We start from the raw sequence: 106954 nt of genomic DNA, 5'->3' as shown, positions 1-106954 counted from the left end.
CTCTGTATATTTCTGAAATGTTCATGCATTATTTCCTTGGGTTGTCTGTTATGTAAATTTAATATACCAAATTGTAATATGTAAAACTATGTGTTATTAAATGTAAAATATTTATTGATATAGCTTATATATATATATATATATATATATATATATATATATATATATATATATATAAAATGTTTGTTGTTGTTGTTGTTTAGCAAGATATTGTATACAGTGTATTTGGAATTTAAATTGTGGATAAGAATTTTCATATACACGTTTGTATTTGTAATTAATAGTCAGTTGTAGCATGTGTTTGTGTTTTTTTTCTTAGATTTTCCTCTCAAATAGCTTCGGCTAGAGGGGATAAAAAAGTTACTGCATTGTAAACAAATAGTTATTCTTTAATAAAAAGTTTGAATTTTCAAAATGTAAAAGATGTATAAATTTTAGACTAAATGTTTCCAAAGTATACCAAAATTTAGAGAATTATATGAATTACAAAACAATAAATTTATTAATAACAAATTTCTAAAGTGTTTTATTTTTGAAAAATTGTCGAATGTACCTAAATTTTTTACTGTTTGGAATATAATAATTTTAAAAACATAACAAAAAATATAAATTTAACACTAAATACTTCCAAAACCTAGCATAGTATAGCCTAAAACAAAGCTATAACAAGATATAAACACACATTACATTATAAACCATACCCATGATATATTACTATTTTTCAAAATAGCTAGATGAAGACGATCTTTCTGGCAAGATTTATGGCATCACTGTTGCCAAAACGGCAAAACAAATTTCACCATTGAAATTATCAATTCTTTCTGATTGAAACAGTGTATAAATAGTGGTGGTAGTGTGGATTTACGTACTATATGAACTGTCAACACACGTGCATGTCAGATCGACATTATAATGTTGATTACTACTTGTAAAACGATTTAGATCAACATTAGAATGTTGATTCCCAGTTGGAGGGTTAAAATGAGATATCTCCCATAATTCCCAAAAGTAAGGGTGTAGAAGTTTTTGAAGTTTAACGTTGTTCTTTTGGAGCTAAACTCCAAGGTTGTTTCTCTTCAGCGGCTTCTAATATTGGCTCCATTCCCATGTTTACAAACAGAACAATGGAAGAGGTTATTCACCTATTTCTACATTTGCATACACTGTCTGACCTTGTAATTCGTCTACTAAATGTTTAGTACCTGTTGTTTTACTTTTTGAGCTAAGCAGTGCTTCGGAATAATTTATTTCGGGCATATTCTTTTGTCGAGTAAGCATGAACAGTATCAATATTAGTGTAATTGAAAATGAAGTTCATGCAGCTTTCTGGCATAACTTATTGTACATTGTGATTGAAAGTGTCAAAAGTCCTGAGAACTATTCTTCAATGCAATTACCTCCAAGGGAGAAGGCCTTTGGGAAGAGTCTTTGGAAAATCTTATTTAAGTATAGTTCATGTTGCATACCGTTTTAAAAGTCTTGATAAGATGGTACAATGATTTGAAAAAATTAAATTTGGACAGCCCTGAAAAAATAATGGTGATTTAGTGTTGAAATTTTGATAATAAATTTGTCGTAACATTTTTTAACAGTCTTGTAAATCAAATCAGTTAAGGATACTAAAAAATGTGCTTCACATAATGGAGTTTCTTAACATTAATTTTTTTCCTTCAGAATAACAAAATATATAAATCTGTTAAGGCTTCCTTTTGTGATACAGTTGTTTACTTTGTTTTGTTTTGATAATAAATAACAGTATTCAATCAGAGCTGTATATAAATTAAAAGCTTAGATTCTGAACTATAAAATAAAGTTTTGTTTAAAACCAATATTGACATTTTCCAAAGAATAATTAAATTATTATAAATTTTTTATAAATAAATGTGTATGTTATTAAATATAATTGAAATTATTTAAAGTGTAAGGTAGTAGAGCAAAAGTATATTTATTACTCATCCAGTAAACTATACATTTCTAATGCTTATATGTAATGTATTTTGGGGTAATACAAAATAACATACTTTGATTGGCTAATGAAAAATGTCTTGCGTTTTATAGCGTAATATATTTTATTTTTTATATATTATATTTATTATTTCATAAAATATTAATGCTAATAGGGTTTTGGTAAGAGCCATGAAACTTTATAATTGCAGTTTTACAACAAAATTTCACAATGAGAACTATGTATTGTTATTTTTAAGTAAATTTGATTAGTTTTACATTTTTCATTTCGTGCTGGATGAAACAACATAAATTGAGTTTAAACAACTTGTCTGAACATAGTTTAAAATCTTTTACAAATTTGTTTGTAAAGTATCTGACCTCAATTTGCTGCCCAATTATTATGTGACTGATCATCTCAGATCGGTTATGGTGATGAAGAGAGGGGACCCTTTCAAGAAGACCTCCAAGAGTTCGCTGTGCTTGACTCAGTCCGTGAATCACAGTGCTGTATTTCTTATGTTATTACGTGTGCTTGAATCGCGTTTTCATTATAACTGAAAATCTTGAGCAATTAATTTACATTAAATTTTGTCAGAAACTTGGCCTTTCTACTTCAGAGATAATCTCTATCATATAACAAAGCTTTTGGTGAGGAATTATTGGTTGACATGCTGGTAAACATGCTGTTTAAGCAATTTAAAGATGGCCACATTTGAGTGGAAAGAAGATCTTGGCATATTAAAATCTACAGTTTGGAAAAGTTTTACACTAAGATTTGAAAATGGACTGTTTTTTTTTTTTTATTTCTAGTCATTACAGGTCTCGGATCACGGGTTACTCTCCACTGAAATATTGCCATCTCTAAATGACGACTAAGTTTCTGCAAACTCCTTGCTCAAAACTTCAGTCACAGTAAAATGCGATGCTGGCACATGTATAACATATGAAGCAGAGCTCCGCAACTCACAGACTGGGCCAAGTGAGGGAATGTCTGGAGGTGGTCTAGGAAGGGTCCCCACTCAACATTCCCATAACCGATCTGAGACGGTGACTCACATAACAATCAGGATAGGGAGGTCAGATAATTTTTGTACAAACCTTATATATTATAGTGTCATTAATGTATCAGTTACACAAGTATGATTTTCTATCGTCTTTGTATTTTTACAGTACCATTAACTATTTTCGGGAGATACATGAAACCAAGTAGATTCGGATGGGACAGGTTTTAATTGCTAAAAATAAACACAACATAAATATATAATAAAACTTTATGGTCGAAATTAGGAACAATACAGTTATATCGTTGCTAAATTTTAATACATGCACAATAACAGTATGATTTCAAAACACAATAATCATTATCATATGGAAGATTTAAAACCTACAGCACATAATGGTATAAATTGAGCACATTATAATTATAAGTCACTGATATTGATGTGAAAGCATCATAAATCTTTAGTTATCTCCTTCTGCAAACTTGAGAATATTTATGCAGTAATTTAATGTTAGACTTAGTTCTTATGGTTTTAAAACGCTTCTTTTAGTTTCTCACTCTGACTTTAATTTTAATCTGTACTAACAGTTAATTGGATTATTAGTACGAATTATAATTGGTCAGAGAGGGTTTAAAAAGATACGTTTTAAGATCATAAGACCTAAGCAGAACGTTATGAAATTACTACATTTGTTTTTACAGAAATGGTGCCAGTTGATTTTTTTCACTATAAAAACTATTTTTAAAGTTAAGTTGAACATTAATTTGTGATTAATATATAGTAATATTTTGTGATTTAAGGGATGAGCACATTATAAATTTACAATAAATAAGGGGGATCCTACAAATACTACTGGATTTTTTTTATTTTTAAGACTAGCATTTAAATTCTTTTGTGTTGCTTTTCCATTTACGTTATATGCGTTTTTGTTTGAAAAATAACAAACATTGCTATGTAGATAATGTAAATTTACCTTATAAATAATGTCATTATTCCAACTTTCCGCTCATCATGTTCATGTTTTCCTTATTTCTCGTATTGAGATCCTGAGGGGCAGTGAGACTAAATTGAAAAATTAGTTAACCAAAGTGTGAACTTAGAATGATATAAAAGAATGTGAGAAAAGGTCACTTGATAAAATTGAGAGTGCAGCCTTTGTATACGATATTGTGTTTCACTGCAAGAGATGAATAAGGAAAAGCTAATGGAAGCAACTTAACCGGTTGTTAATGGCTTTAAAAACCAGATATCAAGTCTTTGGACGAAAATGTTAAAAAATCAAGATGACTTGCAAGAATACCTTGCAATACATCAATTCTTTCCAAAGTCCACTCTTGATCAGCTTCCAAGGAAAGCTCAAAGAATTGAAGCTTTAAAGGGAAGAAAATATGACGAAGCTCTTTCTGCCAGTCGTTTCACACTCGATGAATTGTTATCAAAGTGATCCTGTAAAGATTAACAGCATGCTCATTTCAAGTCGTCTTACGCTGAGAACGTGTTTGATCTTTACAAGCTTGAAATTAACAGACTAAATTTATATTATTACGAGTAAGATTGATGAAAGAAGGAATACCAGATCGTGTCTGCTGCTAGCCAACATTGTTGGGGTGACAAGACTAAAGTAATTATAAAAATAATTAACTGTTTTCTATTCTAGATTATATAAGTATGAGAAAAATGGCAGTACACTAGTACCATAATAATTTAAAACATGGGTTTCTTAGCGCAACAGTGGTGGTCAGTAAAAGCTGAAATGTAAAGAAATGAGATCTCGAAGTCCTGAAAAATACCAAGATTTCCTGTGTATGCAAAGCAGTGTTTTAAATGACAAAGATTCTTATCATATGCTTCACAAAGGGAAGCTTTAGTCCGAGTCCTCTTTAATTGTAGTATTGCTCTTGTCTATTGTTTGGAATAAAAGGCAAGAGTTACAAAGAAAAAATTCTTATTGTGGATATTTTATGCTAATTGCCTCAAGTTTCTGGCCATGCCTCAGGTTTCTGGCCATGCCTCAGGCCATATTGGTATGACATTTACAATTGTTCTTTAGCAGGGGTTTGAGTGTTTAGTATTTTATCTATCTTAAGAGTTTCAAATTTTAAGTCCAACTGTTATTTTTAGACACAATGTGACCCTCTCATGAAATATGTTGTCAAATAGTATAAAAATATGCATTTTTTATGCTTTAACAATAACTAAATTTTATATACTGTATGTGTGATTCTCACAATCAAGCTGATTAAAGTGTTGTCATGGTTGGAGGGGTTTTTACGAGTGGCTAATACATAGTTGGATGTCTTTGGTGAGTCGGAGGATAAGTGGATTTTTGGAACAAATAGGACTCTGCTAAAGTAAATAAATATACTAGTGGTGTGTATAAGGAGGCCAGATCTCCTCCAAAATATACAACCCTTAAAATGAAATAAGCAAAGACTTCTATTTCAGAGTCAATTTCTCATTACATCAGCGAAACACAAGAAAATATATTTATAACTACCGGTACTGTACTACTGTATTTTTTTATTTGTTAAAATAACTTTCTTTAACAAAATCAGAATTTCAATATAATATATAAATCTTCTTCCCAACCAATGTGATTGCGTAATCACCCTTGCATGTTGGATCGCTCAGAAATAACTATATATACCACTAAAATACATCAATATGACACCTTGATCAAGTATTAAACAAACATTTGAGCCAGTCCAAACAAAAACTAATCTATATGTACCAGCAGCATAGGTCCAGAGTAACCTAAGCTTGAAGGTGTAAATATTAGCACTTTGTTAGACTTAAATCCTCACAAGAAAGCGAGAAACACTCAAACTATCTTTCAGTCAAGTGTGTAACTCTAAGGCGTATGGACTATGAGTGCAAGATGGACGAGGAATACACGTGAATGTCTCATGCAGTCTAGTTACTGAGGTTGACTGTTCCTTAAATGTATCAATTAATAGTTTGTTAATCTGGGAAAATAAGGAACTACAGTTGAATCATTAATTGTAAAAACCCCATTAGTGATATTTTGGGCAAAATGTGTTTTTTATACAAATTTTGTTAGTGTTGATCCAGATCCAACTTTTTTTTATAAAAGCAACAAACGTTACATGCTCCTCTGTGACTTTTCAAGGGTAGAATCAGGGTACAGTGAAATCGTAAGTGAGACAGTAAGTTAGGATTGCTGCGTGGTCTAATACGCTACTCTCGGACACAGAAGTTGGGCTTGGAGTTGCCGGTTTGATTCCTGTGTCTGACATAAGGGATATTTTGGTCTGGTGTATGCTTATATGGGGTCACGGGTCTGTGATAAAGCTGGCGGCAGGAGGTACCTTAAGTTTTTGGTGGTTGGCTTGAGAGAAAGTTTACGGAATCAATGTATTCTTGTATAAGCATACAAGACCCAAAACACCCAGTTTGCAGTTTTGTCTTTACTATTAAAAAAAAGAGTTTGAAATGTAATTTACCAAAAGACTACTTTTTGTCACTAATAGGGTTTTTACAATTGGACTTTGGCTCCAAACTACTTGGTATTGTAATTTAGTTTAGTTAGCTTGGTTTTAATTTGTAATGTACTCGTATTTTCACCTCTATTGATAGTTTGAAAACAATAACTTCTAGTGTGTAAGAAATTAGTATATAATACTAGCAGCTCTCCGCAGCTTGGCACACAATTTCGTTGGCTTTGCATGTGTATGAGACTTCTGATTCAAGTGAAATATATTTTCAATGCCAATGTTGAGCTTGCCTTGTAAGTTTTTGCAACTTTAGAGACAAGTGGTGCATAGCCTGGAGGAACTTTTGAAATAAGAATAGGCCATTGTGTTAACCAGGGACCGTAAGAATGTCCATATAAAGATTTCGGTACAATCGGTGATGTAGTTTTTACATGATTGAGTAATATATGTGAATACAAACTCACACATGAGCACATACATACACCATTAGATTTTTATATAATAGTATAAATAATAATTATTATTGATGTATTATTTGTTTTAAGAGTTATTACTTGTTATTGCTTTTGATTTTTTTGAATTGGTACCATTAGCCTGTAATAATTATCTTTTTAAATAGGTCATTTTCTTGTTGTGCCGGTCAGAGCTGGCATTTTCTTGTTGTGCCAGTCAGAGCTGGCATTTTAGTTTTAATTAGTTTTAATCTCAACTTTATTTTGAAGGTTGATAAACAATGAGATAGTGATATGAAGCATGCAATCTAATGTATTTTGAGAAAATAAAACTATTATTATTATTTTATCGGCTTTACCAAAAGAAGGAAAGTCAACGATTGTTGATAATAAGTTTAAAATTAAGCCAAGAAGTCAATGTAACACACTGATGACATAAAATAATGCACCAATCACAATGGTACAAAATGGTGCCTCAGCCAGACTACACAGTATGGCGATACAAAATGATGCCCCAGTCACGCCTGATGACACACAATGATACTTCAGCCAACCCACACAATAATTACCTGAAATGATGCCCTAGACACCATTATTACACAATATGATGCTCCAGCCAATATAGGCACTATAATGACAACATGTGGTCTAAACACTCTAGATACCATACTGACACAGCTGATGGATGCTTCTTCACACAATAGAGAATATTAGTGAAACTGTGCCTGGGAATCTATTTGACTTAAGAATTGCTAAAATAATATATAAAGTGAAAACAACATTTTAAAATTTATATTTCAAGGTTAAATAATATTATAAAAAGATCTCAATTTAGTAATAGGTAATAAATGGTGGAAGTGTGTCGATTTAACATTTTAAACTTTCTTTAAGTGTAATAATAAATTATACATTCCAGTCAACCAGTTTTAAAACTGAATACACAATTGAGATTGCTACATAATTGCATAAGATAAGAAAATCAAACAAATCTACCAACAAATAGCCTGAAAATGCACCACTTTACAATTACAACTGCAAGGTTTTTCAGGAGAGGACCCCTCAGAACCCCTCCCCCCCATTATGTGCTATCCCAATTGTATGTATTAGCATTCACTGAAGTACATGAACATAACCACAATATATTATGCATTTTTGTAACAATGTATCTTATACTAGACATATTTCTAAGCACCAAAACAAGTATATGTGAACAATATTTTGTATGCCTAACAGTGTTGTTGTATGTATACGGTACTAAATGTTGAGCTCAAAACTAGATGCCTTAAAGTACCATCAGAGTACCAAAATATCCTTAAAATTAAAAATGCAGAGTATAATTACTCAATTTGGCCAATTTACAGATGTGTCCTTGTGTGACTAAGTTTACATCCTTCAGCTAATATAAAGTTATAGTAAATGCATTTAAATTTATTTTATTTACATCAATTTCCATTAATACTAGTTCTTTCTTATTAATTTACTCTTCTAGAATAGCAGTATCCAGAAGATCTGTTGAAGCTAAGGCACTATTTATTTCAAATTGATCAACGAGTCATTTTTATTTATAATGAACAATATTCCTTCGCAGGATCAAGAACTTTGGCTGATAAGACATAAAATGACAGTCATAAGTAACTAAAATATCTTATAGAAGCAAGAACCATCTCTTGATTTGTACCATTCAGATTAAAAAATTTCATAATACTGTCAAAACTTTTGTGAAAACTTATGCAATATTTGAGATCATACAAGTGTTCAAAGTAAGTTTAAAGTATCGACAAATAAAATAAGTTAAGAATAACAGTATTTAAACTCTTTCTATGGGTAGTTGAGATGTCTTATAAATTAATTATAATGAGCCAGCATATCATTTTAGAATAAAAGGGCAAGTTAATACATTTATAGAGAACCTTTATAAAAAATTAAGTTTTAGTAATATCTATTGTGGAATTCTTATTCGTATTTTGATGAAAGATTATTTATGAGCTGTATTCTTCTAACATTATTACAACACATTTATCCGTACTTAAACAATAATAAATCTTGAAACTGCAGTCAATTTACTTAACTACTTAAATCCAGTATAGCTTAAACAATATTATTATGAAATCGTTCACGCAGCGTATCACAAGTTTGCAGCACTCTGTGATTTACTAATTACAGTTTATTCCTTTAAATAAATAAATGCAGTTCTATATCTTAAAGTAGCTATCCCTAAATTACTCACAACATATAATACAGTAAAATAAATTAAAGGTGATATGGTGTGACAATGTATGATAGGCATGGACGGCACATATGAAACTAGGAAGTGATTACTAGTATCAAGTGATCCCACCACTTACTCCAAAGTATCCTAATGTTCTCAGAGTCTCGGTGACTCTAGCGATCAGAGTGTCTTTGAACTTCCATATCGTCGTGTCGATCACACTGTTGTGCCTGAACTCGTCACATGTCTTCTTGAGAGTCCTCACGCAGTCCGCGCGATAGTGCTGCAGTTGTGCGTCCTCCACCTCGATGGCATAGGATGTACAACCCGAGCTGAGACATGCCAGTGGGAAGTGGTTGTGGAGCGTCAGCGCTCGCTCCGGATTGTGGAAACACTTCACGTACTGGTTCGGTTTCGTGAAGTTTTTGCTTCTATAAACGTGCTGTAACATGTGCATGTACCGCGGAATGTCCTTGAACCATCCGTGATCGTGTAGTAAATCGTCCAAGAAGTAAACATTCCTGACGTTGTAGGAAGCTCTAGTTTCGTTTTTCAGAGCCAAAGCTTTAGGAAGAGCTTTGTCCATCAGAGCCCTCCAAGACATCTCTTTCACAGGCATGATCACTTCATCGATGTCCAATAAAGCGATGTATTCGTAAGTGTAGAGATTTTTGTACAGGCAATCGTTGTACGGGATCAGTTCGTTTTGCCTTTTGTGATTGACTTTCTTCGTTAAATACAAGTGTTGGAAGCCCGGAATATTCGGCTGCCCTCCAGGTAGTGTCAGGGGCACGACTTCCACTTTACCGATATCGTTGTAGTGCCTCAAAACTTTACTTATATTCGGGTGTACCTGTAATTCGTAAAAGAACACCTTTTCTGCACCCAGTATACCCAAGAGTTCGATCCACTCGATGAGTCGTACGGACAAGTCGTCATAGAGGAAGTCCAACCCTTTCACACAGACTGCAAATCCTTTTTTCTTTTCAGGCTTATTATAAATTATCCTCAGGTTGTTGCTCGCGATATCACACACTTTCTCGACGACGGACACGGACGATGGAACCAGTTTGTGGTACGGTTGAGGGATCTGACAAGCGATCAAGTAAGGTTGGAAAATGCCTTGTTTGTAATTCCCCCATTTCTTATACCAAATATATTTGTATTCCATGGTCTTGACGAACACGGGTTCTTTGTGGTTCTCAAACCAAAACTGACAGTAGGTTTTCACAGTGGGTTCTATTCTGTTGATCATGCCCAGTATCCTCACCGCCGGGCCGATCTTGCTCAGCTTCCTGATATCGTAGTAAGCACCATAAAAGTGGAATGTCCCATTCGAAGTGTGCAGAGTCTGCCAGTAAATATTATTAAATTCTAATTCAAATATACTAGGATATTTGGCACAACTTTCGTTTTTGTAAAACATATTTTTATTCTTATACTTGTTCCAGTATGCTATAGGAAGACTAGGAAGGCGTTGTTGAACTTTCTCGATTATTTTGGCCTCTGATAGACTGGGTGACTTGTCGACAAAGGGCTCCAGCCCCATGTCTACGGCCCTGGTAGTGCTGACCGTAGCCTCTAGTGGTAGCACGATCTTGTTGAGCAGCAACCGGCTGTTGGCGCCTCCTCCGCTGCGGTGGGCTGGGTTGGGTTGAATGCTCAGTTGGTAGTGGTTGCTAAGGTGCATTACTGCCAACATCACCACTCCCCAGACGAACACCAAGCAGAACACCTTCCGGGCCCAACGCGACCCGACCACTCCAGCCATTTTCCTGGAACTGAGCCCAACAGCAATGAGAAGATTGAACAGTCAACATTATAAAATCAGTCAGAAAACATTACTAGATTAATGAATAGGTTCAGAAACTATGAAGAAAGTTAGTTAAAAAATCTGTCCACATTTTTGTAACAAACCTAAAAAGATTTAAAAATTTATTTTCATAGTTAACACCACACAGATAGATTTCCAATCTTGTTCAAGTATACTCCTAAGTGGTTAAAATAGTAAAAGGAAATTGTTTATAAAGGTGCCTATAAAATATGGGAAAGGACTATAAATCATACTCAGGTTTGGAAGGAATATGATTGTTTATCCTTGATTGTGATGGAAAATTTAGTTCTCCATACTTCCCAATTTTGATGTTTGTTACCAGAAGTGATTACTATTCTTTATAAATCTACATGGCTTAATCATTTTTTATTACGAACTCAAGGGTCATTCCACGCTTCCCCTTCTTGCTTTGGAGTGTAACTGGGTTGCTATGCAGTTGTGTAACTTTTTTGGAGGTTTTAAAATCATTTTTAGTCATAGACCTTTTTAGTCATATCTCTCTTGAAGGCAGGAAAAACAGAGAAAAACTGCTTAATCATTCCGTGTGGACCTGAACATATTTTGAGTAGTAATTGGAATTAGGCTCACAGAAAAACGGCTGGATATGAGTTTATACAGTATGTATATGGAAGATGAACTGAGAGCTTAGTTTAAAAAATTCCCAAACTTTCTACTTTAAATATCAAAATTCCTCATGGAGCAATCAGGATTTTATCTCTCCCAGAGAAGAAATCTAAAATTATTGTGACACTAAAAAATATATCCCAACTAGAAACGATAACACATACTACCTCATACCAAAGTCACTTTATTCAAAATAGCCCTTGAGCTGCCAAGCATCTAAAGAGGATTATTCTAAGGTGAAGATCCAAAATATCAAATTATTTCTGATAAACTTAGTTAAAAACTTCTAAAGAGGACAAATTATAAAACATATTTTATTGAACTTCTAATTGTTTTTAAATACCTGTTAAACAGACCAAACACAATTAACGAAACACTATTAACCAGGTCTTTAATTGTGTTTAATTAGGTCTTTCGCTAGTTTGTTATCGAATATAAAAACACGAACACATTCAGCACTCTTACTGAAAAATTTACTTCTAATAGTAATTTGTCACATTAAATTACCATGTTGACTCGTATTTTTGAACCGTCCAGTCAAGAACAGAACTTAAAATGGTCATTTAATAGCAACTGTGTTTCATATAATTATAAAAATGTAATATGCCATACAAAAAAATACATTTGTACTTATATTGTATAAAACTTTGTTTTAATCTGATCGCAAGTTTCGCAGTTGTTAATTTTCAAAGTTGCAGTTCTTGTTTGGGTAACATCCATACTTGATTATCTATACGTTTTGAGTCGAAAACAAATGTTGCTATGCATAATGTAGTAACGAATTCTGGTAGTGTTACTTTCTGAGCTTATTGTACTATAAAAAATTATGAACAAGTTCATATAAACGTATATTCGTTCATAAATGCTTTGTTACTGAGTAACGGCCAACAGAAGATTTCACCCACAATTTATTACAAGGAGGTTGAATTATAATATGCTGGGATTTTGGCAGTGGCGTAGCCAGAAGTTTCGTTCGGGGGGGGGGGGTCCGAAATCGGGGGATCCGGGGGACGTTTTCTGTGTTATTTGCCAATGAGTTCACTGGTAAAATAGTGCAGTCATTGAAGCGAAAATACGGTCTTACCTCAGAATTTTTTTACTGTGAACCGATTTGCATGAAATTTTGGAATTAGGCTCATCTTACCCTTGACTTCAAAAGTGAAAATGATCTGAACTCCGCCTATTATTTTTAAGAGGTGTAAACAACCCCTTAATGGAAAAATCGACATTGAGCCATTTTATCGCTAGAAAACATGTTTAATAGTAAGTGGTGAAATTGTAAAGTGTTTTCTAACACAATTACCTCATATTAAAATCATTTTCAACCCCTTGAAAACCTTACAACCCTTGCAAACAACCCCTAAATTGAAAAAAATCACAAAAAATACTTTGGTATGACATAAAAAGATGTAAGTATAGAGTAAGTAATATTTTATATTCTCTATAATAATTATCAAATTTTTAACCCCCATTCAACCCTTGAAATCTACCTCTTGATAAAAAATTGTTAAATTGTTTTGATAAAATGAAAAGGATTTAAATATTATTCCACACTCTCGAAAATGATTATCATATTCTTAAGCTTTTCTACCCTTAAAACTACCCCTAAATTAAAACAGTAAATATATATGATTACATATTTAAAAATAATTTAATTTAGAGTAAAAAATTGCCATTTATTGAATAAAATAGTTACAAATTATATAAAATTCACTCAAATGTGTTATATATACATATAGGAACGTTGGTACCTATGTATTCATGCCTATGTTTCAAAAATATATGAGCCATATTATGTATATATATACACATTACAATAGTTTTGGATCTCTATTATACTGCGTACTTTCACATTGCTCCAAATATTCACAGTCCGAAATTTTCAGTTACTAAGCAGAAAAAATATGATAAGTTTTTTGACCATAACTCCTTCAATTTTCATGCTATCACAATTTATAATAAATAAACAAAATACGTGTGTGTGTGTGTGTGTGTGTGTGTGTGTGTGTGTGTGTGTGTGTGTTTATATATTACGAGATTTCAAACTCAAACATTTAATGTGTCCAAAACTAAAAACAGGAAATTATGAAAACGTAGTAATTGTTATTAATAATGCGTTTAGTCATGTTAGTATATGATATGAAGATTAATATATCCTACCTCGAAAGTTTTAGGTCATAAAAGGTTGCAAAATTTAAACAGAGTGGTTATTGGGCTCTTCTTCAACATTTTTTGTCATAAAAAGCTCACTTTCAATACGAGAAATAGTGGATGCTAGTCAAGACTTTCAGGTTATAATAAACATATACAGTTGTGCACGAACTTCAAGAACAGCTAAAATGTATACACAAGGACTACTACACCAGTTCGTACACATGTGCACAGTTTGGATAAGGTCGATAGTGAACACTTCCTCGACATTCTTAGAACACAAGTTAAAAGTCGATACGAAGATTACGTATTGTTCAGTTGCAGTGGTGGTGGTTTGTTAGAGGCCATTCTCGACCATCTTTGTACATAAAAACTGGCTTTGGTGAGTAATGGATATTATTGGACCCTCGTTCTCGACAGTTTCTGCTCGTAAAACAGTTCAATTTGGAAGGAGGTATTAAGCCAGCCCTAACTCGACATGTACATAAAACCTGTTCGGTTGAGTCACGAGTATTATGGACCACACTCGTACAGTAGCACTGTTCGGATACGGTCAACCTGTTGTTGGCCTTTATTGTTCATAACAAACATTGATGGCAGAATGCAGGAATAGAATGTCGTCACTTCCCGACATATAAGAAAGAGGCTGGTTTAAAAACACCCACGTGTTGCTGTTTCATTATGGATTGACTAAGGCAGAACTGAAGATGTTCAATATCTCCTTTAGATAATGTTAAACGAATAGCTGATAATCTGTTATTTTAAATTGTATCAAAATACGCCAATGTTTATTTTTAACCTAAATGGCGCCCGTTTTTATCTTATCTTTAATCAAGAGATATTGTGTTCAATTGTTTCTGGCAATGTTATTACACTGGGGAGACCGCGGAGAGAAAGGTCATTTGGTACAGTCTCAGCCACGGCCACTCTGTCTAGCTCAGACTGTACCTAGTTGATTAGCATAAGCTTTGGCGTCACCTACTTCCATCAGAAATGGTTTTAGTGACAGTTATCTATGTGTTTCGAGTTCCCGGGCCAACGGAGTACAGACATGGCGTCATTGTTTACGTCAACATTTGCCATTTGTACACTCGGGTTAAGTACGTCCGGTCACCAAAGAGTTTTCCGATTTTCTTATTTTAGCCTCTGGTTTTGATATTGGAACATTATATACTGAATGTAAAACACTTAAAGTTGACTTTATCCATATCTTTTGGAATAATATTTTACAATATTTTCTCATCCACGTTTGGAGATATATTTATAAAGAAAGGGAAATTACAGAACAATTTTGTTGATCATTCCATGAAAAAGTTAATGTATTTAATATATAATTTAGAGGCGAATATAATTTATATATAAGAATCAGGCGAAAAAGAAAACTGTTAAGATAAGGATATAAATATTGTGCAGAATATAAATGAAATATCCCAATTACATGTTTTATATTTATAAAAAAGACAATTGATTATATTGAAAAACATTTACGGCATTTTAATTAAATAAAATTAAATATTCCTAAGTGTTATTTCATTACAAAAATGCTGTTTGCTTAAGTCACAAATCACTGATAAATATGTCACTTACTGAAGCTATTAACTTATACTGTTAAAAATCGCTCTTTCGTTTACAGAAATTTGTATTTGGGCCTTGTTACAGACACTCCCAGTTACTACTTAATTAATCGTGTGGTGATAAAAAAACATTCTATTTTCAGTTACCAGATACATTATATTAAAACGGGCTATGAATTGAACTTAACTATTAGCTAAAAACCAATTCTATCACCTAAACTCTGCCGACACCCACATATTTGAGGGGTTAACGGAGCCTTGACCCCATACCGCCCCCCCACCCACAACTCTTGTGATAACTGTATTCCACTGAATGAAGTTCGTATGTGAAATGACAGCAAATTCGGCCTGGCCAGCAGCCGAGCGTGAATGGGCGTGCAGGCGCTCGCATATGCTGACCAATACATCCTACACGGCAAGGCCTACCAGCACTGACGTCATTGGCCGCAAGCATGTGGACGAAGCCACTGTAAAGAGGTTATGCTTGAAAGTTTACTATGACAAGAACTCTATTGTGTGAGGATTGGTTTATTACATACTATGGATGTACTTGTACAAGAACATTGTTCATATGTATAGTAAACAGCACAATATATTCAAAATGTGTCAACTATCTTGAGTACCGCAAATCCCCCCTTTATCGGCTAAGAACAAGATGTGTGGCCAGAAAAATAGTTTAAGTGACTAATATATTTTTAACTGGCTCAGTTTTTATGACGTTCACGTGGTTTTAGAAGTACAGTTGATAAAATAATGCAATGTATCTCAGCTAATTTAAAATACAATTGTGTATATGGCACACAAGTTGTTCAGCTACGAACAAATTGTGTGTCCAAAAAGGTGATTAATATATTTTAACAGGCTCAGTGTTTATGGCGTTCACGTGGTTTTCACAGTACAGTTGATGAAATATTGTCATATATAAGTTAATTTAAAATACAATTCTTTTGGGTGACACCCTCCCCCCTTTCCCACACCACGGTATAGTTCTTTTTGAGAGATCACATAACATAGAATCGTGTTTCTGTAACATCATGTACGTGTAACGGCGTCTTCGTTGTACCACGTAAATATAAATTCGCGTTTGTAACACCATATACATTTATTTGTGAATTGAATAATTCTCAACATCTCCAAGGCGTAACTGGGTATTTTCAAAGTGTTTCTTTTCTTTTTTAGGAGAGCTGTGTATTAATGTCGAGAAAGCCAGAATAATTCATAGTTCTACATACAACAGTAGTAAAAATTTCCCCAACAAAGTACGCCGGTTCAACTGCTAATGTTTTCAGCGAAACGGTGTAAATGCGAAGATAGATGACATCCTTTACATGATTATAAAACTCAATGTATCGGCGGAAATACTCATTTAAACCGCATCTGCTGGATGTGGTTTGCTTTTTCACGACAACCTCCGGACGTCCGATCATATCAGATTGTATTATCATTTGCAAGAATCCGCTGTTAATAGCAAAACTGCATGTATAACTAAAGGCGGCCGAGTCTTTTTTTCTGAACTCTAAAGCTTAAAGTTTAGCTTTACCTTTTTACAGACAGACAATATTTTTCTCTAATAGCCCTAATTTTGAACGTGCTCAAAACTATTGTATCAGATTTATTTTCAATCTCAGGCGTTATGAGCATGTGACTCCATTTTTCAAACAGCTATCGCTTCTGAAACTTCAACAACTTCGCCAACTTCACATTCTTTCAACCCTACATTCAGTTATCAAAAACAAGTCACCTGTTTACCTGTCCGAACATTTCAAATTTATTTCCGATATAAGTGAGCGACCTACGAGAAGGGGATCCACCTTACTGCCAATTCCTGTTCATCGATCGAACTTCTTCAGTAATTCGTTCACTGTTCAGGCATGTCGCCTCTGGAACTCTCTTCCTGATGATATACGTATTATAGAAGGTCGAGCTCGTTTTGGGGCAAAGGTCAAGGACTTGTTGCTGGCCGGTCTGTAGGGGTGACGGGTGGCGGTGCTCGTGGTGTGCTTGTGGTCGGGCTGTGTGTTTGAGAGAATGAATGTAGTAATAACGAGAAATTCTTTAAAAAGTAACCTGTTAATTTAAGTTTTAATTTAACTTTGTTTGAATTTGTCTACATATTTAGCTGATACATTTTATTTTTAATTATTACGTATTATGTATATATTTTGGTTAATTTTTAAGCATTTATTTTAATTAAAAATTTGTTATTAGTTAAGATCATTCAATGTAAATATATCTGTATATTATGTGAGGTTGAGTGGTAGAGAGGGCAAAATAGCCCTAACTCCGCCTCTTAAATAAATACATATTTCATTTCATTTCATTTAGGTTATGACTCAGTTTTGATATTTCTGTTCTCGCCTGATAAAGATCTAAAAAGAAAAGATAAAGATCTAAAGATTCGGGCGCGCGCTTCCTTTGAAGATTTAGCACCGAATCGGCACACGACGTCCCCTGAAGAAGTGCTGATAGCATAAAGAGTCGTGTAATACTAGAGGTTAAGACATGCAGCGTGTTATCCTTATACGTTAAGTCAGTTTGGCCATACGTCTGCAAGAAGTCTATATGATACTGTTTCTGAAGATAGGAAAAGTAGAACAATTGTGATTATTCCACAAAGAGAGTAGGTATTAGAAACGGAATTTAAGAACACCTTATATTGAGGCCTAATACCCAGATTACAAAATAGTCTAACAATCCCTGTAATTCCTTAAAGAGCGATCAAAAATCATTATTTACTTTTCCTGCCTTCAGGGAAGTTAACTTAAAGGACTAGAACTTTGAAATGTTTAAAAATCATCAAAACAAAACTCTAGTGCACCATCTTAAACCATTAAATACGCAGGTTTATCCGAGCGTCCTTATGCGTTAAAGTATTCATCGATGTTACAAGCTTTTCTCCACCAGCCTTTTACACAACATTATCTAAACCTCTTCAAACTTCATAAATCACTTCAAATTAATCACTTAAATCGCTTCAAAAATCATCCAAACAAAAGTCTAATGCACCATCCTAAACCATTAAATACGCAGGTTTATCCGAGCGTCCTTATGCGTTAAAGTATTCATCGATGTTACAAGCTTTTCTCCACCAGCCTTTTACACAACATTATCTAAACCTCTTCATACTTCATTAATCACTTCAAATTAATCACTTAAATCGCTTCAAAAATCATCCAAACAAAACTCTAATGCACCATCTTAAACCATTAAATTAATACGCAGGTTTATCTGAACGTCCTGATGCGTTAAAGTATTCATCGATGTTACAAGCTTTTCTCCACCAGCCTTTTACACAACATTATCTAAACCTCTTCATACTTCATTAATCACTTCAAATTAATCACTTAAATCGCTTCAAAAATCATCCAAACAAAACTCTAATGCACCATCTTAAACCATTAAATTAATACGCAGGTTTATCTGAACGTCCTTATGCGTTAAAGTATTCATCGATATTATAGGCTATTATTTATTTATTTATTCATCAACGGTATCCACCATTTTTACAATAATAATTAATAATATTTGAATAACACAATACAATATAGGCATACTAATACTATATAAATACACAATAATATATGTATTAAGTATGTGGACAACAACTAAGACAAAAAAAGTCAGGAGCTGGTGAGCAAAACAGCAAGTGTAACAAGACTAGTGTCCAGACAAGAAAAGAGGGCAGCAATCAAAAATAAAACTTGAACGACTACAACAGTAAAATTTTTAAAGCAATAACAAGGAATAAACTTGAAACAAACTATAACAATATGATAAAAATTTTAAAAATAACAAAATTAAATTTCCTAAGGAAATAACAAAAGATAAACCTAGAACAAACTTCAACAACCAAGACAATAACAAACACACAATGAGTTAGGCATACATAAAGTAACAAAAGAGTGCAAAAATTTTACCCTAAACAGAAATTGCCATACCTATGATACTGCCACAACAAAAGCCCAACTAGGGTTTCTTATAAATAATTTGAAATAGTTCATTTCTAAATCCAGTTGGCCTCATGAAGAAGCCAATCAGTGGACACTGGATTTTCTCCACCACCCTTTAACAAAACAATATCTAAACATCTTCATAATTCATAATTCACTTCAAATTATCAAAGCGGAGGAAAACATGGCATTAACCACAACAAGGCATTCTGAGTTACCAGGAGAAGTAATGGCGCATCTCTATTTGCGGTGGCCGGTCCTTGAACAGACGAGACTAGTTGATGTCAGCTTCAAATGCAGTCTTGCGTTCATGAATAGCACATGGACCACAACCGGAAGCAGTACTGTAGACATCATTAATCTTGGATTGAAAATAACGTTTGGTTTCGAGTCCGTTTCAGGACAAACCATTTTGCCCTCTACTGCGCTGATCGAACCCTGTAGTAAACGATCTTGAGTTTTACCCCTTAAGAGCCAAAAACTTTAAAATCCTTTTAAGTCCTTATTTTCGGTTACTGAGTTATGGGAGATACCTCATTTTAAAGGTATGATCAATGCGTATCCAAGTGCTATTTTAATTGATCTTGTTAAGTCTATACTTCTTGAATATTAATATTCAAACGATGATGTAAAAGAATGTTAAAGTTTTCCAAATAACCAATGAAAATATCGGAAAAACTAATAAAGCGTCATATCTAACCTTTAAAACAGATTAATGCCTTAAAATTGATATCTCAAAAATAGGACAATTTTTAGCCACTCCACGAAGAATTAGAGGAATTTCAAGCAAGAAATTGGTGGAATCTGTTAACCAGGCACAAATAAAAATGGACGAAGATAAATATTTAAATTAATATCTAATTTTGGATGCTTATTCGTTACAAATTTAAAATACACATCTCTCAAAAACTCTACGACCAACATTAAGGCCGTGGAAGTAGTTTGAAGTTCATTAAGATTAATTTCTACGTGGAGTATTTGGCGATACTTAAATGTCCAGCGAATGTCAAATATTTATGCATTAAAGACACCTCGTCAGCTTCGGGGTGCGAAGACAGAGGTCTGACCGCCGCGGGGCAAGCCCTATCTGGTCACAGCTAGTAGTCCTAGCCAGCACTTGGGGTTTTGTGGTCTGGTAACCGGTCTGAGAGCATGTGGGAAGACCCACGTGTGATCAGCGGTAGTTGATGTGATCGGCGAATTCGTCTACATCAAAACCAGACCTAAGATATAAAAATATTCGTTTTTAACTTATGTCTACACTGTTTATAAACCACTCCACTTTGCTATTAACATTTTTAAGATGTAATATTTACTATTGAAACATGATCGTAAAACTAGTTTACACCATACGAAAACTAAGCAACTAATGATAAACCAAAGTATATAAACAAATCATATCGATATATGAGTTACTTTATCACAACTCCTTACCGACGATATATTGAAAGATATCTGTATAAATATTAGTAATATATTATAAATAATTTTATTATCCAACCAAACATGCTTAAAACACGCAATTTTTCGGATTATTTCATCTTAATTAGTTGTATTTGTCTTTTGATTAACTTATTCAAATATTGCAAAACCCGATAGACTAAATCAGGATGTGCGAAATACGAAAATATTTGAAATAATACGGTTCTTAGAATCAGTTTTAATCTTCATGATAGAAAATCTGTTAAGGAATACTGTAAAGAAGAAAATGTTATAACGGTTTATGGGATGTATATTTTTGAAATTATTTTGTCAACTAAAAGCAAAGTTCAGGAACTGGAATTGGTAGGAGATAATCACAACCATTTCACAAGAAATCGTAATAATGTAGCAATGATCCTCCTTACCTTACGAATTTGTAAAATTAAACCAAAGTATATTAGATCAAAATTTTATAACAATCTTCCTATTGCCATTAAGTCAGAGGCTACGTTAAATAAATTTGAAATAAAATTAAACAGGTTCCTCACCAACTAGGCTATATTCCTTTAACGAGTCCCTGTAGGAGGTAGGGTACTCTATAATTAATAGTTTTGTGCCAAAGTCTGTTTAAATTGCAACTGTTTTAATATTGTAACCTTTTAACTGTAATAGCTGTATTTTAAACGTTCATGTCCTTACTATATATTATATAGTAAGGACATGAATTAAAATCCTGACACTATTCTAGTATGTTTGTGAATATGCTAAATGAATAAACCTGTTTTGAATTAAATACTCAGTACGAAAGTAAAGCGAGCACAATTTTCAGGCCAGAGTCGGACAGGATTCTACTAAGTAAACTATATCTCGAGTCTACAAAATCAGAAATCAGAAATTCTTTATTATCAGACAGTATAACACTGAAAAATAGCGTCAACAATAATATGTAATAGTTAATTAATTACATTAAGTGATTTTCAGAATAGCCTAATAAAATTAAATATAAAAACGTCAGATTAATTAAAATAGCATTAAAGTTTTTGTCAATGCTAAAATAAAATAAACTAAAGCTTACATAGGTGGCTAGTCTTAACATAAAGCTGAATATAAGCTAGTCTGACCAGAGCACTCGACAAAGTTCCTGACACTGTAGTAAGCCCGCTGCACCAAATGCCGCTTGACCTCCCTCTCAAAAGAAGGACTTGTTTTTGTTTTCATAGAGTCTGTGAGTGCATTATATAGTTTAATGCCGCTGATTAATAAATGTCTTTCAAAAAAACTTGTTCTATGGGCAGGCATGGTAATCAAATTTGAGTGACGTAGATTGTGACGATGTTGGGAATTTTGAGATTTGAAAAGGTAGAGGTTTTTGTGAACAGATGTCACGAAGTACAAGATACAAATCGATTTTGCCTCCCTAAAAAACGACCTACAACAAGTTCTACATGGTTTCCCAAAAACCGCTCTCAACGCCCTTTTCTGGAGTTTTAAAACGAATTTTGTACGTACACTTTCACATCCCCAAATGACTACAGCATATGTGAGAAAGGGGTAGATAAGCCCATAGTAAGCAGCCAAGGTCACTCTGGTATCAGCAAACTTTGATAGGTTTCTTATAACAAAAATCCCCGAGCTTAGTTTCCTACAGACGAGCTCAATATGATCGTGGAAGCTTAATTTATTGTCAATCTGAACGCCTAGAAACTTTAGCGACTTACCAGATGAAATCTCTTCATACCCCAAACGGAATGTAATTTGCTCCAAATCCTGAGAACTTCTGATGGAAAAATTGATCATTTGAGTTTTCTCGTTATTTACTACGAGCTCGTTATGCTGAAACCACTGGGATATTTTTTGTGTTTCTTCAGAAGCCAGAGTCATGAGGTCCAAGTGGTTTGGGGCTTTCACTGTGAGGGATGTATCGTCTGCAAAAAGACAAATTTTGGCATTGGGACCAGAAATGCAGTTTGGGAGGTCATTCACAAACAAGAGGAACAGGATTGGTCCCAGTACTGAACCCTGCGGGATTCCTCTTGTTACCTCACATGGTTTTGACGAGGCTGTTCTTTGACAGCTATAGCTGTCCAAAAAAGGAAGCTGAACTGATTGCGTCCTCCCACGCAGGTAAGATGAAATCCAACAGTACGATACACCTCTAATGCCAAGTAGGTGGAGTTTTTTTAGCAAAATTTTGTGATTAACCATATCAAAGGCCTTGGTCAAGTCGAAAAACAATCCCATAGCTGAATTGCCCGAGTCCAGAGCCTGTGTCAAAAATGAAATAACAGAGTCAACTGCGTCAGTGGTTGATTTTCCTTTAATGAAACCAAACTGACTTGCAGAAAGAACTCCATTTCTCGCCAGAAAAGACAACAATCTATCCAGAAATATCCGATGTAAGTTTTGCTCAGTCTACATTAGAGAAAAACGTTTACAGTATATCCACACGGGTACATTAACATATTAGGTACACAGCATAAAGAAATGTTTGTGATAGCAGAACACAGTTATAAAACCAAACGTGCAATGGAATATAACAAAATAAAAGTACTTGAAAAATCCATAAAGATATGGAAGGATAAAAGAAACCTTACAAATAATCAAGTACGAAAATAACTTCAACAAAGAAGACAGCATCGGATTATCAAACAGTTGGCAATTTGCGATAAAGAACCCATACAGTTCCGCCCTCTTCCACCCGCATTTATAAGCGGATATGCATCCTGCTTCTGCCAGTATTAGTTTTACATCTGTTTAGTAAATATGGCAGCTATCCACAGCGATTCCGAAATATCTCAACATTTCAGTCGTCTTTCGACGTAGATATAAATAGGACAACATAGATAATACTTATGAGTCGAACTGACCAACAGTTTTTGAACTACAAAAAGAGGGGAAACATCCTAACTCAATTCTGTCATCTCTGAAACAGACAACAGGGGGGAGGAAACGAAAGCTACGAGCAGTTGTCGTTACTCATCACGAAATACTCTGTTTCGAATACTCGCGTTGTTTTTATTTCTTCCTTATAAATGTATGTCATTAGTCAAGATCAAGTAGATAATTAAAATAAAGGTTGTAGCAACAAATCTTCTCTCAACTCCTGTGGTGACTGGTCCATAAGGGTTTTGGGGTAGAACTATTCCAGTAAAAACAAGAAAATCAAAAACTAGATATGGTGTTTACAGAATAAGCTAACTATGAACAACGACACCATCTATAAGCTCAGTCGAAACCAACCAATCCTCCAGAGCGAACCGTCTGAAGCACTTCTACCACGGACTAGGCGGGCACAATCCGAGCAGACCCATAAAATCAAATGGGCAAAAACTCTCGACCAATGAGGGTGAGCAACCAAATCACATGCAGCTCTTATAGAGGCCTGGCAGTGCACGAGAGGTCATTGTGCCACTTTGGCAAAACAACGTATTGCTTCGTAAGATGTAGCGAACACATGTACCATGTAAGAAGTTCGTTTGAGTTGAAATAGTCGCATGCTCAACAACTAATAAACTTTATTATGATAAGTTTTGATCGCGCTGTAATCGGTCATGATTATGATAATGCTCAAGGATAAAAGTTGTTTAGTGAAGTAACTTCAAATACTACCGCTGCTGTCTTGTGTTCGAGTACCAAGAAGTCCAGCAGTACCACGTGACTGTTGAGCATAATTGCCGGTGTTGTTATGTTTTATTTTTTCACATTTACTTTTATTTTGCGAAAAAAGTCATACACAATGGGGAAATATTACTGGACGATGTAACGTATTAGACGGGATTCAGATTCGTGCCAAAATAAATTCCTTCTATAGAGAGTACTTTGCGTAAGCCACTTTTAATAATGTGAACTTCATACCTACATGTCCTCAAAAGCACTGTATACAACTAACATCAAAACGTCCTTCGCTGTTTTGAAGGCTTCGTAACTCCTGGGGGGGGGAGATATTTGAATCCCCCTCCCACCAATCAGTTGAATGTTTGAACTAATTCATTTCAATTAAGTGTCAAGTCTGTATAACAAATACATCTCAGACACTATAGACGATATAATCGGTTACACAAGAAAACTTTTCTACAATATTTTGGCCTAAATAGATTGAAAGTGTTTGAAGTATGAAGTACTACTGAAGTATACAACCGACTTCGTTCATAACTCTCAGCAACTCTACACAAAAACTACACAACATCGTCTATATTCCAACTTCAGGTAGTGATGTGCACTTTGTTTGCTTATCCAAAACAGATATTAACATAAATTTACAGGTTTGAAAAGTAAAATACACTTTATATAACATTTTAAGAGTTCGACTTAATACAGCGAAATGCTGCACAATAACTAAGACCCTAAAATATAAGTTTTAACGCTATTGTTATTTCTTATTAGTAAATAGTCCTTGAGAAGTCGATGTAAATCTTCAATATAGCATAGATGAAGTTGCATATTATTTTAAATATCGAAATGATTAAAAAATTTTGAGACCGCTCAACGTTTTTTTTGGACACAAGCATAAACTACATTATAATGAAAGATTAACTTATTTAAAAAATATAGCAAAAATATAAATTTCTGAAAAAGAAAACTACGAGTAAGATTTGCTTAAAATACTTTTTGGGATTCCCAGCAATTGTGAAACATAACCTGTGACACCTTTTGGCCTTAACAGATTTAAGTTGGGTATTTATCTGTTGTATGAAAGGTTGCCACATTTAAATTCAGAAATATATATTCAACACGCAAAGAAGTAGGCTGTACATTGATGCACAAAGTTAGTTTGATGATTGGACCATTAAATATTAGTACATCGGCCCAATACATTCCAGCATCCCTTTGTGTGGTAATATTTAATAGCGAGGTCTCTGAACAAATGTTTGTAACTTGTAGTCAACATTTACTTACAGTGATGGATGACATTGCGAATTTATCACACGTCAATAGCTTAAGAGCCAACTACATACATCTAAAATGGAACACACGAGTTCATCTAAAGTATAATACAGTTAAAACGCAGGTTCATCGTAAGTATAATACCGTTAAAACGAGGGTTCATCGTAAGTATAATACAGTCAAAACGCCGGTTCATCGTTAGTGTAATGCAGTTAAAACGAGGGTTCATCGTTAGTGTAATGCAGTTAAAACGCAGGTCCATCGTAAGTATAATACAGTTAAAACGCAGGTCCATCGTAAGTATAATACAGTTAAAACGCAGGTCCATCTAAAGTATAATAAAGTTAAAACGCAGGTCCATCGTAAGTATAATAAAGTTAAAACGCAGGTCCATCGTAAGTATAATACAGTTAAAACGCGGGTCCATCGTAAGTATAATACAGTTAAAACGCGGGTCCATCGTAAGTATAATACAGTTAAAACGCGGGTCCATCGTAAGTATAATAAAGTTAAAACGCAGGTTCATCGTAAGTATAATACAGTTAAAACGCAGGTCCATCGTAAGTATAATACAGTTAAAACGCAGGTCCATCGTAAGTATAATACAGTTAAAACGCAGGTCCATCTAAAGTATAATAAAGTTAAAACGCAGGTCCATCGTAAGTATAATAAAGTTAAAACGCAGGTCCATCGTAAGTATAATACAGTTAAAACGCGGGTCCATCGTAAGTATAATACAGTTAAAACGCGGGTCCATCGTAAGTATAATACAGTTAAAACGCGGGTCCATCGTAAGTATAATAAAGTTAAAACGCAGGTTCATCGTAAGTATAATACAGTTAAAACGCGGGTCCATCGTAAGTATAATACAGTTAAAACGCGGGTCCATCGTAAGTATAATACAGTTAAAACGCGGGTCCATCGTAAGTATAATACAGTTAAAACGCGGGTCCATCGTAAGTATAATAAAGTTAAAACGCAGGTTCATCGTAAGTATAATACAGTTAAAACGCGGGTCCATCGTAAGTATAATACAGTTAAAATGCAGGTTCATCGTAAGTATAATACAGTTAAAACGCGGGTTCGTCGTTAGTATAATACAGTTAAAACGCGGGTTCGTCGTTAGTATAATACAGTTACAACATAGGGTTCATCGTAAGTATAATACAATTACAACATAGGCTTCATCGTAAGTATAATACAGTTAAAAAGCGGGTCCATCGTAAGTATAATAAAGTTAAAACGCAGGTTCATCGTAAGTATAATACAGTTAAAACGCGGGTCCATCGTAAGTATAATACAGTTAAAATGCAGGTTCATCGTAAGTATAATACAGTTAAAACGCGGGTTCGTCGTTAGTATAATACCGTTAAAACGCGGGTTCGTCGTTAGTATAATACGTATTAAACGGCTTCGTCGTAAGTATAATACAGTTACAACATAGGGTTCATCGTAAGTATAATACAATTAAAACGCATAGGTCCATCGTAAGTATAATAGTTAAAACGCAGGTCCATCGTAAGTATAATAAAGTTAAAAGTTAAAACGCAGGTCCATCGTAAGTATAATAAAGTTAAAACGCAGGTCCATCGTAAGTATAATACAGTTAAAACGCGGGTCCATCGTAAGTATAATACAGTTAAAACGCGGGTCCATCGTAAGTATAATACAGTTAAAACGCGGGTCCATCGTAAGTATAATAAAGTTAAAACGCAGGTTCATCGTAAGTATAATACAGTTAAAACGCGGGTCCATCGTAAGTATAATACAGTTAAAACGCGGGTCCATCGTAAGTATAATACAGTTAAAACGCGGGTCCATCGTAAGTATAATACAGTTAAAACGCGGGTCCATCGTAAGTATAATAAAGTTAAAACGCAGGTTCATCGTAAGTATAATACAGTTAAAACGCGGGTCCATCGTAAGTATAATACAGTTAAAATGCAGGTTCATCGTAAGTATAATACAGTTAAAACGCGGGTTCGTCGTTAGTATAATACAGTTAAAACGCGGGTTCGTCGTTAGTATAATACAGTTACAACATAGGGTTCATCGTAAGTATAATACAATTACAACATAGGCTTCATCGTAAGTATAATACAGTTAAAAAGCGGGTCCATCGTAAGTATAATAAAGTTAAAACGCAGGTTCATCGTAAGTATAATACAGTTAAAACGCGGGTCCATCGTAAGTATAATACAGTTAAAATGCAGGTTCATCGTAAGTATAATACAGTTAAAACGCGGGTTCGTCGTTAGTATAATACCGTTAAAACGCGGGTTCGTCGTTAGTATAATACAGTTACAACATAGGGTTCATCGTAAGTATAATACAATTACAACATAGGCTTCATCGTAAGTATAATACAGTTAAAACGCGGGTCCATCGTAAGTATAATAAAGTTAAAACGCAGGTTCATCGTAAGTATAATACAGTTAAAACGCGGGTCCATCGTAAGTATAATACAGTTAAAATGCAGGTTCATCGTAAGTATAATACAGTTAAAACGCGGGTTCGTCGTTAGTATAATACCGTTAAAACGCGGGTTCGTCGTTAGTATAATACAGTTACAACATAGGGTTCATCGTAAGTATAATACAATTACAACATAGGCTTCATCGTAAGTATAATACAGTTAAAAAGCGGGTTTGTCGTAAGTATAATACAGTTAAAACGTGGGTTCATCGTTAGTATAATACAGTTAAAACGCGGGTTCATCGTTAGTATAATGCAGTTAAAACGCGGGTTTGTCGTAAGTATAATACAGTTAAAACGCGGGTTCATCGTTAGTATAATGCAGTTAAAACGCGGGTTCATCGTTAGTATAATGCAGTTAAAACGAGGGTTCATCGTAAGTATAATGCAGTTAAAACGAGGGTTCATCGTAAGTATAATAGAGTTAAAAGGCGGGGTTATGTAACCGACTCCGCGCTGGAAAGTGAAGTTGTTACTCACAAGTGGGCTAGTGAAACTGAAACGTGCAGTTCACAGTCGAGTATCGCACATCGAGTTCGAGCGAGCTACTTCAGCACTCCACGCCCGGCTGCACAAGGGGTGGAACAACACTGGCGGGCCAGCACGAGCCTGCCTCGCCGCTCTCCACTTTCGTTTGGCACGAGTCATTCAGCTACAGGGCCTTGTTTATTTTTGGGTTGTATGTACAGTGCTGACGAGTACACGGTCCAAGCTATCATCCTTACCGTGGGAGAGCACGGATAGACCTATCGGACATTAGGTCCGAGTTTGAGACAGCGTAGGTTCAAACAGGGCCTTACTCAGCTTTGGCAAAATACAATAGGCCTGGCTCTATCATGTAGAATTAAAGACAAATTCTTCTAAATCTAACGTTTCGAATTTTACTTTAAACTCAGTACACTGCGAGTAAGGACCTAGCGTCATGTTAGCGGATACAATACTAGAAGAAGTCTATTCCTCGAAATTCCTGGGAATTTACCTTGATCAAGGTTTGACATGGAATGTTCAGATCGATCACGTTCGCTCAAAATTAGCCTCAGGTATTTATGTTCTAAGGTCTCTAGCCAAATACTGCCCAAGTCAAGTTCTAATAACGGCGTATTATGGCTTGATTTATCCCCACCTCACTTACGGATTGGTAGTGTGGGGTGCCTGTGCAAGTAATCAATTTTCAAGAGTGTTTAAATTACAGAAGCAAGCGATCCGCACCATTGCAAAATTGAAGTTTAGAGAGTCGTGCAGGTCAACTTTCAAAACGTTGCAACTGTGAACTCTGCCTAGCCTCTACATTTTGGAAACAACGTTGTATTGTATGTCTAAATGTGCCTTGACTACGGGCCGAGACATTCATTCGTACGGGACTAGAGGCAGAGACAACTATCGAACTGGGAGACACAGAACAGTGGTTTATGAACGCTTGCCTTCACAGGCAGGGGTTCATTTTATTAACAGATTGCCTAATGAATTAAGAAAAGCCTCTACGCTCAAGGCATTAAAAACTCGTTTGAAACGTTGTTCAGCGTCAAATGCATTTTATAATGTAAAAGAGTTTCTGGAGTATGACTGGGAGACCACACAATAACAAGACTGGCCCTCGAACAAAGTGGGAATTATTGGTGATGGCTGAACGTGGAATGAGTGGTCAAATGTATGTCTGAATGAGAGCTCGGTGTGGTATGTATGTCCAAATTGTAACATATTTTGATGTTTACTATACAAATATATTTTGTCTCCGCTTTTGACTAATGACTATGTACCACCACCCGCCCCCCTACATGTCTGGCGAGGTCTCTGTAAAATTGTCCGAAAAACCGGTCTGAGCACGGGCCTGGGCTCAAATCCTGTCTGTGACTGTAACACTTGTTATCAGCACAGTTGACCTTGTACTATATCGACTCCTTATTCTGTTTCACAAGATTCAGTACAAATCAGTGGGCCTGGAGGTGACTGCAGATTGAGGTTAAAGAGATAGCCTTTCCTTAAAAATCAGGCTACTGAACCAGCGCCAGGCAGGCAGCTTAATAAGCGAGACACAATTCGCATTGTACAGGGTGAGGTAAAATCTGAATATCCTTATACAAGGCGAACGGTACAAGGAATAGTAATGGTATATGGTATGGGATGACTGCAGGTAGGTGTGCAACTTTTAGAAACTATGGCGACAATGGCGGCCATCTTGGATGTGGTCATAATTTTTAAAGCCTTATTCTCCAGAATACAAGTGTGCAATTCGTTTTAAGATAGCTTTACTTTTGTAGGAGTTACGCCCTGTCAAAGTTTTGCCGGCAGGGTTAAGAAAAGTCTGGATACAACCCTATAAATGGCTAACGGAACGAGGAATTGTAATGGCGTCTGGTATGGGGTGTCAGAATGTGGAAGCGCAATATTTGGAGTTGCGGCACCTTTCTTGAAATCTGCCATCATGAACTTGGGTATATTTTTTCAAATGGAAAGAGGGACATGTGGCGTATTATTTATGACTACCTTATTTTCAAGAATACAAATGTAAACGCTCTTTTAAGATATATATGTGCATTTATCTGTAGGAGTTATGATCTGTTACAATTTAATACGTTCGTTAGAGAAATTTATGGAAGAACATTTCTCTATAAGTTTCAAAGAAAGTTAGATTTTGTTCTTGTGTAATGTAATTGACTCTCGGCTCCTGAAATACGGTTCAATATCATTTATTGTTTAATTTTTTTAACTGAGCCAACGATACAGTCCAGGAACACCATCAGTCCGAAGGTTCGTATAATACTCGAAGAAGTGTATACGACAAGTTAATGGTCGATTGGATACTCGCTAAGAACCTTTATTAAGCAATCATTTGTAAACTTAACCAAATTCTTAATTTGTTTAACAAACTTGACTTTTATTTCATAAAAACAACATTAAACACCTTTATGTCATATCACAGAGTGATGTAAGAAAAGATATTAGTAATAAACATGAAAACAATGAAAACAATTAGTGCAAAGTGTATACTTTTTGACTATTAAGTACTGAAACAAAAATGTTTCGAGATGAATAAAAAATCAAAACAACGATAAGTATAAAAAATACTTTCCGATACGTATTAGTCCTAGCCTAAAATGAGATATCTGCCGTAATTCTGCGACAAAATAAGGACTAACTACATGTCACTTCTGAACAGCACCAATGCACACGCAGGCGGCTTCTTACAAAGACAGGATCGCTCAGCGGCCACGCCCATTGCTGCTTGACCCGTATATCTCGCGATAATTGCTGTAACCACCAGACAAGCCTGTTATGCAGTAGCACTGGTTTGTATATGATAATACAATAAGAGGTATACAAGGACATTACATTAAGATTAAAATAGCTCCGGATACAAACTCAGTGTGCCAGAAACTGATACTTGTCTTGGATTTTGTAAAATGTTTGTTAACATAACTAATTGGTTTTATAACATGGTGTTCATGAATAAGGCGAACAGCTAGGTTGGTCCCGTATCGTTTGTCCGAATGTTCGTTTGCCCCAATATTAGTTTGCCCCAATGTTCGTTTGTCCGAATGTTCGTTTGTCCAAATGTTCGTTTGTCCGAATGTTCGTTTGTCCGAATGTTCGTTTGTTCCAATGTTCGTTTGTCCGAATGTTCGTTTGTCCGAATGTTCGTTTGCCCGAATGTTCGTTTGTCCGAATGTTCGTTTGTCCGAATGTTCGTTTGTCCGAATGTTCGTTTGTCCAAAAAATGAGTACTGCAATACACCATAGACATACACACAATACACACATACTGCTTTATTTAGCTAGCCAAATCCTATATTCCGCCTCCGTATTACTACTATTACTACCCACGGTGTAGTTATCTCAGTAACGTAGTCAATTATTTATTGCGGAGACAAAATACATTTGTATAGCAAACGTCAAAATACCACATCGAGCTCTCATTCAGACACACATTTGATCACTCATTCCACATTCATCCATCACCAATACTTCCCACTTCGTTCGAGAGTCAGTCTTGTTATTGTGTGGTCTCCCAATTAAATTCAATAATTCTTTATTGTCATTATTTAACAATTATACAAAATTGTATGACATGCGCCACTAATCCTATTTTTCAGCCAATAGGCTTCGTCACGTATAAAACATTAAAAATTAAAGAAACATTTCAAATAAGTAACAGTAATAGTAATAATAATAAAAATACATCCAATAAATAACTACACATAAATCTGTCATATTAACTCAGTCGCACACCCTTCAGCTCCCCACATCTTTCAGCTCTGACAACGTTGGTTGCTGAGTTCCAGGAACTCGCCCACGGAATAAATTGTGCTTTATATTATATATTGTTTTAACGCCTTTTTGAATTTTGATTGATTTGTGGTAGATTTGATAATTTCTGGTAAACAATTAATAAATCTGAAACCCATCTGAGATGAGAGATGGCCATGAAGCTGTAGTCTGTGTTGAGCAACTCTGTAGTTTTCACCAGCTCTTGTATTATAACCATGGACATCCCTACCTTGCACCAACGTACACCTGAAACGACAGAACATGCTCGTCTCAAGCACGTACAGCGCAGGCAATCATACTCCAGAAACTCTTTTACATTATAAAATGCATTTGGCCCTAAAAAGCGTTTCAAACGAGTTTTTAACGCGTTGAGTGAAGAGGCTTTTCTTAATTCATACACATAACATGTAACAAACTTTGAATTGTTTGAACCGATAATGACTGCTGTGCGTAACCAAACGCATCTGTTGTTTTTTAATTTTGCCCAGCGTATAGACTAGACTATTTTCATTTTTTTAACTCTAACATCTTCCAACTACATAATCTTTACCTTTACACCAATAAATCACTGAGAACTGAGAGCATGAAATGTGTAGTTTTGTCGACAAAGCTCAAGTTTACAGATCCCAGTGGTCGTGATAAATAACGGGTCTACAGTTTAAAGTCGCTGACACCAAAGTCATTCCGATCATAATATTACCCCATTCGACGACAACATTCCGGTTCGTGGTCTAATTTATATAACACATTTTACTTACATTCTTCACCATTACTGTTTCATATTTCCATGAACTAGAGGCACTATTGATCCAATTCATTTAGTATCTCGAGGGAAATGAATGAATGAATAACGTTTATTCCAGCAATTTATATATACATATATACAATCTTTCTTAGATGAAATAGATTATTTTATATATACAGCAGCTTATATATAGAAGAAATGTAAAATAAGTATAACGAATAGAATAATAAATATAACAATACTGGAAAGCCTACATGGGCAATCTACCTATGCGTAGGCCTAGTTGCATCTAGCCGCCAACATCAAATTTAAATAATACGCTAGATATGTTAGTAATACAATAAGGTAAAAAAAGATAAAGGGATGTATGTCTATTGCTTCTAGAATTTTACTGTGCTTTTATTCAAGCGGTGGAAAATAAATGAAATAAAAATGGTATGTGTGGCTAAATGATCCATTCATGACGGAGTGAGATGAGAGAGAGAGAGTGTGTGTGTGTGTGTGTGTGTGTGTGTGTGTGTGTGTTCGGTTAGTAATAGTAACAACGCCATGGTCAAGGGTCAGGTCCTCTGTAGTACCCGGCAGTGATAATGATCTCCGCCTCTGATACGCCTAATTGCAATAGCCTCTCATTGATACGATTTTTAAAAAATGACATGGATTGTGCGTTAAAGACATTATAAGCGTGAAAGAATCTCGAAACATTTCTGAATAGTATATTTGATATGTGGAAACTAAGTGATGAGTTAGATGATTGTAGTGAATAAGTGGGAAATATTATTGTTACTACCTGAGATCGATCGGTTGTTGGTAAGCGGCATTAATGAGTAAGGGGAGTCTGAGCTTAAATGGTTGCGGTCTAGGATATGTATCATTATTCAATAGTGGTATGCTGATATCCCACCTAGAGCAAAATTCCGTTCCGTCATTGCCTAAAGTTGACTTCAACATCTTTATAAAGCCGCAATCCATACAGTAAATCGGTACTTACTTAGGTGACACATGCAAGAAGACTGATTCCAACAAACACTAGTCTCAGATACTTCACAAATCCCGCATTCCCAGAAGCTGAATCAAAGGAAGAATTCCTGTACCACTCATGGACTAACAACCAGCAATGTGAACTCTGCAGGTTTGACTATACTCTTGACCTTCACTACGAGTCAACCGTGATAACTGAAGACCTTGGAGATGAGAGCAAGAAGAAGGCTTAATTGTAAGACGTAAGGGCGCTCAAGGTGAAGTGACGATAATGTGGGGCCCAGGCATGTGAGGAGGATGAGACTGCAAGACCTCGTCAGGGAGGGTAACGAGGAGTCATAATTGGCGAAACAGCGAACGCTTAGCAGACTACAAGTCATGGCTCTCGTCTGATGAGAAATGCAGTTGCCACTGTTAAGTAAAGGTCGGAAGGGCCGAGGAATGTTGGAAGAGCCATCGTGTTTGTCATGTATACTGTCAAGGGCTTTCTGCAGAGAAGGTCTATCTCATAGAGTGGCCGTAGCCTTCTTTCTCCGAAGATATTTCTCTTTGGGCAATTTTCATCTCAATAACTCTTACTCCATGGGGAAAAGAAAAAAAACTAAATATGGCCAAGAATTTAATTCAGCTTCATTGTCCATCTCTTTGCGTCCTTTATTTAAAATAGATAGCTCAAAACTGGTTGCATCAAAGCGTTTTACTGTAATATGACAGTTTCTGTTATTTTTAATATAGCCATTTAAAAATAAATTGTAACATACTTCACGATACCCAGGTAAACCACAATTAAATTCAGTACGTATAAAAATGATCCGAATATAAGAAAGGTCGATTCAGAACAGCAAAAACACTATTATCTTCGATCCACAAATTTCAGTAGATCCACACTATTTTACTCCTAGGGTTTAAGTTTATTTAAGTAGGTGCAATCATTTCATACTGATTTTCAATTCTCAAAATAAACCTTCAATTTTCTTTCATATTTTGGTGTTTACTGTTTTGTCAGTTTAAAAACTCATTTAACATGGTCGCCAATATGACACCAATGTTATACGCTAATAAATAAGATTAATTGCCGTATACAAATTTAAGTTGTGTGATTTTAAAGTTTATACCTGTATTAACTGAATTAACTTTTGAGTTACGCAATTTCTTTCAGTACAAAACTCATCAGCAACAATCCTAGATACACATCTGATTATTTTAAGGTTTGGTCTTCTTTTCATGCACAATACCACAATGTTGTAAGCAGAGTTGTGGAATACCCTGAATATTTAATATCAATTTTGCCTGGACCTGACCCCCTGGACCTCTGTTTTCTACAAATAAATTGATCCCTCAATAACAAAAAATACCTAAATTGCAAGAATAAAAAGGCCGCCACAAAAAAGAATCTTATTTTGTTCTTGGCACCTTTACATTATCAAACCATTTCATTTGATTTATCTGAAACAATGATTTCCTTTGTGATATTTGAATTGCACCAACATCTTATATTTTTAGGAGAACAGAATTGCTGTCATGTTGAACAGGATACTAGTTCATGATTGCAGTGACTGTTATGATTGTTCTGTACAATGTAATATTGCATCATTTAATATTTGAAGGGGTGAGTGTATGAAGGAGGTAAGTGACATTTTTTAAGAAAATGAATTATCAACATGCATGAAGGGGGTAAGTGCTAAATTATATATTCCATTTACTTCCAGCATTCTGTGAGTAAAAACAGCTGAGATAGCTAGTGTATGAAGGAGGTTAATGACCATGTTGTATTATATCTCTAGTGCATAAAGGAGGTAAGTTACTATGTATAGTACTTACCTCCTTCATCCACAACACAGAGAACAAATATTGTAACATACCTCCTTCATGCACTTGTCAGCTGCTAAACATCAGATGAGAAGAAGACAACAAAAGCTGTTAAGCTATGTACAACTGTTGTGTTATTAGTTTATGTAATGTCGAAATAAGTAATAACTTTTAATACAATGACTTCTAGAGGGAGGCTTTTAGCAGATTTGGGTTTAAAATAGTTATCGTGAAAGTATTGAAAAAACAGCAACTGAACCAGAAGTAGGTGATAATGACACTAACCTAAAAAGTGAAGTTGAGAATGATGGAATGATCATCAATGAGGAAATAAATGAAGAAACCAAGTTAAAAGGTAAATATTATAATAATAGTATCTCCCAGTATTTTGCTATTGCTATGTGTGGTGCTATTTAGGCTATGACACTGACTTTAGTGAACCAATAATAATTCATTGGTGTGAATACTACAATCATGTTTTTATGAATCGGTAAGTTTCAAATGGAACTTCACAACCAAATGGTAGGCCTAGGTGGAATACTTTTATTTTTTCAGATTTGAAATTACCACTTCAGGTGTCCAGATCATAATAGCCTTCAAGATGATTCAAGTACTTTCATTCTGAAACCTTGTAGTTCAAATGGTCCAAATCATACTGCTAAACTGGGGTTGGAGAACGTCAGAAAACGTACAAGACCATCAAATAAAACCAAACACGGAATATACAAAACGTTACTTGAGTAGGCTATATAAATGATTCTAGGCTAATTAATAAATATAGTGAAATTCTGTCGTAGTTATTTTTCAAACCCAAACAAATGTACAGCCATACTGATAAACATCAAACTTATTATTGACTAATCTAACTATAGTGTTTTTTTTTTCACATGAAACCAGGCAAATTAGGCTTAATATGATGTTTTGTTACAGATTATGTAGAAAATTTCGATTATGATGATGAAAGCCTTTCACCGTTATATAGTGATGAGAGATGAGTACATTCCAAATCAAATCGAGATTGATGAGCTAGAATCAGACGATGATACTCTACATCTACACAATGATGGAAATGATGACGACAATACCAATAAAGAAGTAGTGAGTGAAGAGCATGAAAATGAGAACCTGAATGACCGTACAAATTTTGAAGTGCAAGAAGATGAAACTGAAGTTGTTATTAACTTGCCTGCTGAAACCAAGAAGAAAAAATATTTCCAGAAAAAGTAAAAGTAACTAGGAAAAGGCAGAAAAATATTGAAGAATGGAAAGCAAAAAAACGGTGAAATTGTAGAGAAAGTGGCCACTCTTACACTACTGTAAAGGGCGAATTAAAACCTGCTAAAACTGTTAATTCAGGAATTTTGTGCAATGAGAGTTGTCGCTTCAAGTGTTCAGTCAATAACTGAAGAGGAAAGGGAGTCAATATTTTCCTCCTTCTACAAACTAGACATAAGTTCGAAAAATTGCCTTCTTTTTAAGAGCATTAAAAAAATGAGCCAAAAAGAAAGAAAACTGGAGCATTGAAACATAAAAGCGCCTCATACCAATACAACGTGACTAGTAGTGGTAGAGAAACAATCGTATGCAGACGAGCTTTCATGTCGTTGTTTGGAATAAGTATGAAAAAGGTGGACCTCAATGCAATCAGGGAAAAGTGCTTCTGAACCTGACAGAAGAGGAAAACACATGGTCAGACCCAACAAGACACCCGCTGAAGTTGTTGGCTTCGTCATCAACCATATTTCCAGTTTCCCAGCAGAAGAATCACACTACTCCAGGCATTGCAATATACATTCGATCACCTCTACTTTCGATCCCCAGAATGCATAAACTTTACCTGGATAATGCCGAAATGACGGAAAAGATTAAAAATTCCTAATCAAAGAGGCAACTTACAGATTCATTTTCAATAATGAATACAATCTCACTTTTGGTTATTATATGTAGTTCTTGATTCAGGTAATGTAAACGCACATACAAGAGCACACAGAAAACTACAAATCAGCTTTTGACTCTCAAAAAGTAGATAGGGAATATTCTGGAACATCCTAGCATATGCCAGGAACTCCGAGAAAACAGATTATGCCACTACCAAGGCTAAGTACCTCAAAAGCTTTTTATTTGAGACAAATGTAGTTCTACAACTTAGGAATCCACATAATAACAAAAAATGTAGAAAAAACCGTCTTCTGCTCATGGACCGAAAATCCAGCTTCCAGAGGCAGCTCTGAAATTTTTAGCTGTTTTCTCCGAGCTATCGAAGTGGATCCAGCCCTCAAAGGGAAAGATCATCTCATTTTGTGGACAGACTCTTTTTCTGGACAAAATAAAAACTTTTTGATGGTGTGTTTGTTTCAATATCTAGTAGGGAAATGCATCTTCAAAACTATAGATCACAAGTTCCCAGAGGTGGGGCATTCGTATTTAGATTCGGATCGAGCGTTTGGACACATTGAGAAAAGGTTGAGGAAGAACCAAAAAATTTATACTCCTGAGGAGTATCGTGACGTTATTGCTTTATCAAGCAAAAGAAATATTGTGATAGACATGCAGTATCACTTTAGAGACACTGAAAATATTATAAAAAACATGAAACTAATTAATAGGAAAAAAGATCATCTTAATGAAAAGGTTCATTTCAAAACAGGAATTAAGTGGATTCGTGTGGAAATGTTTAGAGCGTATCTTTTCAAGAAATCTTACGATTATTGCATGCCTTTCAAAATAGTATGTATTCTCAAGCAAAAGAATTCCCCATCCCATTTACCTGAAGACTTTTACATCCCAAGATCTCTTGAAAACACTGGCTCCCTATCCAAACGAAAGAATGACAGTCTAAAAGAACAGATATGCTTCGTTCCAGAGAAGGATAAGTGGTATTATGAAGCCATCATTGGGCAACAAACAACTTAAGAAGATGATCAAACATCCAAAGTCTGCTTAAATGCATTTTTTATGTTTACAACTATTTTTTAAAAACAAAATATAAGTGTTTACCTGATACTCATGTTATTTTATTTTTGTATATAATCCTTGATCAAAGAATTACTATATTATTTAATATACTATGTACTTATTTAATACATTTTAAATATTTATCTTAGATAAAGGAAGTAAGTGCACTTACTTCCTTCAGTTTTGTAAATTTAATTTTTTTTACTTAAAAAAGATTTTTGGATAAAGGAAGTAAGTACAATTTAAAATTTTTTAAACGACCAAAGAAAATTATAATAAGTCTTTGTTGCCATGAAAACATTTATACACTAGTTAGCAGTTTGTATAAAAAACCGGTCCAAAATTTCAATAAAAGAAAACGTTCCAGTAATGAAACTTTAAAGACAAATTACTCAAGAACTTACTTATGTTACTTACCTCCTTCATACACTCACCCCTTCATTTCATAGTTGGCCACTCAGCTATTTTGGTTGAATGGAATAGAAGCAAATATTTCTTCCTTGTATGCAGTGTATGCAGTTTTGTAATCACACAGTCACATCGTTTTTGAACAAAAGAAGAAATATGTGAGTCTAGCGTAACTCCTAGAAGATAAATTTACCTGAAGACGAGTTTCGTGACAGGGCTATTGAGTGTTTATCTCTGTCACAGATGTTGCCGCACGATTTATACGTGACGTCTGCCCTTTGCTTCAAAGGTCGTAAAGAAGAATTAAGAGTTCGTGATTACTCACTAAATTCTTCACTCGTCGAATGTACATATCCTGTTACATCAGAAGAATAATTGAATCGAACAGGAAAGAACGTATACAAAGGTTTTACGATCTTTTCACTAGTACTTATTCAAGATGATAGTAACAGTGGACCCATAAACGTGTAACGGTATAAATTTATGGTCTGAAATAATTTGTAGAAAGTTGAAATTGTTTGTGTCGTTTTCGGTGGTAAGGTTTTGTTGTTGATAACGAGTTTATAAACTTTAGGATTATTAAAACATTTTGAAACTTGTTATGCCAATGTACAATAGCCTTACGAAAAGGCTTTAAGCACTTCTGTTACATACATTTTTTACTTTATTTTACTGTTATTAAAAAAAATTCATCTGTATTATCAGAGTTTGGGATCTAAAGAGGTACGAATCAAAAACTTTAAATCAGTAATCATTAACTTAACCTCCAGGATTGTACGTTCAAATGATATATATTGTTTTCCTGATAAAATCAATCATTGGTGGTCTTATGCCATTGATTGAAACATTACGTGTCCCACTAACATTTCTCGGAGAAAAAAATTTCTTAAATACTAGAATACGAGCGTTGTCCGTCCTTGTTAATGACCAGACGTTTTTCAGTGTTGCTTTTTCGAAGTCCATTTGAGATTTGTAGAAGATAAAGTAATTCTTCCAACGCCACAGTCACCGGTTTGGAAAAACTCATGGATACACAGCACTTGCAAACTTCCTTGAACATTTGTTTAGGGCAAGAGAAAAGCAGATGCAGTTCACTAGTCACGCTTGACAAACCCCAGACCTTCGATCTGATCAGCCATGATTTTCTCCTTGCCAAGCCCAGCTTCTTTTGTTTTGAGGCCGACGAAGTCAGGCTTCACTTCACTCAAAGACAGATGACAGGCCTCGAGCAAATCAGTTAAATATAATAGCGTTCCTCAGGGAATTTGTTTTTAGTCATTCAATTCAAAACCCGTGTAGTTAATATCCATTCAAGTTGCAGACCACTGTAAAATACATGGGCTGCACCATTTGATGCAGACTCGTTTCATCTGGTTGTAGGGACGTTTCTTAAACACATGCTTAGGGATGGTAAGGATCGTTAAACCCTCTTAAGTGCACTGCGCTCTGTATCAAAGTCACGGTTCAATTTCTAAGAATGGAAAATGTACGACTCAAGGCAGGGAATGACTCCTTGAGGGTCGTTGACACTGCTGACAAACTTGGTGTGGTCTTGGTCAGCACTGACTTTCTCTGTGGTACTCTGAGAGCATTCATTAGATTGCCTATCGTGCTGAATAGATTCAAGGCAATTCTGTCCGGGTCTATGAAACTGGGTCCCACCCACTCCTTCATACCGCATGTCCTTATTACTGCTCTCCTACCTTCAGTACCTGTATCTTAGGAGAAGGTGCAAAGATAAATCAAATAATGCAGAAGTCTGCAGTGCGTTCTGTGCTCCTTTTTCGAGGAAGAGATCGCGTGTCTTCATTTGGTGCGTGGCAAACATGGTCACAACGAAACCAGTATGCAGGGTGCATGTTCTCTTATCAGGCGACATTTTCCTTTCGATCTCTTCCTTTCTCTTTAACTCGTTCTTTTCAACTTTTTAGGCGATGGAGAAGGCTGATTGACCTTCCTTAGGCTTATGAGACATCTCCCTTCTAGCGAGTTCCTATATGATCCTTGAGGTGTTATCCTGGTTGTCATTTGGGCTATTAGGGAGGCGCGATACCCAGATGGAAGACTCTCACGCCGGTTCCAGGTCTCTCTCCTGAGAGGACAACTCTACCTTCACTTCCCAAGAACGAAATTGGAAGTCGACAGAATCGGGTTATCCCACTTTCGTAATAAACCGTACAATTACTTTCCCTTTCGCCTAAACATGATGACAGGAAAAAGTTTTGAAAACATGTAAAAGGCGGTACATAAAAGTAAAAACCCAACAATTTCAATAGATCTTTTTTATATTGTCGGTACATCTACTTATTATTTGTTTGATATTGCTATACACTGTGTGTCAAATGTCAGGAAAGCGTCCAGATATTCACTTAAATAACCAAGATTCATTACTCAAAGTGTCAATACTTTTATGGAATTCGATACTCAAATTCTCTATTTTCTGGTAGAGAGGATCTTAAAACGTTTATCCTATGCACAATAACGGCCAGTTAAAGGTTCAATATTGTTCTTATTTCAACAGCCGCCACTTTGTGACTAATACAGCTAATGAAGTGACGTTGTGTTCCAACAACGAATTACTAACCTAGACTTGAGTTTAATATTTCCATGACACTCTCTACGGGTCGTCCCCTCAAGGTAGGCGTGTGACGGTTATTGATATAAACTATTAGTTAGATAGTTATAATATAACATTGTGCAAACTGTAGATCTGTTATTATCTGCTAGGGTTCGAAACTTATCAAGGCGTTTCCAGACATTTTATACACCATTCACTGCTACAAAAAATCAGTAACACTACGTTTCGAGATCTGCAATCTGATCTCTTCTTCAGGTAAATAACTAGCCTAGCTCATAATTACAAACTAGGTTAAACAAATTATACCAGAGCTTTGTGACACGCGTAAGTCAGGAATCACAACCACTATGTTGTGTGTCAACTTCACTAACTTTTAAACTTGTCGTAGGTGATTAGTCGGCGAATACAAACCTATTGTGACCTGTATTCTGTAGTTCAGCTGTCATAATTGGTGTTGTGTTTAGTTTTTTATTAAGTGCATGTTTTAGAGTTAGTGGAGTTGACACACAACATGAACTTACGCGTGTCACAACGCTCTGATATGATTTGTTTATTTTAACTTAGTTTGTAATTATGAGTTAGGCTAGTTATTTACCTGAAGAAGAGATCAGATTGCAGATCTCGAAACGTAGTGTTACTGATTTTTTATCACTGAACGATGGCAAATGTTCGGAAAATCCTATCTCCTTCACAATCCTTCCATCGCATCGTCAAAAACAAACTTCAAATAAAGAATTGTACACCATGACAACTACTTTATAGTAATAATGTTCTGTAATTTTAATAGATCTGTGTGTAGTTATGTAGTAATTATTGACAAAAATTCAGGCCCTAACTAATTTTGTACTAAAAGACTTGAAATTAAAGGTATTTCATTGGTTGTTTCACGTTATTCGTATTCAATATAAACAATTATAATGTGATATTTGTATCAAGCCAGTGAAACTTTGTTTACAATGCTAATACACGTATTATGTGATGTAAGAGAGATGTACTATAAATGTGAACAGAGAAACATAATAAAGTTCGTCTGACGCTACCCATTGTCGTCTGACATTTCGCTTGTATGAGTGTCTTGAAGTGGCATATCATATAGTTGCAGAAATAGCAGTACGCTGTAGCATTATTTAAACACTATTGTGATGTCAATTCGAATAAAAGAACAGGCGCTAATAAATATTCCACTGCGGCATACATGCATGTAAAATTACAATGGCGATGACGTATGAACTTTAAATCCAAGCTATCTTTCCGGGATGAACCAACAACGGATTTAGATTACCAAAAGGTTAATAAATCCATTTTCAGACTTTCCTTTCAGTATGCCGGACCCAAATGCCTTAATAAATTGCCACAGCATCTTAAAAGTATTCAGAACTTAGCGAAGTTTCGCAAGAAGCTCAGATCTGGCTACTTGTGCATGAGTTTGGAATTTCTTTAAAAAGTGTTACAACAGTGCAAGCATCTAATCAATCAGATCAGTATGTTTTATAATCTTTGTAGTAGCCTATAATATGGTTATTATTATAAACATAACAAATCATATTATCCTAATACTTATTTTATTATCTTTCTTATTATTATTTTATTATTATCTATATTTGTACTCGTATTCATCACTTATCCTTCTTAATATTAGTGTCTATTTATTAAAATTGTAGCTGACGCCACTGAGCTAAATACTTTAGTTATTATGTTACTGGAATCTTTCAGTGTGTTAGTTATTTTTTCATTTGATTTTTTCTAAACAGCTGCCACATTACTGTGCACCAAAATTGTTTATTTTCACCGCAAATAACAATTATAACGAGCATGGAATAGTTCAAGTTCCACTTGAGGGCCCACTTGGTCGAAAAGGCTTTCTATAGTCTTCAGGAGGTCCTTGATGAGCCTATACTAAGTCGGCAGGTCAATCTGTAAATACTCTGTACATGCATGTAAACATTATTTTGTAGCATTACTCTATCCCGAAGTGTATTTAATTTATCTAATGCAACTTGTATGTGCTCTGACTTGCACTAAAAAACTGTTAAGTTCAACTGTGTCAATAAACGCGTATTGAGTACCGACTGTTGATAATGGGGCAGTTTAATTTCTACAACTACATTACATTGCTTGTATAAAAAAGGAGAAATAAATAATTATTTTCAGTTTAGACGACGCTGTAAGTCTAACGCGTTAGATTAAAGAATATACGTGAAAGTTGTTAGGTCCGTAGTGACCTGAGAAAGTCTTCGAGAAAATGTTGCAGCCAATTCGGCAAGACTTCCGTTATATTCTGTCCGATCTTTCGATAATCCGTTGTGCCTGTTTATTACGGTGAAATCGATTAAGATGTTACAATCGGTTTTTTCGGCTTTTCAAAATTCCAGTGTCATTTCTCTGTAAAGTAACTTCTCTGAAGACAGAAAATGTATTATAGGCATTTAAAGTAGGAATTATAGGCCATTTTTTTAAATTAGGCCCAATGCAAAACGGCTGAAGAAAGGAATGGGATTTTTTGCAGTATGTACGAGATGCGATTTCAGGACTGAAGAAAGGAATGTGATTTTTTGCAGTGTGTACGAGATGTGATTGCAGGACTGAAGAAAGGAATGTGATTTTTTGCAGTGTGTACGAGATGCGATTTCAGGACTGAAGAAAGGAATGTGATTTTTTGCAGTGTGTACGAGATGTGATTGCAGGACTGAAGAAAGGAATGTGATTTTTTTGCAGTATGTACGGGTTGTGAATTCAAGAAATTACGTTCATTTAACAATCAGCAATTTTAAAAAATTTCATGTTAAATTCCAAGAATTTACAAGAATTCCTCGTGGAATTATGAAACAGTATTTCGATATTTATTGTCATCGACGAGGAGTTGTGACTCCAGATTGTTTATTTTAATAAGGTACATCAATAAATAAAGCTAAATAATTTGCAGTTTACTATTCTAAGATTCATTCATTGCACGCATACATACATTAAATTACATTCTCTCTCTCATTCATACATGGCTTCAGTATCGGTACTAATTTACGAAAAGTGATCCCAGCGGCGTAACATCTACAGAGTAAAACACTGCAGACACTGAAAGGTCTTTTAATCGAGCTTTAAACCGTGTTGGGTTGTTGACATTTTTTATGCTCTCAGGGATATTATTAATTAATCTGACACCAGCCCGTGAAGGAATTTGTTCAATTGCCAGTGTTCCATGATCATTTAAAACTCATCCAAAAGCACATCAAGGAGATGATAACGTCAGGTTGATAGATTTTCCGTTGACTTTTGCTGCTGATATTTGTGTATTTTAGTGGATGAAACAGCAAACGCAGAAAGTGTCGGTTACGATCCAGTGAGTACATATTCTCGGTGTTTGTGGAGGCTTTAGTTTATAAACTGCAATGAACGGAAACGATAGCGACATGGGCCACGATTGCGGGCGGCTCGTGCCGAAGCGCGGTTACCGAAGCCGGCCGGAAGGGGGCTTGGGCACGACTCTGGGAAGACACGAATTTACAGTCACAGTCCCGTCAGTTAATAACAGACAATGTTATCACTTTCACCTGGATGTCTAGGCCTACCGGTGTAATTGCTATTTTGGCGGCAACTGATAGTGAGGCATTAAGCGTTACGAAACGCCCCAGGATCTGTGTCGCATTTTCCGCCGCTGCGCTCGTGCAACGGCCACGCCATAAACTGCTTGCGTAAAGCAGAATAGCATCATTGTGTAAATCACTTACATACTGAACTACAAAGAAGCGCGGTCTGAAGGTGGCTTCATTAGTACACGTAACAGTGGAGGTGATAAATCGGATCTTACTCAACAGAAACTAGGAAGCGAAGTGGAGGTGAGTGGGTTCAGTTTCTGGGGAAATCCTCCGTGGAAATTTATTTCCGCACCACTCGTGCTATAGCCCATTTTCCGCGTATTCATCCTGAGTAACCGTCATCTAGAGTCTTATCTCACCGCCAACGAAAAGATAAACAATCCCTGCCAAACTTGCTCATGTTGAAATAAAAACTGACATAACCTCAAACTTTTGACAGAACCACCAACGAAGATAAAGAAACGGTACTATTCGAATTGCACAAACACAATGCGTTTCTTATACTTGTCACAACACATTCCTAGATCTACTAAATCAAGTTTTTAGCACTAGCTTCTTTTATCAGCCTCTTATATTTGGACATTTTCAAAATTTAATGGTATTTGTAGGTTAAGATTACACGACAAAATGTCATGAAAATTGCGTACTTATATTAGCCATTGTTTTTCACATGTCACTTTTACAATAAATTAAATTTTGGTATTTTACAATTTTTAATAGTGAGTGGTTTTCGGGATATAAAAAATGCTGTGCTAAAAAGTGCTATTTTGGCTTAAAGATAAACAAACTTGCCTGTAAACGTGGGGCACACACGTGTTGGTGAGCAATTTCGCGTTACCAAATTTTCTAGCTCGGTGGAGTTCCAAACAAATGCCTCCACTAAAAACAAAAATTAACTTTTTTAACAACAGCAATATCTTTTCTTTTAACACGCACACATGGAGAGTAAAATAAAACACATCTATCGACAGCAACTGTTCTAGCTGTCGTTTACCTGTTAACAATGAAATAGGGCTTATTTCTTCAAAAATTCTGATGCAAAAGGTAAATTTATCATCCATTTAAATATCAAGTGGTACTCGATTGTATACAATTACCAATGTACCTGGCGTTCAAGTCTCCTTGCGGTTGTGTAACTTGGTATGTAAGGGTATTGTAGTATTGGCTGTAAAACTTTCCACTACATACACATTATGTATAAGTAGTGAGATACATTTCAGCTATTTAATTTGTGATTCAGTCTCGCGAATCAACGAGAATAGAATATCTCTCAAATAGATAAGTGTAAAATACTAGCAATAACCCGCGGCTTCGCACGCAATTTCCTAGCATTTTCCCTGTATGAGCACTTCTAGTTCGAGTGAATTATGTTTCCGATGCCGATATTGAGTTTGCCTAGTTGGCACGACCAAAAAAATAGATAAAAAATTGTATATTTGTGGCCATAGTAATTTATTCCTGTCTTAGTACTTTTTGTGACGTAGTTGATTTTGCTTTGTTTCTCCGATCAAGGAAATATGTAAAAAAATGCATGTTTATGACCATTGTAATTTATTCCGGTCTTAGTATTTTTGTGCCATAGTCAGTTTTCCTTGTTTCTCCAATCAAGGATATACTTACAATAGTGGTGACAGTTAAAATAAATAAATAAAAAACCTTAACTAATAATATTTAAACATCCTAAATCGTTTTTTGTTTTACACGCCATTATCCATTAGTTATTACATGTCACTTGAAACGCCTCTTGTAATTATAACAATGCGAATCCATTTCTAGTGAACAATTATAGGATGACTGATTTGTAAATAGAATTCTATCATATGATATGACCCTTTTGGTCCAAATCCCTAATTTCTGAATTATTTTGCTAGTCTCACAAAAAATTTGAAAGTGTCGATATAAGTGAACGTTCTGCAACAGACTAAACAGTTCATGTGCAACTGGATTAGAAAGGCGGAAGCTGATCTACTTGAGTACCTCACAGCCAGGGCGAGGCTATAGTCTGGCCAGGTTATAGTTCAGTGATATATCTTGCTGAGTCAACGGCGACAGTGGTGCTTGCGAAACCCCTGCAGTTACTTTCCTGCATGTTCCGTACTGCGCGCAGATATTCGGTACGTCAGCCCATGAGCAAAGTTGCACAGTATTTTAAGCAATTATCACTCATGAAACTTCATCAACTACGTAAATTCCTCATTCTTTATATTCTGCAACAAAACCAAATATTATCATGTTTATCTGTCCGATCATTTCAACTTTATCTCTGATATTAGTAAATGACCTACAAGAAGGGGAGCCACATTACTATCGTTTCCAATTCAACGTTAAATCATTTTTAATAGGTCCTTATTTAGGCTTGTCAACTTTGGAACGCTCTCCCCTATGAATCAGTTGTATTGAAGAAGGTGCTCGTTTCGGGGCGGGGTTAGGGGCTTGCTGCTGGGGGGACTGTGGGGGTGACGGGTGGTACTGCTTGTTGCGGTCATGTGGTCAATCGGTGTGTTGGAGTGATTGAATGTTTCAATCAATGCGAATCAACTACTTTTTCAAAAAGCTGCTTTCCTAGATTTAGGAAGGCTGTAGCTCCGGTGTCACATAATGAAAAGTCTCAATTTGACTCCTAGACTACAAGCTGGTGTTCCCTGATATCAATTTTGGAACACTCTGTAGGACATTCTACAGCAGAAAGTAAGAACCAGTTGATCTTCGCTTTTTTCTCAAATACTGACATAAAATTATTTTATGCTCTTACTTGTCGTTGTAGAATCCTGCCAAATCTTTCAATTTAAGGATGTTATATAAACAATGCGCATTCCCACCGAATATTTATATTATCATTGATAATTTAATATTTAAATAAAATAAAAAAAATAAAACCCATTTGAGTTGTGGTTGTTGTGAGTTGTTGAGCTCTGACAACTTTAAGTTTGTATTTCTGATTAATGAAGGAACCCCTAATCAGGTTAATAGTAATCTTAGGGGCCTATATTTTTCTCAATTTTTGTATTATATTATTTTTATTTATTAAATGTCTCATAATGAGTTAAAACATTAAATTAGTTATGTAGATCATCCTGGGTAAAAATGTACATTTTTGAAAAGTATTACTTTTTGATTTGTTATACATAACATTGTTTTTTTATTTGATTTGATTTTTTAATCCAACCCACATTTATTTTATAAAACTCAGTTTTAAAAAATCTATGCGAACCAAACACCATCAAAAGAAATGGGCAACGCGCATGCAACAATTTGTGCTTTAGTAGGCTGTTTGAATAAACTTAATTGTGTTCAAAACCCGTACTTTGACTTAGAAAAATTAAATAATTAAAAAATTAAAATTTAATAAATGAAAGAAATTTCAGATTTAACACTGTTTCGTGGAGAAGACGAAAAGTGTCTTGGGTACAGTCGGCAGACTCGAATGTAGTGTACCATGGATACTTGCCAGAGAGTGGTGTTCAGCGCATAGCGTTCAGTATGCAGCGGTGGTAGCGTTGGCGGTGTAGCGCCCACTCTGCTCAAGACCGACAGAAAATCCAACGTATTCCACTCACAGTCGGTCGGCGAGGTCTATCCTGTCAGTCGAAGGCTACGCCCCCGTGGCCCTACAGAAGCCGCTTATGTCACCTCCTTACCTGACGGAAGGCCACAGTCCGGCCTGAGGCGAGCATTCTGGAGGCGAGTATTCAAACGTATTTGAAGTTTATTTTTGACGATGGAAGGATTGTGAAGGAAACTGGATTTTACGGACATTTCCCATCGTTCAGTGAAACGAAAAATCACTAACACTACGTTTCAAGATCTGCGTTCTGATCTCTTCTTCAAATAAATAACTAATCCAACACATAATTACAAACTAGGTTAAAATAAACAAATCATACCAGAGCATTGTGACACGCCTAAGTCAGGAATCACAATTACCATGTTGTGTGTCAACTTCACTAACTTTAAAACATGCACTTAATAAAAAACTATACACAACACTAATCATTAAAACTGAACTACAGAATACAGGTCACAATACGTCTGCATTTGTCGACTCTGAAATGCAGTCGTAGGTGGTTGGTCGGCGAATGCAGACGTATTGTGACCTGTATTCTGTAGTTCAGTTTTAATAATTGATGTTGTGTTTAGTTTTTATTAAGTTTTATTAAGTGTTTAGTTTTTTTCGCAGCAACGCTGCTGTTCTACCCAGAAGGGATCACTTCTGGCTGGTTTATACCTTCCAGTTGAGCCTACCACTGGGCACAGCAAAGACCGATGTGTCACTTAAATCTGGGCAACCTTAAGGATGTCCAGGAGCGGCACATCACTAACCGCAAATGTCGAGATTCTGGGGTGCAAGGGTAATTCGATAGGTCTAGTCTACTGTGGGAGATGACTGTTGGAGTTGGTGGGGTTTTCCCTAACCTCGGCGGCTCTTGCTAGCCTCAATAAGGGTGTGCCCCCTGCTTACTTTGACTGGAGAGGCTGGTTCAGAGCTGGCCTCCCCTTCTTCCGGGGGGACATTACTTTGAGATTAGTCTTCGTCACGGATATCGATAGGAGGCGGCCCTACCCTCTAATATCCTCAATATCCTTGACCATCCTGAATATCGTGTCACTCCGGAAGCAATTCATAAGCTTTTTGTCCTAAGAGAACAAAAGAGACGCTGCTGTCAGTTTGTGTATTTGTCTGTTCTATAATTGTTTATGGCCCAATACTTGTGGTCTGTTACACTCTTATGAGTTTTGAGTGTAGAACATATACCGTGTATATAGCAAGTATAGAATCAGGAAGATTGGTAAAAAGGGTTCCTTTTTTCAAGAATACTGTAAATGTTGTGTACATAGTGTTTGTAGTATGGCGTAGTGCAAATCGTAACAACATTACTGAAGGTACTGTCCTGTTGAGCCAAACTGTGACAGCAGCGGAGTGAGCGGTTCTGAAAGGAGATTCAGAGGTTTGCAATTGCGTGGTAAGATTCAGATTAACACTAACACGTTTCAAACATGGTAATGTTTTTGTCAGTTTTGATACTCTTAGTCGGTTTTTATCAATTTTGCTGTTTGTCAATCCTGCAACAAAGAGTTCTAACTTGAGGTATTTGAAAATGTCAATAAATGTAAAGGAATTGTATTAAATCTGGGACTAATTGTTAGTCTATGACATTTGTAAAAACATGAAATAGGTTTTTAGAGAATAACGAATGTTAGGAACATTTGTGGTTGAGGGTCATTGGCAAAGGGAACGCAGTTGTACGAACACTGGCAGCAGCTTCCAAGAACCATAGTCTATGTGGCTAAGGAGCAATGGCTAAGACCGGAAGTAAACTGAAAATGAAGGCAACAGTGACAATATCGTAACATTATATGGGTTGTGACAAGAACGCGGGAACACTTCTTTGAACTGACCAACAATGTTTGTCCAAATACTGTAACTCTTATTTTGGGGAAATGTATAGTTAGTAATTGTTGCCAGTTATTGATGTCGAGTACTAAGCGCATCGATGGGGATTAAAGGGGCTTCTAGGACTTTCAAAGTTCCACGGTTGACAAAATTCCACAACTTATCTCGATAGTTGGGACAGTAAGGCATTTGGAGCTACAAAGAGTATGGAGCATCATGGGATCAGGTATAAATTACAAAGTTGTAGTGTACTGTAAAGGCCACCTCCAGAAGAAGACGGGTCGTCGGCTATGAAAATTAAAACACGCCCGTTAAAGAAATTTCTAGGATGAAAATTCACTACAGTTAGTCCAATCCACCAAAAATATACAGTTAGTGATTTGTTGCCATTTACGGATCACCAAGCACAATGATGGGGATTGAAGGAGCTTCTAGGACTTTCCAAGTTCCACGGTCGAAGATCAACAATTTATCTCGATGGTTGGGACAGTAAGGCATTTAGAATTACAAAGAGTATGAAGCCTCATGAGGATCAAGTGGAAATTACAAAACTGCATTATAAAGGGCACGTTCAGAATAGGTCGAGTTGTTTAAGGCTATGCAAATTTAAACACGCCCGTAAAGGAAAGTTGTCAGATGAAATTCCACTATCAGGTAAAGGTCGGCTAACGGATGAATTAATAAATGACTACTTACCTAACAGCTACGATTTTGCCATTATAAAAACAGTCAACATGTAAATGATATATGAAACATTGGCATAAATTTTGTCCAAAGGGCCAAGGTTCTTGGTGAAGATATAATTGGAGTTTACCACACAATTAAAAGGCCAACCTTTGTAGACACACTTGACCCAGCCTCCCTCGAAAGATGTGGTAAAACGTAAGAAGAAAATGAATTCTTAAAAAATAAGACTGATTCAATAATTCCCAAAAATGAATTTTTAGATCTACACACAGTGTAAAATGATGCTTTTAGTGTTATCGTTTGTCATGAGTTACTTGGTAAGTACGGTGTCGTAGGTTTCAAACGTGAAGGTCGCAGAAGAGTTTATGGAGCTGGAAAAGCAAATGAAGGCATTAAAATAGCGCGCAAATATATGCACAACCAAGACAAAATAAACAAATCATACCACAGCCAATTTAATGATTAGTGTATTAAGTGCATGTTTTAGAGTTAGTGAAGTTGACACACAATATGATGGTTGTGATTCCTGACTTAGGCGTGTCACAACGCTTTGGTATGATTTGTTTATTTTAACCTAGTTGGTAATTATGTATTAGGTTAGTTCTTTACCTGAAGAAGAGATCAGATTGCCGATCTGAAACGTATTGTTACTGATTTTTTTGTTTCACTGAACGATAGTTAATAATATAATTCCAATCAGTTGTACCAAAGTTATATTATTATTAAATTGTAATTTAATTACTATAATTCATTATTTTATTTATAACATTTTTATGTCCTGAATTTCTTCTTTAACTTTCTTTAAGTTACCTCTCATACTCAATGTAGGTATTTTTTTTACTGTAAGAAGAAAGAAGGCAACATCTGTGACCTTACGTCCTCCCTCAACCTCCAAAACACCTCCACAGTATTCCGAGTGGTGGGCACATGGACGGCAGTTGTTGGCAGTCTCAGCGGCACGGCGGACACATCTTGCATCATTGAGACTCGAGGTTACATGAAGGCAAGGTCATGACGACGACGCGGCGTGGCTAGGCGCTGCCAACATGTGATTGTGACCGAGGTCTGAGTCGGTGTCAGCATATTTTGTCCCCACTCGGTTTGCCGCTGTTCGCACGGATGTATTTTACGCCGGAAGCTCAGGACCTTTACTCTACAGGGTGGCGCATATGTCAGTTTCCCCAGAAGAGAAATTTAAATGCGTTATAGGTTAACTGAATAAAACACTTTTAGGCAAGAAAAAATCATTATATGAAATTACTTACATATTACCATACAACGTTATAGCAGTTGTTCGAAATGGCCACCTTGATTTTGTATACACTTCATACAACGACTGAGAACAGAATCACAAACTTTTAGTAATAAAGGTTTATAGTTATTAACAAGTTCAAATGCATTTCTAATTAGGTTTCTGAGTTTGTCAAGATTTTACGGTTTTGAAGCATACACAGTCTCCTTTATGATACCACACAGTGAAAAATCACATGGATCAGGTCTGGCGAGCGCGCAGGCCAATCGATTGTACCACAGCGACCAATCCATTCATTAAATGTGTTATTTAAAAAAATCTCGAACTTGGATACTGAAATGTGCTGGAGCACCATCTTGTTGCCAAATTAATATTGAGAAACGGGATTGTTTCTGAGCTCGGGAAACTACTACTTCTTGCAGCAACCGTAAGTAACTTTCTTAGTAATCGCTCCTAACAGGTAAAATGGTTCAATACGCTGACGATACAACGCTCTGTTTCAAAGCTAAAACAAAGAGCCAATTAGAAATCAATACTTTTTTAGAACTGAATTCATGTATTCAGTATTTCTCAACATTGAATCTGAGAGCGAACAGTTCCAAATCAAATGTGTTAAATTTTTGCCTTCAACAATATGAGCCCGAGGATTGCGTTGCTGTGATGGTGGATGATGTCCTCCTAGAGGAAAATGATTCTACCAAGTTCCTAGGGATGTGCCTTGATCGAGGCCTGACATGGGACGATCACATAGAAAGCATCTGTTCAAAGGTTTCTTCGGGCATTTATGCTTTACGAAATCTCTCCAAGTTTTGCTCCTTGGACTTACTAAGAACGGCCTATTTTGGCCTTGTATATCCTCATATAACATACGGGCTGAGACTGTGGGGCAGCTGTTCTAAATACAAATTTGAAAGAGTATTTAGAATTCAAAAGAAAGCGGTCCGACTAATTTCAAAATTGAAATTCAGAGATTCATGTAAAAATTCCTTTAGGGAGCTTGAATTACTGACTTTGCCCTGTCTCTATATCCTTGAGGTTGCTCTGTACTGCCGATTCAAGTGTGAGTTGGTCCAAGGCAGGGACGTTCACCAATACGGGACTAGAGGCCGGGACAATTTCCGTATTCAACAGCACAGAACTGCCATGTTCGAACGTCTACCATCCGAGGTTGGCGTAAGGTTCATAAATAAGCTCCCTGATGAGATAAAAAATTTAAATGATCCTAAAAAATTCAAAGCTCGATTGAGAAACCTATTGGTGTCGAGGGTGTTCTACTCTGTTGAAGAGTTTATGATGAGCCGCTGGGATTAAATTTGAAGTTAATTGAAATAAATTGGCTAGTCCTTTAGTTCTGTTCTAAATTGTAATCAGCATACCTGAAAACTTTTTAATGACTGAATTGACTTGCATTTAAATTGATTTATTTTAATTAGTTTTAATTCATTTTAATACATGTATATTGACGATTGTATACAATTTGCTTAAATTGTGAACACAATAAAGATTTATTATTATTATTAGTTAACATTTCCTTGAAGTAAAGAAGGACCAATCAGTGCAGTACTCGAAATACCTCCCCATACCATAACACCAGGCACATTGAGTTCTGCTTGGATTACGTTATGAGGATTTACATCCGACCAGTACACGCAGTTATGCCAAATAAAACGTCTATTTAGTTAGAAACATGCCTCATCACACCACAAAATGAATCGCAAGAAATTTGGATCAGCCTCTGAGCGGATAATTATTGTCTATCACAGAATCGCCTATCGAAATAATCCTCGGGAAGCGCTTGGAGTAAAGGTGGACGGTATGGTTTAAATTTTAATTGCTTTAACATTCTTTGCACACTTCTTCTTGATATTTCTCGTTCAGCAGATGCCTTACGAGTCGATTTACCGGGAATGGCTACAAAAGCTTGAGCAACTTTCTGCAGGTTTTCTTTGTTACAAACTGATCGTGGACGGCCACACTTCGGGGCATTTAAAACGCTTCCTGTGTTTTCAAATTTCTTATTTAACTTCCGCATATACTGTCGAGTGGGTATCGCGAAACCTGAATATTTATCACTAAACTCTTCAATTATTATAGCAGTACTTTTATTATGCTTCCACGACAACTGAAGGATGTAAACATTTTAAAAACACACACACAGACAAATAACAGATGGCTTTACACTGGCCACTGGAACAGACAACAATAAACTTACTCTGTGTTGCTGCCAACTTGACATTGTTACCAGCCTATCGAAACATAAATATCCCAATTTATGGGAAAACTGACATATGTGCCACCCTGTATTATGGCAGACTGATGGAAGTAATTTCGATCACACAATTGCTTCACGATCACACAAGGTGCTTTACATTTGCGTCCATACGTATATCAACATTGCTCCATGAGGATGTTTTCCACTAAGCTCAGAGGAATCATATACACCATACACATGAGGTAAAATTATGATCCCGGCTGTAAGTATCTAAAACTGGCCTAGGATGAAGAATCAAAGCAGTAAAACGAATATACGATGTGGTTTGACCCCATGATTTGTCCATGCACGATTATCTGCGATCTGCCTCCCAGAATATTTATTTATAAGCTTACTACATCTCTCCGAATTAAGTGATTCGTTAGACATGTCAATCAATGACTTAATTTTAAAAGATGTTTGGCATTAACATTGATCTATGCAGCTGATCAATAGTTGCACATGTTGGCTCTAATCATTTTGGAAATTCTTCAATTGAAAATTACTTACGGTATTTTTGTACCGATTTTGAAAACCGCTTGTCAGGTGTGTGCCAAAAAGGCAATCCTTGATTAATAAGCAGTTATCGTCAAATTTCACTTTTACCCGCGTTTAGTAAAATATATCAAATACATTTTTGGAAAGAATTCAAAATTATTTGATATATTCCACATTCTGGATCCAGAACGATTTAGATTTATAGAGTATAAATCCACAACTGATAACAGTTCTTGTGGCAAATATAATAATCGATAAACTGGTGAGGTATTAGTGGTGGATTTCTCGATCTCTCTAAGACTTTGAACTGTGTCACCATGAAACACAACTGCACCAAAAGTAAGGCATTAGGACTATGTCACATAAATGATAACCTTATCTCAAATACAGAATCTGTGCGATTTTAAATGTCGTTGGGATATAATAAAAAAAATGGTGCCCCTTAGTGGTCAATTCTTGGTCCTGCATTGTATTTACATTTTCGTACACATATTGAGTTTGCATATTCCTGGAAAGGCGATTCAGTAAGCGTAAGACACGTTAGTATTATATATATTTATCTTATATAATAGAAAAATTAAAAGTAACCGCCTATTATGGTGGTAGCGAGCTCGAGAGGCATCTGTTCTGTCAAATGCTTGTCTGGTTTAAAAACACAGTGTCTGTTCTGCCGTTCCTATAGCTGTTTAAGCATTACGCGACCTTATCAGACATTATTTTGATAATTTTGGCAATTATTAATCTGATAACAGCATTTTTAGGGTATAGTATAAGATTTCGAGGAAACTGTGCCAAATATAAACTGGGTAGAGTTTTAGCCCCTAAAAAAAGCTACTGTATATCTCAAAATTGAAAAATTGGAGAGTCGTGCAGAGATGTACAATGAAAGAGCTTTTATTTATTTATTTACGGACAACCCATTTTGACAAAATATAGTAAAAAGTTACAAAGGCTAATATAGATAAGCTGCAACATAATACAGTAATATTAACAGAGTAGTATGATAATAGGTACAAAACAACCTGACTAAGATGAATTAATACATGTAAAATGCAAAAGACCAAATGAATTAGCAAACAATAAGAGGTAACAATAATAAACTATGAAAAACAACATGATGACTAACAGACAACAAGGCAATAAAATATGAAAGAGCTAACAATGATCAACTATGAAGAAAAAACAAAACCTAGAATATCAACAAACGAAAGAGAAAAAAAAAAACTTTTAACCATTATAATAGATAACAATGATAAATAATTTATGAACAATGAAACATAAATAAATAACAATGAGCAATTTGGTACTAATGAACAGTGCAAGCAAGCAGAAATAGATATGAATCAATAAATATAACAGCGATTAAGGACAAAATAATTAATATATTAAAAAAGATAGAAATAAAAATAAGTATTAACAGTAAGAAGCATTAAATAAAGTGATTACAAGCAATAATGAGATCTAAAAATAATAATAATAATAAATTAATAGTAATAACAAGATAACTACTATACGAACATAAAAACAATGCATATTTTACATGGAGCCTTCCTTTCTTAATCTTCCAGCTCATATAGCATGTAGCTTTTCCTGCTCATATTTCTAGAAATTGGTTATATACTGTCATTTTAAATGTAATTTAAACAACTGAGAAACAAAAATATACATTATTTGTGTATGAATACGTGTACATGATTACGGTGATACTTAAACATAACTTTGATGACGCATTGTGATGCAATAATGTCTACTTGTTAACCCTCTGAATGCCAACGTCCGATTTTACCGGATGTTCGGCGAAAAATCACTAAAAATCGAAAACTTAATATTTTAAAACTAAGAAATGTGAAGAAATGTTCTTTTCAAAATAAATTGTTATAGTAACACTTCCGATCCGGAACACTTGGCTACCGGAAACAATGTGACAATAGTTTCTTAAATGTTGTATAACTTACTCATTATTGAAGATAATGATATACATTTGTCAAGATTTAGAGACAATTGAATTCCCTTTCCAGTGATATGGAGAAATAAAATGATTTGACTTTGGTAATGATAATTAGGTTGAAAAATGAAATATAAATAAATTCTGGAAGTTTTTGACGTAGGCTAAGTCCATTTATGATATTCCTAAATTTAACTTTATGGCAACTTTGTTATTTTATGTTAATTAGGCAGAGTTTTCAAAGAAAAATTACTTTGATAGCTTATTAAATATCAAACTGTGAATTTTTTATTGGAACCTTGCAAAATGACTTTAAACAGTCTTACTATGCTTTGATGTACAAATAAAAGTTAATATAGCCATTAATGGATTTTTATGTTCAAATATTGTTTCAAAAAACATAAAGAAATTATTAAAATATTAAATTTAAAATATAAATATTACCTATTTGTTCATCTGAATTATTTGCTTTCTCGCCATTATGAAACATCATTATAACAAAAACCGCCATTTCGATAAATACCAGGTTATCGTGCTGAGATCTTGAGTGAGAATAGGGGACGAAGAAAAGGGAAGTGGTTCAGGAGGATATTGGGGGGGGGAGGTCGGCAATAGGCTTTTTGTGTAGGCCCATAATGGAGGACTGAGTGTAAAAAACTCCACATGTTTTGGGGAGCCGTGGGTGTGTCACATATCATGAGTCACGTCATAAAATAAACTGGACATTTACCGATGAACATCACATGGTGATCACTATTTTAGAATTCCACGGATACGAATAATCCATAAATTTTGGTTAGGAATAAAGTGAGTGATATTTTACAAACAATAAAAAATGAGTTTTGTAAAAAACAATAAAAAAGTTGGCCTATGGGTGGAATTTAGTCCTCATTTTTAAAGATAGCCTCCCGCGGTTTAGTACACCATTATCATTCTGTAACAGGCAATCATGCATTTCGATACAATAAAAGATACAATGTTTGGAAAGAAATTTACTCATACTCAAAGACTAGTTCATGAAGGTAAGTTAATTTATTTGTACTGGTTACACCACATTTGTATTTCTAATAAACACGTCCGTTTTGGAAATATCTGAGGGGCCATGGCCCCTCCCCTGGCTCTGTCACTGTATTGACTGCTACCTTTACGACATTAAGCGTTACCTCACTCTAAGCGACAAGATCAGATGATTACTCAGGAAACGAAATTGCTTCATTTCTCGTAAAAATAACAAGCTTCTAGTAACAATGCACAATGGATAATGCGGTGAGTTAACGTATAATGTTTAAGTATCAGGGTTAACATCTTGTCCATGTAAATGACGAGCCTCCACTACGAACAATGGAATAGATATTACGGTAAGTTTACGTTCTGTTTTGGATTAAACCGGATACCACCATCAATAACTGCCGAGTGTATGGGCTTTTGTGTGGACAGGATCACGTAGTGGTCACCCCATGGGCTTTTGTGAGGACAGGATCACGTAGAGGTCTACCTATTAGCTTTTGTGAGGACAGGATTACGTAGATGTCACCCTATTGGCTTTTGTGAGGACAGGATCACGTAGAGGTCACCCTATTGGCTTTTGTGAGGACAGGATTACGTAGTGGTCACCCTATGAGCTTTTGTGTGGACACGATCACGTAGTGGTCACCTTATGGGCTTTTGTAGGGACAGGATCACGTAGTGGTCACCCCATGGGCTTTTGTTGGACAGGATCACGTAGAGGTCTACCTATTAGCTTTTGTGAGGACAGGATTACGTAGATGTCACCCTATTGGCTTTTGTGAGGACAGGATCACGTAGAGGTCACCCTATTGGCTTTTGTGAGGACAGGATCACGTAGTGGTCACCCTATTGGCTTTTGTGAGGACAGGATCACGTAGAGGTCTACCTATTAGCTTTTGTGAGGACAGGATTACGTAGATGTCACCCTATTGGCTTTTGTGAGGACAGGATCACGTAGAGGTCACCCTATTGGCTTTTGTGAGGACAGGATTACGTAGTGGTCACCCTATGAGCTTTTGTGTGGACACGATCACGTAGTGGTCACCTTATGGGCTTTTGTAGGGACAGGATCACGTAGTGGTCACCCCATGGGCTTTTGTTGGACAGGATCACGTAGTGGTCACCCTATGGGCTTTTGTGTGGATTCCCAAAATTTGCAGATTCTTTGTATTCATTCCGGGTTATGAATCCTCAAGATGGTTTTACATTGTTAACAAAACAAATTGATGCCTAACCAGATTCAGACATAAATTACATAATTTGCGAATGCATGGGTATCGGTGTTCCACAGAGAACAGCCCGTAAACTTTTTCCTCCCCTTTCTCTTGTTAACTTCAACAGTTGATACTATACTTTTATTTCATAAGGCCTAAAATTATTCATATTATATGATGTGGTAACAGGATATCGGACATTTGCCATCGTTAAGGTTATAAATGGTTTAACACAACATTTCGAGGATTGGAATCTATCCTCTTCGTCAGGTGGGGAAGGTATTAATACGCAAAAAAAACGAACAGGCATAAATAAGAAGGGGAAGATAAGGGGTTAAACATATCCAAGAGCTGCATGGAGTCTAGTCCAGGCTTTTCACTGTACAGGATGCAAATTCTGAGCACATCTAACTAGTTAGTATCCCACTGTAGCCTGTGATAGTGTGATGTGTGATTGTGATCCTCGTACTTGTGATTTGTGCTCGGAACTTGCATCCCGTGCAGTCACATCTGGACTGGACTCCAAGCAGCTTTAGGGTATATTTGGACCCTTACCCTTCCTTATTTACTTCTTTCTGATCGTCATTTTTGTATGTATTAATATCTCCCCCACCTGACGAAGAGGATGGATTCCAATCCTCGAAACGTCGTGTTATACCCTTCATAATCTTAAAAATGGCAAATGTCCGGAATCCTATTATCCTTTCAAACCTTCCATCGGCAATAACAAATTTTAAATGAAGGATGTGGTACTTCCTTCCCACAATGATGGGTGGTAGCAGAGACAAATCAAAATGTACACCTCCTCCACAAGTTGTAATACCAGGTTTTAAAGGTACCGATAACAGAAAAACGTTGTGATAATTACATTTCTTCCATGTCCAAAATATATAAGTTTACTTCAAATCTAAATCATTTTATTTTGACTGCTGGAACATTACTTTAAACAGAGGTACTTCTTCAGAGCTATATACACATATTTAACCGTTTAAAAGTTAAAACTGTGAAATACACTGATTTCAATCAGGTGAACAAAATGGCCATATATTCTACTCTTTAGAGTAATCTAGAGGCCCTACCATGCCAGGTTTCAAGCATTTCAATCTAACTGACTTATTGCAGCCATCGGAAAAACAGGAGAGCGAGTGAGAAAACGTACTTAGCTATAAAATCCAGAACAAATTAATAAAAGGAAGTGACGCTTTTCTTCAAACCTGGACGCATCCTGTGCCGGTAGAGGTGAAGTTTCCACCAAATGGCAATTGTTTGCTTAGGAGTCAACGCCCCTAATCTGGGTCCTAGCATTTCACTGTAATATTTATGTGTGGCCACCAGAAATCCGAAAGAAGGAAAAACAGGAGTGAATAATAAGAGTGGCCACTCGTTAGCATTTTTTCCAACAAAATAACAACATGTTGAGATTATTGACTAATCGTATTGTTTCCTTCGTGCCCTTAGTAGTCGAAGTATTCCCCACTCGTTTGCTTTGCTCAACTTACTCTAGTGTGGTCTTCCTTCCTGCTCTACTTTCTGTTTAGGGCCACCTTCACGAGGAGTACTCAGACACCCTAAGTCCAGGTGACTTTGGCCCTAATGCTTGCCAACTCTTCTCCACAAGCCCAAAGTCGTAGCTTGGTCTTAAGATTCCCCGACTAGTATAAAACAAAAAATTTGAGAACTTACAGTAAATACAGCAAATACTTCAGACATGATTCATTAATCTACCCAAGAAATTTTACTTTTCCCCTGAGATTAATTACGCCGGTAAGAACAGTCCATATCAATTTGGATAGCAAGAGAAACCCTACTTCGAGCTTAAATTGATAAAAACTTTCACACATTATGACATAACACACATTACAGACACACCTTTCTAAAAGCACCTAACAAAATACTAAACAATCAGTTGATGAAGAAATTATTGACACGTTTGTCAGATGCTGAGAGGCTTTCTCTACGAACGAGGACGAAGCAGGTCTGTTTATGCTGACGAAAGTGGAGTGAACAAAAGCAGTTAGCACGGGCACGGCCAACAATGTCGATTTAATTATCAAGTTAGCGAGTTCAGTGACTGGCACAACACTAGCTGGCTCCGGTCTCGGCCACAAGTGGTGCACTATACAGAGCTCCTCAACATGGCCTTCATACGATCATTCTCCTCAACGTGGCCTTCATACACCAAATAGCTTCTTCCACAGTCAGCTAGGGCACACTCAACAATGTCGATTTAATTATCAAGTTTACGAGTTCAGTGACTGGCACAACACTAGCTGGCTCCGGTCTCGGCCACAAGTGGTGCACTATACAGAGCTCCTCAACATGTGCTTCATACGATCATTCTCCTCAACGTGGCCTTCATACACCAAATAGCTTCTTCCACAGTCAGCTAGGGCACACTCATCAATGTCGATTTAATTATCAAGTTTACGAGTTCAGTGACTGGCACAACACTAGCTGGCTCCGGTCTCGGCCACAAGTGGTGCACTATACAGAGCTCCTCAACATGGCCTTCATACGATCATTCTCCTCAACGTGGCCTTCATACACCAAATAGCTTCTTCCACAGTCAGCTAGGGCACACTCATCAATGTCGATTTAATTATCAAGTTTACGAGTTCAGTGACTGGCACAACACTAGCTGGCTCCGGTCTCGGCCACAAGTGGTGCACTATACAGAGCTCCTCAACATGTCCTTCATACGATCATTCTCCTCAACGTGGCCTTCATACACCAAATAGCTTCTTCCACAGTCAGCTAGGGCACACTCATCAATGTCGATTTAATTATCAAGTTTACGAGTTCAGTGACTGGCACAACACTAGCTGGCTCCGGTCTCGGCCACAAGTGGTGCACTATACAGAGCTCCTCAACATGGCCTTCATACGATCATTCTCCTCAACGTGGCCTTCATACACCAAATAGCTTCTTCCACAGTCAGCTAAGGCACACTCAACAATGTCGATTTAATTATCAAGTTTACGAGTTCAGTGACTGGCACAACACTAGCTGGCTCCGGTCTCGGCCACAAGTGGTGCACTATACAGAGCTCCTCAACATGGCCTTCATACGATCATTTTCCTCAACGTGGCCTTCATACACCAAATAGCTTCTTCCACAGTCAGCTAGGGCACACTCAACAATGTCGATTTAATTATCAAGTTTACGAGTTCAGTGACTGGCACAACACTAGCTGGCTCCGGTCTCGGCCACAAGTGGTGCACTATACAGAGTTCCTCAACATGGCCTTCATGCGATCATTCTCCTCAACGTGGCCTTCATACACCAAATAGCTTCTTCCACAGTCAGCTAGGGCACACTCAACAATGTCGATTTAATTATCAAGTTTACGAGTTCAGTGACTGGCACAACACTAGCTGGCTCCGGTCTCGGCCACAAGTGGTGCACTAAGAGATGGCCTTCATACGATCATTCTCCTCAACGTGGCCTTCATACACCAAATAGCTTCTTCCACAGTCAGCTAAGGCACACTCAACAACGTCGATTTAATTATCAAGTTAGCGAGTTCAGTGACTGGCACAACACTAGCTGGCTCCGGTCTCGGCCACAAGTGGTGCACTATACAGAGTTCCTCAACATGGCCTTCATGCGATCATTCTCCTCAACGTGGCCTTCATACACCAAATAGCTTCTTCCACAGTCAGCTAAGGCACACTCAACAATGTCGATTTAATTATCAAGTTAGCGAGTTCAGTGACTGGCACAACACTAGCTGGCTCCGGTCTCGGCCACAAGTGGTGCACTATACAGAGTTCCTCAACATGGCCTTCATGCGATCATTCTCCTCAACGTGGCCTTCATACACCAAATAGCTTCTTCCACAGTCAGCTAAGGCACACTCAACAATGTCGATTTAATTATCAAGTTAGCGAGTTCAGTGACTGGCACAACACTAGCTGGCTCCGGTCTCGGCCACAAGTGGTGCACTATACAGAGTTCCTCAACATGGCCTTCATGCGATCATTCTCCTCAACGTGGCCTTCATACACCAAATAGCTTCTTCCACAGTCAGCTAAGGCACACTCAACAATGTCGATTTAATTATCAAGTTAGCGAGTTCAGTGACTGGCACAACACTAGCTGGCTCCGGTCTCGGCTACAAGTGGTGCACTACACAGAGCCCCTCAACATGGCCTTCATACACCAAATAGCTTCTTCCACAGTCAGCTAGGGCACACTCAACAATGTCGATTTAATTATCAAGTTAGCGAGTTCAGTGACTGGCACAACACTAGCTGGCTCCGGTCTCGGCCACAAGTGGTGCACTATACAGAGCTCCTCAACATGGCCTTCATACGATCATTCTCCTCAACGTGGCCTTCATACACCAAATAGCTTCTTCCACAGTCAGCTAAGGCACACTCAACAATGTCGATTTAATTATCAAGTTTACGAGTTCAGTGACTGGCACAACACTAGCTGGCTCCGGTCTCGGCCACAAGTGGTGCACTAAGAGTTCCTCAACATGGCCTTCATACACCAAATGGCTTCTTCACAGTCAGCTAGGGCAAAAGCTTCAAATTTTACGAAGAGTCAGAACCGACTCTTTCCACTATCTAATACGATGACTCTATAATTGGTTTTTTCACACTGTCATGTTTTTTATCTATATGACGTTGACACCATATTACATGCACTTGAATAAAAACGTAATGCTCTCATTAGTTTCATATAAATCTACAACTTATATTTCCTAAAATACTAATGTATTGTTTGAAATATTAAAACACAAATCTACTGCAAACTTCTACTACTCTCCCACATATAGTTCTACTCTTCTACGGCATGTAGAATCGAGCGACTTGTCAAAATGGCATGTTAACACTCCCGTACGAGGGGAAAGACGATTTCATACTTTGAGAACGAATATCTCTTCCTCTCCTTATTTTGATCTAATGATGCATAACATTTATTTTGAAAATATAAAAATATGCATGCTTAAAATGTTGAAATATCAATATTAATATCACTGAACGAACAAATATGGTGTAAAAATTATTCATTTACTTTCCAAATGATTCCCTATTTAGTAACATACTTTAGTTTAGCAATACGATAATAGGATTCCATTGCGACGCTGTTTTTGTACTCGAAAAACAAGACTTAAAGTTACCTTATTTGAAATTTGCCTATCAATACTTGGATCGGAATTTGGAAGACGTCTTCTCGAAATCTCCCCTAAATAATTGCGACTATGTTTGAGCTATGCTTTCAAAAATAAGAATTAATTCAACTTTTTACGCATATCTAGAACTCAAAAAATGGTATTGTTTAACGATGTTTGGTACTACAGGTAGACAGTAAAGAAATGTTTGTTAAAAATAGAACATTTTCAAACAAAATTAATTAATTGATGTATCAAGATGTACAGCAATATAATAAAAATCTATATTATGGGAAAGAGTTACAGATTTTAATATTTTCCAAGAGAACTATGAAAGTTGTCAGATCTTAAGCAATGCTTAATGATTTAAAACTTGAAAGTTCTAATCGCATTTATTTGCGTTATTGGGTCCAAACGTACCTTAACTGGAGTGGACCCAGTTAACAGAGCACAGCGACTACTTTCAAGCGACTACTTTTCGAGTATTCTTCTATCACAAAATAGTTTTTAATTATTTTATCTAAAAACATACACAAATATTTTTTTTATTTAAAGCGTGTTTCAAGAGGCTCATAAGAAAGATAATTGCAGAAAATTAAGTCTATTACGAACTCAGGTGCTTTAAATTGAACCACAGGCCACGGGAGCATTTCTTGTGTTGATTTGCCTCTGCTTTAAATGCCTCAGCATCTGCTCGGTTGCGAAGCTGTTGAAAAAACGGCCATCTTCGTCACATCTAGAGACTTTCCAGGCTGAGATGATAGCGACACTTTCACTCATTTATCGAAGCAACACGAAATACAACATCGTGTTTGTATACAATAAACATTTGGAAAGGTGGTCAACGATATTTCTTCGGTGACCCTCAGTTAATGAAACTTTTTAAAATGTGAACTTTTAAAATTTTAACAGGAGTTTTTTAATACATTATTTCTCACTATTAAAATAAACACATTTGTCAAATTCATTTTCGAACAAATTTGTTTAATCATTCATGGAAACTTTCTCTTTTTTAGACGTCTAATGTGTCACAGCATTGACAGACTGGCGATTTATGTTCAGTTATCGTCTTGAATTGACACTTGATAGCTCTTGTTTTCCGACCTAAAAACGAACTTCGGGCTGTCTCGTCCTTCACGCGAAACGAGCAAGACCTCAGCTCTCCAATATTTGTATTCGAGAAAGCATTTCCGAAATGAGTGTATGCAGAATTTGCACAAGTAATGGCGGTAAGGGTCGTTAAGCAGCACGACAACGGGCAGCGGCAGTAACTTTCTCTCAACCAAAGCACGCGCCTGACCGCCATCAACACGGTCCTATTCTTCGCGAAACCTGGAAAATGTACCTTGAAATTGACTTCTAGTGAATCATAGAAGGAGCCATAGATATGTTGGGCCCACATTGGATTCACTTACAATGAAGTTTCATCACTCCTGTGGAGGTACTGTATTCCGGTTCCGGAGATGAGTGAGTGGCCAGCACTCCTGTGGCTCTTCGGAGGTGAGATGTTTGAGGTTACAGAGTCGGTTCGGAAGAAGACATTAGTCACACCAATATACAAGGTAGAAGTATTCCACACCACGTGTCGCGTAAAAGCTTCGCTGAGGTTGAATGCAAGATATAATAATATATAAATTTCCAATATATAATTAATTTAATTCTCGAGATGTGCTACAATGATTACGCTTAGCCAAAGTCCTTAGTTGGACATGCATGTATCCGTATAGAGCACATTCTTGTCTATGTGTAAATTGAAGTCTCATGTAAATTTAAAGTCTACGAAAAAGTCTTTCTCGAGATATCTTGTTACATAAAAACATTCAAATTTTTGTTCATTAAATAAGGTTTCATAGCAGCGTTCAAATAATAATAGTTCTGGTGAGCTAAGGACGGTACTACAACGCTAGAGTGTACTGAAATCCAACTTTTTAAACTTTGAAAACATTGCTAAACAAATTTATGTATTCTAGTATTTTCTCGTTGCCATCATGGTTACCATAAGACCCACGTAAATATATTCGCTAACGCTCGCTCAGTCAGGTCTAATGTAGTAACATACACCATCATCTAACTCAGCGTTTCTTGTATGGAAATGGAGTTTCATACACGATTTCACGTATGTACGCAATTTTCTTTTAGAGATATCGTGCTGACAAATAGACAGAAATGAAATATTCCAGCCTCTCGAGTTACAGGCTTCGCTAAAGCTCAGCCAATGGGTGGCTGAGGTTTCAAACTGTAGGTTTACTAGGTCAGTCACTTCTCCAAGGATCAATGTACCTCAGATAACAACACAACAGAGCACCCGCACCCATTCCTTAGAGAACATCGGTCATTCGATGTGTTCTATTCGGTGATGTGTCTATTCTATTCGGTCATCGGTCTTCTATTCCGACTTCTTCACAGATCCGCAGAAAAACTTCCGAGCTATTATTTTGCGAGTTCATTCGATCTTATAATTGCGGTAAAACCACATTTCCCATGCAATGGACGAGGCACCTCTCCCGGTCCACCCTGTTAGTGGCCTGGGACAACCGATCGGTGAAGGGCAAAGGTCGAATCTGTAGGATATGACACCGCAACATGCTGTTTGACCTTTACCTTAGGACTTTCTCTCCGCCAGGGTTCTAAGGTCACTAAGAAAGTTCTAGAGGTGGCATACTTGGTAAACGTACTCGTTTTCTAATCTATTATTGCTGTATAGCCGCAAGCATCGCTTCCTGATTTGAACATGTAACATTGAACACGTCTCATAGTTAAACTTTTTATACATTTCTTGACCGGGGTAGAGAATACAATTTTATTTTTATTTTTTTTAAGGAAGTTTATTGATGATAAATGAATGAGTACACTATTTTGCACTGATTCATTCTAAATTGAATTATGGTATCGAAAATTGGGGAGCTGCTGACAATATAACCATATAACCGCTGAATGCAGCACAAACACACTTCGTAAGAATAATTGCAAGAAGGAAAAGATATGAATCTGCATTAACTATTCATAAATATCTAACAATATTACCACTAAAATATTTATTTTCATTCAAATTATTAAGGATTTTCTATGAGAAAAGTGGAAACAGAAAAGACAGAGTTTGCCAAAGAACAAGAGGTGACATACCGGGGCTGTTCATAAAACCGGAGGTAAATAAGTAAATGTTCAAAAAAAGCTTTTCTTTTTTTGGGTCAATATTTTTTAGTATTTTGTCCCTTCGAATAAAAAATTGTAATAATAGAAAAAAATTGAGAATAAATTGAAAAGTTGGCTTTTACATTTTGTTAATTTTGATAACTTTTTCAAACTTTAGTATAGGAATTTGTACAGTTTTATATTAAAAGTTTTTAATTTGTAAATTTATAACTAAAAAAAGGTTACATTTAGAATAACTGTTGTGGGGTGTGCACACTGCGAATTAACGGCATGATTTACTTGTTAAGATTCGACTGAACACTATGCAATTAAGTACAACTTTCAGTTGAGCTAGCCACGCTTACTGGATACCGTGGCTAGTAATTCCTACCAGTACTGATGTCAATTTGTGTTAATCTATATTTTCTGGAATAAAGTATATTTTATATTCTATGCAGATCACAGATCTCATGAGCATTGCGTGACTTCGGAATAAGCCGAAGGATATTTCAAAGGTTTTACATTACTTTGAAATACAGGTTTGTGCGTTTCTGTGACTATTAAATACACTGTACCTCAGCTCGCCTGAATATATTGTTGGGTCATTTATAACACCTTTTACAAGTGTGAAGGGCTGATAAAGTTAAGTTTAAGATATGACTAGGCTGTTACATGAATCTTTCCCAAATACCTCGCCTCCAACAAAGGGCTGTTCGATATACTAATTTAAAGATCCTGGTGATACGGCTATTCTACTTTTTACCTTAGTTTTTGGTGAATTGTTTAGTCACGTACAAATTAAGTTACATTACTATTATTTAACGGCATTTAAAAAGAAATATAACAAACTAATTACACGCTTGTTAAAAAAACAAAACAAAAAAACAATTAGATCCCTTTAATCACATTTCATATAAACACTGTCATACATCAATGTCATTTTCTTCAGCTTCGAATTACTAAATTAAATTTCAACGTGTAGATAATTACGATAAAATATATTTATTTATGTTCAAGGAAAGTATCTTAAAATACCGTGATTATAAAATTAAAAAATAACCCATTCGAAAATAAATGTCACTAACCCGACCTACTTTGTGCACAAATAGAATAATATTCAATAAAGGAACTCTTCGTTACTGGAAAAGCTATTTCTCACCAATCAGATTTGTTGTTACTTTAGCTATTTCCCTTAGATTAGTAACAAGTTGTTTACTCGTAAAACTCAATAACTTCCTTATGTAATATTGCAGTTTTAATCATGTAACTTAAACTTTCTTAAGTCATCAATTATGAGATCAAATACATACTGTACAAATATCCGATTTTTATCTACATTATCATTATTCTTGATTACAGAATTGTCAAGACATTTCCACTTGAAATGTCTTATAAATCTGAACGGAATGATAAAACATTTTAAATAATTTTTCTGACTTTAGGGACTTCATTCTAACTAGAAATTACACTGAAATTAACGAAAAGTAAAAGTCCAACGAAAAACCTATTCCATCATCTTAAATACGTTTATTCAGTTATAGAGCAGGTTTCTGACTCCTAGAGACTAAACTCGTATATACCTTTGTGTTCCAGTGGAGGAGGCCTGAGCCATTGTCCAAACCCCCTTCCCTAATTACCCCTATAAATAGTACACGAATGATAAGGAGTCCCTAGCACAGGAAGAGGTAAAATTAGACGTCGTCTACGGCCCTGGATGGAAACGCATTGTTTCCATATTGAAAGGCGAGACCCTAAATCCATTTCATATACCCTCCAGATTCTTAATTATATTTACAGTCAGTAATATAAAAGTGGAAAACACGAACAATGCGTGGCTTTTCGTATCCCATACGTTTTGGTCGGGTCTGGTTCGATCCACCGATCGTTGGCCTAACCCAAACCCAAACATTGGTTTAGTTTTATATAAGAGGGTCGTTGGGCCAACGAACCTTATTTACAATTTAAAAAGTAAATTTACACTTAAGGTTGACTAGATTTCCTTATAAAGGTATGATTTTACATAGGAACTAAGTTAGAAGTGGTTGGATGGGCAAAATAGGAACGGAAAAAATATATGTACTGTACATTACTTAAAAAACCAAACAAAACAGAAAGCCAAGAAGATAATTTGTTAACTGGTGAAAATGTAAATTCCATCTAATCCAGGTGAACTAGGTCCTGGTTCAAGAGAATCGTTCTTTACGTCTCCAATCAGAGTGGACTGTCCCACCGACGAAGATAGAAGTTTGTTACTTATTTTTATATAGGTTAACAAATTGTTACTATTTATTTATATTTTTATAGTACAAAAGTCAGAAAACAAAATTTGAGCACATAAAACCAACCTTACACCTATATACCCTACATAAATTTAATTGAATACTTTTTTCTAAGTTATATTTTATTATATAGTAAGAACCAACGAGGTCACACTTTTGTTTTTTGCTGTTTTATAATTCTTTATTCTTTTCATGTAATGTCAGCTGCTCTGATTCTGTCACTAAATTTCAGCACGGCCGCCATTTTAAAACATGATCATTTTAAACAACGTAAAGTAAACAAAGTGGACTTAAGTAGGCCATTTACAATATTTTGCTTCAACTAATTTTTTAAATATTTACATTCTGTACAGTTTTATTGTCTTGTTTGTTCAGAGGATTTGGATAATTTATTGATTATTCACAATGAGTTATTGATTATTTTCATAGTTTCTAGAAATCACTGTCCTACCCTAAAACCCTTATTTTAAAAAAGTTGCGTGGACTTTTATCGGTTATTGACACTTGATGTAAATTGTATATTTACGTATGAAACATTTCCACACGAGCTACCACAGCTCTTGGAATATGTAACTTTTGTTTTGTAATATATTATGAATAAATATTGAATTACTTATCCAAACTATTACTCTCTTCTACACTACGATCCCTATATCATTAATAAAAGTTGTTTCAAAATGATTTAGATTTGTTTGACTTCCAGGAATATTTAAAACGGTTCATATTCTCAAATTTCAACAGGAATAACTATTCCAGGAAGTTCATATTATCGAATTTCAAGAGGGGTAACTAATCCAGGAGATTCATATTATCGAATTTCAACAGGAATAACTATAACTAATCCATGAGGTTCATATTATCGAATTTCAACAGGAATAACTATAACTATTCCAGGAGGTTCATATTATCAAATTTCAAGAGGAATAACTGTTCCAGGAGGTTCATATTATCGAATTTTAAATGGAATAACTATTCCAGGAGGTTCATATTATCGAAGTTCAAGAGGAATAACTATTCTAGGAGGTTCATTCTCGATTTTGGTATTCTATGTAGCACTACTCATCTCGTTCCTTCTTGTACCGAACTGAAATTTCGTCACTCGCTTCTATCATCCTTTGAGTGTTTTAGTAATTCTAGATAATTCCCAGCCCCCACTTAGACCTATTGACTTATTGGCCCACTCCTTAGCGTGATTAATTTGGTCGTTGGGTCAACCAGTGTTAGTTGGTTTACGACTCTTCTACATCTACAGCCTACCAACTCTCCTGCCATTGGACCGTAGACCGACCCGTCCTTTAGGACAAAATATTGCCACTTGTTTGTTGACATATCTGCCCCATACGCCCCTGGCGTGGCGCCAATGTTTGGCGCCTCCTGGCGGTGAACTGCCAGCGGGTTTGATCTCTCTGGAAATGGTGGTATCAAGGAACTTCGTATATTTTATACCACGATATGTTACAAAAATAGAACACCACGTTTCTAGAAATGAGATCTGTCCTTTTCTTCAGGTTTCTAACCGTAAGACACAAGCCTGTGCATACACAAATGATGGTTGGTCAGCAAATACAGACCTATTGTGATCTGTATTCTGTAGTTCAGTTCGATTAATTAGTGTTGTGTTTTGTTTTTTATTAAGTGCATGTTTTAGAGTTAGTGAAGTTGACACACAACATGGTGGTTGTGATTCCTGACTTAGGTGTGCCACAACGCTCTGGTACGATTTGTTTATTTTAACCTAGTTTGTAATTATGTGTTACGTTAGTTATTTACCTGAAGAAGAGATCAGATTGCAGAACTTGAAACGTAGTGTTAATGATTTTTTTGTATCACTGAACGACGGCAATGGCCGGAAAATCCTGTTTCCTTCACAATCCCGCCATCGTCAAAAACAAACTTCAAACAAAGAGTTCATCACCATTTGTTGTTGTTGTTTTTTTTTAATGTCGACAGATTCTAGTTCGGGAAACGCAGTGTTTTATTTTTACAAAATATAACGATAGCAAATTTCAGAGATCCTTTCAAATGATCCATCCACAATAAGACATTTAGATATTTAACGGTATGACTCTTTATTTTTATTGCGATGTGTTTCTTCACTTCCCTAACTATTTATCGTTAAAAACAAGCAGGAAACATTCTTTTCTTTCTCGGAAACAATGTGGGTTAGAAGAGCATGGCTTTACAAAACTGTGTGTAGATAAAACGTTTATTAAAAACAGTGTCCATCCCAAACAGAGTACTGGTTTCAGATACTAAGACAAAACATTAAGATATGAATGTTTCACTACAAGTTTTACATCGAATCTCTAAAATGTACGTCCTCTAACGCGAGTAGCAAGATTGTAATTTTAAAGAAATTTAGTTAAGGTTGATACAATGACATTTTAATGTCAAATTCCAGTAAAACTGACTGTTCTATAAAATGTTATTATATGTATAATGTGGTTATGCCATGAAACGGGAACATTAGTCGAATGAAAATAACGTATGTATATTTATACTCCATTATTGTTACTTAATTTGTTTCAACAGTACGATAAATAATACATAAAGTAAGTGAACCGTTAAATTACACTAGGATAATACGTATATTCACCTGATACTTGTTAGTTAATAACAGTGTGTAATTTGTTTATGTTTTTTAAAGATCGTTGTTGATAACCTAAGTGTTAAAATACACCACCACCACGCTCAGTTTCAAATTCTAAAGTTTGAATTATTATTATAGAGATTCTAATTTTTTACATTAGAAGTGGTAACAATGATACACATTTGTTACGTCACAACTATTGTACAAGAAGTAGATCAGCAAATATGGTTATAAAACCAAATGTTTTAAAAAGTATTTTAAGAAGATCAATGTTTTTTCTTGGGCCAAAATTTCTAAATTACTTACCACAACACTTTAATAAAAGCAAATGATTAGGAATATTTAAAATTGTTACAAAAATGTGGTTACTTGAACACGAAAACATAATGCTTTTATCAAATATCTCAAAATGAACTAAAAATACAGTACATTTTTGAGAGCTGTGTTTAGGTTATACGTTTTTTGTTTGTTTATAATTTATTTTAGTAATATGAAATGAAACGAAAAATGTCTTTATTGAATAACGTAAAACATGCTCAATTGGCGAGGTTAGGACTATTAAGTTCTCTTTTACACCTAACCATAAGTTAATAAACTATATTATTAATTTATAATATATTAACTAAACTATTACTGTCAAACAAGAGCTACAATAAAGTTTACATTACTATTTTACATTCCAAAATTACAATCTATATTTATATAAAGTAATAAAATGAAATGAAGGTTCTCTATGAAACTAAAAATAAATAAATAGAATAAAACTTACAAGGAAATTAACAGACATTCACCCATCACCATAATATAAGAGGGTTGTATAAATAATGATTACAAACATTGTAATTTTTTGTTTTTAATAATTTGGCTTTAGCTGTGTTAGGAGTTGTTTTTGTTATTTATTGTTGTTATATATTTGTTTATATTTATTATTGTTATTTCGGATCAGTTTTTTCAATGATTTTTTAAATTGTTTAGGGTAGACTATGTGTATTTGTGTTGTTTTTGATTATTTATATTGTTGTTTATATAGCTTTAGTCATAATGTATGTTCTAGTACTGTTTATGTAAAAGGAGTAATACCGCATAAGTCCAATATATTTTATTTTGTGAGACGTATAAAAGGTAGACTCTGAGATTTTAAATTTATGTTCTGTATTGTTACCCTTCATAACTGGCTAAGGAAGGCTAGTATTTTCCATAATTGCAAACTGTAATAATTGTACGATTTTTGAGATGGAAATAAATCATTATTAATATTATTAAATTACCGGTGGTACAAAATATAATTTTTAAAATGTCACAGCGGTGTTGAAATCTTAGGAAGGCGAATTAGTACAATCTTGTTGTACTTGGATTAGTTTGTCACTACTTGTACTTTTTATACTGTATGTCATTTTGTTCAAAACTATTCATGTGCATGGTATTTATCATAAACATTAAAGTGTACTGTTGTATAGATAAAACATTATAGTATCCAACTGTTGTTTACTTATAAACATGAACAGTAATGCGAGGTAACATTAGAAACCGAAAGGGATTTGAAATCTTCGTAGACAAATGATTCATGTGTCAAATGTTCAAAGCAATTATTTAGTAAATGTTGGACAGAATGGCATATTGTGGACAGTAATATACTTACAATAAATGGCGTAAACTGGGCAACATACTTCCTCAGTGGCGAGGTCGAACAAGACTCGGTACGGTATATATCAGCAGGTACTTTTAAGTAGATAACCGAATTGCCACAAGATACAGTCATATCGACACAGCACTTAGCATTGTAACTAATTAACAGTAACTTTCACCACAGGCCATTTATTACTAATTACCGACGGCATACAACACAAGTCCATTATCAGGAACAGGCATCACCTAATGCCTTTTCACACTACACGAAGAGAATTGCTGGAAACAATACAATGAACAAGGATTTCAGAGAGAGTTCATGTATTGGTTTCAAAAAGAAGGTACCCAGAGGGATTGAAAGTAATGTACAAAGAATACCAAAAACGGAAGGAATCCAAGAGATATCATAATAGAAGATAAATACCATAAAGGAGGAACTCAAACAGAGTGAGTAAAATTAATGGGCAAATAATACCATAAAGGGAGGAATACAAAAGATATAGTACAAGATCAATGTCATAAAGGAGGAACTCAAACAAAGAGAGTAAAAGAAGAGCAATGTCATAAAGGAGGAACTCAAACAAAGAGAGTAAAAGAAGGGCAATGTCATAAAGGAGGAACTCAAACAATGAGAGTAAAAGAAGGGCAATGTCATAAAGGAGGAACTCAAACAAAGAGAGTAAAAGTAACGGGCAATGTCATAAAGGAGGAACTCAAACAAGGAGAGTCAAAGTAACGGGCATCAATATAATACACGGAAGAAATTCAAGAGATATACCACATAATACGATACCATAAATAAGGAACTCCAACAGAGAGTAAAAGTAATGGACAAACAATACCATAAAAGAAGGAATCCAAAAGATATGTCATAAGGAAAAACAATGCCATGCAGAATAAAATCAGAGAAAGTAAATTTAATGATGCGTTAAAGGAAGCGATTCAAGAGTTATCATGTATAAGAAGACTGATATCACAAAGAAGGAAATCAGATAAAGGTAATATAATGTGCAAACAATGTCGTAAAGGATGTAATTCATGGACACGCTATACAACACTACATATGTGCAGTGTTCAAGCAGCCTCGTTGGACATCTTTATCTCAATTTCCCTTGCTCAGCTGACATCTTTATAATGCAAGTGCAATATAAATAGTACAACTGTTTCTGATTATAGATGTAAACTCTGATTGAATACCTGTAAACGGTCATAGGCCAACAGTGATTTTGGGCGAAGAAGAATTCAACGAAGTATATAGCACTAAATTCCTTGATATATTCTTAGATAGAGCTTTGACATGGAATGTACATGTGGACACTGTATGTAAAAAGGTCTCATCATGCATTTATGCTCTTAGATAGCTGTCACAATTTTGTTCAAGGCAGATCTTGAGAACGGCTTACTGTGGGGTTGTATTTCCTTATCTGTCCTATGGTATTACAGTATGAGGTAGTTGTGGGAATGCAACTTTTCTGAGACTTTTCAGACTACAGAAGAGAGAGAGCGCGCTCAGAGCAACTCTGAAATTGAAAATTAGGGACTCGTGCATGAATAAATTTAGGGAACTTGAGTTTTTGTCACTGCCCTGCTTATACATATTTGAGACAATAATATATTGCCGTTCGAAGTGTGTGGTGACGCAGGGTAGGGACGTTCATAACTACAATACTAGAGGCCGGGAAAATTTCAGAGTTGCCCAACATAGACTAAACTCTTACGAGAGCCTACCATCTGCAGTTGGTGTAAAATTTTTGAACAAAGTTCCTGATCATATAAAGAACCAGTCGAACCCTTTGCATTTTAAGCAACTACTCAAGCACCATTTAATATTAAATGAGTTTTATAGCGTGAGCGAGTTTATGGAACATAAAATTTGATCGGGCATCTCTCACTGGGTGTTGACATGTCTATTATTATGTTGACATTGTAAATTTTAGATTGATTTAGTTTTTTTTTTACTTGGTACAACAATTTTTTAAATAAAACAACTTTTAACGTTAACTTAATTTACTGGTAAGTCTATAGAGCTACACGTGTTTATTACGATTGCTATACAAATTTTGTATTTGTTTTCTGCCGATAAAGAATTGTGGTTGAGATGTAAGGTATAGTGAGCTACACGTGTTTATGACGATTGCTATACAAATTTTGTATTTGTTTTCTGCCGATAAAGAATTGTGGTTGAGATGTAAGGTATAGTGAGCTACACGTGTTCATGACGATTGCTATACAATTTTGTATTTGTTTTCTGCCGATAAAGAATTGTGGTTGAGATGTAAGGTATAGTGAGCTACACGTGTTCATGACAATTGCTATACAATTTTGTATATGTTTTCTGGCGATAAAGAATTGTGATTGAGATGTAAGATATAGTGAGCTACACGTGTTCATGACGATTGCTATAAATTTTGTATTTGTTTTCTGCCGATAAAGAATTGTGGTTGAGATGTAAGGTATAGTGAGCTACACGTGTTTATGACGATTGCTATACAAATTTTGTATTTGTTTTCTGCCGATAAAGAATTGTGGTTGAGATGTAAGGTATAGTATGCTACACGTGTTTTATGACGATTGCTATACAAATTTTGTATTTGTTTTCTGCCGATAAAGAATTGTGGTTGAGATGTAAGGTATAGTGTGCTACACGTGTTTATGACGATTGCTATACAATTTTGTATTTGTTTTCTGGCGATAAAGAATTGTGGTTGAGATGTAAGGTATAGTGAGCTACACGTGTTCATGACGATTGCTATACAATTTTGTATTTGTTTTCTGGCGATAAAGAATTGTGGTTGAGATGTAAGATATAGTGAGCTACAGTTTCCCGTCAGTAACTGTTATTAATGAGGGCATGTTGTATGGTAATTAAACGGTACACAAAACGTCTTGCGGACTAAAAGATGAAAAATACTGCATAGAGACTAGGGACACGTAATGAAGGTACGTATGACTGTTAGCGTGTATGTATGAGCTGGGAGCTAACACTTTGTGACGCCAGAGAGACAGCGCTAGTCCGCCAGAACAACCGGAATGGGGACCATGCTCGACTCCTCGGCCTGTTTTTTACCTGCATTCTTCAGCTGGGCATGTTTACACTCACTGGTTTCCGGTCCAGTTTATCTATATTTGCACCGAACCTGAAAGTACGTTTGATCCGTCACAACGCGCCGCTACCCATCGTGGGCAATTTTTATATATAGAGATGGGCTAAATCAGTACATACATGTAACTGTTACTTCTGATTCTGGTACTCGGCGATACTGAGTACAAATACTGGATACTTGTAATTTATATTTCTGTACTGGTAATGGTTTAAATACTAGATACTCTAAATCAGTATTTCAGTATCTGTAACGCTTCAAATACTGGATACTTGAAATCAGTATTTCTGTACTGGTAACGGTTTAAATACTAGATACTCTAAATCAGTATTTCAGTATCTGTAACGCTTCAAATACTGGATACTTGAAATCAGTATTTCTGTACTGGTAACGGTTTAAATACTAGATACTCTAAATCAGTATTTCAGTATCTGTAACGCTTCAAATACTAGATACTCTAAATCAGTATTTCAGTATCTGTAACGCTTCAAATACTGGATACTTGAAATCAGTATTTCTGTACTGGTAACGGTTTAAATACTAGATACTCTAAATCAGTATTTCTGTATCTGGTAACGGTTTAAATACTAGATACTCTAAATCAGTATTTCAGTATCTGTAACGCTTCAAATACTGGATACTTGAAATCAGTATTTCTGTACTGGTAACGGTTTTAAAATACTAGATACTCTAAATCAGTATTTCAGTATCTGTAACGCTTCAAATACTAGATACTCTAAATCAGTATTTCAGTATCTGTAACGCTTCAAATACTGGATATTTGAAAACAGTATTTCTGTACTGGTAACGGTTTAAATACTAGATACTCTAAATCAGTATTTCAGTATCTGTAACGGTTTCAAATACTAGATACTCTAAATCAGTATTTCAGTATCTGTAACGCTTCAAATACTGGATATTTGAAAACAGTATTTCTGTACTGGTAACGGTTTAAATACTAGATACTCTAAATCAGTATTTCAGTATCTGTAACGCTTCAAATACTGGATACTTGAAATCAGTATTTCTGTACTGGTAACGGTTTAAATACTAGATACTCTAAATCAGTATTTCAGTATCTGTAACGCTTCAAATACTGGATACTTGAAATCAGTATTTCTGTACTGGTAACGGTTTAAATACTAGATACTCTAAATCAGTATTTCAGTATCTGTAACGCTTCAAATACTGGATACTTGAAATCAGTATTTCTGTACTGGTAACGGTTTAAATACTAGATACTCTAAATCAGTATTTCAGTATCTGTAACGCTTCAAATACTGGATACTTGAAATCAGTATTTCTGTACTGGTAACGGTTTAAATACTAGATACTCTAAATCAGTATTTCAGTATCTGTAACGCTTCAAATACTGGATACTTGAAATCAGTATTTCTGTACTGGTAACGGTTTAAATACTAGATACTCTAAATCAGTATTTCAGTATCTGTAACGCTTCAAATACTGGATACTTGAAATCAGTATTTCTGTACTGGTAACGGTTTAAATACTAGATACTCTAAATCAGTATTTCAGTATCTGTAACGCTTCAAATACTGGATACTCTAAATCAGTATTTCAGTATCTGTAACGCTTCAAATACTGGATATTTGAAAACAGTATTTCTGTACTGATAACGGTTTAAACACTAGATACTCTAAATCAGTATTTCAGTATCTGTAACGCTTCAAATACTAGATACTCTAAATCAGTATTTCACTATCTGTAACGCTTCAAATACTGGATACTTGAAATCAGTATTTCTGTACTGGTAACGCTTCAAATACTAGATACTCTAAATCAGTATTTCAGTATCTGTAACGCTTCAAATACTGGATACTTGAAATCAGTATTTCTGTACTGGTAACGGTTTAAATACTAACTCTAAATCAGTATTTCAGTATCTGTAACGCTTCAAATACTGGATACTCTAAATCAGTATTTCAGTATCTGTAACGCTTCAAATACTGGATACTTGAAATCAGTATTTCTGTACTGGTAACGCTTCAAATACTAGATACTCTAAATCAGTATTTCAGTATTTGTAACGCTTCAAATACTAGATACTTGAAATCAGTATTTCTGTACTGGTAACAGTTTAAATACTAGATACTCTAAATCAGTATTTCAGTATCTGTAACGCTTCAAATACTGGATACTTGAAATCAGTATTTCTGTACTGGTAACGGTTTAAATACTAGATACTCTAAATCAGTATTTCAGTATCTGTAACGCTTCAAATACTGGATACTTGAAATCAGTATTTCTGTACTGGTAACGGTTTAAATACTAGATACTCTAAATCAGTATTTCACTATCTGTAACGCTTCAAATACTGGATACTTGAAATCAGTATTTCTGTACTGGTAATGGTTTAAACACTAGATACTCTAAATCAGTATTTCAGTATCTGTAACGCTTCAAATACTAGATACTCTAAATCAGTATTTCAGTATTTGTAACGCTTCAAATACTAGATACTTGAAATCAGTATTTCTGTACTGGTAATAGTTTAAATACTAGATACTCTAAATCAGTATTTCACTATCTGTAACGCTTCAAATACTGGATACTTGAAATCAGTATTTCTGTACTGGTAACGGTTTAAACACTAGATACTCTAAATCAGTATTTCAGTATTTGTAACGCTTAAAATACTGAGTATTTTCCCCTAATAAACACAGTTTTGTAAATGCTTTGATGTGATTAATAGTATTAAAAAGTACAGCGCAACTATGTAAGAAATGTATAAACATAATTTATTATTGTTATAAAGTTTATACTTTTTGAGATGTAATTAATGAATTGTACGATAAATGGAACCTCTGCTTCTTTGAGTAGAGTCCATAGGGCTGTTACATTGGGTATTCTTTACGGTTATGGCAATAAATTATATTTTGTAAATAATTTTAATTTTCTTTGGTGCATTTTTGGTACATAAACACATTTTTGTGTTAGGAAAAAATGAAATAAGCCCTCATTTGAAGTAAAAACGTAAACACCGGGGTTGGTGAGTGATTTACATTGTGACTAGCAATATTATCCAGTTGGGGGATTGCAGTATTTATATTGTATTTGTCAGCCTCAAGTCAGTATTTCAGTTTTCGGTAACAGTAAGGATATGAGTACTGTAGGACTAGTAATGTAATCAGTACGAGAAAATATCTGTATCTTGTAACCATACAGAGCACTAGATACAAAGTATCTGTCATCAGTATCTTTGGTTCTCAGTAACCGTTACAGATACTGGAGAAAAGTAACCGTTACAAAGTACTGATTACTGAAATATCGTCTCACCTATATTTTTATACGCCGTTCTGTCACAACTGATATCACAAAATTCTTATCCCAACCGAGAACCGAGCACCCCATATATAGATTCGTTCTTACTGATCTAGTTCAGTAAACACGTACCAAAGCACTAACGCTTTCGTAAACTAACGCAACTTAGCTGACGTATGTTTGATGTAATTCAGCGCAAATGTGTTAAAATGCAATGTAAAGTCTAATTTGTCAAAATTATATACCCAGGTATCAATAAATCTTCAAACGTTTCAAATTGAAAACTATAAACAAAACAATGGGTTGATTCGTTAGTTCAGTGTATTTCTTGTCTTAAAACTTAATCTTCCTCCAGTTCCTTGTGTTATGAAATAAATAGTATTCCTGAATGTAATTTTCAAGATATAAAAATATGCTTGTGTATGTATACTGCTTTTGTGTCTTAGCAATGTAGAAACTTTAAAGACATGACGTTACAAAATCAGATACATGCTTTTCTGTATATAGTTTGCAAACTATATGATCTGATTTAATACGATCATCTAAGAACGGCATACTATGATTTGATTATAAATTTCAAGGTATATGCAGTTTTCACTTAAAAATATCAGAGAATTGTTAAAACAGCGGTTTTGTATTTGTATATTTTGGGAAGAAAGGCGGTATAAATCTGATTTCTTAAAACATGAATTCTTAAACATTTGAATTGACACGCCACAATAATAATGTGTTTCGTTGTAACTAATAAAACGCAATATAATAAAAAATAAGTTAAATTTTAAAATTGTGACGTGTAAGCATGTACGTACAAACGTACTCGTACGTGAAACTCATTGTTTTTGGACGTACGTATGTAAATAACATTGCGCCGATCTGTAAAACTGTGTTTGTAAACATGCACAAGAATACATGTTCTGACCTCTAAAACATTGATTATAATATGTAATAGTAAAACCGATCTAACCTAATAATTACCTGTTAGTGTTTAATGCAATGTCCTCTGAAAAATCAAAAAGCCTGTGAGGGTGTATAAAGTAACGTTATAAAATTGTACAGACTAAATAAATATTTACAAAAATCAATTTGCCGATCTGAAAACTATTTATATGAACGCATAAAAGTATTTTGACCTATAAAACCGTTTCTGTGAACGTGCACAGATGTAAATATTTATCTGTAAAAGTATTTATGTGAACTACAAGCAGAGAACTTAACTGCCAAATGATTTCTATTAACGTGTACATATGCAAGGATTTTGTTGCATCTTTTTCTGTGCATCGTGTACAGTTTCAAATTTGTAAAATATCTGTAAAACCATTTCAGTAAATGTGTACAATCACAAATTTGCCATTGTGTACAAGAGTTTTTGCGTGTACAGGTACAAATGTGCCGTTACGTAAACCTGTTTCTATGATCTTTACAGACAGGAGTGTTTTGAACTTTAAGAACGTTTCTGTGAACGTTTGCAGGTGGAAATAATATTCCGTCCTGTAAAACAGTTTATGTAAAGCGTACATGCGCAAATCTGTAAAACAGTTTCTGTGAAAATGTACAGATGCAAATACACCATTCTGTAAAATGTTTTTCTGCGAATGTCCAGGTGAAATGTACCTTTTTGTACAATTATTCCAATGGACATGTACAGAAGCAAATATTTTGTAAAACATCTAATAACGTGTAAAATGTACAAGTGCAAATTTAGTGACCTGTAACACTGTTTCTATAAATACATAAAGGTGCGAGTTGATCTGAACAACTGTATGGAACAAGAAATATAATGTAAACAATGCCAAGGTCAGTAAATCAGGAATCGAACTGGTGCGCCTTGATTGCCCAGAAGTAGAAGTAGGCGAAACTGACAACGCAATTCGAAGTCGCTAACCTATTCGTGGTGCTCATGTTTACTCATCACATGTTCGAGCACGATGTATTTGTGGCCTCCAACCTGACAAGTGTTCTAGTTAGTGTAAGACTGGAATATGTATGAGTAACAACAACACTTGATTATCATGTTCGGACGCTGCACAAGGCAGAAGGTGGAAGCTGTGTTGTTAAACTAGTATTTATAATTAAATTAACCGTTTTTAAGACCAATTTCAACCATGTAAATTCCGTATAATCGACAAAAAACAAATACTACAAACGAAAGATTAACCGGCGTTTGTATAAAGGATAAGTATTTCATATTAAATAATGTTTAGGTACTGCGCACTAAATAAAGTCAATTTCTTCCTGTTATTTAATTCGTTGTTCGCTAGTGTCCATTATCAGGGATTCTGCGACAGTAAATAATTAATTACCTTGTTTACGACCTCCTGGAATGTTTGTTCATTTAATTTCACTCCTACACGCAAGTAAGGCGTGGTTTAATAATTCTTTTTAAACCAAGTTTCAGTTCTTAGGAGGGGAAGTGAGGTACTCCAGAATTGTCCGTCTCCGACAAGAAATAATGGCTCTCTTATTCGCACAACAAGTGTTAAGTGTAAATTAACGGAACAGAAATGCAATAACAGAGTACTTGCGTATTTAATTGCCAGAGTAAAGTATGCATACACTGGTCTATGTTTGGCGTGTCCAGTGTATGCTACAGGTACCACAGACATGCAGTACAGTACAGTACAGTACAGTACAGTACAGTACGAGTGGTGAGAGAAGAGGGTAGTCCTACCTGTCCGCCCGTTCCGCTGTCCAAGGTTAGACACTGATCATCCTGCGTTCCGCTCCTGCTTTGCTCGTCAAATAAATAAACCATCATCGACACAACACTTCATTTCATCTGCTGAGCTGATACCTCGGGAACGAATGTTACATTGAGGGAGAAAGTCATCTGGAGATTACACGGTACCGGAATGTGAAACTGCTAAGCCGCCAGCACAGAACCGAGACGTGGACACGCTAGGCCTAGTCATGGCTCGACGTACGCACTACACTAGAGACTAACACTACCGCACAGGATCTGGCCCGCGACCTACTGCGACCCATTGCCGTTCTCTTCGCTTCGCTTCTCGTTCTCCTGCCTCTGCCACTTCCCCTCCCCTCTCTTCGGCGTCTTACCTCCACTCATCCCTTCCCCTATCATGTCATTTGCCTCATCCATATCCACATCCGTACAGTGCCCGTCACTGCTCCCTCCCGCTCGCAGACCGGCTGCTACACATTTCACTGCCCTCAGGCCACTAATAATTCTCGGTTATTGACGCGCAACTGTGATCTTCCGTTACACTTTTCCCGTCTAGACCGCATTTTGTAAGAATATGTAACAAAGAGACGACCCAATGTCAACCTTTTTACATGTTGTATTTTGCTATAAAATTGAATTTCAAAACAGTCCATTATTATTCGGCACACTGCAAAGCTTTATATAAGTCCAATGAGGATAGCAAAGGTACAACCCAGACTCGGTACGAGCGCTTCGTACGGGCCCCAAGCGCACATACCCAGGGTATAGTATTAGGTGCTAATATACTATAGAGTGGAGGGGCTATACTATACGGTGTGCTAATATATATTATTAGCACATAGGCCCCGGATCGGACTACTAGTACTCACACCAATCAAATTTGATAAATCTGATTTGATTTGACACCCAGGGTATATTAGCACACGGGCCGCGGATTAGTGTACTAGCAAAGAAATCAAAGGTATATTATTAGCACACGGGCTCCGTATTAGGTTATTAGAACACAGACCAAGGGTATATATTATTAGCACACGGGCCCCGGATTAGTGTACTAGCAAAGAAATCAAAGGTATATTATTAGCACACGGGCCCCGGATTAGTGTACTAACGAAGAAATCAAAGGTATATTATTAGCACACGGGCTCCGTATTAGGGTATTAGAACACAGACCAAGGGTATACATTATTAGCACACGGGCCCCGGATTAGAGTACTATTACACAGACTAAGGGTATATTATTAAAACATGGGATTTGGATTAGATTACTAGCATACAAAAAGATATAGTATTAGCACACGGGCCCCGTATTAGAGTACTATTACACAAACTAAGGTTACAGTATTAGAACACAGGCTCCTGATTTACTAGCACACAAACCAAAGATATAGTATTAGCGCTCGGGCCCCGGTTTTTAAACTGTTTCGGTCTTTTTGTGGAAGGCAATCTTTAGTCATACTAAATGTTAAACCTAAACTGCCAATAATATGCATCTGTCTTTATAGAATGGAGTGAAGCTTTAGCAATGGTCAATATGGGTTCAATATCACAGGTCGCCAGCGTTTCGACAATTTTGTCAGGCCATTTCCCCCTCAAATTGGGGACAAATACGCGAGCTTCTGCTGTTTGGTTTTGTCAAATGGCCTCTTCAGCATTTCTTTAAGAAGGTGTTTAGGAAGCCAAACTGGAGAATGGCCAAATCTAGCCTGTCCTCCTTACATAAAAATATATTAAAGTCGGCTCAGACATTGAAGAACTGTTCGAGACAAGTACACGATTCTTGTGAAGTCCCATGTAGACTCAGTCTACATTAGGGAGATGAAACATTTGGTATTTACACGAGTAGTGAACATGTTAGGCACTCGGGTCGTCTGAGTAAGGGAAAATCGGCCAGAGCCGAACACGGTTTACAACCAAAAATGCAATATATAATTCGATAAAACAAATGCATTTACAATAATTCACTATACCAGGAACCATACATAACGTAGAGTAATAGTTGGAAGGGCTGATCCAATATGAATGTTAATTTCAGCTCCAGTTCACCTTCCACTTAGTGCAGCGTCTGAAGTCTAACGCTGTGACAGATTTGACTCCTGGAATCTGGAATCTACATCCATCTGAAGAGATCCAAAACAGTCGGCGACGAAGAAGCTTGAAACTCGAAACGCACTCTATATCGTTTCGACATCAGAGACACCTGGATTACAAACTAATTTAATCAAGAAGGAGTGGTGTTCTCATTGTCTCATCAGGTACACAATTGAGTGCACCTGATGAACCAGAGATGAATCTGAGGAACCACCAGAGAGTGCAGATGGCGGCAACCAATAGAATGGACAGGTCCGCACAGTTGACTGTACTAATCTCAAAGTAACACTGATACTGAACATTGAAATCTTATCAGTACAAAGATAGAGATCGAAAAATTATTAAAAATGCTATGAAAATTTGCTTTATTATATGTACTTTTATAGTTTAATAATTATAAAATATAATTATAATAGTGTGATTACAAACTAACCATAGAACATAAATCGTCCTGTCACTTAGTCAGTGTAAAGTACCTGTTTATTTCCCAAACGATAAGGCAATCTTTTCAGAATAGACTGTTGTAAACATTTTAAAATGATTACTAACATTGTATTTTTAAAACTAGTATTTATATGAGTTGCTTGGTTGGAAGAATACGGTTCAAAATTATAATATCTACATATTTTTAAATTTTCAAAGAATCAAATTTTCCGTTAAATAATAATTGTCACGTTGTAAAACAAAATACAAAGAGCTTGAATGACTTAATATTGTTATCTTTACACTTGTACTTATTTATTCGTTCGTAGCCAAAACCTATAAAAACCTGGATTGCCAGTCTTATTTTCCCACGTACAGTATTTTACTCAGAGTGTGCTGCTCTTACTTTATTACCTAGGCTGATAAGGGTTAATATGGCTGATACGGTATTAATCTTCCAAAGGCACAACGTAAATTAAACTGTGATAGCTCAATATGATAATATTGCAACGCTATTATAGGCTAAAGTTTTAATATCGTTCATTACAATTTAGAAGAAACTGCGACTATTACTTTTAAAATAATAGTTTTCCTTTAGATTTAACGATTCCAATTGTGTTTAGTTACATCGTGCATTCAAGCAGAGAAGTCAATAACGCTTCCTTTACTCAAACAACAAACAAATAATTCAACACTTGTTTCCGGTCTGACCCGATACATCACAACTGAAATGATACAAATGACGAATTATCTTATCTTATCTTTTATCTATTATGAGAATAAAAATAAAATTAAACAAGCACGTCTTTTAAAGGTTTTTCTCACAATTATTAATATTTAAAATAATGTAAATCGGACAACTAATAGACTAAATATGTACACTTTTAGAGTTCACAAAATTAATTAAAAACAATGCTTAAAAATCGTCCGATTAATAAATGTTGGTACAAATGACAAATTTTCTTTAATTGAGAACAAAAATAAAGTTGAAAAGAACGTCTTTTAAAGACTTTTCTCACAATTATTAATATTTAAAATAATGTAAATCGGACAACTAATAGACTAAATATGTACACTTTTAGAGTTCACAAAATTAATTAAAAACAATGCTTAAAATCGTCCCGATTAATAAATGTTGATACAAATTACGAATTATCTTTAGTTGAGAATAAAAATAAAGTTGAAAAGCACGTCTTTTAAACACTTTTCTCACAATTATTAATATTTAAAATAATTTAAGTCGGACAACTAATAGATTAAATATATACACTTTTAGAATTCAGAACATTAATTAAAACAATGCTTAAAATCGTCCGATGAATAAATGTTGATTCAAATGACGAATTTTCTTTAATTGAGAATAAAAAAAATTAAACAAGCACGTCTTTTAAAGGTTTTTCTCAAAATTATTAATATTTAAAATAATGTAAATCGGACAACTAATAGACTAAATATGTACACTTTTAGAGTTCACAAAATTAATTAAAAACAATGCTTAAAATCGTTCGATGAATAAATGTTGATACAAATTACGAATTATCTTTAGTTGAGAATAAAAACAAAGTTGAAAAGCACGTCTTTTAAACACTTTTCTCACAATTATTAATATTTAAAATAATTTAAGTCGGACAACTAATAGACTAAATATATACACTTTTAGAATTCACAAAATTAATTTAAAACCATGCTTAAAATTGTCCGATTAATAAGATTTTTCCATACTTATTTTTAGCAACATCTATTGAATCTTACTATCATTAACAAAATAATAAGATGTTGTCGATGGGTTAACGGGGGGGGAAGGGGGGGAAGCGGTGTGCAGGGGGCGCGGTGGGGGACTTGACGGGGCCCGCCACAGGTGGATACGCCCCTGTAGGTGACCTCATGTTATGTTATGTTAAACTTTAAACATTTTTATCACCTTTATGTTTAATTATAATTAATTATGTATTACCTTCGTCGTAAATTTATGAGGGACGACCGACGAAAATAAAATATGTTTACTCATAAAAATAAATTTATTTAAACGGTATTTTATTAAAAACGTGTAAAATTGTAGAATTATATTTTATAACAAATATAATCTTCTTAGTAGGATTTGATACTCCAAGAAAAAAAGTGTTGTTTAAACTTTAAGACTTTTTAAATATTTTTGTTAACGAAAAAAACACGAGTTAAAATTTATCAATAATTTTTATATACAAAAAGTGATTTTGTGTATTAATTATTTACTTTTTGAAATTCATATTTAAAAAATATTATTAGTCCAATTCATTTATTCTATATTCCAAATTAAACTGAAATCCCTAAAAAAATCATGTATTTTCATAGTCATAGCTTTATTAGAAGTATAAAAAAATGTAGTATGCTTCCAAAATATTTAGGGACAGAGTGGCCTCCTTCTAGCCGACATCGCTTCCTTTCGGGATGCAGAAAACAATAACCAACCGTCAAATACAGTCTTTTTCTAGTAATACAGCTCTTTTAGTTCCCTGGCAAGCAAAACTCATCCAAAAATAGTGACCTCAGCACAATACCAATGTACCACAAAAAACGCAGATGTAAAAGTAGATTCAGTAACTCATAGACGTTGAGCAAGGAAGCAAGTGTTCCTAAGACCACTAAAAACACTAAGACATTAATACCGTACTATATGAAACTATAAACACAAGCTGATTTAATAATTTATTGTGATGTGTGATGTAACAGAGCTTTGCAAATTGCGAAATCAAGATTGCAGGGCTTTGAGTAATTACATTTTTAGGCCGAATTAAACAATTTTGTTCAGAATTAAACAACTAACAATATACAGCCAAAAAAATATGTTTTTTTTTAAATTTACGTTTAGTTTTTTGGAGTATTGAATCCCTTTAGTGGCAAATCGTTTAAACAATGCCACTCCCTGCAGCTACAACTACTGTAGTGTACATATTGTACACATTTACATTTTATTTGGGCCCGGACATAAAACTAAAAATTTCAGACATTAAACGACTATTTTTCTCCGGAGGGGCCAAACAATTGCCCTACTTCAAGATATTCTGAAGACATCAATCTGTTTTAAAATTTTGATTAATACTCACACCAATATTTTTTAGTTTTTCGATATTTTTTACAATGTTTTTACACTTAGTTATGTTTTTAAATTGAGACATTCCCGTAGTTCTACGACTACAAATAAGTCAATCAGCTTTAATTCTTGGTAAATTTAAAATCAAATTCGTAGTTCGTTGTCAAATTTAAATATCTATTAGAAAAAATATAATTTAATACCTTTAATTAACTGTAAAATATATGTATAACTTATAACAACTGATCGTTGTTGATCGTATTTATTGTCACTGAGGGCTCTTATTCTTGCAATGCAGACCATTAATCCATTGGCCAGCTCAGTTAGAGGTGTTGAAAAATAATGTCCTGGATTGTTGGGGGGGGGGGGGGAGTTTCTGCAAGTACGGTGATGCGGGCACGGTCCGCTAATTATCTGATACTATGACCTCACCTACTCCACCTTTCGTATCATAACATTTCCTGTCTACCTCAGGTTCCAAACAGCCATTGTTTGCCAGTTGAGTATCAGGTTGCTGTACAAAGTCCAGTAATAGAGACTCGCTTATCGGTTTACTTTTGGCTTGGTAATCTTCCACAAAGCGACAACTACGGTCTGTAAAAACATTGTAAAAATTAATCGCTTAAACATTTTAATTTTTAAAATAGACATAGTTTCAATAAGCGGGACGGAAATATATATTCTGTTGGGTTCAATTGAGAAACCCAATGCCTGGTGAGGTAATGAATTACAGCCCATGTACTTTTGTGGGACATAATCCTCGGAATACATTAATTTACCTAACGTGTTATGGCATTACTTCTGTTACAGCGGCAAGGGAAGGGTTACGTAATAAAATGAGCCGAGCTGCAAAGCCTAATCATTCAATTGCTTACAGAGGTATTACGTAATATATTAAGTACAACTTTTTGCCTAGCCCCATTTCAGGCTCTTCAACAAACTATAAGTCCGCTTTAATGTTCATTCATTACACGATGGTTGGTGTTATGTAAGCAATGCAAGTATTTACAGTAACTGCAGTGTTGGATCTAGGATTTTGCTGGGGGGGGAGGGTTAGAGAACCGAAAGATCTGTGGTGTGTGGAATTTCCTACATTACAATTGAGGATCAGGGGCCCGTGTAAGATGTTAATGTAGAATAGCGCATTCTAAAGTTAGTGTTTTATGTATTTTTAGGTTCTAATTTTCTCCCAATGAAAAATCCGATTGAACCTCGTCCAAAAACTAATTTTCTTTGTTAATCACAAATTAGTTAGATTTTGTTGTGTATCTCAAATTAAACATGTCAGATTGAACCACGTCCAAAAACTAATTTTCTTTGTTAATCACAAATTAGTTTGATTTTGTTGTGTATCTCAAATTAAACATGTCAGATTGAATCACGTCCAAAAACTAATTTTCTTTGTTAATCACAAATTAGTTTGATTTTGTTGTGTATCTCAAATTAAACATGTCCGATTGAACCACGTCCAAAAACTAATTTTCTTTGTTAATCACAAATTAGTTTGATTTTGTTGTGTATCTCAAATTAAACATGTCCGATTGAACCACGTCCAAAAACTAATTTTCTTTGTTAATCACAAATTAGTTTGATTTTGTTGTGTATCTCAAATTAAACATGTCAGATTGAACCACGTCCAAAAACTAATTTTCTTTGTTAATCACAATTAGTTAGATTTTGTTGTGTATCTCAAATTAAACATGTCAGATATCAGATTACTGTAGACCAGATACTGTATAATCTTTTGTTCCGAGAATTTTATTTTTCCGTAACTTGTCCCATATAGCCTATTTTGTTTTTCAACAGAAGATCCCTGACGGAGCCGGGTGCTGGTGACCTCTCTCACACGCTAAACATCTCACTTCAAACGTCTACCATATTAAAATATACACCTATATTTGTTCACCCATGTATTAGAGTGAAATAAAGATATTTTTTGTATTTTTGTGGATTGTGATAACCAAAAATATGGAGAAAAACACAGTTTTCTGCTTAAAAGTTAAGCTTTCTTCACTTCAACTCGTCATTATTCAAAACAATAATAGCATATTTAAGTCAAGAAAAGGCATACATGGGGGAAATCTCCCAAAAATTATTGGAGGAAGTTAGTATTCAGAGATGCGGCCGACAACCCTGCATAGCATCGTAGTCTTCGTTATCAGTGTTTACATCTTCACTGTACCTCATATTTTATCAGTGTACCTCACATTTACTGCCACAGTCTTACGACAAACTGCTATCTCTCAGTCGAATTATTAGTCTCTCTACAGCTTCCTCTACAATCCTTCGTTGGTCCAAGGGTTATAAAAATTTTCTTGGTGTGGTCTACTACTTTTTTCCGACAATCAGGAGTAGTCTTTTCCAAAGCTCCTTCCACTAATTTTGTGATAGAAGTAATAGTGAATTGCTTGTTATATTTTCCGACATGTCTTTTAATTTGAGTTCAAACTAGTTCCATCACGTTAAAATTGCTATGATATGGTGGCAGCCTAATCACTGCTATCGTTTTCTTTAAAAGATCATCAATCGAGCCCTGTATCTGTACGGTGACAAAGGCACTACATATTTTGGAATTCTGAGAATAAACCTCTAGGGAACGATGACTCTCCATCACGAACCTTCTTTAAAAAACAAACTATAGTGTGATAAAGCCGTTTACGTAACCAATCGAAAAGGGCTCTTTAATATGTAATTAAGTAATAGTTTAGTGTAATATGTAAATATTAATATGTTATCACTGAAATTCGAAACGTTGAATAATTCGATAATTATGTCAAATCCCATGTACGCCCTTCTATTTCAGAATATTGTGAGAAGGGAGTTCGATTTTCCAGATACGCGTTTGTCATAAAATACAAGTGGCTCTTTGTTTGAGGGAACGGGAATCATAACTTCACAGGCGGCCGTCAAAAGCTGTAGGCCGTTCTCGAGGTGGCACGCCCTCTACCGATCATTTCTGCAGATAACATGAAAGATCTGAGGCCTATATTCTTAGATGCTTAAATTTATTTCACACGTAATTTCATAGTTGAGCGAAGCTAATTAACCCAAGAGGCGTTGGCCAAAAATGTCGCCTTACTATGTCGGTTCCAAAAACAACTTGTTCAAACTGTGTATATTGAAAGTTAGTCGTGAAGATCCTGGAAATGTTTACACCAGAGTTTCTCAAATTGTGCACCGCGGTGTCATGGGGCGACAGTAAGCAAGAAAATATCAATCATGTCTTTTATTATTGCCTTCCCGCTGGACTAGATTTATAATGTCACATCTTGTTAGTTGACTCCACACTGGAAGAAGTCCAGTCCTTTCTTGGAATACACCTTGATCGAGGGTTGACTTGGAATGAGCACATCAATCATGTTTGCGCCAAAATTTCCTCAGGCATTTATGTTTTGAGATCCTTAGCAAAATACTGCCCAAGTCAGGTACTGATAACGGCGTATTGTGGCTTAGTTTACCTCCATTTGTCCTAGGGAGTGGTCCTGTGGGGAGCGTGCGCAAGCTCTCAGTTTCAGAGAGCATTCAAACTCCAAAACAAAGCTATTCGAATAGTCTTAAATGCAGGTAAGCTTTTAAGGAATTGCAGCTGTTACCTCTCTTGTGTCTGTACATTTTTGAAACCACTTTGTTTTGTATGTATAAGTGTGTGCCTTAACCAGAAGCCGTGACTTACATATGCATGAGACAGGAGGTAGAGAACTACTACGAACTGCGAGACACAGAACAGTTTTACAACAATTTTACTAACAGACTGCCATATTCAATAAAAAATTCCCTAACGCCCAAGGCATTCAAAATGCGCCTTAAACGCCTTTTTGGTGCCACAAGCATTTTGTAGTGCAGGGGAGTTTTAGCATTTAACTGGGACACGACTGATTTTGATGTTTAAATTGGGTTATATTGGCGAAGAATGAAAGGCGCATAGGCCTAATTCTAAAATTGTGTGTGTGAATGAGAATTTTGTGATATGAATTTAAAAAATGTTAGATTCAAATCCATGACGTTCGCTATACAATGTACTATTGTCACTGCAATAAAACTGATTTGATATTTAACTATAATTAATATACCTTCAACTCAACTTTTATATTGAAACAATTAATAATGAAACAAAAGAGATTGATATGAAAGCGTTCTGGTAAGAGACTTACAGGCGCACCCGCCACCATTTCTTGGAACGTGTTGCCTTGACACTACACATCACTCTACCCAGACAAGCCAATACGCTTGACACTGACTGGCAATAATGTGTTATAAAATTTAATCTACTGATAGTGGCAGTTCAATAGCGGGTCGAAATGGAGCTTCGAGCTCCGTTCGAGCGAAAGCGACCATTGCGATTTAGACCCATTGCATTATCCCTAGAGAAGCATTAGCTGCTGAACATCTCATTAAGGAACTGCACGATATACTTAACGTAGTTATCGGTGCAATTAACTACATTAAATACACTTCTAAAAAGTAGGAATTTGTAGCAAATGCACATTGGATCTGACCGCTCATGTTTTATTCTACAGTAGTTCTTGTCGGTTATCTCTTTGTAACCTACAGTATAGAGTGTTTGAGGTGAGACACGAAATATATGCTTACTAGAAAGATAAAAACCATGTCATTGCCGATACATTTATTGATCTGAAAGAATCTTTCTGTCGAAGATTGTTTGAAGAGTTTAACATAATAAGTAAGTAATTGGAAGAAAAGAACACGAATATCTTATTTCTGTCGAAGTGGAAGGTTTTAAAAAGAAACTTTATTTGCGAATGGCTGTCGTGGCCAAAGGTGAATTAACTAGATTTTCCGCCTTGCAACAGTTTTTCAAAGGAAGATTTTTACAAACTGAGTGTATTTTGATGAATGTCTCCCTATCACGAATGTCAACTCTACAATGTGGGTATCAAATCCGTTTAAGAAGGAAATGGATCCAAACTATAAAAAAGAGCGAACAACTGGTTGAATTCCTAACATTTCGTTAAGGACTGGATTCAAAACGATTATTTGCCAGAGTTTTGGTGTAACGTCAAAAAAGTGAACCCGCAAATTGCCAGGAAAGAGTTGCTTGTGTGCTGCAGTTTCGAACGTGACTACAGATTTTTGATGTACAAATTTAAGAAAAAATCTCATCCTTTGCATAGATATTTAGCAAGTATGTCCAATTGGCTTGTGTGAAACCTTAAACATCACGAACTGTGATGAATTCTTTATTTTGATTTTTTCTAAAATCATATGAAAATAATTCAAACCAGTCTGATATATTTATAGGAGATTTCCGCCTTGGCTCTAGTTCTTCTGCGGACTTCCTCGGCCTTGGGATCGACTCTAACTTATCTTTCCACAACCACATCCTCTCAGTAAAGCCTCTAAAGTCTCAATAAAACTAAGCAGTAGTCTGCTTGTCTTGCGCAGGTTAGCCTCGTTCGCAAGTAGAAAAGTCTTGATAACAGCATATTCTACACGTTCTTGAATTATGGATTAATCATTTGGGGTTATGAATCCTCCAAGACTAAATCTCTATTCGTTCTTCAAAAGAGGGCCATGCGTGTCATTTTTGGACTCAGTCGATCTCAATCATGTAAAATTGTTTTAGAGAAAATAATTTACTTACTTTTCCTAGTATATAAATTCTGGAATGCTTGACATTTGCCTTCAAAAATAAAGACTTGTTTCCAATAAAACAAAAAACTTGTAACCTCCGAGGAAATAATTCTTTGACCGTTCCAAAACATAGGATATCCTTCTTTTAAAACCATACCTTTTATTCTTGCATCAAGCTATTTAACAACTTACCCGCAAGGTTTTTAATTGATCAAAACTTTTAGTTTCAAGGTATTTTATTTGTTTATACTTTATTATATGTACTGACGATTGTTATGCAATTTACATTGACAACAATAAAGAATTTTGAGTTTGAATTTAAGTAAATTTAATCTGAATAGCTGAACTGTAATCTATATGAAGCAATCATTGAATTACTACAACAATATTTAAAATGTTAAATGCTTTGTACTTTACATACTTCTCTCTACATATTTGCCTATATTACACCAAGTATAAAAATAATATAATTGTAGTGTTCTTTAAAATCAGTAATATTGAAAATAGTTCATAGTTTTACATAAGTTGTTAAAAACACTTTTTTACTTGATATTTTTATGATGGGTGATTTACAATAGGCATGTAGGCAAATATTTTACCGATGTGAATTAATTATCATGTGAATTATAGCCACAATACTTTATTTTTATTCTTCATTGACTCTAATGAGATGAGCTGAGGGGGTGGGGCACCGCGGAAAGTAGTACAGACCTTGAGTCCAAAATGTTTAGGAAACGCTGGTTTACAGTATACTACTACTTTGTGTATAGTTATAGAATAAAAGCAACGATTATTGGTTCAATATAGAATCGTATTCTAAGCGGAAACACGGATTCCGGTTTCTTACTTCTACGTAGGATGAAGCACAATATGGATGTCGCTCATTTTTCTTAGACTAACATTATAATAATCTAATTATTTGAAAAGCAATGCCTAATTTTAATTGGCCGCACTTTTTGTACAAACGAGATAGCCTCTCCAAACATTTGAGCTGTACCCGATTTAAAAAAAAGAGCAAAAACCGAAAACTGGAGATTTAAAATAATACAAGTAAATAGCACTTTTAATATTGAAGTAAATCATATAATAACATTTTCACAGTATGGGGTTTTGAGTTAGCGAGATTTTATGGTAATTACTTTAAACTGTTACGAGTTATCAGCCTCTAACTTTGAAGACCAGAGGAGTGGAAATCTGAAATTGGAGAACACAATCAAAACATGTTTCTAATTAAATGAAAATTATTTATGGAGTCCCTCAAGGATCAATTCTCAGCCCTATTCTCTTCCTGCTCTTGTAACTTCTTCCAAGAAACTATTATGACCTGACCTGAATAGTTTACTAGTGCATAGCATTTAGTTGAATAGTTCCTGAGATTTCAGTAATAAGATATATTTATTAAATAAATAACGTGTTTTAGGAATACGTGGTGATAAAAAGGAAATAGTTGTGTAAAGGTCATTTTTACCACAATACTTCTCAATGTCTAGAACTAAATACATTTCCAAAACATTAAAGAGTTTTACTAAACCTAGATATGGATACTATTATTATTATTGGTTTTTGTGTTAGTGTTATTACTGTAATCGATGTAAATGTTTACGAATGTTTTACGGAATCTCGGAATTTTCGGTGCCTCCATCCATTGAATTATTGTAGAAGCCGTTGAGATCATTGGAGAAGATTTAACTTTAACTTTTCAGAATGAAAGATGCATTGGGGTTACAAATTTATAGAGTTTTATATTTTAAAGACGTACAGTAACAAGTTTTGCTCCATCAGAAGTATTTCCCGAAACTGCAATTATCCTAAACGCACGGCAGTTTGGTCAAATGGTTCAGCAATGACAATCGAGGTTACTGTCATTATTCGTCTTCAAAGAAATCATCAGCATGCCCTTGAGCACGAATTGCCTTGAAGCCAAACAGCTGTTTATAACAAAAAATCTTTTCTTCGCCTTGCTCTCTTTCTTAACGAACCCCAACTTGACGGTTTCTTTTATCATTCACAAATTTAGTAATGGCCACAGCTAATTATTATTTGTGTACATTACAAACAAACTAGGCATCACCTGTTATACTTCAATAACTACACATTCTTCTATATACAGTATACTTTGCCTACATTACAGTCAACGGCAACCACCTTATCTAGCTTAGCTTTAGCTACAGTCATTACAGAACTAGCTGACTTGCTGACAGTGATGGTACTGAAAGTCGAAATCACTCATTGAGTATGTTTCTCGATTTATCTAAAGCATTCGATTGTGTTGACCATCTTACGCTGCTTGACAAATTGGGGTCCCGTGTCATCCGAGGCGTGCCTCTCTTGTGGCTTAGTTCATATATAAGTCACAGATCTCAAGTTGTCCAAATTTCAAACCGTGTTTCTAATTAAATGAAAATTATTTGTGGAGTCCCTCAAGGATCAATTCTCAGCCCTATTCTCTTCCTGCTCTATGTCAATGACATTCAAACATCACTACCACACGGAAAAATCGTGAAGGTATACGGATGATACGACTCGATGTTTTAATGAAACAACAAAATCAATTTTAGAACAAAAAACCTGTTGCAGTAAACAGTTGTGTCCAACATTTTCACAGCATCAATCTAAAAACAAATCCTTTTAAATCCAATGTTCTAAATTTTTCTTTGCAGACTGCTAATATGGCCCGGACATTGTGTTGGATGAGGTCATCTTAGAAGAGGTCTGTTCCTCGAAATTCCTTGAAATTTCCCTTGATCAAGGTTTGACATGGAATGTTCATATCGATTAAGTTTGCTCCAAATTAGTCTCAGTCATTAATGTGTTGAGGTCTCTAGCTAAATACAGCCCTATTCAGGTTAAGATGACGGCTGGAGTTCATCTCACCAACAGCTTGCTAAATTAAATCTAAAACTCGCCTTCGCATAAAACATTTAAAACTCGTTTAAAACACTGTTTAGTGTCGAACGCGTTTTAAAGCGCGAACTAGTTTATTATGTATAACTGGAAGACCGCAAAATCAGAAGACTTACTCTCGAATTGATGTGGAAAAAAATTGGCGATGAATGGAGTAGAGTGAATGTCAAAATGTATCTATAAATGAGAGTTTGGTGTGGCATGTGCGTCAAAATTATTAGATACTTGACGTTTGCTACACAAATGTACTTTTTGTCTCAGCAATGAATACTTGAATATTGACTACTATCAGGTCAGATATATGCCATTAATGTGACAATCAAAATGCCATTCGCTCTACTGGCAAACTCAGCAGTTTCAGCAACTCGTGAAGTCAATTATAAACTACAGTACTGTATTCATCACGAGCGTATGTAACGGGAGGCTTAGATGACTCAAACACCCCTCACCCAGTAGTTTCTCGCCTATAAACTACAGTATTCATCACGAGCGTATGTAACGGGAGGCTTAGATGACTCAAACACCCCTCACCCAGTAGTTTCTCGCCTATAAACTACAGTATTCATCACGAGCGTATGTAACGGGAGGCTTAGATGACTCAAACACCCCTCACCCAGTAGTTTCTCGCCTATAAACTACAGTATTCATCACGAGCGTATGTAACGGGAGGCTTAGATGACTCAAACACCCCTCACCCAGTAGTTTCTCGCCTAAGTACCACGGCAAACGTAAGTATACGCCACCTGAAGTGAAAAATAAGTAAGTGCTCACAATACGATACATTTTGGCCTCCAGATCGGAACCCTGTTTGCTTAATCACTCTTGGTATTTGTGCTCAAAATACGATACAGTTTGGCGTCCAGACCGGAACCCTGTTTGCTTAATCACTCTTGGTATTTGTGCTCAAAATACGATACAGTTTGGCGTCCAGACCGGAACCCTGTTTCTTTAATCACTCTTGGTATTTGCGCTTTCAACACGATACACTTTGTAGCACAGTAGCGCTACATGCTCGCAAACTAGTGAGTGTAGTTCCGTTGCTTTCTACTAGATGGCTCAGACTTCCTCAGGTTTGGTTCTCACAACAGATGTAGTTTTTTGAGGTTATGAGTCATTGTTTCACTACATGCTATAAATATGTACTTGAGAGTATGGTAAGTCGAGTGATTTAAGTAATTATTTTTATTTAGATGTACTCTAGTTATTGTAGTTAACTCAGCTTAGTATATAGGCAAAAATAATTGTAAATTAATCTTTATTACAAATATAAGTGCGTTACACATATTTAACACTGTGCAGCAAATGGTAAAATGTCGTTGTAGTATTAAAGCACTCATTCCAGTTGTACACATCAATTTCTCTTTTGATTGAAAGTTATTTTATTTATATATTATCACAACACTACATATTGAACAATTCCTTCATTTCTGCTCGTGATAATCGGATATTTTCAGTTTTTATTTCGCCAAGTTGAAGTTTGACCAAGTGATATACATTTTCATTGACACTTTTATAAATCGAAACCGTTTCCACCTTCTGTAGAAATCGTGTACCTTTCAGATAAATCATGGCGACCAGAGAGCGTATGGAAGTGGCAAATATCGCTAACTTCCTTGAAACCGAACAGATCCCTTCTGATACTGAATCCATCGACGGAGTAGAAGATGGCATTGGGCAAAATGTTCCTCATCTTCCTGATATATATTTAGACGATAACTGTGATCTGTTCAGAGACATGTACTCACCAAGAGACGTTGAAGAAGACGAAACCCTTCCTTTTTCCAGTTCTCTTCCGTCTACTTTCACAAGTACTGCTGCAAATCAGGAGCCACAAGTTGAACCCTTGACCTCTCAACAACCTATTATAATCACAATTACTCAAACTCAAGAGCCACGAGCTGAACCTGAAAATTTGCAACCAAAAATAAAAGCAGGCGCTTAGCAAAAAACATGCAAGTGGAGGACAACCAAATATTTGGTCCTATTATTCGCCCATCACCAAAATTGGGATTACCCAGAAGCAAATATTCCTAGCATTTCTGGTGTAAATGAGGATTATTCTAGACCTGCAGAGTATATCTTTGCTATGGAAAATCACACAACAAAAGACTTATTCAACTGCATGATTACTGATGATGTGGTAATCTATGTAGTCTTTCAGATTAATTTATATGACGAACAGTCAGGGAAACGATACACTCCAACAAATAAAATTGAATAAGATCAATGCCTCTGGATCAGTACAACGTAAGGAGGAAGCATTTGCCAGTGTTCAAGGACACAAAAGAGATGAACCGAGGAGATGGTGATTGGCATGTTAGTGACAAAGAATCACTGCAATCAAATGGATTGACAACAGGCCGGTGTTAGTCCTATCTAACTTTCGTGATCCTCGTGAACAAGTGATTGTGAAAAGAAATTCAAAGGATGGAACACGCATAGACGTTTCCTGTCCTCATTTGTCATACACAACTGTCTTCCAATGAACTGACTAGATATGAAGACGTTCAGAGGGCAAGTCGTATTAGGGCTTGTAGGCCTGAGGAATGCAGAGGTAACTTGTAGCCCAGGTATTTCACCCCGGTTACCTCATTGTAAATTACGAGTCCCAGATGAAATAAGAAAGACATCTTCCCATCAGCCGGCAAGGACCACCTACGGACGATTTAGCGGGGGCCACATAGATAGAGATGTTGGAAAACAAGGGGGAGATCGGCAGTCATCTAGATGATTTAACGGCGAAAGGAAGAAATGGGGAGTGCGAGAGAGAGTGTTAGAGTGCGGGATAATATTGATTTAATAGTGGCATGTGTTAGTGTCAAGTGAAAATGAAATGCTTAAAAAATTTGTATTTAGTTTTAGGCATGTGATATTTCATAATATCTGGACTTCATTAATCGTCTTAATATGTTTCATTTAATTTTCCAAGGTACTTGTACCTAGAGTGATTGAATTAATTATCATGTGTAGAGATTACATTAATAGTTTTCCTTTTCAAATACATACGATTATTTATTAATTATGTTTATTTTATATAAATTTTCATAATTTGTAAAAGTAGGAAATTTAATTACGTAAAATTTATAAATTATTTTCAATATTTTAAAAGAAAGATTTTTACACGCTTAGTATGTGAATAACAATAAGCGAAACAGAATAATGTTGGTATGAAATTTAAGTATACAATTTGTTACTACAAATAATAAAACATAACTTGCTGTATAAAACCCAACATCAAACTATATTCAAGCTTAGTATTGGTAACTTTATATGCTAATTGCGTATTGCTGATCTGTGTTACTATTTAAAATTACTGAAATAATTTAAAATAACTGGATTTCGTAATATATACAATATTTGCTGGTTCCCTTGAGATTGTTCTATTTCCGATCGAACCTACTATTGTAATCCTCTCACAATAGCCCTAGATTGAAATATATTTTTATTCACATATAAACCTTACTTGGTGAACCCCAATCAGACTTTGCATGGTAGAATCTAACCACAACCTTACAACTCCAATCATTAAAACTATAATATTGGTACAGAATATTAAACACAATATTTTGTTAAGTTATTACTACATCAATAATTATTATAAATACGTTTCGAGAGAGAGAGATATATATTTAAATTTATTTATTAACAACAGATTTCACATAATTATGTAGTTACATCTTGTTATGTGTAAAAAAATTACATTTTAATACATATTTCCTCCATCTTCATACTTAACTTTTCCCTGTACTCGCATGTATATGAGGTACCCCACCAGGAACACCATCCAAATAAGCACCAAAGAGAACCAGAATACTGTCTTCTTATCCATCTTGATTCTTCACTAGAACTTTTACCTTTTATGTGTGAATAAACCAAATTTTGATTTTAATATAAATTTTATTGTTTCTATGGAAATAAATAAAGATGTATTATTGCTATGGAACATAAGAAGTCCCTCGAGTGCGGGAAAAAGTCCCTCATGTGTGGGGAAAATTCCCTCGGGTGCGGGAAAAAATCCCTCAGATGCGGGAAAAATCCCTCGGATGCGGGAAAAATTCCCTCAGGTGCGGGAAAAATTCCCTCGTGTGCGGGAAAATCCACTCACACTCTTAACCTCGAAAAAAATTGGCGGAAACCTGAAAAGTCAACTACTTCTTTGGAAAAAGCGTTAAATTTGTTTATTAAAAAAACTAAACTAAGACAAAAAAGGAGGGTGGCAAGACCAGCAGTACAATGGTGGATCTCATCCTGACTCTGGGAGTGTAGCACAGTAGCACAAACATGAGGAGGAACACTGCAGCCACCAGCATGAAGGAGGAAACTACGGACTCAGTAATTCGGATCCCATTATAAGAAATGTAATACCTTTATCCGCATCGGGTCCATACAGTGCAATATATAGGTCTTTCATGTCGCCCGCTATGAAGTAACACGATTACACATAATCACGCCATTTATATTACCACACCCCCACCCCTCAATAAAACTTCCCCAATTAAGACCAATCAGCGATGCGTTTATTTTTACCAATGTAAAGTAGCAAATTAACGAAGGAAGGGTGCCGTTTCTTCGTCTACCTCCTCCTCCTCTTCGTCTGAGTTAAAGTCTGAATCGTATTTTGAGGAAAACCTAACCCTAATTTGGTCGTAGTCCTTCACATCATATATGTGGAATTGGAAGAAAACTTGTAGCAGCTAATATAGTCTTTACTTAATACTTTACAATTTTTGTAAAAGTAAACAGTTACACCCGCTTCGATACCTATTTGGAATGTTCAACTTCACCGAGTGAATGAGAGCTAATGAATTCCAGCACCGGAGACCCTCAATTTATACAAGTACCCCCACTACACGCTAACAATACAGTCCCGGTGTTGCACTATCACGGAAGGGTTCAAGTAGAGTCTGTAATCTCGAAAGAAACGGATCGTTCTTTTCAGCTAGCAGATCTAAAATCGTAATCGAACCCCTAATGTATGAATACATATAGTGGACACTGACAAGTGTCAGGACCTGACGTAGCGTCGGGTCGTGCCCACGCGCATTCCTTGAAATGGCCGTCTCTATAAGAGTCACTGAGCACTCTAACTGTAGGTCTAAAGCGAGCAAAGAGTCTTCGCATGCCCTCGACCTTGTAGAGTAGTTCGTACTTTAATGTTAGGTATTGAGTTGCCTCGATCGTGTCAGGCTCATTTAGAAAACTGTTTAGTTTCTCCATGACACAGAATGAGACACACGTACAAAACCTAGCTATTTATAAGAGTTCACCCCACCACCGCTCCTACATTATACGTTTTACCGAACCAGTGAGCACTGTGTACGCCATGTGGGAGTCGTGCAGTAGGAGGCAGTACGCCGCTGTGTTTGCCGGGAAATTCTCTTTAGCTTCAAACTCCAATCTAACATCTACAGGTCCCAACTTGATCGAATCGTACTGCTTGTCACAATCAATCACGTACAGAGGCACATGAACGGAGACCCGGGTTTTTGATAGTACGAATTTAGCATCGTGTGTACATGTCGTAAAATATAAAGAGATCAACGTGGACATTGTCTAAGGGTTCTACTGCGAATTCAGATAAAGTTTAACATTCGTCAGGGCACAACGGTCAAAAGTAGAAGCGTCCTTGTTATATCGTTTTTTCTACCGGTCTGAAAGGCCAGCACCACGTATCGAGGCTTTTCAATTTGCGAATTCGTTTTTATTGTCCAGCTCTGGCGATTTGTTTGCGGTAGTGAAGGATATTCGTGAAGTTCCCAGGACCGAAACGGTAGGTGAGTCAAAGTATCTTTCTCAATCACGCGCAGTAATTTTAATTTGTAACTATCTGACACTGTAACGTGTGGTACACGCCACTCGAGCGATGTAATCTGAAAGTCGAGGTTTGACGCGTCCGGTGAGATAACGGCGTTAATATCCGTAGCCGACCTCAAGAGAACAAGCTCTTGCTTAACATTCGCAACAATTCTTTTGTAATCCTCGGCAAAACCCATCAACAGTTTAGGAGGCACTGAATATGTAAATTCACTGACCTGACTGGTCTTATTGGGACCGAGCCAGCACGCGTTTACGAGACACTTTTGTTCTTCATCCCTGACGGAGAGTAGTCCTTTTATAGTACTCGTTATACCTACATTCTTCGTCCTGTCAACCTCTATTCCGCCTATCTCGTACCTTACATCGTCAAATAGAAATGCAATGGCGTTGTTTATTAACGAAATACTGGCCTCAATCCCGTCCGTTGTCTTGGCACTCACTTTACCAGTGATGTGTATACTGCTTTCGAACGGCGCCGTAATTATATCCTGTTCACTTATTGGAATTCTGATTTCGTCGTTGTTTGTCAGAGTTGACGAGGCGTAAGGCTTATGAGAGTGGAACTCCCAACCTGTAACAACTTAATCATACTCTGCGGCCGACTGTATTGCCAGAAGTACCATATTTGAACCCCAGTGACGCTAGAAACCGAATGTTTCGCGATGTTAACACTACCGTCTTCCGGTGTTGACTGGTCAGTACCTGAGCAGACACTTCTCTAAATACTAGACCCATTGCCGCTTCCTAATGTGCAAGCGTAACGAGACGGGTTCGTTTCTAAAGTTGATTAAATCGCCGTTTTGGTCTCTGAGAGAGACCTCTATATTGTTCACCCTGTGGATGTTCACCGGTAAATAGATGACAGTGATCGGTTTCTCAACTATTTTATACCCAGGAGCCACTTCGGGGTAAAACTCGTGCATCACGTGTCCTTCTATACCGTTTTGAAAGGAACCGCGTGCAATGTTGCACTCGACACGTGTCGTGTTTACCGCCATAATACTGACGGGGAGGTCGGACATGTGGGTCTTATGAGGCTTCAGTTCCTTAGCGGTGAAACCCAGTACAGAGGCTACCGAATCGGATTTCAAAAATCGATCGCTTCACTGCACGATATTTCGGACCTTAATGTGTTTTTGTTTGCCTTAAGACTGAACATCACACTTCCGTCAATGTGCGACTTGATATATTCTTCTAAGTTTTCAATTTCATACGACCCTTCGTCTATTACTATTTCTTTGTCGACTCCGTAGTGGAACCTGTCATTCACACCTCTCTCAATGTTTGGTATCGTATAGTACGTGAAGAGGTCAATTAGACCAATCTCGTACTCTCCATCGCTCAAATCCATGGGTAAAAAGAGCTCACAAGATACGTGCGGAGCTGCACCGCTAAGTGAAAACATTACGCGCTAGAAACTTTAAACACAAGTAACCGCAGACTACTGAGTTTTCAGACTGTTTATGCTCATAGTTATACTGTACGCTCACCCCTGATCCAAAGTACGATACGAGTTCTACCGGCGGTCTCAGATTACCAAAGCTGTCAAAGTAGTACACTATGTTTCCGAGTTTCTTATAACAGACCCCAGTGCGTGCCTTCACCGTGAGAACTGTCCAGGTTAACTATGGCCGACTCGTACTGCCGCGGGGTCTTGGGCAGTGTGTCCCTCATGTAGACACCTCGAAAGTTTGGAATATTGAGTAACCTCGCATAACGGATCAATTCGTGGTTTGTTACAGGCTTTACCGGTATAGGGATAGTTTTTTTTACAACACCTCTTATTTTTCCTCACCCCACCTCCTCCCCTCTTTGGATACGGTCTCAGGTAGAGCCCTCTGCCCTTAGGTTTACCCCTCCCTCGCTTTGTCTTTGGTTTTTTCTTCTCCCACCCCCAAACGCTATTTCAGCTTTCATGGCTGCTGTTACTGCTAAGGCCGCAGCCCTTTTCTCCTACACTAGCGTCTCCCGATTTCACCCTTTGCCAAGCTCTTTCGGCCAATTCCTGGTCGGCCTCTCGCCGGTGTTCTAAATCCGTATATTTCGAGTACGCTATATCGTGGACCTTGCAGACACGATCAAGAGGGTTGATACCCCTATCGCCTCTATCCAACCTCCGTTCCAAAAAGGTTCCAGCCGCAGTACTGATAGCCGCCGGGAAGGTGTAATTCAACGGGTAACGCGTTAACAGCACGGTTTATTACGGTACCTACAGCGGGTAGTGCGTTTTTCAGAACGCCGGTCTCTATACCTCTACCCCGCTTGACAGCTCGTTTCACTCTGTTTGAATTACGCTTGTGATTCGCCATTTATATACCGTATAACTTTATACAACTGTTTGAGTATTGATTCACGCACACAGGTAATATGCAATACGTCGAAGATGTCCGCCTCGGATTTCGTGACAGTACCGGTAAACTCGTCAAACTCCAGCACGTAACTGTCTGTTATGAAATAAATACGACCGTTTATATATCTGAAACCTCCCTTTATGGACCCCGGAAAACCAGGGAGTACGCTTGAAGTCATACCCAACATGATGCCTGTGAGTGTGCAGTCGTTCAGCTCCACAACAACCTTTAAGACGTAGGTTTTACCCATATTACTGTTTAACGCTGCATTGACTTTCCTAACTCTGGTATGTACGATTCTGCTAATGGGTCTTTGATTCGACTATCTAAGTGACGGGTACTCTATAACGTATAAAGTTCTGTCCACAATCATGACTTCATCTCCGTTCGGTCTCTGGTACACGGCTGAGACATTAGTAAAGTCTGACGGTAAGAACGTCAACCACTCTGTAATTATCAGAGGATTGGTAAACTCTTCACGCGTTTTATGGGCTTCGTTCACGCTTAGTATCCAAACGTATTTACCGTAAAACGCGTACAGTCTGCTTCTCACTACTAAGAACGTGTTGAGTTTGTGTCTTAAATTACAAATGTCCAAATCTGTAGGTGTAGGCGTGACTTCTATTGGTCTAGTGGTAGTCGACGTTGTCGTTGTAGTGGATGTTGTAGTGGATGATGTGGTGGACGTTGAGGTGGAGGTGGAGGGGACCGGCGGCCCGTACAAAACCTGAATTGCATGATCGTCTCTGTCCAAATCAAATTTGTACAAGTTGTTGATACCTGATGGCGGATAATAGGACGGAAACATTACGGATCGTAAAACAGACGAATGCTGAAGACCGAGAACGTGGCCTATTTCATGAACCATCACTTCAAAGAACGAAGTCTTACCCGGTGCGGGTATATTCATTGTAAAGTCCCAGTCCTCTTCGAAATCAAGGTGTATATCTGATTGGTTCAGCCACGGTTGAGGGAGAAGGCGTGGCCGAGAACGTCGCCTGGACTGTCAAAATCGTAAGTGCAAGTGCTTTTAAGGTAGTACGCCACATGTCTCCTAGGGGAAATTACTACCATTATAGTGGGATTACTGTAACTTCTACGGAACTCGAGAGCAGAGTGTCTGGAGTACAAAGAAAACGCTCTCTCAACGATGTTAGCATACTGGGTGCCAGCGCCAATCATGTTACACGTGATTCGAGTTGAGTTCCATTTAACTAGTGGGTTCACGGAAAACTTACATATAAATAAAACCATAACGGTCTCGATCTCACCCTGCTCACAGGGTCCTTAAAGTAAGAGTCAACAATGTTGAACGTGATCCACTCGCTTTTGTCGGTCAC

General features: G+C 35.9%; 1 protein-coding gene across 1 annotated transcript; it reads right to left on the bottom strand.

Annotated features, from left to right (window-relative positions):
- Nucleotides 1–3204: 3204 nt before the first annotated feature.
- Nucleotides 3205–83705, bottom strand: LOC124368872. The gene is made up of 2 exons (XM_046826345.1): nt 83358–83705; nt 3205–10845 (listed from the first exon to the last, which is right to left on the bottom strand). Exon 2 carries the CDS (start codon nt 10833–10835, stop codon nt 9180–9182), a length of 1656 nt encoding a protein of 551 aa, XP_046682301.1. The 5' UTR covers nt 10836–10845; nt 83358–83705; the 3' UTR covers nt 3205–9179.
- Between the last annotated feature and the right edge of the window lie 23249 nt (nt 83706–106954).

The sequence above is a fragment of the Homalodisca vitripennis genome, chromosome X (genome assembly GCF_021130785.1).
Source record: "Homalodisca vitripennis isolate AUS2020 chromosome X, UT_GWSS_2.1, whole genome shotgun sequence".
Taxonomy (NCBI): domain Eukaryota; kingdom Metazoa; phylum Arthropoda; class Insecta; order Hemiptera; family Cicadellidae; genus Homalodisca; species Homalodisca vitripennis.
Note: the sequence above shows the minus strand (reverse complement) of the source record. Positions and strands in the feature narration are given on the sequence as shown.

Coding starts and splice junctions, on each gene's coding strand:
- LOC124368872 (XM_046826345.1), bottom strand. CDS start 10,835: ATGGCTGGAGTGGTCGGGTCGCGTTGGGCCCGGAAGGTGTTCTGCTTG.